This window comes from Enhydra lutris, unplaced genomic scaffold (assembly GCF_002288905.1).
Source record: "Enhydra lutris kenyoni isolate GAN:26980312 unplaced genomic scaffold, ASM228890v2 scaffoldscaffold22, whole genome shotgun sequence".
Taxonomy (NCBI): Eukaryota; Metazoa; Chordata; class Mammalia; order Carnivora; family Mustelidae; genus Enhydra; species Enhydra lutris.
Genome location: NW_019154106.1, coordinates 33,023,426 through 33,167,604, shown reverse-complemented (window position 1 = coordinate 33,167,604; position 144,179 = coordinate 33,023,426). Strand labels below are relative to the sequence as shown.

Genomic DNA, 144,179 nt, shown 5'->3' with positions numbered 1-144,179 from the left:
TTATGCTTATGCCATAAATTATGCTAACATATTTTTTTGAAAATGGAAATAACTTCCACTCAAATTTTCTATAAACCTAAATCTGCTCTAAAAACATAAATTCTATTTTAAAAATGGAAGTATCTTATACATATTGTTCTGCAACTTTTTTCTTAATATATCATATAACTTTATGAGCTTTATACATTTTTAGTTTAACATCAAACTTTCCACACACTCTTAATGAATTGACTCCTTATAATAAATATCAAGTCTTTCAATTTATTTTTGGTGCTCTTTCCAATAATATGGTGGGTCTGAAACTTCAGCAGGGATGACCATCATTTAGATACCTTAGTAAAAATGCATATTTCTTAAACATTGTTAAAATGTCTATGCTGCCTAGAGCAATTTACACATTCAATGAAATCCCTATCAAAATACTATCAACATTTTTCAGAGCTGGAACAAACAATCCTAAAATTTGTGTGGAACCAGAAAAAAAAAGAAAACAAATAGCCAGGGTAATGTTGAAAAAGAACCAAAGCTGGGAGCACCATTATAACTGACTTCAAGTTCTATTACAAAGCTGTGATCATTAAGACAACATGGTACTGGCATAAAAACAGACACATAGATCAGTGCATCAGAATATAGAGCCCAGAAATGGACCCTCAACTCTATAGTCAACTAATCTTCAACAAATCAGGAAAGAATATCCAATGGAAAAAAGACAGTCTCTTCAACAAATGGTGCTGGGAAAATTGGACACCCACATGCAGAAGAATAAGACTGGACCATTCTCTTACACCATACACAAAAATAAACTCAAAATGGATGAAAGACCTAAATATGAGACAGGAATCCATCAAAATCTTAGAGGAGAACACAAGCAGCAACCTTTTCAACCTCAGCCACAGCAACTTCTTGCAAGATACACCTCTAAAGGCAAGGGAAACAAAAGCAAAAATGAACTATTGGGAATTCATCAAGATAAAAAGCTTCTGGATAGCAAGGGAAATAGTCAACAAAACTAAAAGTCCAACCTACAGAAAGGGATAAGATATTTACAAATGACATAACAGACAAAGGGCTGGTATCCAAGACCTATAAAGAACTTATCAAACTCAATACCCAAAAAACAAATAATCCAGTCAAGAAATTGGCAGAAGACATGAATAGACATTTCTGCAAAGAAGACATACAAATGGCCAACAGACTCATGAAAAAATTTGCCACATCACTTGTCATCAGGGAAATACAAGTCAAAACCACAATGAGATACAACCTTACACCACTTAGAATGGCTAAAATTAACAAGACGGAGAACAACAAAAGTTGGCAAGATGTGGATAAAGGGGAACCCTCTTACATTGTTGATGGAATGCAAGCTGGTGCAGCCATCCTGGAAGACAGTATGGAGGTTCCTCAGGAAGTTAAAAATAAAACTACCCTATGACCCAACAATTGATTGTACTGCTGGATATTTACACCAAAGACACAGATGCAATGAAAAGAAGGGGCACCTGCACCCAAAAGTTCATAGCAGCAATGTCCACAATAGCCAAACTGTAGAAGGAGCTGAGATATTCTTCAGCATATGAATTGACAAGGAAGATTCCATATACAATGGAATATCACTCAGCCATCAGAAAGGATGAATACCTACCACTTACATTGACATGGATGGAATTGGAGGGTATTATGCTAAGTGAAATAAGTCAATCAGAGAAAGACAATTATCATATGGTTTCATTCATATGTGAAATAGAAGAAATAGCACAGAGGATCATAGGGGAACAGAGGGAAAACTGAGTGGGAAGAAATCAGAGAGGGAGCCAAACCATGACAGACTCTTGACTCCGGAAAAAAAAACTGAGGGTTGTAGAAAGGGAGGTGGGTGAGGGGATGGGGTAACTGGATGATGGGCATTAAGGAGGGCACATGATGTGATGAGCACTGGGTGTTATATGCAACTAATGAGTCATTGAACAGTACACCAAAAACTAATGATGTACTGAATTTAAATAAAAAAATGTATACTCTTAGGCAAAAAGGCTGGAGATTTTTATTCAAAAAGTCTAGAGTCAAACCCAGAAATTTAGTATTTTTTATAGATAGAACTTCTTCCTCCAGAGGATTTAGATACAAATGATTTTGAGACCATACTTTGCAAAAATGTTTATCCTTCCTCTTTATATCTTGGCAGTATAATCCTCCTCAGTTTGGAAAGAATTAATCTGTTTTGGTGTCCAAACTTCAGAAACTCCAATTAATTGACTAGAGTGAAATAAATCTGTGTATGTGACTTTGAAAAATAAATGCTAGTTGAGGTCTGAATGGACTTGCTTTAATGACATAATAGATTTTACAGTATATGTTGGGGGTACTTCACATATACTGTTTTAGTATATATCTTCACATATACTGTCTCCAACAGTCTAAGGGGTAAGCAGGTCAGAAGTCTATGGCATCTTATGAATGAAATGCTTAAGTCTTAGAGGAGCTTGTGAAGGTTACATGGGTAGTAGTCCATCAACATAGACTGACTTTGAGTTGTGTATCAGCAACCTTCTGTTTAAATGATTTGACTGGCTCAAGTAGCAAGCTCACAAGAAATGATTCAGTGCAGGGCTACCAAGACTCTCCCATTTTGCAGAAGTCATTTTCCACGTGGTGGGAAACCTCTCCATTAGTAGCTCAAACCTTACATTCAGCAGTATTGTGGCTTAGATTAAGCCAAGTTCTTCTACCCAATTTTAATACAAAAGGAATCCCAGAAGATGCCCTGGATTATGATCGGCCCACCATGGATACATACCAACATGCTATGTAGACCTACCACTATAGCCAAGTGTATGGGGAGCTACGACTGGCCAGACCTGGGCCACATGCCTAACCAAGAAGCCCCATTAGAATCACAGGAAGAATAGAAGGAGATGTAGATCCTTTTTTTTTTTTTTAGATTTTTAAATTTAATTTTATTTATTTGACAGAGATGACAAGTAGGCAGAGAAGCAGGCAGAGAGAGAGGAGGAAGCAGGCTCTCTGCTGAGCAGAGAGCCCGATGTGGGGCTAGATCCCAGGACTCTGGGATCATGACCTGAGCCAACGGCAGAGGCTTTAACCTACTGAGCCACCCAGGCGCCCCGGAGATGTAGATCCTTAAAGCAAGGAGCTGGGGGCTGGACACAGTTACTAGAAGAAAGGGAGAGGATACTGACCAGACAAGAACAGCCTACATCTACCACAGGGTTCTGTCCACATAACATTTCCCATTTATAGGAACTATATAACTTTCAAGACACTTTTACACGTATTCTCTTTATGATAAAAATCCACTGGTAGGGGTGTCTTGGTGGCTCATTCAGTTAAACATCTGCCTTCGGCATAGGTCATGATCTTGGGCTTCTGGGATGAAGCCCCATGTCCCACTCCTTGCTCAGCCAGGAGCCTGCTTCTCCCTCACCCTCGGTCACTCCCTCTGCCTCTCCCTCTGCTTGTGCTCTCTCGCTCTTTCTCTCCCTCTTTCTGTCAAATAAATAAACAAAATCTTTAACAAATTCCATTGGTAATTAGCAAAAGCTGTTAGTATCAAAATAAAAATGTCCTTTGGAAAGTTTTTTTAAAAAGATTTTATTTATTCATTTGAAAGAGAGAGTAAGTGAAAGAGAGCACAAACAGGGGGAGGGGAGAGAGGAAGAAGCAGATTCCCAGATGAGCAGGGAGACCAACACAGGGCTCCATCTCAGGATCCCAGGATCATGGCCTGAACTGAAGGCAGACACTTAACCAACTGAACCACCAAGGCACCCTTAGAAAGTTTGTTTTTTAAAGATTCTACAATTGCATATGTTCCATAGTTGAATGAACACAACATGCTAATTTTCTTCTTGGCGATAGACACTGCAGAACAGCATATGGAAGGTTCTAAAAAGTCCTGCAGTAAAGAAACCTGTTTAGCTTATTCACCAAACCATTTTCCAAAGTAATTTTACTATGGATTTTTCCCTTTATATATAACTATCAATTCACTTAGAACTAGAGTTCTCCGAAGCTCACTGAAGGAAATGCTATACCATTCAATTCACCGGCAAATTCTTTTATTAGTCATTAGTAGTACACTTCAGCCAAGTCATATAATTTGTAATAGGTATAGCCTGAAATAATAGTGTTTTACAGCAAAAAAATAAGATTCACAACTAGCTTTACTACATCAGAGCGCTCCAATGTTGTCAAACAGAATTCTTTCTATAAACAACATTTTGTAATACTCCGTTTATCATCATAAAATGAAATTCATAGATGATGTTGCCTACGTCCATATACATTTTTTAAAAGGTCAATGATACCTTAACTGTAATATAATAGAAATAAAGGGAAACCACTTTAGAATAAATTAACATCTATAGCAATATGTAACTATTGAGCTATGACTACACTAGAACATCTACTGAAGAAAATCAGACCCTTGCGCTTATGCATAGAATCTCCAGGAATGTGACAGCTACAAATACAGAATGATAAGGAGGTGTTGTATTGCTAACTCAAACACCCTGGGTGTGTTGCCATCAGTGAAGTGATTTTTTCAAAGTGTCAACTACTCTTGGTAGAGTTCTACACTGGAGAAAGGACAGTCCTCTCTATTTATGTGATAGTTACTTTGCAGGAAAATTCATTCCATACTTTGTGTTTACATGTAAGATTCAGTTCAATTTTAAGCTCCAGTAATCATAAACAGATTGCTTGATTTACCCATATGAAATCCTACTTGGACATTCAAAAGTCATGCAGGACAGGAAAAAATTCTTCATATGCAGGGTAGCCCACATAAAATGCAAGACACTTAGAATCTCTGGTCCCAACCCACTAAAAGCCATCCCCCAGTAATTTGACAACCAAAATACCCCCACAAATTTTTTTTAAAGATTTTTTTATATTTATCTGACAGATCACAAGTACGTAGAGAGGCAGGCAGAGAGAGAGGGGGAAGCAGGCTCCCCGCTGAGCAGAGAGCCTGATGTGGGGCTCGATCCCAGGAACCTGAGATCATGACCCAAGCGGAAGGCAGAGGCTTAACCCTCTGAGTCACCCAGGTGCCCCCCCCCCCCCCCACAAATTTTCAAAATACTCCTCATGATGCAGAACTACCACCAATGAAAACCACTGAGATACAAGTTATCTTTCGGGTAGTAACCAAATTTTGTATTATAATCAAAGTATTCATTTCTCAAAAAGAAAAATGGAAATGGAAAATTCATTGTCCTAACAATGTTTCCAGAAATTTCACAAGAGAAATATACGGGGAGTATTTAAGGCATTATTTTCTCTATTCGGAGAATACATTGATGTATAACCAGATCTAGTGTCCAGTAGAAAATGTTACCTCTCTATTTTTCTTTACAAAATCCTGCTCTTAAAAATGAGAAAGAAACACACAAAGAACAGGGCAAGAATCACTAGTTATTGCAAGATTCCCAACCACCAAGACTGGTGCAAAGTGCATTGCATTTATTATCTCTTTAGAAGAGATAAGGAAGACATAATTTTCCTTTTTGGTGAGGTTATGGAGGCTGCTGGATCTGATATGCCTGACTGATGCCAAACTCTGTACAGTTTTCCTTTGTCTGGAAGCACAGCAGAGACCAGCAATACAACCCCAAGGATATTCCCAAGGTTCAGATGGTAATTCTATCACTGCTATAGGAAATTGAGCAAGTCACTTAGTCTCTTTGTGCCTCAGTTTACTCACCTATAAAATGAGAATGATAGTAGTATCTATTTTCAGAAAATGACTATGAATATTCAGTGGATTAAAATACTAAAAACTGTGCCTGGTATCTAGGAAAGTCACATAATTATTAACTATTACAATAATTCTCATTTCTTTTTCAGATGCCATAGTTAGTTTTACACTTTCTTTCCCTGGGCCAAAGTTTATCGAGGTCTCGTTTCCTCCTTGGTTACAGATAATGCCTGTCACCATACCCATTACACCAGAAAATGCCTGTCACCACACCCCATTACACCAGATAATGCCTGTCACCACACCCCTGAGGCCTTTCTCCACGTCCTTGTGAACACCTGTTGTTTCTTGTATTGTTGATTTTAGCCATTCTGACAGGTGTGAGGTAATATCTCATTGTAGTTCTGATTTACATTTCCCTGATGACTGGTGATGTTGAGCATTTTTCATGTGCATGAGCCAGCACCCTTTTTGAAAAGGAAGGTTTGAAGTGGGATGCAGGGATGGGAGAGACAGAGGCTGCATCAAAACTGTGAAATGCCACAAGTCTTGTGCTAGTGTTTGACATGGACTATCTCATTTAATTCTCTCAATTGTAATTCCATGAAACTGGTACTGTTCTTACCATTTGAGAGATGAGAAAGTAGAGACACAAAGAGGTTAAATAACTCACCCAAGACCACACAACTGAGTTTGTATGTGACAGACAGAAGTAGGACTTGAACATCAGGATGACGTTTGATGTCAAAACAAACTTTTTACACCATTAAGCTATATTTTAGGGTTCTCTGTCCTACTCACAATTTTTAAAGGCAGCTTTCCTCATATCAGAGTTTGACACGTTAGGACCAATGATCCAGCCATTTGTAGAGTTTGCCTGTCAGTCTGTCTGTACTGTACTGCCAGCTTGTCTCACTGGCTGATCACTGTGGTGTGAAGAGTGCTGGGCCGAGAGGGGGCAGCTGCTAACAGGAGAGCCTTCCAGCTCTCCTTCCAGACCCTGCTGCAGGCACCACCCACCTTCCACCCTTTCTCTGAGCAACTGCGTAATGCCTGATGAAATAAAACCTGCCCCAACAGAGTAAACTGTGGGCATCTGCTTCCCTGCCACTTTTAGTCTAATTGCTGTCTAATGAATGTAATAGCTCCCCCACTATCTTTTCAGCAACACAAGCTCCTGAAGCCATTCAGAAAGGGCTCAACACCAATAACACTAGCCCTACTGTCTGAGGGCTGAAATCCAATATCAGCCAGACGGTCCTAGTTTACGACTTGGTTTTCATCTCAACAAGGTCCCCCAGTCTCGAATTTACTACCCAGTTGCTGGACATCTGGAACAGTCTGTGACATCTCCTTAATCTCTCTCCTGCTCCTCACATCCCAGGGCTCCTAAACTCAGGATAGGGTCATATGGCTCCCTTGTAGGCTGAGAGCAGGAGTTGCAAACTCTAGCTGGAACCCAATTTTTTGAGCTGGTACTGATTGACCTTGAGGAGGCAATTGGCTCAAATCATTCCAGGCTTGAGTTTGGAGACCAGATGGAGGGGTTCGGTGAATTAGACCAGCTAACGCAGTTGGCAAATATGGATCCAACACTAGAGCATGTCTGCATGTAGCCCCTTGCCTTTATCCTAAGTCTGGCAAGGAGCCAAGAGACAACCTAGCTCCTAAAAACTAATCTCGGGTCCCTCAATGTTTTGGTTATCTATTACTAGGAAACAAAACAGACCACCCAAAACTTAGAGGATTGAAACAACAGATATTTCGTTATTTCTCACATTTTTGTGGGTCCACTGGACTCAACAAAGCAGTTCATCGGCTGTCTCACCTAGGGTCTCTCATGTGGCTGCAATCACATGAGACTTCAGCTGAGATGAAGTCATCTGGAATATCCAAGATCAAGCCTCTCTCATGTCTGGTGCCTCTGCAGAGAGAGCTGGAAGACTAGGCTCAGCTGGGACGCTGGGGTAGGTAAGATCCATCTCTCTGTATAATCTCAGGGCCTTCTCTTCTACACGGAGTCTTCATAAAGTGTCTTTAACTAAGTAGCTGGACTTACTATGTCATGGCCCAGGGGTTCTGAAAGTAGAAGCTGTCAGTGCTTAAAGCTTAGGCTCAGAACTGGCACCATGCCACTTCTGCTGCATTCACTGGTTAAGGTCATAGGGCCAGCCCACCTTCAGGCAGTATTTTACAAGCGTAAGAATACCGCGTGGTTGACTCAGTGGAAAACGGCTTTGGAGAGTATCTACTACACCATATACAACCACCACTATAAACAAGTACAGAACCATGTAACTTATGTAAGTATACTTTCATCTTTTTATACAGCTGCCATTAGTTTTGTGTTTACCACAGGTTTGCCACAATGCTAAATGGGTTATATCACTGTTTCTTTTAGGCTCACAAAAATTTTAAGTTGGTCATTAGTACCACTATGTTACAAATGAACAATCTAAGACCAGAGAGGTTGAGTAAACTTCTCTAAGTTATCCAGTTAGTAAGTGATAGAGCTAGGGTTAAAACTAAAATCTGTATGCCTGCACAAAAAATCTGTTTGTTTCTCATATACACAGACACAAGTCACAGTGTTGTTCTTTCTTATCGTTCTGGTACAGTAAAAAACCACATTTGGCCAAGCTGAGGCTGTTGGTGTTCTGCCTGAGAGCCCAAGGATGTGGAGGGTGAATGTGGCTACATGCTCAAAAGATTTCGCTATAGGCTTGTCAGGCTTTCCATCCTGGGTTCCTGCCAGCCTACACTTGTGTGCTTTTGATGACCTCAGGTTCTGGGCAGAAGACATTTGTTTCTGATTAGTGTATTCTCGCTGCTGTCCTGAGCCTGTGAATTCAGCTCCCTGGTCAGATCCTGACCACTACTGCCCAGGTTTCCCAGTCTTTGACCGCTCTCATCTTTACCTACATCCTTAATCCCTACTATGGGCCCTTCCAAGGTGTAGGATTTTGCCCAGACCTGAGCTACCTGCCTGCTTTATCTGAGGCAGATGAACATGACCCATGTCCATTTAATCAGGTAGCCCTCTGTTTCTGGTCTACTTGGATCTGTTCTTTCATTCATTTGTTCCTTCCTTCCTTCATTGGGCAGTCAGTAGTTGTTTATTGCGAGGATTTCATGTCTGAGGTCTTATTCCAGTCACTGGAGATGTGATAGAGACCAAACTGACATGTATCCTGCCTTCATGACCTTTCAATTCAAGTCTGGGGGACAATGAATAAATAAACAAAATTATGCTTGCTTATGATAAGTGAAAAAAAAACAAGAAAAGGAAGTGCAAGAAGACAGTTTAGTGTGCATGGGAAGAGGCTGTTGGAAAGGCCTTCTCTGAGGAGGGGATACTGGAGCAGAACCAGGATCCTTCTGGATAAGAAGGAACCAGCCTATGGGAGGCTGAAAAGTGGTCATTTTAGACAGAGGGAACACTAAGTACAAAGGAAAAGAGGTTGACATATTAGGAGCCATGCCAGTGGGGTTGCAGAGGGGTGATGGAGGAGAGAATTAATATACTTTTCTGGTTCCAACATGTTGATCTTCTATCCTAAATTTCATTAGGATGAAAGTTGTCCACAATAGAGAACACTCAGGGACAGCTGAGCTCCTCTAGGCTGGGCTGAAGACTCTTTCTATCTGATTTCACTTTCTGTAGTTCCCACTTAGTTGCTTTTATAAAATTGTTTTGATTTTTCCTATTTATCTGTTTCCTTCATTAAACTGTGAATTATTCCTCCTTTCCCTACAAAATGTTCACTGCAATGTCTGTTCAGTAAATATTTGTTGACAGAAGGAAAAAAGGCATGAAAGAAGGACACACGTTTGGTAATTAACCTGTTCTAATCCTGCCATTTGTCATCTCTGGTTTTATAAATCAAGTTTCATAAAATTAACCATCTCATTTCTGAGTATTCTTACGGTAGTTAGCAAAACTTTCTCAGATTAGCTGGCAGCTTGTTTCTCTACTTTGTTTTTATTTTTCTACTTCTTAGAAAGATGCTGAGATTCTGACATGTGATACAGACTGAGAATAATCATTCATTCTTCCTAAACTCCTGAATTGTGGAGAACTTTTATGCAAATTCCCAGTTCTGTCCATCGCTTCTGGAGCCAGTCTATGGTCTTTTACTCCTTGCTGAACAGTAGTGGATTTCAATCTTTCCCTCTGGGTCTTTCCATCTGTATTGAGACTTCTTTCCCTTCCTAAGAGCAGAAGTTTCATGGAGAGGAGAGAAGGAGAATTTGACTAAGGCCAATTTGATTTTGGCTGACTGGATGAGTGAAGATCTAGTTCAAATCAAAGATCAAAGGGGAGCTTTCTATTCTCTACAAATTTGACAGCATTGCTACTTTTTCATAAAACTATGAAAGTTGGGGCACCTGGGTGGCTCAGTGGGTTAAAGCCTCTGCCTTCAGCTCAGGTCATGATCCCAGGGTCCTAGGATCGAGCCCCGCATCGGACTCTCTGCTCCGTGGGGAGCCTGCATTCTCCTCTCTCTCTCTCTGCCTCTCTGCCTGCTTGTGATCTCTGTCAAATAAATAAAATATTAAAAAAAAAAACTATGAAAGTCAACTCAACAAATACTTATTGAGCATATTTTGTACTGAGTATATAAAGGGAAACATGATAGACATAACCCATACCCAAGTTAGAAAAAAGGTAATAACCACAAAGAATGGAAAAATCCCACAGTCTTATGGAGAGGCATAGGATGAGCACATAGCACTGTGAATCAGTCAGGGTAGGCCAGGTTATGCTGTAGAAAAAAAAAAATCCACACATTTCAATGGCTTAAGACAATAGGGATTTGTTTCTTATTCATAATACAAGTCCAAAGCAGGCTGGTGAGGGATCCAAGCTAATGGAACCACCAGTAATAACAGAGAGAATACAGTTGAGGAGGGGCTTGAACTACCAATGAAATGCTATAGCCCGGAAATGATACATATTACTTCTTATTAGAACACTTTAGCTAAATCCAGTCACAGCTCTACCCAAACAGAATGGGTCCAGGACTTCTCCTTTGTGCACAGGAAATAATGTCTAACCTGAAGGATGAGTAGGAATGAGGTTGAGGAAAACACGAGTTTTCAGGCAGGGTGAAGAACAGGAAGAAAAGCTTGAGGGCAAAGAAGAGAATATTACTTTGGAGGACATAATGGAGAATGAAGGGTGGGGAAGAACAAAAAAGAATCCTTAGTCATCTCTGTAGGATTTAAAATATCGTAGACATCTCTCATATGAAAGAAACAACCTTCAATAAATCAGTTGACCATTCATTCACTCACCCAAATCAGATATGTGCCCTTTCCAATCTTATTTTATCTCAAGGACTTTTAGTTGTTCTTCCAGTATTCTTTCAATGATTTTATCATAGTTACTGTGTGAGCACATGGCTATGAAAATACTCAGCAATTTCTTCAATACTAACTCCATGACTTTATTATAATACTTTACTCAACAAAGAACTTTAGAAAAAAGTTTTAACCTCCATTAATCACAAAGAAATTATCAGAATTCAAGAAAGTAAGAGAGGAAAGTGATCTCTCTGAGTGACCGCCTAAAATATCTGTAAACCAAGCCCTATGCAATTACTTGAATTCATCTTCTAAACAGGGATTTAACTGATCTAAGATTTTCTTGTTATCAGTTTATAGGGCCACCAGGTAACTTCCATAGGCTTGCATCAGAAGAATAAGAAGCTCCAGAAAATAATATTTCACTGATGAATTTCAATGTATTTATTCAGTCTTTCTTTGATCAAATACTTACTAAGAATGTGCTGTATACCAGACTTAAGAACTGAAGATATAGTAGTGAAAAAAGCAAAGTCCCTGCCCTCACAGTGAACTGACAATCTAGTGAGGGAGACAGACGATGAACAGGTAAATATATATTGCATTGGATGGTGGTAATTGCCAGGGATAAAAATAAAGTAGGGTAAGGAACAGAGGGACTCCAAGAATGGTTAGGGAAGGCCTCTAACATAATAGATATTCAGGAAATGAAGAAGGATATCTGAGAAAACAACTAAGAGTAGGCAAAGGAAAAAGCAAGAGCAAAAAGCTTTGGAACAGAATCATCCTTGAAATGTTCACAGAACCACAGTGTGGGTCAATATGGCTAGAGAGGTGTAAGCCATGAGGAAAGAGGTAAGAGATATTTCTAAGAAATGGGAGAGGGAGACAGATAATGTCTCTTCACTGTAAGGATTTTTGCTATAAATCAGAGAGAAGTAGAAAGCTGGTGAAGGATTTTGAGCAAAGAGTGCTATAATGGGATTTAGATTTCAGAAGAATGACTCTCACTGCTATGTTGAGAACAGAATTGGGTGCCTTCAAGGATGAAGATAAAGATCAATGAAACTAAAAGGGAACCTACAGGATGGAAGAAGATATTTGCAAATAACATATGATGAAGGGCTAGTCATCAAAATACATAAAAAAATACAACTCAATACACAAAACCTAAAGAATCCAATTAAAAAATGGGCAGAGGACATGAAGAGACATTTCTTAAAAGGAGACATACAGATGACCAACAGATAAATGAAAAGATGGTCAACATCATTCATCATCAGGAAGATTCAAATAAAAGTACAATGAGATATTACCTCACACCTGTTAGAATGGCAAAATCAATGATACAAGTAACAACGTTGATGGGGAGGATATGGAGAAAATGAAACCCTCTCACACCGTTGGTGGGAATGCAACCTGATGAACCCACTGTGGAAGACAGTATGTAGCTCCCTCAAAAAATTAAAAATAGAACTACCTTATCATCTAGGAATTGTACTACTGGGTATTTACCTCACCCCCAAATTAAAAAAACACAAATTCAAAGGTATGCATGCATCTCTATGTTTATAGCAGCATTATTTATAATAGCTGAATTATGGGAGCAGCCCAAGTGTCCACTGATAGATGAATGGATAAAGAAGAAGTGGTATATATATACAATGGAATATTATTTAGCCATCAAAAAGAATAAAATTGTGCCATTTGCAACAACATGGATAGAACTAGAAAATACAATGCTAAGCAAAATAAGTTCATCAAAGATAAATACCACATGATCTCACTCCTATGTGGAATTTAAGAAAAAAAAAAACAACAACAAAGGAACAAAGGGGGAAAAAAAGAGAGAGGGGCAAACCAAGAATCAGACTCTTAACTATAGAGATGGTTACCAGAAGGGAGGTGTGGGTGGGGGATGAGTGAAATAGGTGATGGGAATTACAGAGTACACTTATCATGATAAAAAAAAAATAAAGTTATTTTACAAAAGAGAATGAAAACAAAGAGATTCCTTGTATCTATTCTAGGTGAGAAATAATTGCAATTGGCCTAGAGTAGTACCAGTGGGTATATGATGAGTGGTTAGATTCTGGTTCTACTCTGAAAGAAAAGCAGAGTCTTTGATATGAGATCAGATATGGTATGTGAGGAAAGAGTAATGTATGATCCCAAGGTTTCCATCCTGAGCAACTGGAAGGATGGAATTGTCATTTACTGGAATGCAAAATGTTAATAACCCAATTTTTGAAAGGTGAAATTTAAAATGTTCATTAGACAATCAAGTCAAAATATTAGGTAGGTAGCTGGATATATGAGTCTAGATGTCTGGGATGTGAGCAGGCTGGAAATGTATATATAGCTAAGGGAAAAGCATTGTGTAACTCATAAGGTGAACTAGTTACACTGTAGATGTTTATACTAGTCTTTACCAGATTAGAGTTTATAAGAAGGAAGCAGAATGTTGTAGTGAAACAAAATTATCCAATAGAGTCAAAAGTAGTTCTTATACTACGATGCTGGGAACACTGAGATATTGATTCCTTGAGGTCAATGAGTGAAGACTGGTGTTTGAATAACTCAAAATTAACCTAAATATATTTTTCTAAATTTGGTCAAGACCACTATAGCTCAAACCATTCCATTTTATTCCATTCCACAATGTGTCGGGCACTATCAGTATCTCTATAAAGATGAAGTTTATGAATTTTTGCTTCAAGAAACTCAGAATTAAGTGGCCATGGATGGTGAAATATCCCACCTAGAGGGCACTTCGTGGTCAGGTTGGTTCTTAAGAAGTTCAAAAGAGACTTCAGACAGGATTTATGGCCACAGATGAGTCCAGCAATAAGAAAAGCTGCAATCCTCCCATTGGATAACTAACATTTGAAATATCGAGCTATAATGACAACATTTTAAAAAGAAAGTGGCATTTTTTCATTCCAGAACTGTCCCCATTGAAGTACAAATTAAATATCCTAATGCATGGGGAATTGATTCTCATTGTTATTTAAAGATACCACCTTCCACCAGTTAGAATGGCAAAAATTAACAAGGCAAGAAACAGCAAATGTTGGAAAGGATGTGCAGAAAGCGGAACTCTCTTACACTATTGGTGGGAATGCAAGTTGGTGCAGCCACTTTGGAAAACAGTGAGGAGATTCCTCAAAAAATTAAAAATAGAGCTACCCTATGACCCAGCAATTGGACTACTGGATATTTAAACCAAAGATACAGATGTAGTGAAAGGAAGGACCGTATGTACCCCAGTGTTCATAGCAGCAATGGCCACAATAGCCAAACTATGGAAAAAGCCAAGACGCCCTTCAACTATGGAAAAAGCCAAGACGCCCTTCAACAGATGAATGGATAAAGAAGATGTGGTCCATATATACAATGGACTGTTACTCAGCCATCAGAAAGGATGAATACCCAACTTTTGCATCAATGTGGATGTGACTGGAAGAGATTATGCTGAGTGAAATAAGTCAAGTGGAGAAAGTCAATTATCATATGGTTTCACTTACTTGTGGAGCATAAGGAATAGCATGGAGGACATTAAGAGAAGGAAAGGAAAAGTGAAGGGAGGGGAATTGGAGGGGGAGACAAACCATGAAAGCCTATAGAATCCGAGAAACAAACTGAAGGTTTTAGAGGGGAGGGGATGGGAGGATGTGTGAGCCTGCTTGTAGTATTAAGGAGGGCATGTATTGCATGGAGCACTGGGTGTTATATGTAAACAAAGAATCTTGGAACACTACATCAAAAACTAATGATGTATTGTATGGTGACTAACATAACACAATAAAAAAATAAATAATAAAATAGCAAGTAAAAAAAATAAAGAGATAAAAAGTAAATTAACACAGAAATACTATTTTACACCCATTAAATGAACATGAAGAAATCATTAGTGATAGCATCTACAGATACTAAAATTGTAGGAAAATCCCAGACTTATGGAAAAGCGATTTGATACTCTCTTTGGTTAAGCACTATGTCATTACATTTTTTGGTACTTTGGATGATCAGTCCCAATTTTTCTCCCCTCTCCTTGGTCCTTCCCTCTAAAAGTGGAGTGCATGCCCCTGATCTTGACGTTAGGGTCAGCCTTGTGAATTGTTTCCACTAATGGGGTATTAGCAAGGATGATAGGAATAGGGGTTTGCAATGAATGTGCTTGTGTAGTTGGGTATGACCTATGATGTTTGTTGTTGTTTTTTTGTTTGTTTAGCTCATGTTACTTTTTATTGATTAAGAGAAAGAGGAGAACAACTGCACTACATACTGGTACATCTGGAAAGCAATTAAAAGAAAGGAATACGGTCATTTAGCTGTTCAAAAATGCCCAAGAACACTTCTCTTTTTGTCTACTGGATCAGCATACTGAGGGGATGTCCACCTGGACAGGGCCACACTTCCAAGGCTTAGGAGCTCTACAAGGGGGAGGGAAGTGGGAGAATGGGGCCAGAGGGGCTTAGCCCATCACAGTTTCTCTATGCATTCTGTCAACTGGGCCTCACCAAAGAGGTCTTGCTCAGCCAGGGACAGTGTATATCTGGAAAGAGCAGAGCGTTTTTCTCATCAGGTGCGGCTAGTCATAGAAGAGACAGCTGTCTAAGTTGGGCTGGAACTTGGTACATCTGGTTTGGCCAATCTCCATGTCTATGAAGTAGTTCATCTCAGTCATTGCCTGCTTACAGGTGTGCACTTCCTGCAGTCTGTGGTATGGGTGAAGTTTAGCGCCTGCTGCATACCCTCCTTGTTGACTTTGGCATTCCATGGGGTGCCCACCATTGGAGACTTGCTCCACCAGTCCTGGGGCTCACAGCCAGGCCCAGGGCCAGGGCAGCCAACGGGAGTAGTGGAGTGTGCTCAGAAGTGGATGAAACTCAGAGCAGAGTGATTTAGTGGCAGTAATCCTGACCTATGATGCTTTTTGCCATCTCAGAAAAACATGCCTAAGTTAACCTACTGTTGTTGGGAGGAGCAGGAGAGATGTGTAGAGTCAGCCAAGTTGAATCCAGCTGGGATGTATCCAGCAGCAGATCCATGAGATTAAACGATCATTGTGTTAAGTCACTGGGTTTTGAAAAGTTTTTACACAGTATGTTTGAAGGGCTAGCCAGCCAGTACACATATCAAGTGTCATTAACAATGTTAATACTCTTTATTCCTCCAAATATACTTTGGGAATTTGTTCAGACAAATTTGCACGTACATCAGTCAGCACAGGCTAGATTATTCTAATATAACACATGAGACTTAACAACAATATATCTCTCACTCACTCAAACCAAATATGGGAAAACGTTAATAACATTTATTCAGTGGCAGATGTTTTGAACCCAAGTAAGATCTACCCATAGCATACAACTAGAGCAGTGGGAGAGAGAGGACAACTACCTAGATAGCCAGATGAGCAGAATAACATTAGCAATCAGAAGACTATCAAATTTCAAATCTTTCTCATCTGGCATAGCAATTCCTCCTCTGTATATTTAACTTTTGGAAATAATTTAACAGAATAATTTTGTTTAACTTTGAATTAACATGCTCTTTCTACTTTCACCTCAGTAGCAGAAGAATTAGAAATAATCTACTTGGGGGTAACTAGCTGGTTCAGTCAGTAGAGCATGTGACTCTTAATCTTGGGGGCATGAGTTTGAGCCCCATATTGGCGGTACAGGTTACATTAAAAAAATTAAAATTTAAAAAAGGAGAGAGAACCTACTTGTCCAACACAGAAGGTTAGGTAAATAAATTAAAATACACATAAGATTATAAAAGATATTTGTAGCATAAGTTTAGGGAGAAAAGAGAAAATTTATAACAGTATGATTTTTAATTATGTAAAATACTCGTGTAGGTCAACAAATTTTAGAAACATGATGTAAGAAAAAACACAGTCTGGGAACTATCAGTGGGTTATTTTTCCTTTAAAGCCCTTTTCACCATATTTTATATTATTATTAAAATAAAAGTAAACGACTCTCATTAAATATTTTTCTAATGTTGCTTATCTGAGAAGCAACTAGCTGGAAAATACATTTGCTATGGAATGCTAGCCCCTAGAGAAATGAGATAATGCCTTTTTAAACATCTTAAGGGTATCAGATGCTAAGGTGTAGTAACTTGCAATCAATACCTGTAATTTGATGAATTGGTAACCAAATCCAACCATCTGAATCCAATCTCTTTTTTTTTTTAATCATTGACTAGACTAAAAACAAATAACGAGGTTTTAAACTATCAATTCAGATGAAACACATAATGTGATCTTCAGTGAACCTTAAAATAGTATCTGCACAAAGGGAAGGTAGTTTGAGGTCCCAGAAAGATGGGTAGTCCAACTGTTGAGGCAGGACACTTCCCTCAGGCTGGAGCTGACAGACACACTGGCATTCTTACATGGTGAACAATGCTCAACTCTCCTCCCCTGGGAGCCATGGCCCCAGAGCCAAGGCCTCAGTCTCTGCCTTCCAGATGGCACATCCACAGGCACATCTCTGATAGGGGTCAGGGCCAAAGTTTTGGAGGCAATTTCAGAAAAACTCAGTATCTCTAGATGTTATCTGGACATAGCTCCTTAAACTTCCAAAAAGAGTATAAAAAATTCAACATACATTTTTGGGAACTGTAAATAAGAAAGTTTCAACTGCCATGGTTCCAAGAGGTCTCTTGACTTCTTAATACTTTTTTTTTTCCAGGTAAATCTTTCATTCATTTACCACAAAGAAATCCATATTGAGGGTCTATTATGAGCTAGAAGCTGGAGATATGGTGGAAACAATAAAGACAAAGGTCCTTGTGAAGCTTATATTCTCCTGGGGAAAATATAGTTTAGCTCTGTTCTCCCTTCAACTCTTGACTAGAAAAAGATTAAGAGGTAAACATCCAAAGTAAAGATTGCTGTTGGCTTTAAAGAATAATGATAAAACAATATATTAACTAATCCAAAGGTATGCCCAGGCTCTAGCACCTAGAAGACCTTTATTGCTTGGTCTCAAATATCTTGAGTATTAGTTAATTAATACCAACCCACTCTGTCCATGTGAGAGACCATTCACATACTAAAGTGGAAGAACTGATCTTGTTTTGACTGAAAGAAGTTTTGGATCTATTTCTTCTTCCTAACATTTGTGCCAAGTGCTGTTACTAGATGCAAGGTGCTTCACCATCTCTTGTTGGTTTTCCTTAATCCCATCAAACCTTTGTAATAATCCCCTTGTTAAACCCTCCTAAATTACTCCATTGAGCTGCCATCTGTTTTGTATTGGATTCTGATTGCTACAGCTTGGGAACTGGAACCTAAGAACGAGGTGGGCAAAGTTTTTCCCTTTAAAACAAAATTAAGTGGCACAGAGCAACCCTAAATGGAGCCCTTCAGATATGTAGTATAGAAAAATCTCCTTAACGCTTCTCTTTTTATCTATCCCTGAAGACAGAATTTATCTCCCAGAATTTCCAAGGATACAAAGTTATTTTATTCATTCAGGGTCTTTCACTTTAGTTTGATATTTCTTCATCTGAAAATTTGGAAAGTTCAAGAAAGCCTGAGACCAGAACAGATGTTAACATTTTAATATCAAACTTCAATATAGTCCCTTTTGGTCTTCCTAATGATGCCTGATTGCTTTAAGGTTCATAGTAAAATAAAATCATTTTGACTTTGTTTAGAGTGTTGGAACATATTGTAGTCACATACTATTACTTCAGAAGAGGCTAACAGAAGGAGAGATACAGACAGAAGTTTGTAAGATGGGATCTATTACCACTGGCCTCCCTGGTCAACCATCTTAATAATAAAAATTAGTCTACTCAGGAAGCTGATTAAAGCCTCCTACATTCTTCTTCATTGACTAGAATAATGATGGTTTTAAAGCAGTCCAGTTGGGAAAAAGAAATATTTCCCCCAGAAATAATATATCAAAAATTTCCATCTTACAGAGGTATAATTCAAAGGCAGCATTAGTCTTTCCAGTCTAGTTTATCCAATCTTCCCTGACTCCACTCCTTTCCAAACCATGGCCCTAGTTCTACAGGTTCCTTAGAGGGTCTCTCTGCCTCTACTACAGCTCCTCTCCCTTCTGTCCTCCATGCTCTAACCAGAAAGTTCATTCTACAAAGTGAGTCTAATCATGTTTTTTCCCTGTGTCAAACCTTTGGATGGCATCCCATGTTCTACAGAATAAAGCAAACTCCTGAGGAATGCAAACTAGTCTTGGCTACCTTTCTGGTTGTCCCTACTCCCTTCAGTTATCCCAGGGTCTATATTTTAGATCCCAACCCTTCTATTTTCTGGAAGTAGCTTGCTCTATCTCTCTTCCAGGGTCTTGCCCTTGCCCGTCCCTCTGCTTAGAATGTTGACTGCCATCACCCCACAGTTAAGCCTCGCCAGTGTCATCACATGCTCAAGAAACTAGGTTAAATGTCACCTCCTGGCTAAAGCTTTCTCTAACTGCCTCCCCACAAGAGTCTCCTACTACGTTTCATTTCCTTCTGAGTTTTTATTTTTTTTAATCTACTAAATCCTTTTTTCTTTTTTCTTTTTTTTTAACTTTGTTCAACATCATGTCCTTTCAGAATAGGGTAAGTTACCAATGACCAATTCTCTTTTATAAAGCTATGCCTTTATCAGTCAGTGAATTCTTTTTTTGTTGTTGTTGTTGATGGATATTTATTGATGACTATATACATTCACAAATCAGAGATTAAATCATTCAAGAATTACTCTCTGACACTTAAAGCAAAAAATATTCCAACTCATGGGTTCCAGTAAATACCTTTACCCTTTAGTTAACTCATTCAGTGAGTAAATTCTAATTATATATTTAGAAAGGAAGTAATGTTTATCAAACACCTACTGATATACTATGTTTATTATTTACATATATAGTGTCATTTAATGCTCATAAAAGCATTATATAGAAAAACACTATTATCCCATTTTGTTGAGAAAACTGAGCTTCAAACAGAAACATTGCTCAAGACAGTATAGCTGGTGGTGGGGAATCCAAAATTTGAACACATGCTTTATCTGACGCAAAATCTGTGCTTTTTTCATTGTATCCCCATTTTTGCATATAAAAAGCTAATTCACAGAATTTTAAGGCTCTCTTTTGTTTGTATAGCATGTTACAGGTTACCAAGTACTTTTATAGCATTATCTGATTTGATCTCCAATAAACTTGTGAGGCAATTAAGGCAGGATGAAGGGCCTCATTATTTTTTTAAGTTTTATACTTTTATTATTATTATTATTTATTTTTTTAGAGAAGGAAAGAGAGAAGGGTGCTAGAGGGGCAGAAGGAGAGGAAGAGAATCTTAAGTGACCTGGGGCTCGATCTCACAACCTTGAGATCATGACCTGAGCCCAAATCAAGAGTTAGAGGTTTAACAAACCAGCCAGGGGCCCCGGAAGGGCCTCACTTTAGGGACTGGAGTGTCAGAGAGGGGAATGATTTACTGAAGGTCATCAAGCAAAGCCTGGAACATTAAGACCATTATTCCTGTCTTCTAAGCTAGGGCCCTTTCTGTATAACAACACTGTCTCCAGCACAGATATTATATTTTCTTACTGGAAGGAATGAAGAGTTGCATCTTCAAAACAGTTTGTCTGTCTACGGAGGCTTCAAGTGAACTTCCCCCACATCTCGCTCTGTTGTCCCAGCTTAGGACCCCAGGACTGCACCTCTGCTCTGGTTGGTAAGCTCAGCTAAGCTCTAAAACTGAGATTCTAAGACGGCAAGCCAGCAGCCAACTTTGACCTCAGGTACAGGATTTCGTTTTGGTTTTTGCCCTACGCTGCATTTTTAAAAATGTAATTAGGTCTTAATTTTTAAAAGTCAGGTGTTTAGCTTCTCTTGAAAAAAAAAAAAAAGAAAGAAGAGCTGATAGTGCTAAGATCACTGAATCTTACAATGGGATGAGATAAATACTCTCAATTTCCTTCTTTTTTATACCTTCGGGCCCATGGGCTCCTGAGTTTCCAGTGCAGGTCTTACCATTCAAGATTCTCAGCTGACCATTTTATAATGCAGAGGGCTTGCAGAAGCACTTGCTACTAATTTGCCTCCTTCTCTAATTTTCTTCTCAAAGTGTAGCTCAAGGCTCTGCCTTCCTGGAATGATTACCTTCTCTTAAGCATTGAAGAACATCCTCTATGAGGACAATCTCTTTGCCTCTATACACAGGAACAAAGACAGTGGGCATCATCTACTCCTGTTAGCATTACTTTTGGAAGCTTTTTTTTTTTTTTAAAGATTTTATTTATTTATTTGTCAGAGAGAGAGGGAGAGAGAGCGAGCACAGGCAGACAGAATGGCAGGCAGAGGCAGAGGGAGAAGCAGGCTCCCTGACGAGCAAGGAGCCCGATGTGGGACTCGATCCCAGGACGCTGGGATCATGACCTGAGCCGAAGGCAGCTGCTTAACCAACTGAGCCACCCAGGCGTCCCACTTTTGGAAGCTTTGTTGCTTGGTGATTACTCTCCCCTAAGTCCTCCAGAGGAAAAGGGCTTTGGTGAGTAAGAAGGACTTCATTGCAGGGGATGAAGAGGAGCTTCTGTCTTCTAGGCTTCTGTTCTTTGTCTCATCCTCTCTAGTTTCTGAATGGCATCAAAGGACCATGACATAAATGACAAAAATATTCCTCATTAATTCCAAACAAAAAAACCTCACTTTCCTCATCTGTAATATGAGGGTGGCAGATCTTGCTCTCCGAAGGCCCTTCCAAATCTAACATTCTCTGATGCTATGAAGCAACCGTCCTCAATATAAATATAACTTTCGGGTTAACAGTATTTTACTTCCCCCATTGTAATAAAAAATTCCCGATTTACAGGCAGAAAAACAGCCTCACGAATTCTCACAGAGTTTCAGCTGCCCTCAAAGTCAGAGTACTTTCTGGGTACATATGAGACCCCATGATTAATAGAAAGAGCCCTAGGCTGATAGCCAGGAAGCCTGGTTGTGCCACTTATCTCCTATATGATCCTAGGCAAGCCACTTTCCTTCTCTGGGGCTTGGTTTCCCCATAGTAAAATGAAAGCAGTGGATTAAATTCGACAGATCTGTGATGGTGGATGGAAGAAATACACATCTGTGAGCTTAAATAGCAGTGGTAATGGAAAAAAAAAATACCGGACAGAAGGTCAGGAGACCCAGGTGCTATTAATAATTCTGCTACTCACTAGGTTTGTGACTTTTGAAAGTCACACATACCCTCTGGGACTTCATCCCAATCAGATTTGTTACTTTGCGCTATTTGTTTGTCTTTGATCTGGCCAGCATCATTCACTTTCATAACCACTTGGACCCTACGGTGATCTGATTTTGTTACTCTACCCTCCACCTGGGAGTTTTGTTTATTTAACTAATATCCATTGAGTATCTCTTGGAGTTCCAGGAGTTTTCCGACAGTTGGTGATAGACATTGAAGTGTGCTGCCCCAGTGAAGAAGACTTTCTGGGTAAGCTTATGGTTTAGTCTGGTACACACAACACCAAGTCTGGCTGCTGGTATAACTGATTTTCTTCAACCTGCATTACCTTCTCCTTGAAAGCTTCATTTTCATCCTTTCCCCCAGTTGCTACCCAGTGCTCACCAGGACCTGTGTGTCCTCTCAATGTGATCCCTGCCTCCACTCACACCAGTCCTCCATCCCCAACCACCTTGCAAGCAGCCAAGTAAAGTAAGCATGTGAGTAAATATTAAAAATAGATGTGCACAGGTGGATAACCCTCCATCCCAAAGCGTGGTGTGAGCAAGGACTTTGGGCTCAAGAGAATGTAGATGCAAATGTTTGTGAAGATACCCACTGGCTGTGGGACTTTGGTCAACTTGCTTAAACTTTTGGAACTTCATCCTCCCCATCCGTAAAATGAGAATAACAATAGCACCTACCCTTCAAGAGTAGTATTAAGGTTCCATAAGATAATACATGCCAATGTTCAGCATAGTGCTTGGCCTGGCAGATGTTAAACACTCAACACAGAGTTGTTACTATGGCCAGTATGAAGTCTAGACAATGTCATTTGTGGGCACTGATACCAGACATGTTCTGGGAAAGGACAGACCCTCTAGTCATCTTCAAACTCATGCTAATTAGCCTATATTAAGAATGGCTTAATATATACATAAAAAGCCTTAGTTCAAAATCACCCTCAATGAGACTGCCCTGGGTGAGGGCATCAGCCCCAAGATTGCAATTTGACCCTTTTGCTTCTGTGTAGGAAGGAAAGCTTTGCCAGTTCCAGAGACAACATAACATCCCCCATACACATGGTTTTGACTTCCAGTCCAGTGCCAAAACTCTGCGAAGTGCTTGTCAGGGACCTTGTTTTGCAGATAATGGGTTTACAAAGAGGCCTGTTCTTCCTTTCTGGCACCATGAAAGGAAAAAAGTCCCTGAATGAGAAGAAGGATCAAGTGGCTAGCTTTGCATGTACAGTGTCTCTTGCCTACAGATTGTGCCACAGTGTTGGAGGCTAGGTTTCATAATTACACAGTGGCCAGCACACAATTACCCACAATTAGCCCAATTATATAAATACACTATGATTATCTGAAATATAATGTGAAATAACACACAAAGAGGACTGGATGGCCCTGAGGTAAACCTGAGGGGAGTGGGGGAGAGGAATGGAAGAGGATAAAGGCAGTTCCCTGGGATCCCAACACCAAGTGCTAGAGGCAAGGCACCAGCTTCCAGCCTTCCCAGCCAGCCTCCCTTCCTCCCTGCTCAGAAACAGGTCCTTTCCACAGCCTCAGTGGGCTGGTCACCCTTCAGGTGACCCCACAATGTTCCCTTTACTGTTTCTGTCTGTTAACACAACAAATTATAAAGGACAGTTGGGTTGGAACCACATCTAAATTTTAGGCCAACACCATAGCCACACTGCTGACATTTAAAGGCAAGCTGTGTGTTCATTTTATATTTCCACATGTTACTGATGGCTTGTCATTCATTCTTAGATGGTCGGGCCAGAGCAATTAAGCAAAGGCTTATACTGGCATAAAAATTGTGCTGACTGACAGAGGGCCTTCTGCAGAACCTCTGGCCTGCTCTAAATACTGGCTGCCAGCTTCCCATTTTGATAAATGGTGTTAATGTCTGAAGGAAAAGAGAGAGCTTCACAAACACTTACAAATAATATTTGAGGTTAATATTCCTGGTTTTGTTTCCTGGACTCTCCTGGACTGGAATTCTCTATCTTCATTCAACAAAGAGTTACTCAATATCAACCCCCCCCCCCACCCCTGCACCGCCAATCTCCAAATTTGATAGAAGTAGAACAAGGAACAAAACAATCATGGTCTTTGCCCACTAGGAGATTATACACTTGAGCTCTAGGGATAAGAGTTATATGTTCTGTTTTCAAATGGATTTGCCCTTACTATGACTGTAGAGGACTGCACTGTTGTTCCCCACTGTTCACTCTTTCCTCTGGTCATGCTGTTTGCCATGTGACTTGGTAGCTTCTTTCTCTAGGAATGGAGTTACTTCCCTTCTTACTTTTGGTGGGGTTGACCAGATGACTTGCCTTGGCTAATGGAATTTATGCCTGAGTAAAAGTGAGCCTGTTGGGAAATTGTCCTCAGGAGACAGCAGTAGTTTCCACTCATCTCTCAGAGACCTTCCAACCTCTGCCTGAGAAGAACATGCGCCATATGCCCTGATGGTCTCAGAAGAATGAGAAACAGATGCAACAGACCAGAACTGAAACCACAGCCAACCAGCACCTCTAGAGCAGTTTTGGGCAGGAACTTCCTGCTAAGTATCCAGCTGGACAAGTGCACCTAACATCAGCAGAACCACACAGCTGATCCTCAGAAGTAGGAGTAAGAAATAAATACTAATGGTTGCATGTCTCTGAGATTTTGCAGTTGTTCTGTTACACAGCATTTTTATGGCAATTAACTGATACAAAGACTCTTTGAAGTTTCTCAAATTGATGTTAGTATAGGATGTGCTTCACCTAAAAAAAAAAATCTGGAAGTATACAAAGCAAACCAGACTGTTTATGGTACTTTTGTTTAGAAAGAGGTTTGGGGAAAGGAGTTCAGGGTATGGGGAAGGGATCACTTGATTTTTATTTATATTCTTTAAATTTCTTTAAGTTCTAGTAACAAGCATTACTATCACTACAATTTCAAAAGAAATGCATTTTTTTTAAAAAAAACGATCATTTAAAAAAATCCAAAAAATGGAAATGAGAAGACAAACATTCATCCAGGTTTTACTGTGTTCCAGGCACTATGTTATCCCTTTATACACACTACCTAGTTTAATTTTAACAACAACCCTTTAAGGTGGGTAATACCATTTATGTCTTAAAGATGAAGGAACTGAGATAGGCAAGTTCTGATAGCTTGCCCAAAGCCAAACAGCTAGTAGACTGGGAAGAGAACATTTGAATTTAAGGCTGCCAAAATCAAAATGTTATTCTCCATATATTGTTGCACACCGGCACAGATGAATAAACACCCATGGCCTCAGTTTCCTCTTCTGCAAGAAAGAGAGGCTTGCACTGCATCATCTGTAATGTTCCTGAGAGTCTAAGATTCCATGAGTGAAAATTCACTTCATGAAATAAAGATTCTTTACTTTCAGAGGACTACAATCACATTTCCTCTAAGTATAGTGCTCCCCTAGCTCACATAAGTGCTTATTATTTCCAGATCATTAACTGTTTGACATAAGAGATTTGGCTGAGAAACCTGAAGCCCAAGTGTGAGGCCTCTGCCAATTGAAGATCAGTCAAATGTGGATAATGGCTTCTGTTACTATAATGCAAGTCTACAGGAAAATATGATTTAATTTATAAAATTTCAATCAAATACAGCTTTTCAGGAATTCATCTGTTGAGTACAACAAGGTACATCTGTGCTCTATTACCAAATAAGTTCCACCTGGCAGGCAGATGATGGTAATGTTTAAAAGGGGGGAGGAAAACAGAAAAAAAAAAAAGGAGTTTTTAGAAAGTATTTCCTCATCACGTTCTATTTTAACTTGTTCTATTCTATCACAACCTCATTTCTAGATAACGCAGAGACATTAAGTTTGGCCAACCAATAGATGATGCACTTTCATTAACAGATAGACTAATCAATTAATGGATTAGTCATGAGAAATTCCTTCAAATGTCATTCCACAGTATGGAAAATTGGGAAGGGGGACATGGAAAAACAAAAAACAAGAGCCCATTCTTTGTCCAACTAGCTTTGCTTATGATGAAACTCATAAAATTGTCATGGAAGCTGTGTAATGTGAACCCCCAGAGCCTTGCTCTAACTTCTGCTAAAATCAAGTGTCCTAAGAATGCCAAAGGAAAACAAGCCCTTAGGCAAACTCACAATCATTCGGGGGCATTAAGAAGATCAAGGCAGGTTATTTGGTGTCTGGGAAAGTTGGATTTGAAGAATGCTTTCCAGGTCAATATGATTTAACACACAAGATTCCTATTATAGTCACTACTCTGCCATAGGCGTCATTTTAACTTTCAGCAGGAGATCTCCTTACCCTCTCCCCATTCCCTGCTCGTTTTTCCTCTTAGTCTCTATGGCTTCACCCGAGACAATGTCATCCATTCTTATTTGGGCCTTTGTACACCAAAATACTTCCAGTCTAAGAAGTTAACTTCAAGAGCCAGACATCTATTTCATTATGAATATCTGTCTAGACATAAAAGGGATCACTCAGCACTGCCTCCCATGGTCCTGTGAGCACCATAACAATAACAGGCCAACACAAGACAGACACATGTACCCCACCCACTCCATCCCCCGGGGTTCTGATTAACCTTAATAGATTCTACCTGCAATAGAAGCAAATGGGGAGTAAGGAGGCTTCTCAGTTGGCAGAACTAATTGTGCTGTATGCAAAGACTGATTTTATTTTCTGAGTTTGTGGTTTTTCCTTCTAAAGCAGAGGTGATATTCTGGTTTTGGGGGAAGTCTAACATGTTCAGCCTTATTAGTCCTTGGGTTCATTATGAAACCTAAAAGATCAAGAGGAAAATGTTGGTTGATGGATTATTTTGCCCATAATGGAAATCTTGTGCATAATTGCTGATCTATAATCAACAGGTGAAGTGTAAAATGCAACTTGCTTAGGAATCATGTTAACTCTTTAATTGCTCTTTTGTCATCCCTTCTGTGAATTCAATTGGTTATATTGAATTGTCTCACATAGTGTTGATAAACTTGTAAGAGGGTCAGCATAGGGGATCAAGTCTTTTGTCTCAAGACAGAAGTTCTCTGGATTGTTATTTGAAATCTCCAGAGCATTTTTTTTTAATGTACACATTCTCTGAAACAGTCTCCTTAGAGTATATTTTTCTCATTTCATCTCTGAGGAGAGCAAGTACTAATATGGGCACTCAAACTAGATTTTGTATGTAATATTAACAAAACAAGACTTAGAAAAAAATATAAAATAACCAAATTAACATTGCCATCCTCAAAGTTATGCCATTAGGAGGCCACATGCTTATTTTATTGAGGCTTCCTTTGCTCCTAACCTTCTTCTGTCTGCTTGGGAAAAAAAAAAAAAAACATTTAGAATCAGTTCCGTCACATGGAAAAATTAAATCTAAATGCCTTAAATTAAATCTAAAAATTAAATCTAAATTTAATTTAAAAAATTAAATCTAAATGCCTCTTTTTTTAACCAAAAAAATGATATTTGTCGGGTTCTGTGATTTATATAAGATTTGGTACCTAAAGATTTTTAATAATTACAAATGTCAAGTCCACCATTGAAGGATTATTTGCAGTTATTAAGGATATTCCAAAGAACGTAACACAGACCTTTAAGGTAATTCCAAAGTTTAACAAGGTGAAATTTTGGGACTACGGTTTTCTATGGGAGTGGCTACTTTAGAGGAAGCCTCTGCTCATTTGCTTACATACATTCAGGTCTCTATGTTGTACAAACTATGGAGGGTTCCATTGTATTCTATGAAAATAGCACCCCCTGGGATTTTGTAATCAAGGACTCTGTTTATCCTACTCTGCTTGGGAAAAAGTAATAATATGACCTGAATTGGTCTCCCAGTCCTCTTGGCATCTACCCTTTATACCATCTTTTTACCAGTCTAAGTCAGAATATCAGACCCTTGAGGGTTTCAATTTTTTTCTCAAGTGCATTTTTGTCCTATGGAATCACTGAGTGAAAGCTCTATTTTATTACTAATTATTCTCTGTCATATGTGAGACTTTCAAAGAATTAGGCACTACCTTCTGGAGGTGTTTGGGTATTATATGTTTTCATGTTTCTCTGTAATTTTTATAGGGCAAAAGTGGCAAGGTTAGAAACATTTTTATCTTAAAGTTAGTGAGATAATCTGATATTAATGTTAATGTTGGTTAATGTTGGTCAAAAGGCTTGGAATTTATGCCTCAGATGTGTTTGAGAACTTTACTGCTGATATAATTTTCCTTTAATCTTTTCATTAACTACAACAACAACAACAAAGCACAGTGAAGAGAGAGATGGACAAAATGAAAGAAGCTCTTAAAAAAAAAATCTAAGAATAGGAATTGGTCATTGGCCCCAATTAACCAGTTAGGTTTATGGGTCACATTAATCAATATTCAGTTTCGTAGCAGATGTGGAGGAAGTGAAAAGTCTGGATTCCAAAAGAGTCCAAGAATACTGAAAAGTATCACATTTCACACACATGGGGAAAATGGAGAGAGAAAAGATTTATGTATATCTGAAAGCAATAAGGATGAAAAAAAAAAACACAACTCAAGTAATCAAAATCACTGTTGAACCAGATTTGAATGCTTTGTAGAGTTTTCTTAATTAAGATTCAACATCAGAAAGCTATGAATAATGAGTATACATCTTAGTTCAACAGTGATCTGGTGTCTCACCTTGCAGAGGAGAAATTTAAAATCATACATGTAAGTATCCACACACAAAGGCAGGCATTTCATCCTTCTCTCTCACCCTCTCAATCTCTCTCTTTCAAAACATTCCAAGTTTAGCTTCTTGTATCTTTTGCAGAAGATCTTCTGTACCTTTTGTTCATTCAACAAACATTTCCTGAACTCTCGTAAGGCCAGCTTTGTCACTCGGTAGAGTAAGAAATACAAAGAGAATTTTGACAGGTGAAGAAAAAAAAAAAACCCAGATGGTGAAAATTACCAAAAATAGGAAGGTTCTTGAAAAAAAAAAATATTGGAGCAAAATTGAATTTGGAGAAGGATAACACTTGCTCCCTTCCTGGCATCCTCTCAACCCAGATGTACTTATTAACTCCTATTCTTTGCTTGCCGTGTGCCAGCCACTCTGGAGAATGTGACAAGAGTAAAACAGCCTTCTATTCTCACCAAACTTGAACTCCTCTTTTCAAGTTTTATGATACCCTTCTTTTCAGGCCCTTCTAAACCTATTCTTTACTTGCGGTCTCCAATTCACACAGCTAGATGCTGGGAGGCATTTCTGCTCATTTCCAACTGGGTTGACTATGTAACACAATTACAGACATCCGACTAATAATCAGAATCAGTGGTTTACCAGTACAGTTATTTTAAGGTCAGCATGTGACTACTGCCGGCAGGTTGGTGAACAGAGGAAAACAGGAAATGAATGAAAATCATTTATTAACATTGAAAATAATTTGAAAGGTGTTGGTCCTGGGGTAAATAGCACTTGGCCGCTGCAAATGAGGGAATGGGAATTTTCCAAGGAAAGGGCTTACCTGAAAGAATTTTCCAAAATTTGGTTTTGGTATTATGGAAAAACACTAATTTCAACACAGTGTTATTGATTACTGGACATACTCTCAAGAAGTACATGCTCACTAAGAACTATACAATGAAAATTCTTCAAAATCACTGCTACTCTCATACCTTGAGTATAACCTTAAAAGAGAAAAAAAGGATAAAAAAAGAAAATGAAATTTTTATTGTGCACTCCTTGTATGCCAGACTTGGTCATAGATGCTTTCATAAACACCATGTTACCTACATTTCACAACAAACCTGTGAGTTAGAATTGCCAGTTTACAAATGGAAAAAATAAAGGCTTGGAAAAAGTCAAATAACTTTTAGGGCAGCTTATAGATAGTGTGTGCCTGAAACCAGGATTCATGTCTTTCTGTCAAACTGCAAGGTCCTGACTCAAAGTACTTTCTCCAATAAGAGGCTATCTATTAGGGAATGGAAGCTTTGGGGAGAAATTCAAGAATTTTTCTCATTGAATAATCATTTAAGAGATGTCAAAGTCTTCAACCACAAGTCTTTTATTATTTGTTTATCTGTTTATTTATTTATTTATTAAAATATGGAACACTGCATGAATTTTCATGTCAGCCTGCACAGGGGTTGTACTAATCTTCTCTGTATCGGTCCAGTTTTAGTATGTGAGCTCCCAATGAACACTAAATAATATTTTAGTTTATTCTGATAAGGTATGTATTAATCATATTTTCCTTGAACTATTTATGTCTAGAGTTTTATTAAAACAGGTCTAAAACAGGTCGTCTTGGTGGCTCAGTGGGTTAAGCCTCTGCCTTTGTCTCAGGTCATGATCTCAGGGTCTTGGGATCTAGTCCCACATCGGGCTCTCTGCTCAGCAGGGAGCCTGCTTGCCCCCTTCTCTCTCTCTGCCTGCCTCTGCCTGCTTGTGATCTCTGTCTGTCAAATAAATAAATAAAATCTTTAAAACAAAATTCTAAAACATTTTGCTTGGATAGGACCTGCTGCCCTGTCCTTCCCTTTATCCTGGGACTCTGCGTTACTTTGGGAATGAGCTGTGACCCAGGAAGTCAGTTGGTAGGGAGAAAGATAGGTCTGAAAGTTGTCACTAGAAGGGATTTTATCATATAGAAATAAGTAAGTGACAACTTGTGAGTAAGTTTGTTCATTGCAGTATGAGTTATAGTGGCAAAATTTAGCAGTACCCAAATGTCCAACACAAGAGTTTAGATAAATAAGAAGCTCCTTTGTACAATGGAAACTTTTTCAGTGTTTAAAAATAGTGGCGTGCTAATGGGTGATAGACACCTGGGAGTTCATTATCCTATCCTGTTTTGTGTGTATTTGAAATTTCCCATAATAAAAGTTTTTTATTTTTATTTTTTTAAAGATTTCTTTATTTATTTGGCAGGGGGGTGCAGAGACAGAGGGAGAGGGACAAGTAGACTCCTTGCTGAGCACAGAGCCTGACACAGGGCTCAATCCCAGGACCCCAAAATCATGACCTGAGCCAGAACCAAGGGTCAGATGCTTCATTGACTGTGCTGCCCAGGAACCCCCCCAAAATATCTTAAAATATTAACCATCTTATAAATAGTAGTGTGATATTTTATGTGAAAAAAACAGATTATTAAATGTAGTAGAAATTTCCATTTCATCTGCATTTTCTTCCCCTTTCAAGTATATGGGAAGATTATACTTTCCTGTCCCCTAGCAGTTGAGTAAAACCATATAACTGGTCAGTAGACGTAGGTAGAAGTGACATGTAACTTTCAAGTGGGAGCAATTAATTGCCAGTATGTGACTCTCCAGCCCTCTTTATTCCCCACCTCTGTAACTTAAGACATTCCAAGTGGTAGAGCTTTTTTCCCTGAATGGGGCCAACATCAAAGAGCTCCCTGACAAAGTAGAGTGGATATGTAGTGTGAGCAAGAAATAAAGCTTTAATGTCTAGAAACCTGGAGGTATTTGCCGTCATAGCATTGTTTAGCGTATCCTGGTTTGTAAACGGTATAATTTAACAAGAATACTCAGCTTGTCCCGCCTTCTCTGTAAAGTCTTTGTGCAAACTGCATTCTCTGGGTAGCTTCTCCACTTAAGTTCACATTAAAAAGTCAGAGCCCATAGGGTTTGGCAGATTATCGAGTCCAGTTATAAATATTGAGGCTCACAGAGGTCAAGTGATTGCCTAGGACACAAAGATTCAGAGCTGGTTCCTAATAATATATATTCATTTTATTGTTTGTTTCTCCCACTAGACTCAGAGCCTCATGAGGACAGGGATTTTTGCCTGCCTGCCCACCCGGGACTAATCCCTGCAACAAAACAGGATGAGTGAGTGAGAATCACAGTGTATATCTATACAATACTGTCACTCATACATACCATCACATTTTGCTCTTATTCCAACTTAGAGAAAGGTAAAACTGTGATTATTTAAAAACCAAGGCCTAGAGGAAGTAAGTGATCTTCTCTAGATCAAAATCACACAGCTGAATCATAACAGCTTAGAATTTTCTGTGGTCTTTTCCTGTGCTAAACATCTTCCATGTTTTATTAGATTTGACTCTCACAACAACCTTGCAAGATCAACTGGATTATGATTCACCTTTTCCAGGTGGGGAAAAAGACAAAGAAAAGTCTATGGAATTTAATGAATTCATTCTGCTAGCATTTGCTGAATACCTGCTAAGGCCAGGCATTGCTGTATGCACTAAGAAAAGAGTACTAGACAGACAAAGTCCCTTCTCACAAAGCTTACGCATCTATGGGGAGGGGAGGATGGGGAGAGAATGTTATCTATCAGAAGCCTCTAATGCTCCTTTATGGCCACTCAGCCAACTTCTCAGCTGAACTGCTCCCTGAGGGTTTCCATCACTTGGCACTGATAGTGTCTCACCTCAAAGGTGCACCTAAACATCTTTGTTTTCTGTTTTTGGCCTAGAAGCATCTCAGATGTGAGCAAGAAATTATCACTCATGGATGCAAACTTTCAACCAACAGTAGATGGGTGCTGCTGGACAAAACTCCCAATTCCCAATGTAGACAGGCAAATAATGAGAATTTTAATGAGCAATTATGTTAAGCACTATCATGAATAAGAAGCAGGGTGAAGGGGTAGAGAAGGATACTGGGACAGGGATGCCAAGGTTCTCTTTGTAGGTGGGATGTCCAAGAAGGACCTCTCTGAGGTGGTGGATGTTGAATGGATGACAAGGAGGCAGTCCTGTAAAGATCTGGGACAGGGGCTGAGGAGGGGTCTTTCAGGCAGGTGGAACAGTAGGTGCAAAGGCCCTAATGAAGAAACAAGACATGAGTGAGAACAGTATGTGAAGAAGTGGAAGATGAAGTCAGAGGCCAGATCAGATTGATTTGGTTTGATTTGTTGACTGGTAAGGAAAATCAGAAATTATTTTCATTGTGATAGACAGCTATATGAGGGTTGCAGGCAGGGGAGTGATAGGACTGAGTGGAGTCTCCCAAATCCAAAGCCCAAGCTCCTAACTTTTGTATCAGGACATGGAGTCAGTTGCCATAGCCAAGACCCAACTTGACAAAAGCAGAAATGTACTTCTGTGTTGTAGAACCATCCAGTGATATAACAGCTCCACGGTGCCGGGACTGCAGAATCCTCGTGATTCTTGCTCCTTCAACAAATATTTATTGAGTGCTTATTATATACCATGGCACAGGAGATAAAGTGGTGAAAAATATGGAGATATATATACAAATTCCTACCCACATCCAGCTTATATTCTTGTGCGGGGGAATAGACAATAGACAAAAATACAAATTGTAAGGTATGTTGGAAAGCGTAAGTGCTAAGAACAAGCGAGCGGGTAATGAGGAGGATGGGGGTGGAGTTGGGTTTGCAATTTTAAATAGAATTTTCAGGGAAACTTAGTTAAGAAGCTAACATTCAAACAACATCGGGTGTGCAAGTTAACCATGTGGCTATCTGAAGGAAGATCATGTCAGGCAGAGGAGCAACCATGCAAAGGCCCCGAGAGAAGAGTGTACCAAGCATACAGGGAACAGCAAGGAGCTGCTAAGCAGCTGGAGCAGAGAACTGGGGGAGGAAGTAGCAGACAAACACAGAGAGATACAAGGCCCAGATCATGGAGTTCCTTATGGGCTCTTGCTAGGACTTTTCATCTCTGACTGGGGTGGGAAGCATAGGGAGGGTTTGGAAGGGGGGGATTAATCTGACTTAGCAGTTTAAAGAATCACTCTTGCTTCTCTGTGGAAACAAACTGATGGTGGGGAAAGAGGGGAGTAGGATAAATGCTGTGAGGTCATAAACAGGTATTGCAATAATCCAGGGAAAGCTAATGATGGCTGGCACGAGTAGAAGTGATGAGAAGTCAGTGAATTCCGGATATATTTGAATGTAGAGCCAATGGGATTTGCTAATGGATTGGATATCTTTCTTTGATAGAATGAGGAATCAAAGATAATTCTAAGATTTCCCTACTGTGGAGTAGGGAGGATTGTGGATGGAGCAGGTGACACCATCAGAATCTAGGCAGTTGCCTTCATCCGTGTGATCAAATGCACATTGCTACTTCACTCCGACTTCACATTTCTACATGTGGAAAGAGAGGAGGAGAGGAGGTGAAGGGCTTTCCTTTCATTTTGAAGAACATATCGGATGTTGCTCATGTCTTCCACTCACTTTCCTTTGGCCCAAATTTTGATACCTGGTTTCAAGGATGACTAAGCAACGTAGTCTTCAGCTGGACAGCTGAGAGCTCAGTTAAAATGTGAATGTTCTATTCAGAAGAGAGAAGGGGAGAATGGAGAGTGGGCAACCATTTGCAGTCTCGGCCCACAACCCCCTTGCCTTCCCAGGAAACATCCAAACACAAGTCTTCTGAATCTTGCTCCAGGGCTCTTTCTTCCCCAAAGACCTTCTTCCAAACAGTTCCTTCTTGTTTAGCAGTGAAGCATTTATTACAAATCCTATCCCACCAATGCTAGGCGGAGTGCTAGCTTAAGTAAGGACATAAGTCATCTCCCCATTCCTTTATCCAACAAACATTATCTGCCCACTTCCAGTGATCAGGACTATGTAATGGGAGCTGTTGGAAAAACAAAAATTAATAAGATATGGTCCATGTCCTCAAAAATAAAGTGACAAAGGAGGGAGGAACAGACATTTACACAATGAATTATAATCAAAGGCAGAATTAGAGCAATAATAAAATGTAAGCAGGGACAGGGGTTGCTGGTGGACTGCTGTTTGAGTGGGCCAGTGAAGGATAAGAAAAACTTTGGTGGACCAGAAAGGCAAGGGCAGGCATTGTAGCCCCAAATACTGATGTGGGTGTGGGAGCAGGGAAATACACAAAGAATTTAAGAAATGATGAGATGTCCAGTGGACTGGAGTATCACCCAGAGTGCACGGAGGGATGTAACATGATATGAGGTTGGAATGGTGGCCTGCCGTTGGAGAGTGACAGCCTGAAATCCCTCATGAAGGTGTTTATATTTCATTCTGCAGGTGTTAGGAGCCATTTAGGGTTTGTGAATTAGGGAGTGACTAGATCTGACTTTGGTTTTAGGGCAATTACTCTAGTGGGGAGGTGGATTGGGTGGGGAGAGAGAGCTTAGAGAAAAATTATCCCCCCTGCCCACCTTTGGGGATGCCTGCCCTTGAGCCTGTCAACTGCTCACTTTTCAAACCAATGGTTTCTCTGCAGAGCTTCTCAGAGTGTTCTGGACATTCTGGAATTTGATGGTCTTCAGTGCTATAGATATGAGCCACCCCACATATTTACTTTGTGCCTAGAGAACCTGGAGTGAGAAAAATTATGTGGAAAAGCAGCCCACATAATACCTGGGGAATTATAGCACTGAAAGATATTTGTCACAGCCCTTGGACAAAGATGTGGCCCTGGGTAGCTTCTCCACTTAAGCTCATGTAAAAAGTCAGAATCCATAGTCTTTGGCAGATCACCTAGTCTGGTAATGAATGACAGGGCCCATGGAGATCTAGTGAGTGCTTATGGAACAAAGATTCCAGGCTTGTTCTCAATATCATGGGCTCCCTCATTCAGTGCTTTAACTTCCAGCAATAACCACAAACAATTGTCCTCACTCTGTAGAGTCATATTTATACTAGTCTGTGCCCAGCATTTGGGCTAGCATGGGCTGAGAAAAAATGGACAAGAGTTGTTTGGAGTAGCTACCTCAAAACTTAAAGCACTTTTTAAGCTGAATAATATTTGATACTCACTAGCACATGTCCAGACAAATTACAGAGTCTTAGCGTCTCATAAAGACTTTAAAGTTCATCTGGTCCAATTACACAATCTTCAGAATTCTAAAACCTGGTTTTGTGAAAGGTACAAGGGCTTAGACCAATTGTTGTCTTGGGTTACGGAATACTAAAAAGGTACTAGTTCTATCATTCATTCGCTCACCGAAGGGAGTGACAAAACTGATTCAAGATGCTTATAGCCCTGTCTTCAAGATGCTTATAGCCCCATACAATGCCTATATAAATCCTTAATTCTTTCCTCTACTGCCCTCAACATCCTTGTATTTGTTAGACCTGCTTGGCAATTTTAACACTTTGTTCTCAGATTTATTCAACAGCCTGAATTTGACTTTAGGGGGAAGTACAAGTCATAGAGAGACACTTCTCTGCTATCTTTCCTCTACCCCAGACTTCACCTCACCTAGTGCCAACATCTGCTGAAGCTTTGCTGTTTGTGTTCACTGGAGAGATTTTCTCCAGCCGGAACTAGTGATCATTGACAGGAATTATGGAGACCCTTGAAGGGGGCTGGAAACAAATTGCCTTGGTGAAAATCATGCCAACCCTTAGCCATAAATTACCCTGATGGTAGCAGCTAAAGAGAACCTGGTTCAAATAAAGTTCCATTTGCCCTGGGTTGGAGTTTCATATCTTCTTGGGGCTCACCCCCTGGAATGAGCCTGTCATCCTTGTCATAAGACTTTACGCTCTTCATGTACTTTTCACTCTTGAAGCACGTAGTGGCAGGAACAATGTGTATGCTCCAAAGATAGAGCCAGTAGTTGTAATCATAGTAATAAGCTTGGGCAAAACTCTTTTCTGTTTACAATGCCCTTTCTCACTTATATTTGTTCTCAGTGTGGAGAGGAGACAGAATGAGGTTGGGAGTGGGATGTAATCAAGGTGTTTCTGTTTCCCTTCTATCATATATTACCAAATTCCAATTCCATAAGTCAAAGTTCTACAGATCATTAGCATTTAATGCACGAAACAGTTGCCAGCAGTGCTAGCCAACCTAGAGAAATACCAGCATTGGGATCTGTCTGCCTAGACCTGTGTTATCCAGTACAGTAGTTATATGTGGTTACTGAGATCTTGAAATGGGCTAGTCTGAATTGAGATGTCCTGGAGGGATAAAATGCACCCCAGATCTGAAGACTTGCTATAAAAAAAGAAAGAATTTTAAAATCTCTTTAATAATTTTTGTATTTATTGCATACCGAAATAATTTAGATATGACTTGAAAAAAATATATTATTATAATTAATTTCACCTGTTTCTTTTTACATTTTAAAATGTGGCTACTAGACTATTTATTTATATATATATATATTTTAAAGATTTTATTTATTTATTTGACAGAGAGAGATCACAAGTAGGCACAGAGGCAGGCAGAGAGAGAGAGAGAGAGGGAAGCTACTAGACTAAAGTTACATGTATGGTTTGCATTATATTTCTACTACTGGACTGTATTGCTCTGAAGGCCCGTCTGCGGATGAGCTGGTTTGAACCTCCTTAACTCCTCTTTAACTGTTAAGAGGACATGCCTCTCCCTAGCATGACAGTGCTGGGAATTACTTTAACAGAATCCAGGAGACAGACTGGAGTTGTCCAGATAAATGCCTTATTGCTTCTTTTCTCCAGTCCTAGTACCAAAGGAAGGAGGCCACTATGAATGTCTCTGCCTTGAGAAAAAAGCCGCAGAAGAGATTTGAGAAACTCCTATGTCTTGAAAGAAAGTAAAAATACAACAGACACACACATGACCATAGGACTGAGACCTGGGCACAGAAGACAGCCAGCTCCTTGGTCACCAGTACATCCAGGAAATGTTTTGTCATCCAACTGACCCACTGAAGAAAACGTGCAACCAGGAAAATCAGGAAAGAGCCATTCTGTCAACAGCTTCATGCTCTGACAATCTTCTCTGGCCAGCTCAGATGAAGCCATTCACAAAGCAGTTACTGGTACTTGATTCTGTTTAACTAAATGGCTCTATGGGTCTTCTTTCATAAACTTGGCTTCCTACATCTATCCTCGCCCCAGATATAGTATCTCTTTTAAAACTTAAGTTAGATCAAGTCATCCCTCTACTCAGAACCTTCCTGTGACTCTTGGTTAGCCTCACGGTAAAAGCCAAAGCACCGACAGTGGCTTGCCAGACCCCACATCACCCCACTAAACTTATATCCTACCCCTTTCCCCCAGCTCACTTAGCTCCTGGCTGTGCCCTGCTCTGGGCTTTCCCTCTGAATGACCAGAGCCTTCCCTTATATTGACGTGGTTGACTACCTCATCATTTTAGGCTTTGCCCAGATTTCACTTTTGTAGCAAGCATTCCCTGACCACTCAGTTAAAAGTGTTATATGCCCTCTTGCATTCCCAATCTCCGATACCCTTCTGTACTTTTTTCAAAGCACTTCCTGTCTTCTAAAACACCATAAAATGTATTCATCTAATTGTTTATGATCTGTCTCTCTCCACTGGACTATAAATTAGTGAAGGTAGAATCTGTGTGTGTGTGTGTGTGTGTGTGTTTTGTTTACTGAGGCATCCCAAGAAGCTAGAACTCAATAGGTAATTTTTAAAAAATAAATAAAGAAGTTGCATAATGTCCATTAACCTTTTTATTCCTGTTGTTACCTTTCCAGGTCAAATTCATATCATCTGGTGCTGAGAGGATCCTAGTAGCATCCCAAGTCATTTCTCTGCCATGCAGGCCTTCCTAGGTTCCTTTTCAGGTCCCATGAGCTTCCTTCCATCCCTTTCTTTTCCAAAGAAGACACACAGATGGCCAACAGACACATGAAAAGATGCTCAACATCACTTATTATCAGGGAAATATAAATCAGAACTATAATGAGATACTAACTCATTCCTGTCAGAATGGCTAAAATTAACAACACAGAAAACAACAGGTGTTGGTGAGGATACAGAGAAAGGGGAACCCTCTTACACTGTTGGTGGGAATGCAAGCTGGTGTAGCCACTCTGGAAAACAGACTGGAGGTTCCTCAAAAAGTTAAAAATAGAGCTATCCTATGACCCAGCAATTGCACTAGTAGGGATTTATCCAGAGGATATGAAAATACTAGTTCAAAGGGATTACATGCCCACTGCTGTTCATAGTGGCATCATCAACAATACCTAAATTAAGGAAAGAACCCAAATATCTACCAACTGATGAATGGATAAAGAAGATGTGGTATATATATATATATATATATATATATATATATATATACACACACACACACACACACACACACACACACACTAGAATATTACTCAGCCATCAAAAGAATGAAATCTTGCCATTGGTAATGATGTGGGTAGAGCTAGAGAGTATTATGTTTGCTAAGTGAAGTCATTCAGAGAAGGCCAAATACCATATGATTTCATTTGTATGTGGAATTTAAGAAACAAAACAAAGGAGCAAATGGGAAAAAAAAAAAAGAAAGAAAGAAGCAGAGAGGCAAACAGAGACTCTTAATGACAGGAACAAACTGATGGTTACCAGAGGGGAGGAGGTGAGGGGGATGGGTTGAATAGGTGGTAGGGACTAAGGAGGACACTTGTTATGATGAGTACTGAGTGATGTATGGAAGTGTGAAATCACTATATTGTGCACATGAAACTAATATTGCACTATATGTTAACTAACTGGAATGAAAATTAAAAATTAAGAAAAAGTCTACTAGATGCCTGCCAATAGCCAAAGTCAGTAAAAGACAAACTCTTGGCAAATGGTGGCAAATGGATAACTTATGGTGGACTCCTCTAGCAGGCCTCTCAGGCATTGCTCTTCTACTATAGAGTATTCAGTTTCGAACCTGTAGGTAATAATCACTGAAATGTTTTTAGTAAGAGAGAGGTATGATAAAGTTAGGTTCCTAACTACTCATTCTTTACCATTCTTCAAGACAATTTTCTCAGAATCAGTTTAGATAGTGATGAAACAAACTAGTGGATTCACATTATCTCCTGCCTTACAGGAATGCCTTCATTGAGAATTTGGTTGTAGACATGAAACCCTTCCTTCCTTCCTTCCTTCCTTCCTTCCTTCCTTCCTTCTCTTTCTTCCTTTGTTTTCCTTCCTTCCTCTTTCTTTCTTTCTTTCGTTCCTTTTTTCATTCTTTCTTTCTTTCTTTCTCTCTCTTTCTCTCTCTTTCTTTCTTTCTTTTAAGAGAAAGAACATGAGCAGGGCAGGGTAGTGGTGGGTCAGGTTGGGGAAGAGAGAGAATCTTAAGTAGGCTCCATGCCCAGAGCAAAGCCTGACTCAGGGCTAAATCTCACAACCCTGATATCATGACCTGAGCCAAAATCATGAGTGGGATGTTTAACCAACTGAGCCACCCAGGTGCCCCATGATACCTTTTCTATAAAGAACCTTATAAGGATCATCTATCTCGACAGCCTCTCTGTATGTTTTAAAGTTGAAACCTTTCTTGTTTGGTCACTAATGAGTTAATAAAAGACCTACATGATTGTTCTACCTTAAAAGTGGTAACAGAGAATTTTTTTTGCTTTTGCAAATGAATGATTTGGTTTTCTTTCATCGAGGAATGACAACAATAAAATCTAATACATAAATATATATAATTATATATTATAAATCTATATCAATTCATATATAACTATTAATTTATATATAATAATTATATATTAAATATAACTATTAAAGAAAAAAATATATTTTCTTTAATAGCCAGAAAATCTTAATTTAGGGTCCTATTATGGTATTTATCTTACTACCTGTATCTTGCAACTTTTGGGGAATGGGGAATTAAGTTCTACCACCTGGAGGGAGGAGTATCAAAGAATTTGTGGACATATGTTCAAACAACACAGTAATTAACAATTATCTTTGGAGGGAGAACTTCTGAGGCTACCAAGCATTATTTTAACTCTAAATCAAGTTCTTCCTCCTCTAGGCAGATTTTCCAAACAACCAGGATTTTTATCTTTGGCATTTCTCACACACAGTGTGTATATCAGCACATATCAATCTTTGTTTACTATGATCTACCTGAAACATGCATTCACTTTTCTGTCATGGTCCAATGGCTATGTAATGCCCAGACTTCTACCTATAATCCTATTGTTTTTCATCCTAATGGTCAAGACACACTGGATCTAGGCATTACTTCTCATTTCACAATCAATCATGTATGCCCTTGTGCATTTGTGTCTCTTAGGTGCATGCATGCGTGCGTGCATGTGTATGTACAGGTGTGTGCATGTGTGTGTGTGTGTGTGTGTGTGTGTGTGTAGAACTCAACTCTTGCATTCTATTTAGATGTTAAAAGTTGTCACGGATGCTGGGGTCAGGAGACTTATGCTTGAATCTCAGGACTGCCAAATATAGCTGAAGATATTGGGTAAGTTATTTTATCTTTCCAAACCTCAGGTTTCTTAGTGATCAGATAGAAATGCTTATACCTAAATATCCAGATTATTGTGATGACTAAATTAATCAATAGAGGCAAAGCCCCAGTAAGTGTATCCAGCACACAGGGGAACATATTAGCAATGGTTTCCACACTATGACCAACCACAGTCATAATCTCAAGCCTTGACTGGTCTATGCTTTCATACATCTTCTGGAGTTATTGGTTTGCACACTGTAGTTTGTGGAATCCTTAGGTCATCTGAAAAAAAAAAACAAAAAACAAAAAACAAAAAACTTATGGATGGACCTCTAGGCCTCTATCTTCATGTCCTTCACAACAGTCTGCTTTGATGTACTTTATACACTAATTTCAGCATAAGATTTTTGTTCAAAAAAAGTGAGTTCTAAAACTTATTAATATTTTTTGAAAACCACACTATAAGTTTCATAGGGGGAGAGGAAATCTATTATACTTTTTTTTTTGGTCATTCCTCAGTGTAGACTATGAGATTATTTATGATGTTCAAAAAATGTCCAAGCAATGATAGAACTAAAATCTCCTTTTGGCTCTATAACTATATAGGTTGACAACTCTAGCTGCTGGACAAAACTCCCAATATAATATAGGGCTGTTGGCACTAATTTAAATATATTATTATTTTGATTTGTGAGTATATTCTAACTGGAAGGATCTGTGCTCCTGAAACCTTTTTGAGGGTTCATAAAAGCTCATAAAAACTCTTATATTCCTCTGCAAGGTTGATTTGGAAGTTATATTTCACACACATATACTCATGCAAGTGCATTGAGACACATCTAAAAGCAAATACCAAATTGCTAATAGTATTTATTTCCAGTGATGAGATTATGCATGTTTCTCATTTTTTTCCTCTTTGCTTTTCTGCACTTTATATATATATATATATATTTTTTTTTTTGAGAGAAAGAGAGAGAGATAGAGAGAGAACAAGCAGTGGGGAGGGGCAGAGGGAGAGGGAGAGAGAGAATCTTAAGCAGTCTACATGCCCAGCATGGAGCCTGACATGGGGCTCCAACTCACAACCCTGAGACCATGACCTGAGCTGAAATCAAGAGTCAGACGGTTAACTTCTGAGCCACTGAGGCATCCCTGCATTTTATAATTTTTCCATAAAATTTGATAAAATAAATTTTACCAAGAAAGTATAGGAGAAAGAGGAGACAGAATTGAAAAGACTGAATATGAAATATATATTCAAATTTCTTTACCTAATAGGTTTTCTCTGCAATCCTCCTTGAAATGTTACCTGAAACTCTGTGTGTCTCTGGTGACAATGCCATTTGTAGCCTCTCTGTATCTCTGGTGGGCAGGCATGGTAAGTCAATGTCCGTAGTATGCCTGAAGAATTACAAAAGTCATCATCCAAAGAGAGTCATATCCTCAGTGAATGACCCCTTGAAAAGGTACAAACCTGAAGCTTGAGGATTTGGGATATTACTTGGACATTGCCACTTTTTTTTTTTTCTTTTAAAGACCAGAGAGTCATAGAACTCTATAGCAGAGATTCAGGAAAGAGAAGATGTATTCCATCCCTGAGACAACTGAAGTTCTGAGAGGGGATGTGATTTGCCCAAGACAACCTATGTCTTCCTATAAGAGCTCATTCTGTACCTTTTCTTGGTTTCGTGCTCCATCATCATGGCTCTGTATAGTCAGTTTTCTCTTTAGTTGGTTTTTAGAAGCTGTACTTTTATTGCATTATCCAGGTAAATAAGACCAAAAGAAAAAATACCTTGGAAACAAAGCTGCATCTCATTTCTCTTACCATGACTACTTTGCTTAATGACCTAAAGGCACCATCACTTTGGTCAGAGTATTGATTTATCAAGGAAGAGGGTGTTATTGAAAAGGAGTGAGTCAGAATGTCCACGCAGAGAAATGTTGCTCTCAACACACTACCAGCAAGATGTTGGGGGCTGAAGGGATGGGAAATGGAGGTGGCACACAGTGAGTTAGGAAAAAATACAACACTTTTCTATGTTTAACACACAGGAAAAAAAAATTACCATCTCCAATCTGCTCAGTTCACCTAGATTGTCAAACAAAGGCTGATGCCAAGGGGTCTCTGACAGACCTTGTCGTTTTGAAACAAATGCCAACCACGTTCTTTACCTGTCCAGCCTGGGCTGCCAGACCTACACTGATTCTGATGAAGTCGAATATCTTGTTTGCTATGCTGCTATACAACAAATTACCACAAACTGGGTGGCTCAAAATAACAGAAAGGTATTCATTCACAGTTTTGGAGGCTAGAAGTCCAAAATCAAGGTGTTGGTGGGGTTGGTTTTTCTGGAGGTACCAAGGGAGAAGCTATGCCATGGCTGTCTTTCCTCGCTTTGGCCATTGTTACCAACCCTTCGTATTTATTGGTGTATAGAAGCATCACTTCAGTTTCTGCCTCTGTCATCATGGTGTTCTATGTCTCTCTGTTGCTTCTCATAAGGACACCTGCCATGTTGCATGAAGGGCCCACTCTACTCCAGTATGATTTCATATTGATGGTTCCATTTTCAATGACCGTATTTCCAAATAAGCTCACATCCTAAAGTGCTGGAGCACAAGACTTCCCCATATCTTCTTGGAGAACACAGTTCAACCCGTAACAGGGTGCTCTGGGCTCAGAACTGAGCAAAAAGCTTTCTTCCTTCACTGAGGAAAGGACAGCATCCAGTTGGAATAATCAAATGTGGCAGCTTTGACACTGATGTGTGAGCCAGTGCTACAGGAGGAATGAGGAGAGGGTAATAAAGGAAACACTAGGGCATTTATGAGAAGGTAAGAATGAATCAATAGTGGTTGAGCTGTGAGTCTGAGGCAAAGCAGATGAGGTGAACAGGGGAGATGCCTCTGGCTCACAGACACTGTAATAAGTCTTGCAAGTCCAAGTAAGCCAATGGAATAGAGGAACTTAAGTCCACAACTGGAAACTTTGAAATGGTTGGGCACAACTTCTTCTCTAGTTGACAACTCTAGCCTATACCTCCCTGTTCACCATTCTATGTCTTTTGAGTATTTTTGCAAATACATATGAAAGCCACCAGGCTACCCTGCCATAATTCATTAGAGTAAGTGTTGCAAATGAAAAAAAAAAAATCTGCAGGGGCTAGAAGATCAAAGAAACGAGTGAGGTGGGATGGGTATAAAATACTGAGAATCCATAGATTTTCAGAGTTTAATTGGTACTGGGCTTCAGAGCTGGGGAGGATTAAGAGAATGTTAGAGATTGTATTGACCAGAGAGGATGTGTCCCATCTGCAGGAGGAGCTGCTTGGCTAGAATTGCCACGTACAATGGTGCAAGAGGGTGCTGGACATGAGGGAGGTGGGTGAAATCCAGCTGCTCTCTTCTTACCAAGCTGTGAGCCCACTGGCCCCTATCTGCCCAGTGTAGCACCTTTTTCTAATTTATGCGAAGGTGCAGTATAGGCAGAGAGCAGCCCTGATTCCAGCTTGTTGCCAGGCTACAAAGTACACTCTGTTTCTAGGTCTTCGGAATTTTTTAAAGAGAAGCTGTAAATCTGCATCTTTATGTATAATCTTCTAATTTTTAAGTGGTGGCTCAAATATTGTAGAACCCTGCATAGACCAGTGAATCCATGTCCGCAGGCTCTGTGGCCCCAGTGTGTGAGCTCCGTCCGGTGTGATTAGGGGAGGTGGCACAGCGCTAGTGTACAAGCTTGCAGGCAGAGGGTCACAGGTGAGGGTACGTATAATCCCTGCCTCCTAGAGGATTTCAGAATTAGTCACATTAGCACAGTGTCTCGGGGGAGAGGTGCCAGGGTTACCCCTGGCAAACCCCTGAAGGCAGCCCCTTTGGAATGTCTTATGAGTACGAATTATTAGTGGATGATTGTGCATTACCATTTGTGTTACCTTAAGGCAAGTCATTTAACTTGTCTGGACATGTGTTTTTGCATCTGAGACAGCCCTCTCAGAGAGTCTTACAATGAGTAAATGAGATAAAGTCTGCGAAGTGCCCGGCACGTGGTTGTCATTCAGTATGATGGCAGCTGCTATTCCTTTTAGGACTTGGTTGTGAGTGCACACTGCTCCCCTCTTCACTAGGAAGGGCTGCCACTGCATCCTTATTCTGGTCACAATCAGATTACTTCTTTGAGAAACAATGTCTAATATCTTACCATAATTGTTACAGCATACAACTGGGGGGATCAGAAACCTTCAGCACCACCTACTACTTAAAACAAAACAACACCACTTACTACTTACAAACGAAACATTCAATCACATGAAGGGAACTTAGAAATGATTTAAGATACTATTTCAATTTCTTCATTGGCCAGATGAGAAAACAGAGGTCCAGAGAGGGGAAGAGAGAGAGAGAGAGAGAGAGATTCATCTATGGCCACACAGTGAAATATTAACACAGCATGAAATGCAGGGTTGTTTGTTTGTTTGTTTTTGTATTTTTGTTTTAACTTTGAGTTTGAAAGAATTTTATGCTTTTAATTGCAACTTTGAACACTGTAGATATTATTTCACACAACACTAAGTAATAAGTGTGTTCTTGACCAATTTTCCAGTCTGAACTAAAATGTCAAAATAAAAATACATTGTCCAAACAACACCCCCTGTTAGTCACCCCATATTTGAAAGGAAAAGATTGTACTAGAAACATCTTGCATTGGGAGGCAATAAAAACTGTATTTAGCTTTTTGAAGTGTAGGTTTGGCTTTGATCTCTTTTGGGGGGAACCTGGGGAGCAATGTGCTTGTACTTTCCTTATAGAGATGTGAGGATTAAATGATCATGTTTGGAACCTTGTTAGCCCTCAATAAATGGTAGCTTTGATTTCCTCCTTTTAATTTCCCAATACTACACCCAATGCCCCATTCCTGGCCAGAAAACACACATGGATTCCACACTTCTCTCCCCTGCACTATGAGCATTTTGGGGCCACACCAGTGTCTTTTGTCATGTATAGATCTGGAAACCACGAACATTCAGCAGAAGTTTATTGAATTTAACTGACTTACTGTGCTGCATTCAATGGTAAGAATTTAGATTGTGCTCAGAGCACAGACTCATTCACACATTTGTTTGTGTTCATATCCCACCACATGCTACAAAGGATTTAAGACTACTTAATTGCTTTAGGTCTGTTGTGGAATACTCGATCATATTTACCTCCACGGCAACTTTTAGATGTCTCTGTTACTGTCTCTGATATTTTGTTTACATGTCAAGCTCCTGAACTATACTGTGAACTTCTAGAATCTAGAAGGCAAGACAATGTCTTAGCGTTCTTCATATCTTTCTAAGTGCCCAGCTTTGTGTCAGGCATATGGCAGGTATTTCATTAAAGATCCTTGAACTAAAGAACCATGTTATGAGAAAGGAGCCTGGAGGAGAGTGATAACTGTTGGAGGCAAGTGTTAGTCTACCTGATAGAAGAGGTTTCAGGAGCAGGCAGAAGGGGAGAGGCCCAGAGCAAAGATAGGGGGATTAATCTTTGATGGGGGAAGGCTAATAATAACTGGGATCTGATTTCTGCCCCCAAATGACCATTGTCACATTCCTTTTAGAGCTGTGCACATAGCCAGGCACTAAGTATTTCCCAGTGATTATTACCAAAGCAAGACCTGGGAAAAAACATTTGTAACAGAAAGAAATATCACAGTGAACTGTTCTCCAAGAGGGCTGGAACCAGTATCTGTGTTTATGTTATAGATTAAACTGAATATGATTTTTTAAAGAGAGAATTACAATTTTCTCACACAATATTAATCTTTACTACATAACATTTTGGGAATGGAACAGGTCCAACAGAGAAGAGAAATGAGTTGCTTAAGGTCCCAAGTCACATAAATGATAACAGTAATAAATATCTTGACACTATTGAGTAGCATTTTAAAAAATATTTCACTTTTTTCTTCATTGAAAGTTTTATTGGGGGTTAACAAAGCATGAGTTGTTACTTCCCTTCCAACATGGATTAGTCATGGATTAAGTCATATGGAGTAGACCAAATTCAACAATACCATTGTTTATGCATTAAGCAGCAGCAATAATGTTGCAGGCACACGGCTAGCCCTGGGGACACAGAGATAAATGAGGCATAAGCCCTATCATCATAGAAATTACATTTTTCTTATCCTAAACCCAACTAATTGGAACTTGTCTGTAGTCCAGTTTAAGGAGAAAGTAGGCAAATAGGAGGATGACATCATCTTTGAAGATTCTGCATTTTTTTTTTTTTTTTTTTTTACAGCAAGTAAAGCATCTCCTGGGGCTAGTCAGCATTAAGCCCAGTCTTCCACACAGCAGCTGACATTTTCCGTTTCTGTGATGGCCTAGCGCTCCCATATAATCTTCTCAAGCTACACTGGTGGGCACATGCTCCCCTCCTCTTGGGGATTTGAAATGTGTGTATAAACAAAAAGCACAATAGAAACACCTGTGGAGTTCCCCTGGGGGTCAGGTGCATGGAATGACTCAGGAGTTATCTCAGCACCCTTGATTCTGTGCATTGGAAAATCTGTTTCTGATTTGGAGCCTGCACAGGAAGTGACTTTTATTGCCAGATGGAAGTTTTATGTTCTTTTTCAACTTCTCTCACAAGTCTCTCTTCCTTCTCTCCATCCTCTCAATTGCCAAGGTTCCTGCAGATGAGAATACTTCCATTAGAGAGATAGAAAGCTGCAGCATGATGCATGGCCAGCATTTTGCAGAGCAGGATGGAATAAAGGAAGGCTTTCCAGGCTGCGCATCAATGGATAAAGCCCTAGAAGTTAAAGATGTACTTTCTATACAAACCTTTGGACAAATGCACAACAAAGCTCAAGACATGGTGGAAAGATTCCAGAAGAAACAGCAGACTTCCTAGTACCAGTGCTGCCTGTGCAGCTGGAGTATGGAATTCCTGAAGGAAACACAGACTTTCCTAGGAAAGGGGTCGATTATCACCAATTCCCTAATAATGAGACAGTGAATTATTTCAATATGAACTATGAGCCCGGTGCCATATTAGTCTACATATTCGATTGGTATTTCCTTTAACCTGATCCAACACAACTCTTTTAGATCACTACTGTTATTATCAGCATAATAATAATAATAATTATTTTTATTATTATCACTATTATGAATAAACAGAGAAAGACTCAGAGAAGTAAAGGAACTGCCGAAGATTTCATGGCCAGAATTCAAACACATGTCTGTCTAACTGACTTTGCTTGTAACCACTATTCTCTACTACTTCTTTGTCAGAGAGGATCAGGAAATTCATAGCACTAATGCTTTATGATCTATTCTGGGTATTTATAGTATACTGTATGTAGTTACAAGTCATACAATATGTTTTTTATTCCACAGAGTGTCTTCAGTCACTTATCAAAGGCCCCTTGTCCTCTCATAAAATGTAAGTGCAAAAAACAATGTCTGTAATACTCCTGGAGATAGAAGACAAACAAAGATTTCAGCAAGTAACTGGAGACTATAAAAACTGGGACATTGTTTATTTGCAAAAGCATCAACTAGAAATGCTAGGACCAAAATATAATCAAAGGTAAGGACCCAAGTTTTGATGTAGCAGCAGTGAAAGGATGGAAAGTATGGGAGAAAGATACTTAAATAAATAGGTTTAACTGGAGTCCCAGAAGAGTAGACAAAGAAAAGACAGAGATGATCAGTTATTGCACTGATGCTGTGTTTCATTTTGCCCCCACATTTTACCTTTTCTGAAATCAGGATGTATCATATAATTGATGGCATCTTACTGTTTTTACTGAAGCTAGGCAGCAGTTATCAATTATCATTGCCTGTGCATATGTATCAAAAGTGCAAACATAAAAACTTTCAGAAAGGGGGTCAGTGGCTTGGTGGAAAGTCCCAGAGACAATATTGGAGCACTCCTTCCACCCACTAGACAACAAATGGTTATGGGGAGGGGATGAAGGAGATTGATCAGGCATGTTTAGTGACATTTTCCAAGGAGAAGTCTTTAGTGGGCTAGTTCTGTATAATTTCAAAGCCAGATTAGGAGCCCACCATTAATGCTTTTAGTTTCTTAATGGAATCTTTGAGGGAAAATTATGCACATGGAGTAGCCCAAAAGTGATTTAGAAGACTCAGATTCCTTATGGGAAAAAGTTTTAGGAATACTTGTGGAGGCTAATTTATTTTGCTTATATATTTCTTATTGGGTATTGCAATGGTTAGTTTTATGTGTCAACTTGGCTGGGCCTTAGTGTCCAAGATACCTGGTCAAACATTATTTTGGATGCTTCTGTGAGGGCGATTTTAGATAAGATTTGGATAAAGGTTACCCTTTGGAGTAACACAGATTGTCCTCCATATTGTAGATGAGCTTCATTCAAAACACTGAAAGTCTGACTAGAACAGACTGAAAAGTCTTACCTCCCCCAAGGAAGAAGGAATTCTCTAGCAGACTGTCGTAGGACTCAAACTATAACTCTTCTCAGAAGTCTCCAGTTTGCTGGCCCCTGCCATTATATTTGAGACTCATAAGCCTCCATAATCACACAACCAATTCCCTAAAATAAATTTGTCTGTCTACACACACACATCCACACTCCCCACCCTACCTCCCCCACCCAAAAACATCTTACTCTTTCTGTTTTTCTGGAGAACCCTGATTAATACAAGGATGAACAATGGAATGTAACACATATCCTTTTGTTTAATAAAAGGAATTTCTACAAATATAAGATAAACAGTTTAAATGACAAAGGTGTATGTCAGAGTTTAATTGGATGTGAGTTTGTTTTTTCTTTTCTTGTTGACATAAATTAATGGTGCAAGTTATGATTGATGGTGTCATGACGATGATGAAATACAGTAGTTAGAAATTTTTCCTTGAAAACTTCCCAGGTAAAATCCACAGGTTCAAGATGTCCAGTGATTTCCAAACAGAGAAAGGAAGAGAAAAGAAAGGGAAGGGATCCACACCCAAATATAGTAAAAGTGTAAAAAGCCAAAGATAAAGAGCAGCATCAGGATCTCCTGAGCTAAAACGGAAACCAGTGGAGTGAGGGCATTAATGCGCTGAAAGAGAACACTACTAGTCTACCCAGAATTCTAGCATTAGTCAAATGCACATCAAGAATAAAGGTGAAAAGGGTGAAGGTGATCCAAAGGTACAAACTTCTAGTTATAAGATAAACAAATTGTGGAGATCTAATGTACAGCATAGTGACTATAGTTAACAATAATGTATTGTGCATTTGAAAGTCGCTAAGGAAGTAAAAAAAAGTTGAAAAAGTCGTAGAAGTTCTCATCACAAGAAAAAAATGTGACTGTGTGGTGATGGATGTCAACTAAACTTATGGCAATCATTTCATAGTATATACATGCATCAAATCATTATGTACATACATATCCTTAAAACTACTACAGTATTGTATGTCAATTATATCTCAAATTTTTAAAAAAGAGCATAGTGGGATAAGACAGCCTTAGATGAATAAAAATTCATAGATTCACAGGGGGTATTGTGTTAAGGGGGGTTTCAGACCAAAGGAAAAGAATCCCTGGTGGGAGCAAGATACAGGAGGAAAGGAAAACAACTAAAACATAAAATGATGGGAATAGATCTAAATAAACATTGTATATTATAATAACAATTTTGTTTGAGAGTTAACATATACAAATTCATATATGAAATGAAAGCATGTAAGTCAGGAGGGGGTAAAAGGAGCAAAAGTGTGTGATGATCTTTGTCTAGTCTGGAAGGAGGTAGATTCCAAGTACCACTAGACTTTGGTAAGTCAGTGATGCGTGTGTCATTTCTAGTGTGGTCACCAATAGGAAAGGAATGTATGCATTCAAAGTAATGAAGAAAATTGTAATAAAAATAACCCAAAGGAAGGAGACCAAGAGGGGAAAGAGAAGCATAGAACGAGCCAGACAAATAGAAAGCAAATATTAGATTGAACCATATGAAATTATTGCTTGGTGGGAAAAAATGGTCAAATATTGGCAATATCAAATCAGTCAAACTATAGTAAGGTAGATTTACACAAATATCTGAGGAATAATAATAAACGTTGGTACAGACTTCATACTAGCAACATGGTTTGAGCCAGTAAAGTAATTTCTTCAGAGTTCTGGGAGGAAAGGATACTGAATATAGAATGATCAGCCAAACTAGTAATCAGTAGAAAGAGCGAAGTTGAGACACTTTTGGACTAATAAAAACTCAGAAAGTTTACTGTCCACACACTGTTTCCTTAAAAAAAAAAAAAAAATTACTCAAGGAGGTACAATAGCAAAATAAAAAAAAAATCCAGCTAAATAAAAATACATGGAATATAATAAATAGTGGTGGCTAGATATGAATCAAGAAGCAAAGGAAGAGGTAGAAAGAAATTAAAAGAAGCTGCTGGGAAGATTCTCTGTCAAAGGGCAAGGTCTTCCTGTAGACTATTGTTTCTCAATGGGGGACTACTTTGCTCCCTGGGAAAATCTGGCAATGTCTGGGAACATTTTTGGCTTCCACAACTGGAGTGGGGATTGCTACTGGCATCTAGTGAGTACAGGCCAGAAACGCTGCTCGCCATCCTGTAATGAACAGGACAAAGAACAATCTGGCTTCAAATGTCAATTGTGCTTCAGATAGAATAGTGTAAACTCTGATATAGAGTATTACATTTCCTTCACCTTAGATCAAGTCATACTATTCAGTTCTCTATAAATGGTATCTACATAACTATAGTAATAATATTGGGAGTCCTTAGTAGGATTATGCAAAAGAACAGAACATATTCTATAACAATTATATAATTTAATATAATAATATATAATAAAACATATAATGAAGAAAAATTAATGGTGGAGGAAGGAAAGATGGAAGGGATGTGCACATTACAAATTGTCTGGCGATCTTGTTAAAATACAGATTTTGATTCAGGAGATCTGGGGTGAGGCTTGAGATTTTGCATTTTTAACAAGATCCCAGGATTTTTTTCTCCGTGAAAATATTTAATATTTTCTTTTTATCTTTTATGTTTTGAGGTTTCACCAGCAAAGACTCTACAAGAAGAACTTATTGATCATTTACCTTATGTTTACTATTATTATTTTGATATAAAAATATTTCCAATCAATAGTCAATGTAATTGATTGACCAGTTGTCATCAAATGTGTACCATTGGAGCCCCTTTTGTCAGACTGAAATTACTGGCAAGCAAGCAATAACAGTTAAACAAGCTTCACTTTAGATTCTTCCTTAAGGTTGTCTCCTTTTCTCTTTCAAAGAGGAGTGAGAGCTTTTGGTTTGCTTTGTATTTTGATTTTATATTTATCTCCCCTGTAGTCTGAATTCCTTGAAGGCCAGAGTTTTATTCATATGTGATGCTGATGTAAGACATTCATTCATGTACTAATTTCATAACAATTAGCGATCGCTTGCGGGGTGCCACATTCTGTTAAGGGCTGGAAACAAAATGGTAAATAAGCCATACAGTCTGGTTCAAGTATTTCTGGGAAAGTTCTTGCTTTCTTGAGAAAAAGAGAGATGCATCTGGGGAAAACCTTGCACTTTCCTTTTCTTCTTGCCTTGAACATAGGTAATGACAAGAAAGACCTAGAGGATTGCGGAGAATATTCCTGAGCATTGCCGAACTGCTGAATAAACATTAGCAAGTAGTTATCTCTAGATTTCTAGTTAGGTGAGAAAGTAAATCCTCACTTCTTAAACTATAATAGTTGGGTATTCTTTTCCTTGCAGCTAAAGACATTTTTGACTGACATAACATATGCAAATAATCAGTAACTGGATGTTTCACAATGGTGTTATCAAGTACTTGTAATAATGGTTAATGATACCACACAACAGATTTTACATTACATATAAGTGGTAAAATGGGAGGAAAGGATATATTTTTATTGCTTCCAGGAACAGAACTAGAACTGATGGACCAAAGTTTCAATGGGCCAAATTGAATGCAACATAAATTAGAACTTTCTAACAAAGTATTCCATTAATGGAGTGTACTATCTTACCAAGAGATTAACTTCCTATTAAATTGTTCAGGAAGAGGCCGAAACACCATAGCCGGGATTCCAGCACTGTATGGAAGCCTAGAGGAGAAAGTCCTCACATTCTTTCTTACTCTAAGGTTGTAATATCAATTTTCAACAATGAGTGTCAAAGTAAACAAAAAGCTTTAAATCAAAAACTTCTTTGAAATTGTGAAATCCCAAATTCAAATAACGAGAGCACTCCAGTTCCTTAATTCTGATTGGGGTTATACCAGGCAGTTAGAGAAAATGGTAGTTTCATCTAATTCCTACTCAAAAAAATAAAACATTTCACTTACATATAAAAATTGTGATTTTATTTTCTTTCCAGGACAATGGAACTATAGTATAAAACCTAGACTTTCAAACAAATTGAAGTGGTAAATTTATACAGGATTAATAAAAGACGTGTATTAGATGTGCAGAATGATTTTTAATTCAGCAAAAGAAAATAATACTTTTAGCTAAAAATACCCTGTAAACAATTACAGTTATAATTCTAGGTGATTATTTAATAATCTTGACATTCTAGAGGAGTCTAATATGTTAAGAAGTAATTTTTAAAAATTTCAACAGAAGTTATTATTAAAAAAATCTCAGTGTTTAGGACTAAAATGAAAGCCTTGCCAAGAATGGCATAGCCACATATCCCTCTGCCCACACAGAGGGGAAAAAATGGCATACACTTCTCAGGTTATATGACTCACTCAATACCTGAGAGATATAGAACATATGACCCAGGCCACTCTGCAGAAGTCAGAACATATTTTAAAAGATAATTGTAAGAAATCATTTTTGTATTGCTGGTTTAAAAAATTGCTGTGCCATTTATACAGCATTGGAATTGCGTTCCTTAAATTAAACAGTCTGCATCCCTCTGGGAAATGCCAAACATGAACCATAATAGAGCCTCCTGTTGGATTTCTTGAGCACAGGAAAACGCAGGATCAGGTACTGTGTTAGGTAGAGGGTGAACAAAAGTGACAGGATTTTGAATCTCATAGAGCTTGGGGTGTCGTTGCCTTGAACATCACATGCCTAAAATGAAACATTGATTTATTCTTTTTAAGTGAAATAATTTCTTTCCTGATTGTCATACTCTAAATAGAAACAGCTCATTCCCAAGAAATGCAGGCTTACTTAGAGATAAGTCAATGGGTTCTGCCCAATGTTGATGGATATATAAACCTATTAGACTATAGCTCTGATTATAGATAAGTGAAATAAACCTAAATGACATTTCTGAACCTTATGTCAGTTAATGTTATAACAGCAAACCCAAGGTTTCAAAGTCTGCCTCATGAATATTTACAATGGATATTTTTCTACCCCGCTTTTTGTTTTCATTTAAGTATAGGTAGTTTCATGTTTGCATCAATGACTTCTTCTAATTTACTTTGACATTTCAAGCAGTTATGAATGCTTCTTAATGTACACCTGTGGATAGGCTAATTGGCCCTTTCACAAATAGACATGTTTGAATACAAAGGGTCCATTTTGCTACATGTGTGCTAATGCTATAACTAACTTCATCAGTATAATGGTCTGAGGAATTGGTTATTCAGGAACATGTTTTCTCCCCTCCCCCAACACCAGCATTTTTCTTTCTAATGACACTTCTAATTGAAAAATAGTCTAAATCCAAGCCACTTGGATTGCTGATTCATGCTAAGTTGTGCAATATTACGTTATGTTCCATCTGGCATTAGATAATACGTTAGGATGTAGAATCTTGAGTCTTTATTTAAATACATGTTTCAGGTAGTTTTCTAGGCATCATGAAACTAACTGTAATTCAGGATTTATTTTGAATTCTATAGATAGCCTTTGTAACGGCCACTATAAAAGGAAAACATTTATAACATTCATTGTACCACATGTGCTTTTCCTATCCAAATGTTAAAAATTATTGGCATTCATTTGAAGAACTTGTTAAGCATCTAAAATTTTGTACCAGCAAGTATCTGGAATATGCCTTGGAGCAACTTCTGTTTACAGACAAAGTCTGTAAGATATCCAAATACCACTGTGATGTGTTTACAGTTTATAAAAGAATTAAATATCAAGTCCTTTTGGGTGCGTATTTCTAAATGAGCATTAAATGAATTGGGGAAAAAAACTAGAAAAATTTCATATCTAGTTCATGCCAAATGACTGATTGCATTCATCTTCTCTTTGCAGCTAACTCTTAGTTGATGAGGGACTCTCTTTAATGGTCATTAAGGTCATTGCTGGGAATTAGTTTACTTTTTGTAAATGAGTTTCACCTGGAAATGTCATTTCTATGCAATCAACTGTATCATCTTGGGCCTATGAGCAATGATGCTGAACTACTGACAGATGGAGAATTTTGAAATGAGTTCCAACTAATTCTGACAGCCATCACTTCCCACCACTCTTAGTTAAAAATTAACTTCCAATAGTGGGAAAGAAAGATGATGAAACCTACTTGATACCTACAAAAGATGTTTAATATCACGAATTGTTATCCATTTTTTCTTTTTTGGAAGGGAGCATGAGTTGATCTAGAGAGTTATGATGACTACCAAATAAAACCAAAAGTTCATCACACAGTACAGCCTCCAAAATTAAACTTAGAGTCACAAGGAAGCAGTCTCCCAGGGAAAATCACTGTTACATGAATCCAAAAGTATTGTGTTGGTGAAAAAGAAGCACTAAAATTCACTTCCAAGGAGTTTATCTAGTTCAATTAGTTCTCAAGGTTTGGCTTTTCAGTCTTCCCATGAAATGGGGAATAGCAGCAATACATTTCTTCCAGAGTCAAGATCATTGGCTGTCTGGGTACCACACAGAGCTAATTAGGCTTGGTCACTGCTTAAAAACAAATAAAAGGTAAGGAAGAGGGAAGCCTCTTTCATTGGAGGCTTTGAAAGCAAGTGCTAAGGTCATGAACTTCTGGCCTTTGGTAGTGAAAGTGCCTAGTTGCTTGAATGATTTATACTCTAGTGGGAGAGCCTTAGGCTAGCTTTATCAAATTAACAACCAAATAGATGACTTTGGCAGAAGCATTAGCTCAGAGTTAATACTAATTTTGGAAAAATCCATGTGAAAGATGGCCAAATACATGGGCTTATGTTACTATAATTATCAATGGATTTTCTACCTTTCCCCATCACACATATCTCTTTTCGATATCTTTTATCTCCTGGTGTTGCTGCTCATGTGTCAGTGATGGCCAGGCAGAGAAAACCAAGTTTTGTTGCTATCAGTTCTTGGCTTTTTTTTTTTTTTAAAGCATATTAGGAAAAGGTGAAAGAATGTTTATGAAGGAACATGGATGGAATTTTATAATAAGTAGATGAAAAACATTAATGCAAAAATTGTACATTTCAGTAATGTAAAAAATGTAAAAAGGGTTGCAACACTGTTCATTACAATGAAGTTGAGTAAATGTGTTTGAACTGAGGAAGGAAAGTTGAAGATAGGTACTCAAAAGATGAAGTCAAGTAGAGTTGAATAATAGAGTTATGGATCAGCTATGTATGGGAATCATTTAATTCAGGAACTCAGAAGACCATGCTCGAAGTTTTATATGTATGTGTATATCCATATTCATATCTATATGTTATAGAAGAGGGAGAGGGTATAGAGTAAACATAGATTAGAATTTAAGTGATCACTATGATATAATAAAAAAGAGATTACAGCTTAATTATGGAAAGCACTTAAGTATGTCAATGTCTTTGAGAAGTTATATAATACATGGAACCATTTTATGTTGGGATGTTTGGGAGAAACTAATCCCTCACATCTCTTCGCTAGGCTCAAAACCAATTAAGAAGTAGACATGAGATCTGGATGGGGGTACAAGAGTATTGAGTATTGTTGAATATACATATTGAGTATACAAGGTATACAGAGTATATTGAGTATAAAGAGTATATATAGAGTATATTGAGCTTTCTATAACTTCCGCAAAGTTTAAATCTTGGAATTCTTAACCAGCTAGTCCCATGAAGAACATAATCTCTGCAAAGCTACTTGAATGAAAAAGAGCAAGAATGGAAATCCTGAGAGGACAGTGAAGCTCCTGGCTTGTGTCCCAACCCTGGCTGTTTATTGCATGTAACAAGAGGCCAGGCTAAAAATGAAGCAGAGTAAAAACATTCTGCACTTTAACCCAACACAGTCGAGCAATGTAGAACAATGGATATTGGGATTTTACTATATTCCAATTAGATAAACGAATTCTCCTTGGAGTGTGGTGGGGGCAGGGAGATCAGAATATGGAATAAGAACTAAGAATATGGAAGAAGAACTTCCCTACTTCCCTGTAGAGAGAGAAAATGTTGCATAAAATCTCTACTTTATGTGCAAATAAATACATAAAGATGGAGAAAATTTTTCTTTCTCTACTCTTCTGTCATTTTTCTGCCTCTATTATTCAAAACTTTTTTAGTTGTGACTGAAAATTAAAAGTGTTTCAACACACAAAAACCTGTATCTGAATTGTTTATAGCAGTTCTATTTTTAACAACCCCAAACTGGAAACAATCAAAATGTTCTTTAAGAAGTGAATAGTTAAACACATTATGGTATATCCACATCATGGGATGTTATTCACCAATAAAAAAGGAATAGACTATTGCTACATACAACTTGGGTCCCTCTCAAGGACAGTAAAACTGAGTGAAAGAAGCCAATCTCAAGAGATGACATACTATTTAATTACATTTACATTATATCCTCAAAATGACAAAATTATAGAGATGGAGAACAGATTAGTGATTGCCAAGGGTAAGGAATGATGGATGGGTTTGACTATAAAGGGGTAACTTAAGTGAGGTCTTGATGATGTCTTTGTTAAAGGAAAATGCACAAGTGATAAACTGGCATAGAACTACTCACACATTTTGTACTAATGTCAATTTCCTGGTTTTGATATTGTACTATAGTTAAGGAAGAACACTTAGAGAAAACTGGGTGAAGAGAATACAGGACCTCTCTGTACCATTTTGCAACTTCATGTGAATCTATATCTAAAAATAAAAGGTAAAAAAAAAATGGATCAAGTGATAAAGGGAATACATCAGTTTATGGAATTGGGTATAGTCCAGAGGGTTCATCTACCTTTAGGTAAACCTGGATTAAGGAGCTCAGGCAATGCCTCTAAGGAGTTTTCTCTCTCTCCTTTTTTCAGTTTTGCTTACCTTTCTGTGCTAACTTCATTATGTAGACAGCTTTCTCCATGAAGCTGGGGAAGATGTCAGAGATCTATGCTTACATGGTCTAATAGTAAACCAGGGAGGAAACAAATTCTTCATTCTTAGGGAAAACTCTAAATTTTGGATCGAATGTCCTCTTGGAACAGATCATTGTTGTCAGGAAGATGGAAAACTGATGGGTTGTGAGGGCCTGAGGGAGAGAGAGAATGTGTGTGTCTGTGTGTGTCTGTGTATGTGTGCCTGCACACATATGCATAGAAACAGCTCCATTAGGACCTTACTGAGGAAGAGTGGTTTCCCTGAGAAAAAATGAGATGGTTTCATCAAACATAGGTTAGGGTGGGCCAGGCAAAATACAGATTTCTGCTATACTACTAAAAGGTTACAAGGACAACTCTGTGGATAGGTATAAATACTTGAAAATCTAACTTGCAAAACATTTGAATATTCATATAGTATAATGAGGAGTGGTTATAGGTTTAAATTTGTGTATTTTTGGGGGAGAGAAATGTAAAGGCTAGAAAGACTGAACAGAATTCAGTAATTAACTAAAGACCTACCAGAAACATGATGTCAAGATGGGCAAAATGAATCTCAACAACATTGCAGTAGAAGTGAAGCTGATAACAAAAAATTAGAAATTTACCATGGTCTCTAAATCATACAGAAAACTAAAATTTTATAGGTAAAATGATGAATAGCTGAAATAGGTTAAATTGAAGTTTTGAGAAAAAAAAAAGAAGCCCTCAAACACTGATTCCAGGATTTAAAAATACCCACTTACGTTCTCAAACCTGGAAAATACCTTTTTTATTGGCAAAACCCCACTGTGATTATCTATTAAGCTCAGTGGTAGCTGGGGACTTTTTTGAGTCGGGGCCATTTTAGGTAGCTACAGAGCACAAGACAGTAAAAGAGTTGTTGGTTGCCAGGGATGTACTTTGAGTGAGGAGATTCTCTTCAAACTGTAGGGCAGAGCTAATTGGGGACTAACAAAATAGTCTGGCTGTCTTGAAATTGAATGGGGAAGTGAAATAAACTGGCAGACTTATTTGGAGAAAGCAAAGGAAGCAGGCAAAGAGGAAAATGTAAGAGCAGTCAAGTGGTGATCTTTCAGACTTAGTTTGAGTAATTTCTTTTTAAAGATTTTATTTATTTGAGAGAGAGAGAGAGAGAAAGAGTGTGCGCATGAGTGGGGGCAGAGAGAGAAGCAGACTCCCCACGAGCAAGGAACCCAACTGGCTCAATCCCAGGACCCCAGGATCATGACTTGAGTCAAAGGCAGATGCTTAACAGACTGAGCCACCTAGGTGCCCCTAAGCAGATTGTTTTATTTGATACGAAAAATTTGGAGGATGTACTTGGAATGAAAGAACATTTTCAAATAGCATTTGAACTAAGTAAGAATTAGGGTGGGAATTAAGAACCTACATTATTAATTATTATTGGGAAGAACAGGAGGGAATAATAAATTAAAAAACCTGGGATTCCGAAATAATCACATAAAAGGAGAATGGGAAAGGGATATGTGCAGGGAGTGGTGATATTAGAAAGGATCCCCAACATTTTGTATTTGAGAATTGGCTTACAGAGGGTAAGAACATTTTGCCTGGATGAGAAATGAAGGGGAGGACATAGTATTTGTGCCCAAAGTCCTGATCATAGAACTGTTTTCCTCTCATGCCACTAATTTTCTTAATTATAACAAAGACATTTTTCACAATCCATCTGTTGGAAAGTATGAGAATAAACTAGTTTTTAAATTATAACTCCTAGCTTATTTTGTCTTCTATCTGCTTCTTCTGTCTTCTATCTCAGAACTAACCTTTTTTGACAGCTCTTAACCTGACGGACTAATCCCTATAGTGACTGTTCAGCAGAACTTGCCATTTGCAAGGCTTGAGTGGTTTGTTAAATGATGTTCACTCTGAGAAGTATGGACTATCTGTCAACTACTGCCTTTTGGGGGAAGTTACAGGAGAGGGAAAACTTAGTACTCTACATAGACAGTTAAAAACCTGTTGTCCTGTGCTGATTCCTGAAACATACATTATATTTGGTCTTAGTGTCCAAGGGGTGTCTTCAGACTTTGAATGTGGAATCTTAACACAAAATGATTCAGGATATTACCAGTGATTTTGTAACATATCTTACCTTAAGTAGTTGCCAAAAACTCAGGAGCAATTTGTGAATATTCAACAACATGCAGTTGATTGAAAAATCAATCCATAAATGCCTTCAGTGATACTAAGACTTTTATTAATACTTTACGAACGATACTTTAAATTTTGTTTTTGATATAAACACTGAGCTGAATCTAATTTACTTAAAATTCTAAATTATAATTCTATAATTATAAAATGCATTGAGTAAATCTTTCCACCCAATCTGTGGTAAAATCAATTTGCTGACCTTCATCCACAAATTAAATTATCTCATCACAGGTGACCATGGGAGTGGAATTTGTTTCCTATAGTAGATGTTTTTTGTAGTTATCCATATGCAGAGTATTAGCCCCACTACAGATGAAGGCAATGTGTTCACTGTCCAGCAACCCTTTTGCACCAACCTTGGTTGAAAATCGGAATTCTGCCACCATCCAGTTGTGAGATTTTTTTTTTTGACAATTTTTTAAAAAAGATTTTGTCTATTTATTTAAAAGCGAGAGGGTGAGAACGAACGAGAGAGCAAGCACAAGCAGGGGGAGCAGCAGGTGGAGAGGCAGACTGCCTGCTGAGCAGGAAGCCTCATACTTGCTCAAATCCAGGACACCGGGATCTTGACTTGAGCCAAAGGCAGACACTTAACTGACTGAGCCACTCAGCCACTTTCTTTTTAAAGTTGACTTTTAAGGGCGCCTGGGTGGCTCAGTGGGTTAAGCCTCTGCCTTCGGCTCAGGTCATGATCTCAGGGTCCTGGGATCGAGTCCTGCATTGGGCTCTCTGCTCGGCGGAGAACCTGCTTCCTCCCCTCTCTCTCTCTCTCTCTGCCTACTTGTGATCTCTCCCTGTGAAATAAATAAATAAAATTAAAAAAAAAATTGACTTTTAAATTTTTTAAAACTATTTATTTGAGAGAGAAAGGAGGGGGTGGGAGAGAGAGAAAGGGAGACAGACACTGAGTGCGGGGGCTAGAGGCAGAGGGAGAAGGAGAGCCTTAAGCAGACGTGGTGCTCAGCGCTGAGTCTGAAGCAGGGCTTGATCTCAGGACCCTGAGATCATGACCTGAGCTGAAACCGAGTCTGACACTTAAACTGACTGCGCCACTCAGGTGCCCTTTTGTTTTTTCTTAAGCAGAAAAATAAATGTATGTCGTTTATAAACCATCATCTGAAATACTTGTGGCTAGGAGTTTGGGAATTCAAGAATTTTTTTTTTTTTTTTTTTTTTTTTTTTTTTTTTTAGAAAGGCAATATAGTACAATATGGTTATATATAACACCCTCAGTGAGCTCTAGGCCAACACACCATAATGCAGTAAAACCTTTCAATGTTCACTCCGAGTGGGATAAATACATACAGTCATTAGTCTCACATTTAGTGGAAGTCAGGCTTTATTGTCCAAAATTATAAAAACAAAAAACTAATTTTCAAAATCTATTAAGTTTTAGAACTGTGTATGGGGGGGTTGTGGATTTGTACCATCTGTTTTAAAAGTTTGTGTAAGGAATCAGTGAAAAATGTGTTTAAAACACTTATCACATGATATGTCCCCCAAAATGTGACTATTATTAAAAGTTATTGATTGAAGGCCCCTTCTCAAAGATGGGATACTTTATAAAGCTTGTGACTAGAAGTCTCTCTCAAGGCATGGTAAAATGTCTGGATTCTACAACTTGTATCACTAATAACACCAAAGCTCTAATTGAGCAGTTATCTTAGATATTTCTAAGTTTTTAATTTTTAAGTTTTTAATTTCTAAGTATTTAAATGTGAAAAAACCCAAAGGATAATTTTAAAACAAAATATATTTCTTATGCACACTAATCCTTTTTCAGATTATTAATCATAAATTCAGTGTTTATATGCATAAGTTCTGCTTTAACTGTCTTGAAAATATGAATTTGCTCCAACACCACTGAGAGATCAGGGGAACAATTGAAGCATAGTGTGAATTTCATGTTTATGTGATATTTCATCCAGATGAAATACTAGGTGAACACAAAAAACTATCCAGCTGAACCATGCTATACAGGAGTACCAAAAAATGCACACACCTCACAAGAACAATGAGGCATGGCCATCCACATCTGGTCTTATAAATACCCATCTAATTTTGCTTAAAAGCTGCAACTTTTCAACACCCACTTTTACAAGCAAACTTAACTTTTTTTTTTCCAAAGTGCCACATTTATTTATGCATATCTTAAACATTTTTTGTGTGAAACTGGGCTACTGTTTATATTATTTTCCAATCTTTCATTGTGTCAATGACAATGCTTTCGAGTATTGTGTCCCCTAACCTTATTTCCCACATAGGCCCTGTGTTTTTATGGCATAGTTCTGCACAGCACAGTGATTTTTAGGAACACATATGCCCTGCTACAGCAGAACTATTGGTCATCATATCTGGTGTGTATTGTACTTACCTTTTGGCAGGTATACAAAATTAATACACTATCCTGGCACATGAGAATAACTTCTCCAACTATTTTTAAAAAGTAGGAAATCATAACATAAACTCCCCTTTTAAAATATTACTTTATAAAACTAAACTCTTTTAATAAGGTCTTAATTTAATAAAAATTAATGAAAAGATTAGTGGAGTTAGCATTGTGCCAAAAGAGATTATTTCAAACTAGTCAATACCTTTTTTTAAGAGTTTAAATCCCTACCATTTAACTCTATTCTTTAATCCTGTTAACTTTATAGCAATTAATAATCAAGAACACTGATTAAAGACATATTATAACTATTACTTTCTTGGACCTGGTGCCCTTTTCTTGGCAGAATATCCCAGGTGAGTCATGTTGTCTGGACCCATTCTCTGGACATGATGATATAAAAATAATACTGAGTACTCCAACCTATTCTCAGAAACGGTGTTCAATGTTAGTGAAAAGACATAGAACATCCTTGGGGTTCCTCTCTGATCAGTGATCTAATTTCCCACATAAAATTTATTAGTTGTCAGTCCTTACTAAAAGCAATCAAATCGTGATAGTAGTACTTAAGAAATTGACACTTAAGGGCACCTGGGTGGCTGAGTTGGATGAGCAACTGCCTTCAGCTCAGCTCATGGTCCTGGAGTCCAGAGATCAAGTCCCACATCAGGATCTCCGCTCAGGAGGGAGTCTGCTTCTCCCTCTGACCTTCCCCCTCTCATGCTCTCTCTCCCTCAAATAAATAAATAAAATCATCAAAAAAAAAAAAAAAAAGAGAAATTCACACTTAAAAATTTTACAAAGGTGCCCATGCTGCTTTCAAATGTGAGTAAAGAGCCAATTGCAAAACAGTATAAATAGTATGATACAATTTTTGTAAAAAAACCCAAGTATACAAATTGCTGTATGAGTAAAATATGTCAGGTGTCAGGACACCTAAATTATCAGCAGTGGTTACGAGTGGAATGATACTGGTGGAGAATAAGGAGGGAGCACTGGTGGAGAATAAGGAGGGAGCACATATTTACTGCTTATAGCTCTTGTCACTTTCTCAAACATTATTTTTTAATAAAAATATAGACTTTTAGTTAAAATCAATCTATGGTGTTAGAATAGTGGTTACCCTTAGAAGGAAGAGGGAGTGGGACACAAGGGATGCTTCTGGGATACAGATAATTTTTCTCTTCCTTGATTGGAGTTCTGGTTACATGGATGTGCTCATTTGGTGAAAATTCACTAGCTATTTATTTATGTTTAGTCTACTTTTTACATGAATAAAGTTCACTTAAAAACTGTTTTTTGGTGACTTACTGAATAGCATTGTTCTAGTTTAAATACATATATTTTATCTTTATTCATATATTCAACAGTTTTATTTCTCCACCTTATTTCTTCCCCTTAGTTTTTCCTTAACATGGATACATTACAAATGCATTATTATTACAGAAGGCAAAATGGCTAGCTTATAAAAATGGCATGTGAGAAAATCACTCACTCATACTCAGCCATAAAAAAGATCTTGCCATCTCAACTCAACGTGGATGGACCTTGAGGGTATTATGGTAAGTGCAGTAAGTCAGACAAAGAAAAGTGAATACCATATGATTTTGTTTGTATGTGGAATCTTAAGAACAAAATAAAGCAGAATCTTAAGAACAAACAAAGCAGAAACAGACCCATAAATACAGAGAACAAACTGGTGGTTGACAGAGGGGAGGAGGGTGGAAGAAGGGGGGAAAAATCACTCACACCTTATGGTATGAGGCAGACCATGAGGTATGGTCACTGAATCTTGTTAGCCGGATTCATCAGTACCTGGTACAAGAATATCTTTTGAAACACATAATTTCCTAAAACAGATGGAAAGGAAAAACAGGTGTTAAACACACAACACAGCTTGTTTCCTAAGATTAAGAGTCATGGTTTTTCTCCCTCTCTGGTTTCCTCTTGTTTCATTTTTGCCTCTCTTCCCCTATGGTCTTCTGCCTTCTTTCTTAAATTCCACAAACTGAGGGTTGCTGGAGGGGAGGGGAGTTGGGGGATGAGGTAACGAGCTGATAGACATTGGGGAGGGTATGTGTTGTTATGATCACTGCGTATTATGTAAGACTGATGAATCGCAGACCTATACCCCTGAAACAAATAATATATTATATATTAATAATTGAATTTATATTTAAAAAATAAAAGAAAAAAAGACAACAGTAAGCTAATGGCTTAATGACAAAGGGACCCCAAGGAAATTGTGTATGGTGGCTCTCCCTATGACAGATTCTGTGCACATTTGTAAACATGGAACTACCAGACTTAGAAGGAAACTCAAAGACCATTACTGCATCTCATAATCTCCCAACCAGATTTTAACTTGAGAGACATGACTAAATTAAAAGGCCTAAAATGTTCCAACTTTTTAGGTTGTTTCAACTGTTTAGGTTGTTAAGTGGTTATTTGCTTAAGTGGAATAGTTCCCAGGCCACATAAAATTCAAAGTACGTTTAATCAAGTATTTATTGCATTCAGAAGAAGAACAAGGTCAAACAAGGCAGGTGAACAATATGATCTCACTGCAGCTCTGTGTACTTCCTATAGGAGAAGGAATGATTAAAACTTTATCAGTAGGAATATATGGATCATTTTCAGACTTGGTTCTAGTGCCATATATCCTGATCTAATCTGAAACACAAATCTATAAAATTCACATTTTATATAAAATAACAGTTGAAAGTATGTAAGGGGTACTAAAAAGACAAAAAAGCAAACACTGTAAAATCTTTATCTTTAATATACTGAGTAGCAAGTAACAATATTAGTATTTTATTCATGAAGACTACTTAAATAATCTTTACAACTTTGTGGGCACATATATGTACATTTGTACATCAAAGTATTTTTGGAAAGTAAAGTCCTATATATATATATGATTAAAATAATGTACGACCAAATATATCCTGGGCCATAATTTTATCACTTCTAAATTCTCTTTGTTTAAGAAGAAAAAACAATAAGGATAATTTAACTCACTATTTTCTAAAATGTCCTAATCAATTTGTAGCGTAGTAAAACTGACGTGCCACCAAGCCTACTTACGGATTATAAAGGGTAACAAATATTTTAGTAACTTTATTAAAACATAACCTTTTCTGCTGAAATTTAATATTTGCTTAGAAGACAAAAGAACGAAACGAAGAATTTTATTTTCTGCTTGCTGAAGGTATTTGGGTAAACTTAGGTTTCAGATGGTCTTCTGTCAAAGGTTTTAAATAAGTTTCTGAAAGGGCACTGGCAACAAATCCTTTTGAAAGGAGATTTGTCGATTCCATTTTCCTTGATTTTGAAGTGACTTATCTTAGACTTCCTTTTGAAATACTTCTTCCAAATTTTCTAACCATGTTTGGCTTTACTTTATGGATGTTTCTTTTATAGTCTAGAAAAGAAATAAAAAGACATATAAATATGGTAAAAGTATTCAAAAAGAATTCTCACTATTCATTCAAGTTATAAAAATTTGTTAAAATTATATCCATAAGAAGAAAAATTTATTCTTGAAATTCATAGTTGTTAACGAACATGATTTAAAATATAACACGAAACAAACATTAATAACATTGGTTTAAAAGTAGAAATTCATTTCTCCATATTCCCTACTGAGTTTTTAGTGTGCACATGTTTACACCCCACCCCCACCCTGGCAGGTATCAAATAACATCACTGAATAAACTATTACATTTAATTTTAGTTCCTTTGAACTAATGAAGACTATTCTACTAGCATTGTTCTCTTTCTTTTTTGCATCATCACTTTTTTCCTCATTTTACAGATTACTTCCCTAAGGCTTCTAAACTTCCATATTTTTCCTATTTTTAGGAGTATAATTTGAATCTAGTACTTCCTTAAGTGCTAATCCTTATTTCTTTCACTTTTCTTATTTCTTTTACTGCCACCTCTCAAATGTCCATTCCTCTGGTTCTTCTTCAGGCTTCACAATGATTGTCTGCTCAATCAAGTGTTGTTAAAACAGGTGCCACTGACTTCTTTATGGCTCAGTCTTGTCTGTTATCCATTTTCTTGTCACATTAGGTTTTAGTTTTAGGGCCACATACTTTCTTGACAGTATTCTTATTTCTCAGTAAATAGCAGTTACCTTCTTTCCCACTGATGTTCCTTTGTTTTTTTATTTGTACACTGTTAGCTGGAGAACTCAGTTGAACATATTCTAAGAAAGACAGTTTCAGTTTTCTCCTACTTTTTCTAGTAATTCCTCTTGCATATATAGGCATTTTCACTTGAATAACCTATTATACATAAACTGTTTCCTTCCCTTAAACTAATACCTCTTTCTAGGTGCTCTATTATCCTCAACAATACATAATCTTTTAAAGTAGCTTTAGCTCTTCTTTGTCCTTTGGCAAGCATTGCAGTTTAGTATCAACTCCTACTTCTTTCTATGTAGAATTATTTTATTCATCTCTCTTTATATATGAGATATTTGATGCACTTTACGCCATTCTTAGAAAATACGCATGTTAGAAAAACCAAATCTCTATTTGAGAAGTATCATAAATTTATTATTTGGTTGTACAATTATGATTTAGTGGAGGATTTTTTTTCAGGAGACCAATGGGGCGGTACATAGCCATACCAACTGCACATACACACTGTTAAAACATTACTAACTTTGGCGTGCTAAACAAAATGATCATAGTAAATTTTATGTTTCAGGACATTTTTATTTGATTTTTAAAATTTGCACAAAAGGCGTTTCCACTGAACTTAAGGATGCCACTGGCTACCACAAGTAGTAAGGATTTATTGACATAGTTCGGCAAAGCTATTGAGAAATTTTATATTACTCTAATGAAAGAGCATTGACAGAAAAAAATAGCAATAGTTTTTTCATGTTATTCTTAGAAACACTCATTAACTCATGAAACCCCTTTAAATTCCAAGTGCTGTAATTACAATTTCCTTTAGGGAAGAAAACAAACTGGGTCTTAATGATCTTGCTATCTGTCACAGAAACTAGCACATACCAGTGCATAGTAAATAAATATTTCTTAAATGAAGTCTTAGGAATTATAGTGTCAGAGAGATGGAGGTCTGGACACCAAAGCCCAGAAACTGGTTTGTGCTATATACCTCTAACTTCACTAAAGATGTGCTTTTGTTACTATAGATTCATGTCACCGCCATTTGCAATTGAGAGGATGTAGTCATCTCCATCAGCATCTTTTTCAACTTGATAATAGGAGTTACAATATGACTCTAACTAGGTACAGGCTGAAGCCTGGCCATAATTGTAAAAATGAGTCAGAGGGCAAATTATTAAAAATAGTAAGAGGAAAATTTCAAGAAGATAAAATTTATCTGTAAAATATAGGTATCATTAACCTATTAAATAATATATGTAGCTAATTATTTCAATTATTAAATTATTTATGAATTCTTCTGCAGTATGAGGCAATATGGACAACAAAAAGGATACAGAATGTAAAGTTACAAGTCTGGCTCCACCATGAACTATCTGTGTGATCTCAGGTATTTTCTATTTTGTGTCTTTTTTTTAAAGATTTTATTTATTTATTTGACACAGAGAGAGAGAGAGAGAGAGAGAGAGAGAGAGAGACAGTGAGATAGGGAACACAAGCAGGGGGAGTGGCAGAGGAGAACCAGGCCTCCCACTCCCAGGGCCCTGGGACCACAACCCGAGCGGAAAGCAGACGTTTAACGACTGAGCCACCCAGGTGCCTATCTATTTTGGGTCTTAACTCTTCTTATCTGTAACATGGATAATCACACTTAACATCTAATAAATGTGATGAAAGGATAAAAGGAGATTCTAATGAAAACACTGTAAGAAAATGTAAAGTAGTATACGTATGTTTGGTAATCATGTTATTAAATATCAAATTAAGAGCTGAGACATACCCATTGTTGGTCTGTTTTCTTGTAAATCCTTTTCATTTGCATTATCTTGTCGAATGCGTTTGGCAAATCCAGAATTTACCTCGCCAGTTAATGAAGTATTTGATGCAGAACTGTAAGGAAAAACTTTTTATTTTAGTAAAGGATTTTTTGTAAGTTCTTTTTTCCCCATTATTTGGTAAGTTTTAATACATATTCTATACGCAATAAAGATTAAAGAGAAAGTGAAATAATAAAATAATAAGTTACAAAATCCCATAAAAATTATTGGAGGTACTAAAATACAGTTTTGGCGCATAGGGAAATTTGTTTTGATTTTAATGATATTTATTCAAATTGGAGATTATGATTGTAGGTATATGTAGCAATTCTGTAACAAAACATTTTCAGGCTGCTCTGCTAGAATATAAGCCAATACTACTATCCAAAGCATAGAGATAAAGAGCATCTTGCAAGAGGTGAAAAACCAAAGCTCATATTATAAATTTGGAGTGAGAATCTTAATCTGGAGAATCTAAACAAGTGAGATTGTTTGGAAACCTTGTTTTCAAATCAAAGCATGGTAATAGGCTTAGAATCTTTCTCTGATTACTACAATTATAGAAAATGAAATGGAAAGAAGGACCTATTTCCATTTGTTTTATCTTAAAAAAATTATATCAATCTCATATACTAAAGGGTCAAATTTCCAACTCAATTCCAGTTGACATATTATTACTAAAGACCTACTACTATGGTCTCATGTTATAGGATATACAAATAAGGTAGGTAGTAATAACCCCTGTTCTGAAAACTTACATAATGAATTTGGTGAGGAGGGGGAAAAATAAGACAAATATACAAAATAATATAATGTAAAGTAAAACACAATGCTAAAGGTTTTCAAACTATAGGTTCCTGATTCTAAAAGTAGAGAAACAAAAAAACCAAAAAAACAACTGAAAGATTTTGTGGATGAGATGCCTTTTATTTGGGCCCTGAAAAATAACAGTCCAATCCTTCTTAACCCAAAGAGGATCAAGTTTTAACAGGTAGGGTTGGGAAGAGTGAGCATCCCCTCTCCATACTGATTCAAATAATCTAATTTTAAGGAGTTTCTGATTAAAAAAGATATCATATACCATTTTACAGGTTGACACTAATTTGATTGTCAGTTGCATTAACACTTGGAGGGTTCCCATTTATGGCAACAATTAGCTCTTATGGTAACCAACCACATGGTAAACTGATGTGGGTGTGTTTGTGGAATACAGAGAAGATGAATTCGTTCTACGGTTGTCCAAAGAGGTTGAAAATGACAATTTAATATGATAGCAAAAAAAAAAAAAAAAATTAGGAATGAGCACAATGAATGCTGGCAAAAATAATTCAATCTATGTACTTCAACTTTTCTAGAGCCTGTAAGAAAAATGATGAGGTATAACAAGCAGTAATTTTACCTACTCTGTTCAAGAATATAAATGATATCTACCTAAAATGGTAACAAAAAAGTACTAGTATTATGAAAGCAAGGAAATTCAGTTGTAGAAAATCTCTATTCTTAAATGGTGCGAAACTAAGTTACAATAATTCTGTTTTGGATACTAAACACCCTTTTTGGATAACATATATACCAGCTAAGGCAAAAATTCTTTTTTGGTCATTTGGTGATTTTTCTTTAAATATACAGATCATTGGGGCGCCTGGGTGGCTCAGTGGGTTAAAGCCTCTGCCTTCGGCTCAGGTCGTGATCCCAGGGTCCTGGGATCAAGCCCCACATCGGGCTCTCTGCTCAGCAGGGAGCCTGCCTCCTCCTCTCTCTCTGCCTGCCTCTGCCTCTCTGCCTACTTGTGATCTGTCGAATAAATAATAAATCTTAAAAAAAAATACAGATCATTGTCATTAGTTACTTTTGATAGGTGTTAGTTTTCCCAACAATATATATTAAAATTATTTTTATTATTTTATGGAATGATTTTTTCACTTTAGTTAGTTCTAGAACATCAGTGTTTACTAATAAATTGTTTTTTACTTGAAAGTTAGGCTTTTGAATAAATCTATCTGAAAGAAACTTCATGTTTCTAGGAATGAAAACAAAGCCTAATAAAATAAATTGTATATTTATATATATGTAAAATACATGCAAACATTTTTTAGGATTTAGATAAGATAATCCACTGGTGAAATGTTTAACACTCATGTTATAAATTTATTTTAGATTTATGTTGGATCATAAAGTAAGACTTAAAATTGGTATGAGTGAAAATTCAAATTATGTTAAAGACTATATTAAGAAGAAATTTAAAGACTTCTCTACTAATGTGCCAAATTATATCTCTCTATTAATGAAAGTTAAGATTTAACCTTTTGTTCCCTTATACAAATAGTATGTTTTTGCTTAATTAACATTTGCATCTCATATTCTTTTAGTTGAGATAATTTCTAGTTGGAACCTTTAAGTGTCTTTCAAAACAAACCAAAAATGTGTGACAAGTCTGAGACCCATTTCTGGGTGCTATGAAAGATTATGAAACAAACAAAAACCAACTAACTAAATACACAAAGCAAACAACCCCCCAAAACTTTGATTAATATAATTTATAAATAAAATTTTACATACAGATATATTATATTTATATATTGGGTAGGCTGATTTAGTTAAAATAGTATGTTACAGTGATATTAAATGAATAAAAATTATTAAAAATTTAATATTCTTAATTTAAGTAGTAACTAAAAAATTGAGTTCTGTGGGTTTTTAGAATACCCAGTGCTTTTGGATTCCAAATTTTTTTTCAGAGAGAAAAACTGATACAAACTAAATAAAATAACGATACACATGGAGACTTCCCTTCTAAAAAAAAAGTATTAGAATACACCCCCCTCCAAATATGTACATAAAGGTGCTAAGTGGAAAATACCAGAGTTTATTACTCTCAAACTCATGTAGGTTTAATTGGGGAAAAGGAAGATTAAAAAAAAAGTAATTATGTACACTTCTAGCATTAATCTCTTTTAACCTTAGTTAATGGCAGGATCTAATTATTGGTACCAGAGGGAATGTAATAGAGCAATTAATAGGGTGTGAGAAATCCTACTTTCTTTATATGTCCTTTAATATTATTTCACAATATTAGTTGCTCATGTGGAAGCTCTTTAATTCATCTAAAACCACTCTGAATATACAGTTTACATACCTAGACATTTCTTGCAAAATCATTTGATTTTTATAATGATTATGTGTACATTTTAAATTGCTATTAGCTATAAGATTTTGCTACATCTTAGTTAACACAACAGAATTGTGAAGAACCAGAAAAGTCTCCAACACTAATTAATGAAAGAATAACACAATCCACACAATGAAAATTAGTGTTAAGATGGTGATGGTTATTTACGGTCACTCATTAAGTGACTGATATCCATACATGAGCCAGACAAATTGCATCATTTAAATTTGTGCCATAGCAAAATACAGAATTTTAAATGTCATGGGATTAGTTAGAGGTATTCTGAAAAAATCAGTCTACTAATTTTAAATCTACATTCCAAGACTCTGCTGTACTTTGGAGGAAAAGACAGATCCTAAATGCACCTGATAATACTCTATGTGGTACAAGTAGACTATTTGCAAATTTGTTTAGACTAGCCCAGATGAGAACAGGTTCATGGTGAAAAATAGGGAATTTATAATAAGAGTTATTCTATCTTAGGATCTGGTACTCTTTTCCCCATAATCACATGTCAAAGAAAAAGAGTTAAAGCAAGTCAGAGCCATTTTACAATGTAACCACTCACTATGTCTTGTCATTGCATTCAGTGTTGTGGCATGCAAAGACTATATAATGGACTTCATATCATATAACTCACTATATTTAAGATTCTTCCTTGTCTTAGATTTTTAGCTGCTTTATTGCCATGTACCTAGGTATATTTCTCTGCTTATTAATGTTGCTTGTAGTTTGCAGAACTTCTCAAATCTGTGATTAGTTACCTTCTGTCATTTTGGAAAATTATTAGCCAGCCTCTCCTCAAACACTGTTTTCCCTCATTCTTTTTCTCATTCTTTCTGGGACTCAAAATATGTACATGCTAGACCTTTCTGGGTCCCATATATCTTTTTTAACTCTTCTCCATATTTTCTGTCTTATCACTCTGTACATTGGTTTAGATATTTTTCTGTCAACCTATCTTCCAGTTCACTAAACTCTCTTCTGCTGTATCTAATCTATTAAATATTTATTTATTCTTAATTTCAGTAGATTCTAATTTTTCAGTTCTAGAATACTCATTTGATTTATTTTAATACAATTCAATTCTTTGGGAAATTGCCACTATTTTGTTGAACTTAATCACAGTTAAATTTTTAAAGTCCCTACTTGATACTTTAACTATCTGAATCACTTATGGATATAGGTTTTTAGTCATTTGGTTCTGTCTACTGAAATACTTGGTAATTTTTGCTTACTTGCTAAACATGTAAAAAGACCCCAAAACTGTAGATGTTCTAGTTGTTATATTTCTCCAGAAGTGATTTAATTTTCTTCTGGCTAGCAGGCAGAACAGAGATAGATCACCTTGATCCAAAAGCGACTGAGTTAATCTGAAGTCTTTTTCAGGCTTTCAAGGACTGGTTTATTTCCGGTTTGCCCTACTACTAGAGCACAGGCCTTCAAGGGACTCAGATAAAATCCTGGGGGTTCAACAGCATCTTTTCTTCTCAATAATTCCTGAACAGTTTTTGTATCCTAGCCCCATGAGAATGTTAAAATTCTGCTTAATATTTTAGCTTCTTTCAGCTTTGTTTCTTGGCCTCTTATACCAGAGTTCAGAATGTGGCAAATATCTTAAGGGCAAAAGCTACAGACAGAATTATTTTGTTTTCCCAACTCAGTGAGACTGCTGATAGCTGCAGGCTTCCATTTTGTGCTTGGGTTCTATACTTGAAGCCATGAGCTGGCAAATATTAAATGGAAAAATGAGGCAAAGAAAGTTTGGCTCTCTACAGCTTGTCTTCCTTTCCTCTGGATCTTAGACCTTCAGGTCCTGGTTGTTTGGTTGGTCTCCAGGGCCTTGAAAGCAGCTGTTGGTTGTATTTATCACGTTTTGTAACTGTTTTTGATAGGTGGTTTGGTCTCATATAAGCTATATTGTCAAAGCCAGAAACATAAGTCTCTTCACTCATTACATTTTAGTCATATGTCAAAATCCATTAAAGTAAAACAATTTTAGAACTGAAGAAATTCATTAATGTACAAAAAGAAAAATACCAAATGAGTAAAAGTTGTCACCAGAAAAAAAATTAAAATTAAATGACATTTTTGGAGGCCAGAAGACTTTTCAATTTATTTTTAATAATCTGAGATAGAGAATACTTTTTGTAACTATCAAGTAAAATACTTGGACTTTATCAAGATCTCCCTTTGATAATATAAATCCAGTGCTGCATTCAGAGCAATTAATTATATGTACATTTAAACATGAATTCACAGTTTCATACAAGAAATAAAAAGGAGCTATAGGAAACAAAGTGTAAAGATGATCTTATGTAAGCACTGTTTATGGTTAATTGTACCTTGTGAACTTTCGTTTCCTTTTGGCAGTAACAGTCATTGCCATGTAGGATGGTACTATGCTTGGTATAGGTAGAGGACGTTTAGTTGAGAATGAAGAGGCAAGCCTGTATATTAGATAATAAAAAATAAAAAGAGTAATTTTGATTTGTATTATGGAGAAAAAGGGGGCATACACTTTTATAATTAGAATACCATTTCATATGAATATATATAAAGAAAAGTATTATTCTCGATCCTCTCTTACTTGCCCTGGGGTTTTCTTTTCTCTTTTTTATATCATAGAAAGAGTTGCTCTCAAAAGAGATTTCTGCATCCCAATAGCATAGAAAGGTCAACGTATCATTCTTTTCATATTTGGAATACCTGTTACTATACAGATGAAGTGTACAGGATATGAAAGGAGAAGTGAGACAAAATGAGAAGGAGGTTTGCTTGGATGACGTGTAGTCAACCATACCTTGGAAATATAAAAATGTGAGATTTCCTTTAGTGAACATATTAATAAACAATAATAAACATAGTAATACTCCGATGATGGCTTATATCATCTAACTTTGGAGTATACAGAACAACTAAGTATATCTTAAGGTTTCTTCTAGCCTACTGAGAGTCAATCAACTAAGATATCAAATTAAAGGCCTTAAAATACTGTGTTAGTGGATTAATATTTATAAAGACAAGATTAAATGAAGGTAAAACACTGACTTTTGTAATGAAGATTGCATACTTAACCCATGAAATAGACCTTAAATATAACTAAAGAAGAAAAAGGAAGCTATGGTTTAAAGGTTATGTAAATAACAAAACAAGAACAAAAACAAATGAATACTTGGCAAATACTCTTGTTTGTACCTTTGTAAAATGTTATCATTTGACAGTGATTCTTGTTCAGGTAATTTACTCTTCAAGCTCCTGGTGTCTTCACATATAGTAAATGTAGAGTCCAAATCTTCTTGTCTATATTCTTTTCTCCTGCTGAGAGGAGTATCTACTTCACATAACATTTTCAGAGAATTATCACTGTTTACACTTGAGCTGATGGTCTGAAAACCTGTAGTATGTGATGATGGTTTTAATAAAGTCACTACAGATGAATTTTGAGATGTTTTTCTATAGTCTTCTGGTGTATACACAATAGGTTGAAGTTCTTTGCTGAGAGAATCATTGAGCTGTAAACTTTCAGACAGTGCAGACTTCTGCGGATGTTTTGCTTTCAGGGGAGAAGGCATGAGCTTTCTTCGGGTTCTTTTTTGTGGAGGAATTTTAAGTAGATTAGATTCACCTGAAGATGTGCCTATTCAATAAAATTAAAAAGAATCTCAATAATGGCACCTAGTTTTCCAATAATCCTATGAGGTAAACAACAATAACAACAACAACAACGACGACAATAAATAATAATAAATAATAAAGTACATTTTCTGTCAACTGATGAAAATTTAAAAGAAAGCTGGAAAGAAAAACAAAAACATAGATTATTGATAATAATTTCAAATAACATTAATGAGCTCATTATAAAGATATTCTAGAACAGAAATAATAAATGGCTAATATCAATACTAATTTGTAGATATAGCAAAATTGAGGTTAGGGTAATCATGAAAACAATTTTCCAACAAATTCTAACAAAATTTATAAGCAATTTCTTCCAAGCTTTTATGTTTTAGATTTCAGATAAGAAAAAAGTATTCAACAACCACAGGAATAGAGATTAGTAACTTATTCTATTAAAAACATCACCAGTTATTTGTTAATTGAGTGGAAGTCTAGTCTAAATTATCAGGAATGACAATGATCAATAAAATTCTAGGTGGATGAAAAAATGAAATTTGTTATGACCTCAGGTACGGTGGTTAATTAAGCATTCTGATTGTTTCCTATGCCATACCCAATTCATAGATTTTTCAGAAATTAGATTAATACCTTAAGATAAATGAACCTAAGTTGAAGAGGTCAGAGTACTCTTGCATGAACCTCATCACTCTGTACAAGTTAAGTCTCCCCAATGTCAAAAGGTCACCAAGTTTAATGAACTTTTCTTAGCCCTATCCTACAACTTCTGAAGCTTTTCAAAATGATTTCCCTACTACCTCTTCAACATGTCACCTCATCTCCCTTCATCTAGTAAATGTATATACTTCCCTAAAGAAATACACTCTTATTTGTAATTATCCTCTTGCCACTACTTTTTCAGTCACGTGGGTCCAAATAACCAATTTTTACCATTTCCTCGCATTTTCCAACTTCCACCAATCCTAGCTTTCCTACACTTAAAATTAAGACATAATTCTGATCATGTCATTCTTCTGATTAAAAACTTCTAGTGACTTTAACATAAACATGATATCCAGAGATCGTCAGTAGGGAAATTCTTATTTCTTGGTCCAAAATTAAGAGACAAATTGTTTTGTTTAAACTTAAGTTTGAATTCCCACAATCTAGACATGCTTAAATATTTACCTCTCAAACATTTTTAAAAAATATATAAAGCAATGATTGATTGCATAGATTAACAATAAACTTCATCAACTCGAGTACGCTCATCTTGTATTTCTTAGTTAACTTTTTATGTTTTGCCTGTTTCATTCATGGTGACTTCAGGTGCCTGACATGAAGTAACTTTGCTTCAAGTGTACTGTCCAGGAAAGAAACTACAATGTATATTTCTGCCTATGTTTTTAAATCATGCAATAGAATTCCCAATTGATGTTAGATTTGCTTTATGATATAATACTAACTTAAATAACATTGAAAGCTGAATAATTGTTATGTATTTCAATAAAGCAATTCAAACTCTCAACCAAGTTAGAAAATACACTTAATAACAATCACCAACAGAACATGCATTATTATTATTATTATGTTAGTTCATGACAGGCTCTACTATGGCTAGGTTGACAATTACCCTCTAGGAAAAACAACTGAAAAACAGGAAGAAAAATATGATCCCTGTTCTATTAAGGAATTTTACTTTTCTGAGAACTAGATAAATGAGATCCAGATCTTAAAATAATTTTCCACTCCCTTTAACATGACATTTGTCAAATTTTCCATTACCAGATATTTTTATACTAATGCTGCAGTGTAAAGACAAGTTACTTTTCTCCACTGTGCTGCTACCACCAATTTGGTGGCTATTAATAGCTGGAAGATTAACTTCTTTTCCCCTGAGAGGCAGCAGGGGTATATAGAAGATAGAAAACTATATCCAGGATAGAGAGCTGAACTAGGAGTCAGGAGACTTGGATTCTATTTCTGGCTTCAGCAACAACTCACTGAGTGACCTTGGACAACTCATTTAAGCAGTGTGAGCATTAATACCCCTCTCCCCCCAAAAGAAGGGGATACCACCTGTACAGGGAATTTTCTAGGATTGGACAATATCTATAAAATACTTAGGGTTCGAAGAAAGGCTCTAGAAATGTAAATATGCTTCAACTGTTAGCATGAATACTTTCATACAGAAAGTTGTAATTTACTTTCCAGTATTCTATCAATACTTAAACCACAGTTATCATTAAAAGGATACATTTCAAACAATGTCTCACTTTCCATTTATCAGTTAGCCAGTTTATCAAGGCTGATGATAAATTGTAATATAAACAAACATATTGTTAAATCACACACACCTAAGTGTTCTTTGAAAATGCAGGCTTCATAACCGTATTTTAAACTTAAAACATAATGGAACATGAAATCTCAAGACATAAGGATTATCCAGAGTCACTATTTTTCTTGTACGTAGTATCTAGAGAGGGATAATTCCTGGAGTGGCATTGGGCAAATTCCCATGATAGTGGGCCACTTTCCCCCTACTGTTTGTAAAAAAAAACAAACATGGAAATGGAGGTCTTCCATAAGACACTGAAGAACTATCCACCTGTTCTCTGGGATAGTATGAATATACATCCAACATCAAATTTTGATATAATTAGACTAACAGTTTATCAGTAAAATCAATAGCAAAGTTAAAATGATGTATCTCTAGCCATAATTCTGCTCTCCAGGAAGGATAAATTTGGTAACTTGAAGGAGAAACATGGAGATGGGGTAGTTAATACAGATTCACACCATTGTTTTCCTGAGCCTGGAAGAAGAGATGCTACAAAAATACAGCATATGCAAAACACAAATCCAGAGGTGAACCATGAGAGACTATGGACTCTGAAAAACAATCTGAGGGTTTTGAAGGGGCGAGGGGTGGGAGGTTGGGGGAACCAGGTGGTGGGTATTGGAGAGGGCACGGATTGCATGGAGCACTGGGTGTGGTGCAAAAACAATGAATACTGTTACGCTGAAAATAAATTAAAAAAATTAAAAAAACCCCCACAAATCCACAGGGTTCTTTTCTTTTTATCCCTTCAACTTTCAGATACATACAATAATAAGGAGGCAGAAAACAGATGGTCAATTCAGGATTACTTAGGTTGACTAGTTGCTCAGAAAGGTTCAGAAGATAACCTGAGCAAAAACAAGATTTAAAGATTTAAATACAAACTCAACAGTCACTCTACTGTAACTACAAAGGGATTATGTCTCCATTTAATCCATGAAAAGTAAAAAAACACCAGAAGCTGATATTTCAGTTTGAATATGATTTCCAGAATATATAAATACAATTATATAATACAATTATATAACAAACAATCATTCTCCTTTAGCTAGTTAGGCAATAAAGTACATTAAGTGGGTATGGCAAACTGGAGTGTTGGGTTAGGGGTACTGTACATTTTAATAGGCTTTCAGGAATATTGAGTATGCTAGCTCTATGTCTATAAAAGAGATCTGCTGTACTTTTCCATTAGAGGATGTACAGTAACTTTCCAGAAGACAAGGCTTGGGGTAGTTGTAGTTTCCCCCGATTCAGCCTGAGAAAATACTATCTAACAAGATTCTATGATTCTTGGGCCTACAGAGTAGAAATGATAAAGAAGGAACCTCAAGGCAGATTATAATTCCTTTAAAAAGTCTTCATAAAATGAGAAAAGGAATCATGTAGTTACAGACTTTCAGAACAAGGGACTCTAAAAGATGATGATAGTCAACAAAATACCTCAGTAATGTGGGTGTCACACAGGAGAGTATAGAAAATTAAAGTGCATTGTTGAAAGGTAGGCTCTTAAAAAGTGGAATAAAACGATTAGTTGCCACTTGGGAGCATAGCAAGTCTTCTCTCCTGGGTCTTTCATCTAAAAAACAGCCCACTACATCATATATTTGAGTATAGATGGTAGTGGGTAGTAATGTATCTTATGGTCTAGAAAAAGCAGTTTTGGGACTTTAACTCTCTAACACATTGTAGGTATACTGCATTTCTACTGACCTGAAATGATTATGATTCATGGCATATATGTGAATATGTTGAAATTCATTTCCAGTTAATAACAATAACCATATTGTCAATACATTTAGAAGAAGTCACTACTAATAATTTCAATCTAGGAACAATGTTTAATTATGAAAGAAAAAAAAAGTTTTCATCAGCTGTGGTACAAGAGAAACAACTAAGAGGATTATATCGGCATAAAAGGAGTCATTGTTCATCCACTCAGTATTAAGCACCTGCCATGTGTTCCAGAACTTTGATAGGTTTTGAGAATCTAGCAGGAAACAAGACATTTAAGAATTTACATTTTGGGGGGAAGAGGCAGAAAAATAAATTATCTTAAGATAATCATGACAAATGAGTTGGAAAAACAATAAAACAAATGGAATAGAGGAGTGATGGGAGATAGGTGGGTATTAATTAGATGGCAGGGGAAGGTGATTCTAAAGGTGAGATGTGTGATCTGAGACTTGAATGGCTGTGGAGGAGTCAGTTCTATGAAGAGCTGGGGAAAGAAGCAGAGGAAATAGCAAGAGCAAAGACCTGACGGCAACAATAAATTTGTTGAACTCAAGGAAAAGAAAAAAGGCTAATGTTATTGAAGTGTAGTGAGTCAGAGAGAGAAGAAAAATAAGAAGAGACTAAAGAGATCAAAAGGGGCCAGCCTGTGTTAGGGTTTATGAACAAGATAAAGATCTGGATATATTCCAAGTGCAAAGGGATATCTGTGGAAGATTATTTTAAACATGGGTTTGATAAGATCTGATTTATGTTTTTAAGAAAGACTGCCTTGCTTATGGTGTGGAGAACAGAATATAAGTGGGTAAGAGAGGAAACAAAGAAATCAGTAACACATTATAGCTATAGCTAAGGCAAAACATAATGAGAACCTAGACTAGACTGGTAATAGTAGTGATTGATGTGGGAAGGCTGTTATAATCAAATAACCAGATTAAAATTACATAAAGTAGATTCAAAACATTTTCAGTGACATACATGGGTGTGATTAGCTGCCCAACAATCAGGACCAAAGATAAGTTCACACAAAGCAGTAGTATTTTGTATAATTTAATCAACAGAAATGGACAACTTTCAGTGAAACCATGAACCATTTTTATATGTGCAATTACAGAAAAGTTCAAAAGGTCCTAAATGTCATTTCCTCAAATTTGACATTCTCTTGTTACTGACATCCCCCTTTCCCCAGCCCACTCATTCCATTTGAGGTCCTGTACTGAGGAGCTCTGACCCAAGTAAATGTAGGTGTCTTGGAATCTCCTTCCTTCCCTGTCTAGTTTGCATGTTCACGGACTTGAGCAGCAGATACTCTCTGGGGTTTGAGGATACAGTTACTTATTCAGAGATGATGGCTGTTATCATCATACTTGGATAGTGGTGAAAAGGGAAGAAAGGGAGAGAGGCTAAGTAGGAAATGGTTCTAGAAAAGGGTGGCAGAAAGGAAATTACTGAAAATGGATTTTGGCTCCTAGGAATTTGTGCGAAGGGAGGGAAAGATTTAAGTTAACAGCATAATACAGAAAGAGCACCCTTGTTTAGGTTAAGCACTCTACTTTCTCTGCAAATTCATCTCTAGACACCCTCAAACCACTGACATGGATTTATCTTCAGTTCTAGGCGTAGATCTACTATGATTTCAGATATAAAGACTGGCTGCTCCACTCTCAATATCTTGTTAGTTGTTGCATTTTCTTCCTTAAAAAGCAGCCACTGTCTTCTAATCCATAATTAGTGAGGCTTCAAAATGCAAAATATGGTCCTGTAATGAGTGCATTTTGATCATATAACACATGATACATATGCTATGAGAACCTTCTCTTTTGGATAGGGGAGGAAGACAGAAAGGAATTGAATACTTGGAAAAATTTCTCACTGGAACAGTTACTTGGTTGGCTTCGCCTTATATATGTCACTTTACTTTAGAAACACCCATAGTATAAGAAGGGCTATGAAGGTTAACTTTGCAAAAGACGAATCATTTTTAACCAAGATAGTAACTTGAGGAGAGACATCTAGCTTCCTTTCCAGATTTCCATTAAAACACCATATACTATAACAAAAATAGGAGGAAACTTTTTCTAATACTGGTAATAAGGGAACAATATCATCTGCACCCCAGGATATTTGGGGACTTTAGGAAAGATACTATGTAGCTAGAATTGGAATAAAGGGAGGCTTGGGGGAAGAATAACATAAAAATATCCCCCCACTTCATTGTTCAGTGCTGTCCCTGGGACTTCAGAAAAAGACACTGGCTAAATGTTACTAGAGCCCCTAAGTAAGGAATAGGGATGAGGGAGTAGGTGCGGTAAAAGGAGAAGGTGAGACAAGGCTACGGGATACAGTAAAATGGTAATATCTGAATACTAGCAGTAGCACTAAGAGGCCCCCAAATCCAGTCCTGGCCCAGCTGTCTCAGTATTGAAAGGAACACTGACCAGAAAGGGCCCAAACCCCTGGGCCTTGCTCCCAGCATTGGTGGCTACACCATATACGGATGAGAATCTCTTAGGCAAAAAGGCGAAGTTTCTAGCTTAGACTACCTACGGCTCTGGTTCCTGTTCTATACTCTTGGGCTGCTGATCCATGAAAAGGAATGCATTTGCCAACACCCCATTTCTGGACCTTAATTTCTACTGATTATCAGTTATATTAAGTACTTATGATAAGTGTAGAGGGAACTTCATTGGATCTGTAAAAGGATAATATAAAACAATGGCATACAGACTTAGGCCTTCTGATAACCCAGATGCATGTTCTTCACCCCTACACAAGACTGAGTCTCTACCATAGGGAGAATTAAATCAATTAGGGTAAGGATAAATAAAACATGTAACATTCACAATTTCATTGTTATTTAAAGTCATAAATCTATGAATTAATACTCATTAAGTAGTATGTAAATTCTACTTACAGCATGGTCCTAATTTTTAAAACAAATAAAAAGTTCACCCAAAACAAATCAAAGCATACACATACAGATTCTGTAAACAAAAAAGGGGGGGAAAGTCACAGAAAACAGAGCAGAAGAAAATATGGCATAATCTATAAAATATTAGCATAGATTATGAATGGAAAAATTCTGAGTGATCTTATTTTCTTCTTTAAGCATTTGACCACTTTTAATAATAAATATATATTGCTTCTTTAAAATTATAAATAACAAAAAATTTTTTTTTTTTAAATGAGCAATGTAAGGAGTGGGACAAAAGTGAATAAAAATCCAGCTCTCTCAAGCCTCAGAAAGTCTCTGGTCTTTGAAGGTATAGGGTGAAGCTAAACCAGAACTGACTGAAAGTCTGCATAAGGAAGTTGCAGCCCCCAAAATCCCTTTACCCCATCACAATCACTTGTACTGATAGGTGACTGTTCCTTTGTTACCCTGTTAGAAGACACAAGTTACTCTCTGGACAAATTGAGACTTATGGCCAACATGCACAGCTAACACTAGTGGTTTTTAATAATTTCTCAATAATGAATGTATAAAATTTTCCTCTTACTTCTTCAATATACTGGTGTTGGGCTTATACATCTCCTAAATGTGAAATCAGAGTTCTTTATAGATAAACTCTAATAATAAAAAGACCTAAGTATTGACATTTTCAGGCTCCCCCAAACTGACTGTTTCTGGATATCACCAAAAATCAAAGCTGAAAGACCTAACTATGTACACAGAATATAACCAGGGTCACCAGATATTTGAGGATATGTCTTTCAACATGATAGAACATAGAACTACATACAGAAAAAAAAAGTGAAAGGAAATAGACATTGTAGAAATAGAAGAGTATATTAGAATAATCATAATTAGTATCTTCAGAAAGATAAAATATTGCATCCATCAAATAGAAACAAAGTGCTATGGAAAGAAACCCTGACTTACTAAAAAGAGCTCTTAGAAATTTAAAATATGAGAGGGAGGAAAAAACTCAAAAGAAAGCTTATATGATAAAGTCGAGGACATCTCCCAGAACAAAAGAGGTAAGTACTAGAAGGCAGATAAAAGAATTAAGGATCAATCCAGGAGATTCAATATCAGATTAGTAAGTGTCCAAAGACAGAACAGAAAGTAGGGAAGAAACGTATATATATGGAGGGATATACATGTGCATAAATTCATATAGGAACATTTCTCAGAGTGAAAAGATAAAGATTTTTCAGGGAGAAAGGCCCAGACTATTTAGTATAATGAGGTTAAAAAAAAAAAAAAAAAGCCAACACCAAAGCACATCATTGTGATATTTCAGAAAACTAAGGATAAAGGGAAAATCCCAAAATCTTCCTGGGAGGGAAAAGTCACACATAAATTATGGAGAATAAAAATGGCACGTCAGTTAACAACAGCACTGGAATCTAGAAACCAATGGAGCAATGTCTTCACAGGTCTCAAAAAATTTATTTCCAACCTAGAATTCTATACCTAATCAAATAACAAGAAAATATATTGCCAAACATGCACTATCTTAAAAAGGTTTGCTTCCTGTGGACCCACTGGAAGAATCTACTGGAGGATGTAGTACTACAAAATAAGAGAGAATCAGAAAGAGGATGAGAATAAAAGCAAATACTACTGGGGTGCCTGGGTGGCTCAGTGGGTTAAGCCTCTGTCTTTGGCTCAGGTTATGATCTCAGGGATCTGGGATCGAGCCCCCACATCCTGCTCTCTGCTCAGCAGGGAGCTTCCCCTTCTCTTTTTGCCTACTTGTGATCTCTCTCTCTGTCAAATAAATAAATAAAATCTTAAAAAAAAAAAAAAAGCAAATACTACATATGGAAACCACAAAGCAATACAAGAAAGAGAATTTAGGGGCGCCTGGGTGGCTCAGTGAGTTAAAGCCTCTGCCTTCAGCTCAGTCATGATCCCAGGGTCCTGGGATTGAGCCCCACATCAGGTTCTCTGCTCAGCAGGGAGCCTGCTTCCATCTCTCTCTCTCTGCTTCTCTGCCTACTTGTGATCTCTGTCAAATAAATAAAATCTTCAAAAAAAAAAAGGGAAAGAATTTACATATTTTATTTTAGCATAACAGTAAACAATATTTTCTTAAAAACACTCTACACATTTACTTTTAAAAAACTGAGATGGGGTAGGGGAGGAAATGTATGTATCATGTGAAGGTATGAAGTCGTTATTGTCCAAAATAAAAAATTTGCAGATGATATCTAAAATTGGAAAAATATAATTTGGAAATTAAAAGAAAAAAACAGAAAACACAGCTAAAAGGGGAGTAAGAGGGGGCGCCTGGGTGGCTCAGCGGGTTAAAGCCTCTGCCTTCGGCTCAGGTCATGATCTCAGGGTCTTGGGATCGAACCCCATGTCGGGCTCTCTGCTCAGCAGGGAGCCTGCTCCCTCCTCTCTCTCTGCCTGCCTCTGCCTACTTGTGATCTGTCTGTCGAATAAATAAATAAAATCTTTAAAAGGGGAGTAAGAATTGGGAATGAACAGCAAAACGGCAAGAATATTTCCATAAATATGTCAGTACCTGTTAGCTTTCTCAACTATGGATGCATATTACTTTTATAAATGTATAAACTGAATTTTAAAAGCAGGTGAAGAGGGGAGAGAAGGAAGAGGGGGAGGCTGATGGACACACATGGACACACATCTACGAGCTTCTAAGGAAAATAAAATAGGCTCTGGGGCTATAAAGGAAAAAGTAGACCAAAACACATATCTTGTTTATTCTGGGAAAGCTCTACTCAAAATCTATGGACTCTGAGTCTACCAAAGTCTAGCCAAAGCAATGAAGCTTTACATTCAAAAGTCTAACTGAAATAATGCAAGCAAATAACATGAACGGAATGGGCAAAGAGAAGAGCGTATGAATGTTCTAGGCCTAGGGAATGTAGAAGAGATCTTTTCTTAGACCACTCCCTATAGGTTTACTCCCTACCTCACACCCCACCTCTTGTTTTCCCTGGCATATAACAAAAAACAAGGGAGAATGATCACCAACTGGTAAAATTTAAAGAGGGTTAATAAAAATGTGAATCAATCATCAGAAAAAAATCATTCAATATAGTGAGTAATGAGTGAAATAGATTTAAAGTCATGAGTTCTAGAACGAAGCAAAATTCCTTTTTTTCAGGGAACAGGTAAACTGCCTGTGAAATCTTAATGGCAACAAATGTAATTTTGATATATCCAAAAGTTTATAAAGAATAATAGCAGAAATAAAAATAATGTTTAGGATAGCAAAATCTCTAAGAAGTAAAAGACAGACTCTGTATAAGGATATGGATTTAACCAATTTGTTTTCAGATATTTTACATGTCCTTAAGATCTCCAGCTTTAGTTACCATAGTTGTGATACCTATCTTTACTTTCACATTTAGATTTCATGATGACAAGATATACTTTAATTTCTTTTTGTTGAGAAATATTCAGATTACTAAACAGAAAGGATGTCACTTTAAGGATCAGCAAATTTTCTAGACTATTTTCTTTTTTTTGATAAAGTTAAATTTATTTATTTTATTTTGATTAAAATATAATTAACATACAGTGATATATTAATACCAGGTGTACAATTCAACAATTCTACATATTTCTCAATGTGTATCAAGACAAGTATATTCTTAATCCTCTTTATCTATTTTACCCTTCTCCAACCCACTTCCCCTCTTTACAAGTACCAATTTTTTCTCTGTACTTCAGACGACATATCAGATATAGGGCTAGTGTCCAAAATCTATAAAAAACTTAGCAAACTCAACACCCAAAGAACAAATAATCCAATCAAGAAATGGGCAGATGACATGAACATAAATTTCTGCAAAGAAGACATCCAGATGGCCAACAGACACATGAAAAAGTGCTCCACATCACTCGGCATCAGGGAAATACAAATCAAAACCACAATGAGATACCACCTCACACCAGTCAGAATGGCTAAAATTAACAAGTCAGGAAATGACAGATGCTGGCGAGGATACGGAGAAAGGGGAACCCTCCTACACTGTTGGTGGGAATGCAAGCTGGTGCAACCACTCTGGAAAACAGCATGGAGGTTCCTCAAAATGTTGAAAATAGAACTACCCTATGACCCAGCAATTGCACTGCTGGGTATTTACCCTAAAGATACAAACGTAGTGATCCGAAGGGGCACGTGCACCCGAATGTTTATAGCAGCAATGCCCACAATAGCCAAACTATAGAAAGAACCTAGATGTCCATCAACAGACGAATGGATAAAGAAGATGTGGTATATATACACAATGGAATACTATGCAGCCATCAAAAGAAATGAAATCTTGCCATTTGCGATGACATGGATGGAACTAGAGGGTATCATGCTTAGTGAAATAAGTCAATCAGAGAAAGACACCTATCATATGATCTCCCTGATATGAGGAAGTGGAGATGCAACATGGGGGGTTAAGGGGGTAGGAGAAGAACAAATGAAACAAGATGGGAGTGGGAGGGAGACAAACCATAAGTGACTCTTAATTTCACAAAACAATCTGAGGGTTGCTGGGGGGAGGGGGGTTGTGAGTGGGGGTGGGGTTATGGACATTGGGGAGGGTATGTACTATGGTGAGTTCTATGAAATGTGTAAACCTGGCGATTCACAGACCTGTACCCCTGGGGATAAAAATATATGTTTATAAAAAATAAAAAAAAAAAACAACTAGACTATTTTCAACTTAACCAGAGTTTATAAAATTCTAAAACACAGTCTGGGAATTACCTGGAGAGGAACTGTTCACTGAAAAATAACTTTGGAATTGGTTTACTTAGAAGGGTCTAATAAAGTTATCCTGATATTCAAGATGATCTTTTTAGGCTCATTAACAGTTCACATAGTTTGAAGGTACCTATTAATGAAGTAATAATATAATGCACCTGATTGCTGTTTTTTTAGAATCACAAAGTTTTCTTAAAAGTAAAATTTAACAAAAATACATATACAACATTAAAGATTTATTGATAAACTTCTAGTTTGGAAAGAGGTGGTGGAGGTTATGTGATTAAATAACATAACTTTTCAAAATAATTATATGCTACAATTCAAAACAGGATTTTAAAAGTAATGAGAGACAGGGCTACTGAAAGATATAGAAGAGCTTCTCTTCTAAAACTTGCAGCAGGTTTTGTTTAATGAGTCCAATCCTAGTTTTTGTAATACTTATCCATTAATAGTTTACGAAACATCTTAAAATATTTATATGATGCTTTAAGGCATCTTATATACAACTGAAAATGTGCATTTCAGGATAAAGTGGTTAGTGTTCTATTCATCTGTTCTTGCATTATGGCTAGAGATTCCCGCTTCAAAAAGTTTGTTTACTGTAAGTCCATAGAGAGACTTAAAAAGGAAGTCAGACAGAAACATTTTGTTAGATTGCCAAGTTTTAGAAGCCTTTCAAAAGACTTTTATGTATTAAAACCACTTTTAAAATGAACTCCAAACGCAAGCACTGAAGTTGTAGATTAGATGGAAAAAAAAAATAAAATTTTCATCTGTGATTTTCCAGATTCTAACATAATATCACCTGGATTACAATTTACATACATTAATATTTGTGTAGTTTGTACAGTATTATACAGAATAAAGTATGCTATTAATATAAGCCATGGCTTAAAAATAAAAATAACAACAGTGAAAATCATTATGAAATTGGAATGATTTGCCTGCCCCGCTAAATTACATATGCTAAGTGGTTAAAAGAAATTATGAATAAATATTTGATCCCTGGTTAAGTGGTTAATGAAGAAGTAAAAAAAATTCAGATGTAAACTAATTAATGTCCCACTTGCTATTTCTCCCCCAAACTTTTGGGATTTTAAGGAATATGATCAACTATGGCAGTGTAATAAAAGCAATACACTGAATATTTTGATTTTGGTAATAATATATATAGGATTAGTCTCATGAAAAAGTATATGCAAAAGACATTAGAGAACTGAATGGCTGTATGTGAAGAGAAACATCTAAAAATGTATTTATTGGCTGTATTGTCCTTTAAGTTATTTAAGTTCACCTGTGAGCACAATCTAGTCTTCTTCATTATTTCTATCTTTCAAATGTTTCATTTCTCCAAGAAGCCTATTCTACAGATTTTGTTGAGGAATCTGAAACATTTCCAGTAGAAAGCAGAAACAGAGTGTTCTCATATCTATCTTTCATAAAGGAGTTTTAAGAAATGTCAGCATACTTTTACTTAAAAATTTTTAAAATAATATTTATGGGGCACCTGGGTGGCTCAGTTTGTTAAGCATCTGACTCTTGATTTCAGCTCAGGTCATGATCTTGGGTTGTGAGATCGATACCCACATTGGGTTCTATGCTCAGAAAGGAGTCTTCTCGGGATTCTCTCTCTCCTGTTGCCTTTCCCCTGTTCGCACTCTCTTTTGCTCTCTAAAACAAATAAAATCTTAAATAGTTTTTTAAAATAATATTTATATTTTATTATAAAAATTTCCTTAAGAAGGTCCTATGATTAAATGTTACATATATTAATACATGCATAGGTATGTTATATATATATATGATATGCCACGTCTTACCTGATCCTGCTAATATGCCAGGTAAATTTAAGATAATGATGTATTATATGTTCTATAATATTACACACTAATAATATTTTAATAATTAGCACATAGTAGTTCTATAATAATATATAATAATAAGCTATAATAATGCATTACATTATAATTACATATTATATAAATACCCTGATACATTAGCAGATCAGGGAAGAAAAAATGAGCTAAATCTTCATCAATCAGAATGAGAAGATGAAAAAAATCTAAACAGATAAATTGATAAAATAACAGTTTAAGCATGCTGTTTAGAAATATTAGGTAAATTGGAGAAGTTTGTTATAAGTCATCTGGCATGAATTTCAGTGAACAATAGAAGAAAAACATATATGCCAATTTTCCTAAAGGTAGTTTCAAGAATGCTGGCATATTTTTTTTTTTTTTTAAGATTTTTAATTTATTTTCAGAGAGTGACAGAGCATGTGTGTACTTGAAGAGGGGGTAGGGACAGAGTGAGCGGGAGAGAGAGATTTTTCAAGCAGACTCCCTGCTGAGTGCAGATCCCGATGGAGGGCTTGATCCTAGGACCCTGGAGATCATAACTTAAGTCAAAGAGCTGGTCACTCAACCGACTGAGCTACCCAAGTACCATGGTACATTTTTACTTTTAAATAAGTCTTTTGATTATTACTATTATTTTTTATCATAAGAAATGTCCTTAAATAAATGAATTATTAGTGTAAACCAAATGCCGATTATAGAGGAAAAGGAATTGAAAACTTACACATTTCCTAGTAGCAAAAAATGAAAGAACCAAGTAAAATAAACCCTTACTTACTTTAACTGTGATATTCCTATGTCACAGAAATCACGTAGTTTTAGCAATCTCTATTGTCTAATTGAATTCCCACTCTAACATGGTGGTCCTTATTCCCAATTGACTACAAAGCACCAGGAAAGTCACAGTTGGGATCATCTCACGAAGAACCAGCACTGAGTATTAGATTATCTTATGTTTATTTAAACTATCTTATTTTATAATTGTTATTCACAGCAAGAAAGTCACATGCTCAAAGTCATAATATCAATCATAATTGTTGTTGACAGAACTGAAGTCTCTTACTGAAGAGACACAAGTCAGGAAAAGAAACCAAGATATACAAAGTAATGAAGAGTTAAAAATATGAAATTTCCTCCACAGATCCAAAAATAAGAATAGAGGAAATACACAATTTCATCACCCCAAACTGAGATTCTATCTTCTGACTGCTACCATCAGAAAAATATTAAGTATGAATGAAATATAGGTATTTTTATAACTTAAAATTGGGTTACATAGAAATTAAAAATCATCAAGAATAAAAGAAAAAGTATTATACATGGCAAAGGGTTTAGAGCTCTTGTATATGTGTCTGTCTGTTAGATATAGGTGTGCATGTGGTTGGTTATCTATCCATCTATCTATCGAGAAAGAATTCTTATAAGTAAGAGAAAAATAAAGCAAAGGAAATGAACAGGTACTTAATTCAGAATGAACTACAATTGGACAAAAGCGCATTAAAAATAAGCATGTTCATTATCCATGTATAGTGGTAGACTATAGCTATTATAGTTCTGGAGACTAACTTAACAGTGCATATCAAACACTTTGAAAAAGTATATATCCTTTGATCCAGCTATTCTACCTTTCAGGGGCTTAGCCTAAGGACATAATTAAGACAAGTTGTGAAATACACACAGAGATATTTAGTGGAGTGTTGTTTATAACAGCAAAAAAATGAAAACAAACTAAATGTTCATTAGTAGGGGATTAGGTAAATATACAATTATTAAAAATGATTTATTTTCATATTTGAGAGGAAAATGTATGTATAAGAAGTGGTTCAGTGAGGAAAAAGCTGGTTATCAATTGTATAATGGATCTCAATTTTTTTTTAAAACAACCTATATGTGCATGCTTCAGAAAAATGTCCAACAACTATTAGAACAAAATATTAATAGAAGTTAATGAAAGACATCTTATTGCCTTTGGCAGGACTTTTTTCAAATTAAAATAAATGAGCATTTAATGTTAAGATAATAAAAAAGCTAAAATATTAGTGAAAGGAGCAATAAAATTGAAAATGAATTACTGAAAACACAGTTTCAGACTGCCTATGGAGTTATAGTTTGTTGGAAAGAGGGAAGGTGAGGTGTGGTAATTACTCTAACAGTCAAATACAAAAATACAGTGGAAATGCAAGGGTATGTGCAGGCCAAGGGGAGAGGACTCAGGAAAAGGAAGGTTCATAAAGAAGGTAGTTTCTGACTTGGACTCTCAGTGAGGATAAGGATTTTAATAGGCTAGGATGTGGGATGGAGCAAGGGAAGCAGCATTCAAGGGTGAGGGAAAAGCTAGGAAAGTGTAGAGGCAAGAAACAGAAACATGTTTAAGAGGATGTTGGGACACCAAGTGCTGCAGAAAAGTGTGTCTGCAGCTTGGCATTGGACTGGGAAAGCCTTTGAAGTCTCCCCTAAGGAAGTGGTCTGCACTTTATTAGGAAGATGATTTTCATATGAAGAGTAGATTGTAGATGGGAGAAACAAGAGAAATTGAAACTGGTTTAGATATTACTATAATTATTCATTTTTTACATCAAAATTTCTCAAAGTGTTTTTAAATAAATTGAATTAAGAAATATCATTCTATTCCCTGTCTTCAGCTGCTTTAAATAAATCTTTAAAACATAACTATGAACTGGCAACTTTCACGCAGTTTCTTATGTACGAGGGGTCTATATTTATTTTTTATTTATAACTTTTTGAAATATTCCACAGATGGTTCCTTTAAATAAAGGGATTAGATAATTTATCACTAATGAGTTAAAAATCCCTCTCTTAAAAAATGGGCAGGCCTTCTGGGGTCATCTTTTGATGTGTCATATCATGTGTCCTGAATGATTTTACCCAGAGGAACTAATTTATCAAAAGCTTAAGACCGCAAACGTTAAAAGATTTACAGAGCTATACGTTAGTGTAAAAAGCAGAATGCAGTATTTAGCAAACATGAGTCACAGGCTGCAAAGCAGGGTTCATGACAGGGAGACATTGATGAATGGGATTAGATCTAATTGAGGCTTGGTACAAAATGATGGCAAGGATTTTTCTTTTGCTAGCACTCACGTTAATATGTATGTGAGGAGGTATTTTGGGAAACTATGCAAAATTAAAATTAGTTGGCAAAGTTCTAAAGTGAGATCAAATATTAATATATGCATTTCAATAAACACTTCTAGGCTACAAATGATTGATACAATTACTGTACTAATCATAAATCTGGATTCCTTTTAACAGCCTTATGACTCATGGAATTCAGTTGCAAATGATACAGGTGAAAGAATTTTAAACTATTTAAAAGATATGTAACTTTAAGGTTCTACTGATTAACCAAATAATAAACATTTTATAATGCATTCATATGACACTACTGTGGTTACTGTAGTATTAATGCTTATTCAGTTAATTTACAGCTATTTACAAATATCACAAAGAGAGACTACATTTTCCCATGTATTAAAAGATTGTCACAGTCCTTTAAATTAATTCAACGCTCTGAGTAATATATCACCCATAACCTTTTGATACTTCTCTCTGTAGGAACAGACATGTAGCAGACACCATGCTTCCACTCAATCTGATTTTCCTAGTATTCATGCTTATTTAAGATGGGGGAAAAACAATGCAAAGGACCTTTTAATTTGTATGAATATTTGCAGTTACCAATGAGTAACTGAACACTGTTTTGTTTACAGGGAGAATAAGGGCCAAAGGAAATGTATTTAGGGCTACAAACATGACAGTAATGATTAAATTTTATTGCCAAATGGGAAACTACATGGAAGATTTAGTTTATAATATTTTTGCTGCTTCATATTTATTATATGAGGAATTCATGTAGACATTCCTGTTTTTTAAATGACATTTCCTTCTACTCAAGTAATTTTAGGCGAAACTTAAATTTACATTGGAACTATATTCAATCATAGTATCTCTACAACATAAAAGACGTTGGTTCTACTAGTATCTTTTCTTTTATTGTACTTTAAGATAAAAACCACTAACATGAGGTGCAAAATTTAAGAAAAGGAAAGGTTAGAGACAGAAATATTACTAAATGTGAGTTTCCAGATGGATAATGAGGAAATCTTGACTTTTCATTTAATGTCAGAAATTTTATCAGTTCCATAAATAAACCTTGCTGCCAGCACCCCCATCCTGCATGGCACTCAGTGAATGCACTTTCTGTTTTCCAGACCTAAAATAGGTACATGTTTTACTCCAAGTAAATAGACATTTAGTTTGGAGGCAAAGATTTCAAGTCAAATAACTATCTATTTCAAAATCAAGCATTGACATGAGTAAAGTATTAAAATGAACAAAATTTAAAAAGTTAGTTTCTGTGGACTCTGAGAAACAAACTGAGGGTTTTGGAGTGGGGAGTGGTAGGGGGGTTGGGTGAGCCTAGTGGTGGGTATTAAGGAGGGCACATACTGCATGGAGCACTGGGTGTGGCGTATAAACAATGAATTTTGAAACACTGAAAAAAAATTAAATTAAATTAAAAAAAAGTTTCTTCTTGAGGAACAAAGCAGGCTTATTAATATAACGAAAGTTAAAATAATCCATATAACAAAAATATAAAATATAAAATCCCTATAGGGATTTAATATATATTTAATATATAGAAATATAAAATTCTTAAAGGGATTTAATAACAAATGTACAAAATATATATAAAGAAAGTTGTAAAACTTTGCTGAGAAACATATAAGAAAATATGAATAGGAGAAACTATTCTAGAGTGAAAAAATTTGATAGTGAAAAAATATGGAGACAAAAGTTATAAATTTTTAAAAAGATTTTATTTCCTTGGAATTGAAAAAGTTGTGCTAACATTCACTTCTTAGTCAGGGATAGCCAAAAACATTTTAAAGACAAAGAATAACATGGGGTGCCTGGCTGATTCAGCTGGTAGAATGTGACTCTTGATCTCAGGGTTGTGAGTTCAAGCCCCATATTGGGCATGGAGTCTACTTTAAACAAAACAAAACAACCCCAAAGAATAATGAAGAGGGACTAGCACTGCTTTCTATCAAAAGAAACTATCAAGTATCAGCTATGAAAATAATAACTACTAGCTCTAGGACAGACAAGCTAAAGAATAGGGTAGAAATCTAATAGAATTATTTGCCTATTTACTGTATTTAAAGCAAAGGTAATTTAAGGGTGGACGGTCAATGTGTTACACAAGAACGTAAGGCTCTTTGAAAAAATTTTGATTCTCGCATGTTTTCTTACATTAAAATAAATTAGGGGAAAATAAAAGTAAAAAAAAATTTAAAAACTTACAGATAAAAAGGGCTTCTGAGGAATTATTCCAAAGGCAGAGAGAAAAAAATAATGAAGTTACTATATGACGTAAAAGTTTAAAAAGTTCAGAATTAAACAGAACATCTCAAAGTTAAGAGTAAATAATAAACTTGAAGAAAGATTTGCAACATGCATCTTAGAGGAAAGAGTTAATATCCCTTGATGATCTCATCCAGTCCTATGGCTTTAAATATCATCTAAATGTTAACAGCTCTCAAATTTATATTTTAGTTTAGACTTTTCTTCTGAACTCCAGATTCTTATATCTAATTGCTTACATGATATCTTCACTTGGATGTATCTTAGACAAATTTAAAATGCCCCAACTGAACTTTTTAGTTTTCTGCCACCTTCACCCTACAAATCTGCTCTACTTGAAGTCTTCCCTATCTCTTTTAAGGTGACTTGCTTCTGTCAGTTGCTAAATTAAAACATCTCAAGATCATCCTTGACTTTTACTTTCCCTCACATCCCAAATCCAATTGGCGATAAAATCCTGCTAGTTCTACCTTTAAGACATATTACAATCTGACTATTTTTCACCAACTCCATTGCTACCAACCTGTTCTGAGCTACCACCATCTTTGACCTGGGTTATTGCATTAGTCTCCCATTTCCACCCTTGCAATACTATAATCTACTCTCAACATGCCAGCCAGAAGGATCTTGAAAACATGATGGAGGTATGTTACTTCTTTCCTCAGATCATGGCATAGCTCCTGATTTGTTCAGAGCTAAAGTCTAAGTCCTTGTAATAACCTACAAGACTTTACTTGATCTGCCTTCCTCCCCTTGATCTTTGTAATCTCATCACTGTCTACTTTCTTTCCCTTCTTTTTGGTACCAATTATATGTCCTTCTAGCCATTCCATGAATATGCTAGCCTGTGTTAGGGATCTGCATTACTTGTTCTACCTGAAAACAAGTCTTCTCCCGTATATCCATGTGGCTAACTTTGTGAACTTCTTCACATTTTATCAGTGAAGCCTACACTGACCATGCTATTTAAAGTAGCAATCTCTTTCCCATCCCATTCTTGACCTCTTCATTTCTTTGCCTACAGCATGTACCACCTTCTAAGATTCTGTTTAATTTACTTATTATATTTATTGTCTTTTTTCCGGCACTAGAATGTGTACTCCAGGAGGGTAAAAAGGTTTGTTTTGTACTTTGATATATCCTTAGCCTCAGGTAAGTATTTGGTACATAGTAGAAATTCAATGAATATTGTTGAATGAATAAATATCCATATCCTAAGCTCTTATAAATATGTGACAAATTTTACAAAACAGGACTACGCCAGAAAAATGTTCAAATGATTGCTAGATAATTCACAGAAAAGAAAATAGATCCTTAACTTGATGAGAAAAATATTCAACTATATTAGTGAACAAAGGAAAAATGTAAAGAAAATAATATTTATGACTGAAATTAGTAGAGCATCAATAACAAACTTGCAAAGACAAAAGAGGGAGAGAGAACCCCAGATTGAAAAAGATTACAGATATATCAACCAGTGACAAGGTATGGGCCTTGTTTGTATGCTGATGGAAGAAGTTAAAAAGAAATCATTTATGAGACAGTGGGGGAAATATAAACACTGATTAAGTAGATATTCATTGACATTAGGTATGAAAAAGACATCCTGGTTTCTTTTAGAGACACTAAAATGTAAATGGAAGAAATATATGCTATCTGAGATTTCCTTCAAAATAATACATTACAGATATAGATAGGGTGCAGAAAAGCAGATCGTGTTCTTAAGACTACCCATGAGATAATTCCTAAAATTAGGTGATGGGTTCATGGAGTTCATTACAGGATTCCTTGTACTTCTGTGTATGTTTGAAAATAATTTTCTAAAATTAAAAAGTGAAGACAGTTTAACATCAAAAGCTGGTAAAATTAAAAGGAGAAAGGAGCTCATTTTCTTATACTGATGATATGAGTTAAAATTGGTATAATCACATGGGGGAGGGAGGTAGAAGTTACTAAGCAATATATATCATAAACTTTAAAAGAATGTGCTTATTGCTTGAGTTAGAAATTTTACTTCTAGGAATTTATCATAGGGGTAACTAGACATGAGCACCAAGATAAAGATGTTATTTATTCATCTGACAGACAGAGATCACAAGTAGGCAGAGAAACAGGCAGAAAGAGAAGGGGAAGCAGGCTCCCCGCTTAGCAGAGAGCCCGATTCGGGGCTCGATCCCAGGACTCTGGGATCATGACCTGAGCTGAAGGCAGAAGCTTTAACCCACTGAGCCACCCAGGCACCCCAGAGCACCAAGATAAATATACATAATTCCTTACTGCAATACTACTTATAATAAAATTTATTAAATATAAATGCCTAACAGAGTCCAGATTAGATTAATTATGGTTAATCTCATCAGACTTTTAAAAGCACAGTGTGCACACATTCTAAATATAAAGATTGCTCAGGGAGCCTGGGTGGCTCAGTGGGTTAAGCTTCTGCCTTCGGCTCATGTCATGATCTCAGTGTCCTGGGATCGAGCCCCATATTGGGTGCTCTGCTCGGCAGGGAGCCTGCTTCCCCCTCTCTCTTTGCCTGCCTCTCTGCCTACTTGTGATTTCTCTCTGTCCAATAAATAAATAAAATCTTAAAAAAAAAAAAAAGATTGCTGCTGATCTTTAAATACTCTTTAAAGGTCCTTATAGCACCAGAAAAACAAACAACAAATGAACAAACAAACAGAAGAACTGAATTCAAAACTGAACTACCACACAGCATTTAGTATTTTTGAAATTTAACCAAAACAAAAAAGAAATTTAACAACAAAACCACTTTTTACTTGTTTATGAGAGTACAGGAAAGAAGTCAGTGACACACATGTAAGCTTATTTGAATGAGACATATTTGATTCATGTTTTGCTTAATAAGTTGAATCTCTTCGATTTTACCTCTTATATTTATTAAGACTACTACAGATAATATAATTTTAGCAATATATGATATCTGCGTATTGCTTTATATCTTTAGAAATACAAACAAATTTCACTATTTGTGCTTTTTTAATGAATTATTTCAGTATTTTAAGACTAAGAAAATAAATATTTATAAGTTGACTCACTTTATAGCCCACGCTCCTTCCCCACTATTCATCTTTGTCTCTCTATTCATAGTGATTACAACATAACATAATTTCTTGGAATAAATAAGACACACCAAATAGTTAATCTATGAAATGTGAACAAAATATTAAACAAAAAAACAAGAACAAAACATAATAAAAACAAAACTCACCTTCTGATACACTTTTAAAAGGAATTATGTATTTATAAAATGTAATATGACTTCAACAGTTTTTCCTTTTAAAAGTGTTATGAAAAGGAATTAGGAGCCAAATAAATGTTTTGCTGTTGACACGTATAGTCTATACAATTACACTGCAAGTGAAATACGAATTTTTAAATAAGTAATAATGACCATCAGGTGGTCAGTATTTCTCGATCTTGGTGTTAAAACCCTATTTCCTCTCCAACATCTTGAATACATTACAAAGAAAAAAATCAAGGCCCAAAAGGTATGAGAGAATCTGAAAATAATCTTAAGTTTTCTTTTCAAAGATCTCAACTAGCTTAGTTCTAATGACAATAATGCTTTATTAAAGAAAAAGAGGATATAAGTATATATCTTCAGCTTCCCAGTTATTTTAACATAAAAATAGAACATAGGAAATTTAATAATAGAGGAGTAGGTAATTCAGACCAATCTCCACTGAAGGCAACAAAAAAGTCCAGGCAAAATATAAAAAATATATGCTTGAAGTCACGGAAGAGCTAATGAAACTGTGAAGAATTATAGGCAAGTATCAAGAGAAAGTTAGGAAGCTCTAGAAGGTAATCTCTTCATTACAGTTATTTTCCCTGTGAAGATTTTTTGCTGATCCTGAAGGGAGTCCGAAAAGCTTAGGAACATTGAGAATCTGGTAGAACTGGGGTGTGAAACAAGAAGTTAGGGCCCACTAAACAAAGTTCTTCATAAACCCTCCTTGCTTTGTGTTAGAAACCTAAACAGCTTACACTCTAGAGGGTAAAACAACATAGGCAGGCCCTAGCAGAAGTTGCAGTGTAGTTTCAAATGATCCCAATCCTTGAAACTGGACTACAGTGATTCTAGATTGTTAATGCCACCAGGAACTGAGAAGAAGCAAATGCAAAAAATCCTCTCTGAAAGAAGACTTTATTATCAGAAGTCTTGAAGTATTTCTATAAATAATTCTGCAAATACATATCTGATGCATAAAAGTTAGTATGCCTTCAAGAAAATGAGCCATGTGAACAAAAACCAGCAGAAAGAGATAAGAGAAACATATGCAGAGTGCTCCAGACCTGGAAATCTCAGACACAGTCTTTAAAATAATTATACCTATTGTGTTCTGTGAGAATTTTTTCCAAGAAATGGAAACCATAAAAAAAGAGAATCAAACAGAAATTCTAGAACTGTAATATAACAAATTAAGAACTTGATGGATTTAAGAAATATTTGACATAGCTGCAAAGAGAAAGTAAACTAAAGAATGTGTGAAAAGAAATTTCCAGAGAGACAAGAAACAAAGAAAAGGAGAGAGTAAAAAAAGTCACGGATAAGACAAGGAGAAAGAACTGTGTAATATAACTAGAGTCCCAGAGGTAGAGGAGAGAACAAAAATAGCAGAAGCAATATTTAAAGATATAGTGGTTAAGAACTTCACAAAACTAATGAAAGATAATCCAGACACAAATTCTGAAAGTTCTATGAACCCAAGTAAGAGAAGTAAAAATAAAATTACATAGGCGCAATATAGCAAAACTACTAAAACTCAAAGACAAAGAGAAAATATTTTAGGAAGTCAGAGGTAAAGTTACACTCAAGGGAGCAATACTTAGAATGACAGCTTACTTCAACTACAATAAGAAAGACACATAAGATAATGAAATTGTATCTTCAGAGTGCTAAAGAAAAGGAAGAATACTAAACTGTAATTCTATACCCAGCAAAAAAGTCTTCAAGAAAGAAAGTAAAATAAATACAGCTTCAGACATATAAAAAGTAAGAATATCCATCATCAGCAAATCTACTGTAAAGGAAATGCAAAAAGATTCTTTAGATGAAAAAAATTATCTTGGATGGAGATGCAGAGATGCTGAAAAAAACGGAGAAGAACAAAAAATATAAATGTGAATATTCACTGTACAGACATCAAAAAACCCCATTTTATGGGTTTAATATATAGAGAAAAATAAAATACATTATAACAGTGGTATGTCAGGGAAAGCGTTAACTCAGGTAAAAAATTTTAAGTTTCCAGCACTGTCTGAGGGTGAAAGTTAACATAGTTACTTTGATAAACTTTGTTAAAGCAAAGGATTTTGATAAAGGACTTTGATAAAGCAAGGATTCAGAATGTTACTCTAAGGGTAACAATTTAAAGAATATAAAAACAGCTAAAGAGCTAAATATAGCCTTCTAAGCTCAGAGGTGAAAAAAATGGAATATCACTCTCTCACTCTAAAACAAAGTTAAAAAGGAAAAGAATATGGAATAAGCAGGACAATTAGAAAGCAAATCATAAGACAGTAGATTCAAAACCAGTATCAATACATTCATCAAGTAGAAAAAGAATACTTTAAATGATAAAGATTGATTAACAGAACAAAAAGCAAAATCCAATTATGTGATGTTTATGAGATGCCTTTGAAATAAATGATTATAGGTTTCAAGTGAAGGAATCAGAAAAAAGATGAACCATGAAAACATGAGCCAAAGAAAAGTGGGATAGCTATATTAACATTAAAGTTAAGGCTAAGAAAAGTGACTGGATTAAGTATATTTTATAAGAAAAGGAAGATGTAAGAATTCTGAAATATATGGATGCAATAATATAATTTCAATGTATGAGAACCAAAAATTGACAGTACTACAAGGAGAAATATCCCCTAAAAGATGTCCACGCCTTAGTCCCTGGAAGCTGTGAATATGTCACATTACATGGCAAAAGGGATTTTGCAGATGTGGCTCAATCTAATCAAATGAACCCTTAAAAGCAGAGACTTTTCTCTAATTTTAGGCAAAAGAAATGAAGCAGAAGGGAGGATGAGAGAGATCCAAAGCATGAGAATGAACTGTCCTGCCTTTGTTGGCTAGAAGATGAAATGATAAAGAGGGCAATGTTCCAGGGAATACTGGAGACCTCTAAAAACTGAGAAGGACCACTGGGCAACAACTAACAAGAAAATGGGGACCTCAGCCCTACAGCTGCGTAGAATTGAATTCTGCTAACAATCAGAATGAGCTCAGAAGCACATTCTTCCTCCAGAACCTCCAGATAAGAGATCCAACTGGCTGACACCTTTATTTGGCCTTGTGAAAGTCTAAGTGGGATAACCATTTGAGCCTGCTGTAATTCTGGCCTACAGAGCTCTGAGATAATAAATCAGTGTTATTTTAAGTTGATATGTTTATGTTAATTTGTTAGCATGGGATAGAAAACTGATACAAAATAGAAAAATCCCATGTAATAGAGGGAATTTTTAATAGGTCTCCTCAGTGTATGATAGAACATGAATTAAAAAAAAAAAGTCTGTAAGAAGAAGATTTAAAGAACACAACCAATTTGGCCTTATATAGAATACTGTAATAAATGACTACAAAATATACATTTTTTTTATAAGCACACCTGAAACATATACACCACCCTACTATGTGCTAGGAATAAAGTGAGTCTACATACTAGGCAATTTCTCTGAATATAATTCAATAAAGCTATAAATAAACAAAAAATAGAATGGAATTTGCCATAGCTTCTTGATATTAAGAATAAAAAAAAAAAACTAAAAAAACCCCTCCAAAGTAACAGTTTTATGAAACAATTCTCATCGGATGCCTACATGACACTTAAAAGTATGATTCTCATTTTAAGTATTTCTCCAAACCTGAATTGAAATGGAAATTTGCTCAATACAAAAGTATAATTTTATATAAAAACTGATTAGAAAAAAAAGAAATGCTCCATGGGTCAAAGAAGAAATTACAACAGAAGTCAGACAATATTTTGAACTAAATAATAATCTAAAATACTATGTATCAAAACTTGTGAAATGAAGCTTAAGCTGTGTTTAGAGGGAAACCTAGGGACATTATTGCATAAATTCGAAAGATCAGGTGAAAGCTAATGAACAAACATCTTTATCAGTTAAATGGACAGAGCAGCATAAACCTATTAAAAGTAGACAGAAAGATAAAATAGAAGTAAAGATAAAAAAGTACAAGGGGCACTTGGGTAGCTCAGTCGGTTAAGCGTCTGACTTTGGTTCAGGTTCCCATCCTGCCATAGAGCCCACCAGCATTGGGCTCTCTGCTCAGCGGGGAGTCTGCTTCTCCCTCTCCCTCTGCTTGTGCTCTCTCTCTCTCACTTGCTCACTCTCTCTCTCTCTCTCAAATAAATAAATAAAAATCTTTAAAAAAAAAAAAAGAGATACAATTAAATAGAAAACAAAATCTACAATGAAACAGAAAACATCCGAAAGGAAAAAGCAACAAAGCAAGTATTTGACAGTTGACAAGGGATCATACTAAAAGAAATTACATCAAATACACAGATCTACAGAGATTTGCCTTATCTTCCTCTTAAAATCTATAGACATATTATTTGTGATAGAAAAAAGCAATAGCTGCTAACATCAGAAACTGAGTAACTGGGGCTCCTGGGTGGCTCAGTCAGTCGTTAAGCCATCTGCCTTTGCCTCAGGTCATAAGGGCCCTGGGATGGAGCCCCGCATTACATCAAGCTCCCTGCTCAGCGGGAAGCCTGCTTCTACTTCCCCTACTCCTCCTGCTTCTTGTGTTCCCTCTCTTGCTGTGTCTCTCTGTCAAATTAAAAAAAAAAAAAAAAGAAAAAGAAAGAAACAGTAATTTTTGGAAGTTGGAAATCACATGGATCAGATGAACAGAAAAGCTAGAAGAGAAAATCAGGACCCCAGCTATGATATATATGAGAAATGCTTTTCTCATATCTGGAAACTCAGAAAAAAGGAATGTGAATAGACTGTGAGGTAATTACCAATGACAATCAGTTTAACTGACCAATAAATTGACTGTGATGTTGTATGGTAAATTAAAGCTCTCTAAACAAAATGGAGACCTCCTACTAACAACATTGGAAACAAAAGTAGAATAAGCCTTTGGAAGATCTAAACATCCAGTTAGACAGAAAAGTTTAGAGGTGAAGGAGTAGAGCAGGAGGCAGTTTTAACCAGAAGGAAAACTCTAAAGCACAGCAAATAAACTCCACCAAGTCAAATAAGTAAAGAGGATGCTTCCGAGAAGATGAAATAATGTCACTAGAAATAGGAGAGCCGCAAAGTTAAAAAGAATATACACTAGTTCAGTGTTGCTGCTATTATTTTCGGTTAAGGTAAAGATGAGAGAGGTATCTCATGCACATTTGGCATAAAGAAAATTTTGGACTTCGACAGATTAATTTTTAAAAATATTTTTGTCCTGTATTCCAACAAATCAGTCTCTAGGAATCTGGTATACATGCACAAATGTGAAAACAAGTGTGCTTTCTGATGCCCTGTTCACCAACGGAACAATGGTTAAATAAAGTATGGTACATCTGCTGTCTGGATTCTCACAAATGTTAAAAAAAATAAGGTAGATTCTTCATGCATATACCCTAACAATAAACTAAATGAACTAATAACAAATAAAAAGTTGTACATCAACATATATAATATGCTAGCTTTCATGTGAAACCCAATAAAAAGCTAGAGTTAGATTATGTAATACAAATATTACACACACACACACACACAGCAAAGTTAACCAAACTGCTAAATTTACTCATTTCTGAGACAGGACACAAGATTGGGTTCTGAGGAAAGTCGAAGAAGCCATTCTACTTCTACATGTAATTCTACATTGTCTGAATTTACTTTAACCAACATCGTATGTTAGTTTTGCAATTAAAATGTCCCATGCACACTTTTATGACAGGAGAGATAACAAGTGATATGGCAACAAAATATAGCTTATTCTACACTCTTAGTTGATTTTAAGAATAGATTATTATTATGTATTATAGAATATAGTATTCTTAATTATAATCTTTAATCCTTAATTGAGGTAAAATTTTAAAGAAGGATGGAGGTAAAATTATTCCATCAAAAATGGGTAAAATAATTTAAAGATTTTATTGCTAGTTATTTAGAACATCAAGTATACTTGCTCTTAAACCTCTGAAAGATAGTGGTTAACAAAATTATTCTAAAACTAGCTTTCCCCTTAGTTCTCACAAAATAGCCAAACCTATTTAAAAAATTCACGGTTCTGTAGATTGATATATAAAGGAGGCTACTCTTTAGAAATAACCTTATAATTTCCTTAATACAAGAAAAGCTGTACTTACAACAAGGAGCAGATTGAACTGGTGGTCCCAGTTGTGAAAAGGTCATAAGAACAGAAATCTCTGGTAGATCATGTTGCTTTATAGTATGTTCTGTAGTTTGGTCAGCCCAAACCACCACTTTTTTCCTCTCTACCAAATGTTCAATTTCTTTGAAGTCAGACTCAAAAGCAGCATTTGAAAGGCCAGCTTCTTTTAATGCACAATATTGTTTTCTTAGGGCTGGAAGTAAAGCATTCAATACTCTATATAAAGAAGGTCACAAGAAAAGAGAGAAAAATATTAAATTTTAAATATAGTATTATAGTTTTACATACCATCCCAAGTATTAGCAGATCATTAGAATGACATCCTGTACATGTTTTCCTTTAGAATGCCTCAACATACTCTCACTACATTAAGAATAGAGTGAAAAAATTCTGGATGGGAATTATAAACATCAGGTCATATTCTTAGCTAGTCTTCACTTGCCTCCATCTGACCTTGGATAATACACAAACTGAGGTTTCTCCTCTATAACTTGGGGTACAACTAGATAGTCACTGCTTATACCAGGAGACTACTGTGAGAACTAATGAGTTAAATACATATAAAAGGTTTTTGCAAAGCATAATGTGATTTATAAAACAAAGATACTACTGTTACTGATACTAAGTACCATGGAATTAAAATGAAAAATGAAAAAATACACTCTTCAATGATGAGATTCATTTCAGGTATGTAACATTTCAAAGGAACCATAGTTAACTTTCCTTGAAGTTAGCTCTTCATGAGTAAAAGCAATGGTTTTCAAAGCCATTCAAAGGAGTTCTAGGAGGAAGAGCTGTGGACAAGGATGGTGGGTAAAGGGAATTGATGGGGCACAGGTTTCCTGGCTCCGATTCAAAATCTTTTCTATTGCTATCAGTCGGAGCAGTATTGAATGTATCTTTTTATGTATTAGACCTCCATGTAAACGTTCACTGAAGAAAAGCTGCAGTTAAACAGTTACAAATTTATACACTCAGTCAATGGTTCTTAAGTTTTATATCAAGGAAGATGTCAAACAACTTGACCTTGAAATGCTTCAGTCCTGGTTGTTTCAGTTGACTCAGAACATCCAGGAGAATAGAATCATTTCAAGTATGGGTAGGGCAGTGGGAAAAGGATAGGCATTAATTTTCTCAAGGAAGGAAGGAAGGAAGAAGCAAGGAAATAATTGCTTTATTACCCCAGAGTCTTAAATATTTAGATAGTAGTACAAATAAATAGTCTGTGACATTTTTCTTTTTGTTGAAGGTAGGGAGTACTCCATTTAAGCCAAGGAGGCAAAAACTATAGGGAAAAGTCATTAAGCATAAAGTCAATTTAAAAAAAAGGTTATTTATTGAGCACCTATATGAATCACGTGCTGTGCAGAGGAGAGAACAAAGAAATTTTAACAAAGAACATTTTTGTCTCTCTAGAAGTCTCGATCTTCCCAAGGCTTACTCTATATTTCTTCATACTTCATAGGTACAAAATGATTATCTCATTGTTTTGATTTGCATTATCTTGATTAGTAATATTGAGTATCTTGTCATATACCTGTTGGCTATCTGTATGTCTTCTTTGGAAAAATGTCTACTTAGATTTTCTGCCCATTTCCAATCAGATTGTTTCCTTTTTTGCTATTGAGTTGTATGTTCTTTATATATTTTGGATATTAACCCCTAATCAGAGATGATTTGCAAATTTTGTATCCTTTGGAAGGTTGCCTTTTTACTTTGTTAATGGTTTCTTTTGCTGTGCAGAAGCTTTTTAGTTTGATGTTAATTTCACTTATGTTTGCTTTTGTTTCTTTTGCTTTTGTAGTAAATCCAAAATATCATCTCCAAGTCTGATGTCAAAGAACTTATTGTCTATGTTTTCTTCTAGGAGTTTTATGATTTCAGGTCTTATGTTCAAGACTTTTATTCATTTTGGGCTAATTTTTAGGTATGGTGCAAGACAGTGGTCCACAGTTTCATTTCTTTGCATGTAGTTGATTTTCCCAACATCATTTATTGAAGAGACTGTCCTTTCCCCATTGTATATTCTTGGTTCCTCTACCATAAATTAATTGACCATATAAGTGTGGGTTTATTTTGAGCTCTCTATTCTGTTCTATTAAGCTATGTGCTTTTTTTTTTTTTTTAAGATTTTATTTATTTATTTGACAGACAGAGATCACAAGTAAGCAGAGAGGCTGCCAGAGAGAGAGGCGGGAAGCAGGCTCCCCGTTTGAGCAGGGAACCTGATGTGGGGCTCGATCCCAGGACGCTGGGACCTGAGCCGAAGGCAGAGGCTTTAACCCACTGAGCCACCCAGGCGCCCCTGCTTTTTGTTTCTTAATAACAGTGCAGTTTCCTTTTGTTTTAAGTTTCTATTTAAATTCTAATTAATCAACATAGAGTGTACTCTGTGCTTGTTTTTAAGCTAATACCATACTGTGTTGATTGCTATAGCTTTGTAATATAGTCAGAAGGAAATAAATCAGACAGGAATTGTGACACCTCCAACTGTGTTCTTCTTTCTTGAGATTGCTTTGGTTATTTGGTGTCTTCTGCAGTGCTATACAGATTTTAGAATTTTTGTTCTATTTCTGTGAAAAATGCCTTTGGAATAATGTTACTCTATTAAATCCACAGATTGCTTTGGACAGTATGGACATTTGAACATTAATTCTTCTAATCCATGAACACAGAATATCTTTTCACTTATTTGTGTCTTCTTCAATTTCTTTCATCAATGTCTTATAGTTTTCAGTGTATTGGTCTTTCATTTCCTTGGTTAAATTTATTCCTAGGTATCTATTATTATTGATGCAACTGTCAATAGAATTGTTTTCTTAATTTTTCTGACAGTTTGTTATTAGTATATAGAAATGCAACAGATTTCTGTATGTTGATTTTGTATCCTGTGACTTTACTTAATTCATTGATCAGTTCTAGTAGTTTTGGTGGTCTTCAGGGTTTTCCATATATATATATACTGTTATGTCATCTGCAAATAATAAGTTCTAGGTCTTTTTTCCAGCTTGCATGCCTTTCCTTTTCCGTTTTTTTTTTTTTTTTTTTCATGTCTAATTGCTTTGGTTAGGACTTTTTTGGTCTTGTTTTTTGGATTTTACATAGAAGTGAAATCCATATTTTGTGTTTTTGATGACACATTTTAGATTTTTTTTTAATCTTGCATATCCATTAATTATTGTAATTAAAGTTAGTTTTTACTACATTTTCTTTTAACTTTCATATTAGCTTTATAAGTAATTCATCTTTTACCTTTACTATATATTAACTTTTACCAGTGTGATTTATACCGTCATGTTTTCTTATTACCTAATAGCACCCTTTCTTTTCAGCTTAAAGAAGTCTCCTAATATTTCTCATAAGGCCAGTTTTATGAGCCCCTTTAGATTTTGCTTGTCTGGAAAATTCTTTATCTCTTCCCCTCAATTCTGAACAAGTGTGCTGGGTAGAGTATTCTTGGTTAGAATTTTTTTTCTTTCAGCACTTTAAAGGTATATTATATCACTTTTTGCCTCTGCTATACAAGATCAGGCTCTGATAGTTCATCACCTTTATTATTTTTTTTCATTTAATTCTTACAAAATCTTTTAAAGAAAGTATTATAACCTATTTTAATACTTAAGAAAACTAAGGTTAAGTGAGGTTGAATAATTTATGCAAGGTCATACTGCTAATATAAAATAGAATTCAAGACCAACTCCAAAACTCATACTCTTTCTACTATGCTATATTATCTCTGTTTATAATGTTTTGGCTCAGCAATTTGCTAAATCAGTAAGTTAGTTAGAATCTTTTTGTCCATTTGAAACTAAAATTTACCTTAAATGTATTAATCTATTTGTCTGATATAGTAATGGGTTTCTTTGATACTTTCACTCTTGCCAGTGGCTTGAGTGTTAGTAAATGAATATTCATATCTGTTCTAGGTAGAGATATAGAAAGCTTAAGATTAGGTTGAGCTTTTAACCACAGAAGAATATCTCCCTAAAGTTTTTCCTTTCCTTTTCCTCTTTTTAAAATAACTATCCTAATGTGACTTCTTTTACATCAGAAGTATAGAAAATTAATTACTAGTTATTTGAGAATACTTGAACTGCAGTAGAATTTTATACTAGCAGAAAACCCTTAGAGAAATATATTTTTCATTTTATAGAGCATGAAAGTGACACCTAAAGAGTTGACTGACATATCCTAGGTTACAAAAATAAAGACTGTTATACTTTTTTTTTTTTTTTTTTACCATTATGTTTCAAAAGATGTTACTACTGAGCTAGTAGAGCATGACAGCTACTATAGCATCACATAAAAATTGGGACAGTTGAAGTTAAAAAATATACACTTTTAGTAACTTCATTTTATTGACAAAAATCATTCTGGAATTATAAATACTTTAAAAACTGCCCACTTAAAAAATTCAGCTGTTATTAATAGTGATTGCTTCTATTAATAAATTTTTAGAGAAAAATGCTTTCAAAACTATAAAACACTAAAAATATTAGTTGGAGGAGAAGAACCACATATTTTGTACTTTCTCAATGTTTTCTAACTCTGTATACTTTCTGACGCTGACAAACACTTAAAAATAATTTATCCTATACCAAATAAAATTTTTCTGGCAGTGGAAAGCAACTTCTATACTTCAGGTTCCTCAGGTCTGTAAGTATTAAAATTTATAGAATAGATAAATCCATGCACTTACGCCTCAGTTTGTCTGTGTTGTTGTTCTTGAAGACAAGCTAGATCCACCATATGTTTAATCTGTGCTTTCAAATCTTTGTTCTGGAGGTGCAAATGGTGACAATGAAGATCTTTGTTGAGCTCCTGGGGAAAACAATGCAAACTATACTTCAGATTCTTTTAAGAATGTTAAAATTTAGTAATTTTCAACAAAAATTATTTTATATTGGTGCTAATAGTTTTAATTTTTTATATACAAAATGATAATATTTAGGAATGATCTGAGAAATAAACATCCTGGTATAAGTGGTCTCTAACTTAAAAGAAAGGTAAGTTTTAAGTTTCTCAGAAATTAATGTCAGGAATTTAGAACAAATTTTATTATGATGATAGTTTCTTGGTCTATCCAACTTCTGGATAATGCTGTGAAAATATGAATATGACCAGTTTTTGCTTAACTGTCATTTCTTCAGGGCTTTTCCTGAGCATTATATTTAAAGATGGATACTCTCCACTTCCAACAGTCTCTGCCACAGTATCGATCAGTAACAATTTCATTTATCTGTTTATAGTTTCTCTGTCTACTTAGAATGTAAGGTTCACAACCACGACAGTAGGTACATCAAACTGTTTCAGTGTTATAGCCCCTGTATTCAGTTTCTGGAGTTGCATGTAATAAAAATTTCTTGCCTTCACCCAGTCTGGTATAAGCTTTATCCTAGAGCAGAAGTATGAAAAGTCTTTTATAGGTTCCCATTTTCCTAAACCACATGTGGTTAGCTGCAAGTGTTCTCTAATCTACTCCCTAAAATTATTTATCTTTCCTTAAACCTACTAAACCTTAAGTAGGAAAATGTCAGCTACGTGGTTATACTAAAGTGTGAAAGGGATAATCCAATAGCATTCTCAGAATCCTTAACTGGGAAAATTTTGGTCAATAGGAGGAAAGGAAATGAAATCTTTTGGACATCTGAAGGACTGTGACAGCAATCTCATAAACAGAAGAGCTATGTCAGGAAGCTTCCTCCCCATGACAAATCCATTTTCACTCTTCAATACTCCTTACCAGTTGACCACTGATTCTCTAAAAGCTTAAAATTGTTTCTTATTCTTTTTTTTTTTTTTTAATACTTTCTATGCCAGTGGTAGGCACTATGGGAAACAATATCATTTGATGTATCTGAGACATAGTAAAGTTGGGGGTTGTTTCTTCATATGATTTATGACTATATTTTCACCCTCTTTAGGGAGTCAGAATGGTATGGTGAGAGCACTGGCCTGAGTCAGGTGGTCTTAGAAATGGTCTCAGCCAGAACACAAATGCTACCTGAAGCTAAAAATATAGTCTTTATGGAGATCAGTTTATTTGACTAAAATTTAAGAGCTTGACTAGATGATCTCTTTAGTTTTTTCCAGTTATAAGATTCAATGATCCTAATGGTCTAAACATATTTGCCAAATATGCCTTCTTTTCTCTTGAAAAAAGAATCTTTCTTTAAATATTTCCCCTGATAATCTTATTATTTTATCTTCTTGAATTACCTGTCTCTTAAAAAGACAAGACTTGATTATATAATTATTTTAGTCAACAATAGGCCTTGGCTTGTGTGTCATCTTTGGAAAGCTAAGTTTACAATTTGCGTCTTGTCTTATCTTGATACACTAATGATAGAATCTGATTGGAAGAACATGGTCTATTCTGAGAACTACAAGTATGTTAGTAATGGCTAAAGTGAAAAATATAATGTGAGGTTATATATAAAATGAGAGGTATTCAGGCCTGGGAAATCATAACAGAGTTTATATCAGGCAGAAAGCACTGAAGATTAATATGATCAGGTTTACTTTCTAGAAGGCTCATTTTCATTATAGTGGAATTTGACTGGAATCCAAAAGACCAAATGTAGCAGTCCAATAATGGTGGGTAGCGTTCTGAATAAAGGTAGTGGCAGTGGGAAACAGAAAGTAGTAAACAGATTTGAGAGCTTAAGTGGTAGATAATGCAGAAAAGGTATAAAAAGAAGAGTACCAATTCGAAAGTCACAGTACTGGGTCTGTGTCCAGAGTTATATGACTGTGGTAAGTTCTTTTGCAAAATAATGTCTGTTTGCTTACATCAGCTGTGAAAATATCCATGGTAAAAAGAATTGAAAGTTAAATTAGGGTTGTAGGAATGGAAGCAGTTTTAATTTTATTGTTTTTCCAAATTATTTGTGATGAAATTCATTAAAAAAATAAGGTCTTTAAAAATAAAGTCTAGGTTCACAGTCAGGTGTGAAAAAGTTTTGCTTAAGGGAGTTACAGAAGACAGATTGCTAGAAAAAATAAATCTGACCATACTGTAAATTTATTGAAATGTAAATTTATTGTAAAAATGTAAATTTATCGAAAAATGTAAATTTATTGAAAATAACCCAAATAATATTAACTTTATAAATGCTACTAAGTAGACAAAGAGGCAAAAACAAATTACCAATTATAATAATAATACTAAAAAGAATACCATAACACTTTTTAAATTGGGAGCTTATGGTAAGTATGGGGAAGCAAAGGCAAAGCAGTAAATTTCTACAGTTTATTTATTTATCTTTTTGCCTCTTTAATGCTAAATAAGTTAAGTACTTCTGTAATTGGGATTTGGTTATAAATTAGAATTTTGATTATACAAATAAATTATAAGTATAATCTAAGTAAAACTAGTGAGAAATAAAAGTTTTTGGCTAACCCTCAATAAATCTCCATAGAAAGACTTATTCCATCTTCATTTATCTTTCGTTTTCTTCTTAGGAAATAGGGTATCTGCTGCTTGTTGCTCACTGCTCCTTTCAATACCGTGACTGTCATCATTGACTGGTCCTGCTAGTCTTCTCCCTCCCTAGTCTGAGTTTTAACGCTAAAAGAATGGCCTTTTGTAGCTATTGCTAGCCAACCAGAGAATTCATTTCCCTAGTCATGATGCACTGGGTAATATTTTTCAGTTACAACAACAAAAAAATTGTTATCTTTGAGTATTAACCATGACAACCTGCATTCATTTGCTACTGAATATATTATACTTTATTTTACCTGTATTGACAATCAGTCTAGTGGTTTTTTAGAAATTTGAAACTTCCATAGGATTAGATACCAATTAGCTAATACATAGTATTGAAATTCAGAAAAGCATCATCCAGGTAAAGACTCAGACACTCCTTTAAAAAAAAAAGTGTAATGAAGTTATTCTTTTAAAAAAAGTAATAGATATTTGGATCAAAATTAGGTACTTTGTAGCAGGTGTCTACTTATTGCTTATGCTATATTCATTTTCCCCTCCCTTCTTATTTAGAAAACTAATTTTGTTCAGAGTGATAATGGTTCCAGCAAAAATATTCACCTTTCTATATTCCCTTATAGCTAGGGACAGCCATGTGACAATTCTAGCCAATAAGATAGGCCTGCTAGGAATTTCCGGAAATGCTTTCACTCTCCCAAGACAGATACACCTTCCCACTTTATTTCTCTCTTCTTCTGGCATAAGTGTGAAGTTGAGACTAAAGATGGAATAATGATATGGCAACTATGAAATGAGAAGTATAATAATGACACTGATGATATTTTGGAGGTACTATATTAGGAATAAACTGCATATTCTCAAGACTTATTGTCAGGGGAACAAAATAAAGCCCTGACTGGTAAAGGCATAAAAAAAATCAGATTTCTGTAACCATGTGGATAAACACAATTCTTATCTGATTCAGCCATTAACCATCATTACCTATTACTACTCTTTATAATATTTTGCCCTTCTAGGTGGAATATCTTCAATTTAGTACTTATATGCACATACACACACACAACTTTCAAATCAGCTTTTGTTAGCTATGATACAAGTAAGGGTGGCCATGTTTAAAACTATTTTTCCACAAAACCTTAAGTATTAAAACAAACTGAAATTACCTAAATGATGAATCCTCAAGTACAGTTTGATTACTTTATTCTAACTTAAGAGCTATCTCATAATAGGTTGTAATTGCTTAAGAATAACTTTACTTAAAAGAACTTTACTCTTCATAAAGTAAAGAAAAGGCAAATTTATTGAAGAATTAGTGAGGTAGAAGGTAGAATCAGTGAAGGGAAATGGTAAAATGAGTCAACTAAATCTCAGAGAGATGGAATAGTAGTTGTCTTATGAGAAATATTTACCCAATGACAAAAACAATGAGTTTAAAGAGCTTAGTTCTTACAAATGAGTCTGAATACATAAACACATCTATACCTTTGGAATATGACCATTTTGACCTAAGAGTTCCATTTCAGTTTTTACACGATGGAGCCAATTAGTATTCTCATCAAATTGCTTTAATTCCTCCTCCATTTTCTTCTCCAGGTAGCAGCGACGCGTTTTCAACATTGCAAGTCTATGATCTCGTTTGCAAGTGGCCTGAAAAATAACGCATTTAATAGTTTAATTTTTATGATATTTGATGTATGTGATATTAGTAAAGTGGTAAATTTTCTCATAAGGGTGCAACTGCAGTCTATTAAATTAGGCTATACTTTTGTACTTAAAGCTATTTCCCCTTTGAAATCTCCACAATACTCCTGCTTGCAGGAAAATAGGAAATTGAGCTGTGAGTCATTTTTATAAAATTACATGTTGAGATTTTATGGCTTTAGGAATTACAACAATTGAAGACTGTAGCTTTTTGTGTGTGCTAAAATACATTCCTTTAAATGCTGCATTTGAAAAGTTCATACAAGTTCTGATATTTCCCATGATTTCTTTACTCAAAATTAAAGCAGATGCACGTCCTGCTCTTTCCCTTCCTCCAACTTGAAAGATGTGAAGAAATAACTGCTCTGATATTGCCTACAATGCTTTAGATAGGCTGGTGCAAGTGTTAGAAAATGGAGCTTATAACAGCTCATAAATATCTGATTTTAACTGATGGTTGGTTCAAGATCCATAATGGGTGTTCTCAATATTTTTGGTATTTTAAGTAGGCACAGATCTGGCCTTTTGGTTTTTTACCCCAAGGGTCTTGCACACTATCATGGGAACGGTGAGCTGAACAGCTTGATCTCTCTGGGCTAATTGTAAATAGATACTGAACTCAAAAATCATAAGATATAATGGCTGGACTTGAAAAAGATCCCCAGATTAGAAAAAAGCACCTGTAACTGGTTTTGGGAGTAGGAACTAACGAAAGAAAAAAGGATCAGGGACTATACTGTACTTGGTCAAAAGCCTTACTTATTCTCTTAAAAGATAAGTTCTTCTTTAATATATTTTAATTTGGGGGAAAATCCAGGCTTTAAAGAAATTTGCTGAAATGTAAAAGAATGTCACTCTTCTCACCACCTCTTTTTGTTTGCTTTGGAAAACATAATTCATTATTTTTCATTAAAGTGTTACTTAAGTTATCATGCAATGAGCTAATAGTTTTAAAATTAATACATAAATACATTTTTAAGTCTCAGTTTGAAAATTTAATATAGGAATATTGGTAGATGGAATTCATAAGAACAAAAGTTCTTTAAGTTCCTAAATAATTTTTTTAAACAGTAATGGGTAATGAGACTTGAAAAATTAAGACCCACTACTATAACAGAAGGTAGGATATGCAGTCTCTTGACTTTCTTCTGCTATTCAGCAGGTGTGAAAATTCAGGCAAGTTAATCTCACTGGATCTTTAGTTACCTCATCTGAAAATGAACATAAGAGTAGTGTACCTGCCTGAAGGAAGACAGTTGTATCAAATTATCTTTACTTTGCTTTAACATTTATAAATGTTCTACAAACTCTTAGAAACCAGGGCAGGAAATGCTCTAAGGCTCTCATGGCAGCTAATATTTAATACCAAAAAGTTTTACACTGAAAATCTCTAAAAGTATGTTTTTGAGTTTTTACTTCTAAACGTCCATCAAGGGGTGCCTGGCTCAGTTGGTTAAGTGTTCAACTCTTGATTTCGGCTTGGGTTGTGATCTCACAGTTTTGCTCAGTGCTCAGTGTGGAGTCTCCTTGAGAGACTCCTTCTCCCCCTGCCCCTCCCCCCTTCGCATGTACACAGTCTCTCTCTCTCTCAAAATAATAAAATCTTTAAAAAAAAAAAGTCCAACAAATGTATCTTTTATGATGGTTCTCTAAGGGGACATTTTCCATATGGGTACTCCTATTGAATAATTGTTCTGAAATAAATAGCAAATAAGTGTCTGGGGATAAATGCTAAAATTTGCATGTTAAACCCTGACATTAAAGCAAATGCTTCCCATTAAGGTTTCAAAAGAGTTTTATATATTTTATTAACAAAATCACCAGAACACCACAAAACTTCTTGAGTGAGAACGCACAAAAAATTCTAAAATTTAGATGTTACTACTGCTTTGTACAAAAGGACCGCTAACATGCTAAACTCATTATTTGGCTAAAAATAATTTGCAGATTACCTTTATATGGCTGTAAAATCACCCAAGAGTTTCACTTTAATTCTAATCTCAGAGTCTATACTCTAGAATCATTTATGCCTGAATCAATGTTATGAGATTCTTTTAGAGCTTCTGATAATAAAGCATTTTGGAGGGGATCCAAGAGAGAGATAAAATTCCTTGCCCTAGCAGACAGTTTAGTAAAACTATAGTTTGATACTTTAGCATGTAAAAAACAAAACGAAAACTGCCACCAACAAAAAACACCTCAATCTCTACAGATGTCTTCCTATTTTTTTTCAGTACTTTAACTACAACCAATACACTTACGAGGTTTTATCTCCATTGTTTACCTAGTCTCATGTGAATAGCTATAAGAATTGGAATATGTAGATTTAACTGATCAAAAGTAAGAAATTCTAAAAGGGAAGTAGACTGAAAACAGGCAGTAAACAGAAGAATACAGATGCAAACAAAAAATTAAAAAAAACCTGGCCAAACTCATCTCCCACTCTGTCTTAATAAGTACTCCTATTTTCGGTATGTCAATCAAATCTTTATAAAGTTGTTTTTAAAAAAGGCATTTTCAGTAAGATAAGGAATAATAAATGCATACTCAATAAATAAGTTACTAATTTTAATAGTATAGTTTAATAGCTACTGATAAACTGGCATCAATGATATATTAATGAATACTTTATGATTAACTTCTTAGCATATCATACTCTGCAATCATAGTCTGAGAAAAAACTGAAATGCTAGTTTTTAAAGCACTATTTAAAATTTGAAGGTTTTCAGGGGCACCTGGGTGGCTTAGTGGGTTAAGCCTCTGCCTTCAGCTCAGGCATGATCTCAGGGTCCTGGGATAGAGCCCCGCATCGGGTTCTCTGCTCAGCAGGGAGCCTGCTTCCCCCCCACCCCGCCGCCTGCCTCTATGCCTACTTGTGATCTCTCTCTCCGTCAAATAAATAAAATCTTAAAAAAAAAAATTTGATGGCTTTCAGACATTGAAAAAATATAAAATTTTTATATGTAATTGTTATTTATGGGAAGGTAGGTAAAGGAGAAACACATTTGGGGTGGTGGTCTAAGAGGACCAGAAAGTTATTTATAAGGGACAGTTTTTTAATAAGTAATATGCAAATGTATCTTATGTATTACCTGTGTAACTAATTTCAAAAAAAATCAATAAAAATAAAATTAAGCTTATCATTAGTGAACACTAAAACTGGGGAGAATTATTATTAAAATGTTTATTTTTCTGCTCTTTGGTGATCTGGAGTTGCATATATCCAGGCATACATTATTTTTGATCCTGCTTAGCTCTCATGCTTCTTGAACTTACATCTTATTTACATTTTGTTAGTCCTAAAAAATTCTAAGCCTGAAACTTTGCATATTATCCTTTTTCCTTTTACACTAATATATCTCCTTCAGAATAACTATAAGAAGAATGCATGACTTTTCAGTTTGTCTTTCATGCAACAACATGTTGTTCACATTTGCTATCTTTTTATCCTGTATTTGATATGATTTCCTCAGGTCTCCCAGTTTCGACTCTCTTTAGCTTATCTAACACAGAGAAAAGGATAGAGGTAATATGCTCTAGAATCAACTTGCTTGAGTTCAAATCATAGGTCTGACACATATGAGCTGTGTGACCCTGTGCAAGATGACTTCTTTGTGCTCTGGTTTCCTCATCTTGATTATAAGGATAATAATATAACATCCCTCATAGGGTTTTATGAGAATTGAGTTAATGCATTTAAAGCACTTTAAAGACTACCTAGCACTGTACCTATAAAATGAACTTTGAAATTTCAGTGAATAAAGCTTTAATTTCTGGAAGTTTCATTTGTTTTCTTTTTATATATGAATGTTCTTTTGATGTTTTATTCCTTTACCATTAATTCCTTTTTTGACATCTTCAGTCTTTTTTAGTTTTATCAGATTGCTCAAGTGTCTGAAATTTTGGGAATTCTGTCATTATTTGCCAAATCTGCTGACTTGGTTATGGTGGACTGTTTTACCATGTGTTTTTAAATTTTGAACAATGGCTTCTCATTAGTAATTTGAGCTGGGGGTCTGTTTCACTAGGCGGATTCTGTATTGCTCTGCCCAGTTCCCCAAAGATTATCATTCCTCTGCTATCATTTCCTATGTTAATTTCTCACTTGAAGGACTTACTAACTAAAACATATGGATTGTAAGAATTCAAACCTCAAATCCTTGGAAATAATATCTATAACGGCAGTTTTTAACATTTTTTTTTCTTTTGAAATTTTTTAAAGTAAGCTCCATGAGCTCCATGAGCTCAATGGGGGTATGAACTCATGACTCTGAGATCAAGACCTGAGCTGAGATCAAGAGTCAGACACTTAACCAAATGAGCCACCCAGGTGCCCTAATAGTCTTTAAGTGAGACTTTTTCTTACCCCAGGCATGGTTCCTTATCTTTCTGTGCTGACTGGATGATGTTTCTTCATGGTGTACTACCAATATGAAAAGTACAGGCCTCTGAGGTTTCCAGCTTTACACAGGGTCTGCCATTTCTAACTCCCTGTCTCCCTTGGGTCCTTTACCAAAAAAGTGGTATACATCAAAGGTAGGATATTGGGAGAGGTCTGTGTGTGTGGAGGGAGGGCAGTGTATTACTGCATGAAATAATAAAAATGAGTAAAAGATGGTCTGCATTTCTAAACACCATGCAATGGAAATTCTAACAATGTCAGTGATAAAATATTCTTTCCTGGAAAAAAATATCTGCGATTGGTCTAAGTTGTAAATTATTGCCTGCATCCAGGGTGTACCACTCCCACTGCCTGACTTTTGGTACCCAACAATGAGTGTGTTAACTTCAAGTTAAGCATTCCATCAACCCTCACAGAAGCAACAGTTGCAACTGAGATTTTGTTTTTTTGTTTTCCTTCTTCTTTCCGACACCTAGGAATTTTAATTTTCTGTCTTGCACACATAACTATGAATTGAAAACAATGTTTGGTACATTTCCTCCAGCATTTCTAGGTATTTGTAGTGAATGGGTAATTAAATCATTACCTATCACATTTATAGAATTAGAAGTCTCCATGTGTTTACATGTCTAAAATTTAATTATAAATAAATACCTTTTCTACTTTGTCTTCAGAACACATCATTTCGATTTGCTTGTGGCACTGTTGTTGATAGAATGATTTAAGTTCATTTTCTTTTAGTAACATTTCCAGCTTCAGATATTCTAGCCTAATTTCTTCTCGATTCTGGAACAAGCAGTTCAGGATTTCTTGAAATCTACCAAATATAAAACACATTATAGAATCTCACTAATTTTGTGAAATAAATTTAAGAAAAAATGAACAAAAGAGTATATATCACTCATAGAATTAGACTCAATGACAAACAGCGAATAGGATAGTGACTATTCCCTATTAAATTACAAAAATGTTTGGAAAAGGGTATTAACTTTATTTTTACTGTACTTATTTTCTCCTCCAGGGAAGACCATACTATTAAGAGATATAGGTATTATAAGGCTTCTCTATGCAAGTCATAATTATATAAATCATATACTCTATTTTGTCTATGTAATCCAGCTACTGATTAGCAGAAATAAAATACTATGTTTGTAGGAAAAGGATGATAATTTGAATCTATCTGCACAATCCCAATTAACAAGGCCCTCAAAGCAACACAGTACTGTGTGTTGTTTTGATGTTGGCTAACTGTGAAGAAACAAGCAGTGGGTGGCATAATCATATGGCGCCTCCATGGCACCCTAGGGAAAGTGAGATAGCCAGTTTTTAGTTTTAGAATTTGTGACAGTGAAAACACACCATACGGTTAGGTACCCCCTACAGCCTGGCTAAGAGTCAGCTGACACTGCCGGGACCCAAAACAACCAAGTTCATAATGTGGTAAACCTAGAAAAAGCCACTCCGCTATCCTTCCTCCAAAGGGAGATGGAGCTTTGGAGAATCAAAGTTGGGGGATTTGACTCCTATCTCCTCCAAATGCATAAAGACCTCAAACTCCAAAAACTCATGCAAGGCCTAAAAGGAAATTGCAATTCTGCATCCTCCAGGGTCAGCAGGACATTGGTCACAGCCATATTCTAATTTTATAAACACGTATTTATGTTTTTAAATCACAGATCATGTCCATCACATACAGGCAAAGCTCTCAAAGAAAAATTAACTGTGAAGCCTTTAAAGTAAAACTGTAACAAAGTATATGTATTTAAAAATAAATGTTCTTCAGCCAGAATTTTAGATATATTTTTAAGGATCTGTGGTAAAAACACTGCCAATTTACGTCAGTAGTTCTTAATGAAACTCTATTGGGAATGACTGTAAACCACAATACATCGACTTTACTGCAGTTTTGTCAAATTGATAAATATTTCATAGGAAGTATGTACAGACATTGCAATTTCATTGTATTATATTACAACACGCTAATGCCAGTAAATGAATTGATAAGTTATCTTTAGGTTATTCTCAAAGACAATTTCTTAGGTTTTTTTTTTTTTAAACATTTTATCCAAGGACAGAGTTAAGTATTTGTCAATTTTGTAATTTTATCGTCCAGACTTGTTTTAGTTTGTGGGGTTTACTGAATAGGATGGAAGAAAAGGAAGTATCAAAGATTTCTAGAGATTGGTCTTAAAAAACAAAACAAAACAAAAAAAACTATCATTTTAAAACAATAAAGAGTCTTAAGGGATTGACTAATAACTATTTTCTAGTCACTTAAAACATTCAACTAACTGGTAATAAAAATCTCTGCCAATAATTTTAGGTGATACATCAAGAATATTAAATTCTACACAATTTCTTGATACAGTCACAAGTTTTATAATTACTTTGTATCAAGAACTGTACTTTCTTTTTATGATTTCTTCTTGAATATTATCTTTCCAAATAGCTTTGATAGACAGGAAATACTGTATATTCTTCCTTTCACCTTATCAAACCACATAAAAATGTTGTTTAAGAAAGACTTTGCAAAAAAAGTTCTATGTAACAGCACGATTTGTTATGATAAAAGATATTTCTTTTATCATAAAGAAATTTCATGTATCTTTATGATACATGATGTCATAATGTCTGATACATGATACATGATAACAATGTATGATATATATCATATATGATGTATATATATTTCACATATATGATATGAAATATATATCATATATATTGTTTTGTTTTTGGCTAACTGTGATAAAAGATAGTTCATGTATTTCTTTCAGGACATAGTTACTTTTGAGGGAAAATGACAAAGGCTATGTGATATATAAGCTGATCATTACAGCTTTTTTTAATATACAAGGAAATTATATTAAATAATACGTTGCACAAATTAAAACTCTCAAGTTTTTACTGTTTTATTTCCTAGCTCAGGCCGACCTCTTGAATCATTTTATCAGAAGGAAAGGTTCAATGACTTGAAGCCATCAACTGCAGAAAAGTTTACTAAGGTTTCAGATGGTAACTAGATCTGGTTAACCAGCGCTGAACAATTCCATGAAAGCAATGTAAGCAAAGAATCCAAGTTGGAGCAGCTGATGACTTTAATTTTCTTTAAATGTGTTTTTAGGGACCCCTGGGTGGCTCAGTTATTAAGTGGCTGCCTTCGGCTCAGGTCATGATCCCAAGGTCCTGGGATCAAGTCACACATTGGCTCCCTGCTCAGCGGGAAGCCTGCTTCATCCTCTCCCTCTCCCTCTCCCCTGGCCTATGTTCCCTTTCTCATTGTCTCTCTATCAAATAAATAAAATCTTTAAAAAATAAATAAAATAAATTTGTTTTTAAACTTATATCAACAAAAGAATATCTGGTTGCATGTGGGCCAATCCCACATTTGACTAACAAAATGAAAACTAATAACAACTAATAATACGCCAGTTCAAAGCTTTCTTTGATAAGGTAAACTGTGTAACAAGGAATGACTTTTACTTCATTTATTTTTTAAAAGTCACCATCAGGAGTGCCTGGGTGGCTCAGTTGGTAAAGCGACTGCCTTCAGCTCAGGTCATGATCTTGGCTGGGGTCCTGGGATCAAGCCCTGCATGGGTTCCCTGCTCCATGGGGAGCCTCCTTCTCCCTCTGCCTGCTGCTTCCCCTGCTTCTGTGCTTGCTCTCGTGCGCGCTCTCGCTGTCTTTCTCTCTCTCTCAAATAAATAAATAAATAAAATCTTTAAGAAAAAATGAAATAAAAGTCACTGTAAGATTGGTGGGATATAACAAAAAGCATCATAAATGCAACAATTTTATTTTGACAAAGGGTTGTCGGAGGGATTAACAGAAAATAACTTAAACATTATAGAAAATCTCCAGCATAAACAGAGCTCTGGTACTATAAAAATATACTTGTAAAATAGCACAGTATGGAAGAAAAAGATTAAGATTTGAAAGAGACGGGGCGCCTGGGTGGCTAAGTGGATTAAAGCCTCTGCCTTAGGCTCAGGTCATGGTCCCAAGGTCCTGGGATCAAGCTCTGCATCGGACTTTCTGCTCAGCAGGGAGCCTGCTTCCTCCTCTCTCTCTCCCTGCCTCTCTGCCTACTTGAGATCTCTGTCTGTCAAATAAATAAATAAAATCTTAAAAAAAAAAAAAAAAGACTTGAAAGAGAGAATTTATAGGCCTTGTCTTATCTTTGAGAAAACAATATCCCACTTCAAATCTCAAAGGATTGTTGGAGTGGTCAGATTAATGTGTGCTGAAAAATCATCAAAAACTATTAAGCCATCTATAAAACTAAAGCATTATTATTAGAAATACTTATTTTTAAGCATTTGGGGTCAACTGAGTCAAAAAACATTTTTTTCAAACCAAGGATATTTTATGTAAACTTCAATATACAATCCAATTTTAAAAAAGTTGTTGAATCTGAAAGTAGGTTGAAAGTCACTATTGATTGGTCTTCTTTATGTATATCAAGATACCGGTAAAATTCTAGAGTTCTAAAACAGTGTGAAAAATCACTGGTTTAAGTTGTTTCTCATACTAGTAATAACAGAACACTGGCTCTGGAGAATGTAAAGTAAGTTCAACTTCACTGAACTTTAATCAAGTTTGGAGATTCCTTTATTATATGACCTCTCAGAGCCTTTAATAAACTGACGTATTTTGGAAATCACCTAGATTCTTTAAATAAATAAGAAGTAATTGCTAAATTTGTTTGATCCAGGAATTTCTTATTGTCTTCTTGGAACTACTCAAGAGTCATAGCTTTTGAATTACTATTTCATTGGGACAGTTTGGAAAATTCTCTTAACTGCTTAAGGGAAAAGTGCTTGTGAATATTGTATGATTAAAAACTTTCTTTTTTTAAAATTTACCTACTAGAAAGTTTAGTGTGAATCTATCAAAATTCTGTATTAATTTAGATCACTGAGAGATTTCCCTTCAAATAATTAACTAAACAAACAAAATACATGATTAGAGCTAGACATAGTTAAGAAAGGGTAGATAAAATTTACATGAACTATATGAATAATGATATTATGCCAGATGAGACTGCCTAAATGTTTGTTACTCAAAATTCCCATGTTGAAACATAACACCCAGGGTGATGTATTAGGAGGTGCGGCCTTTGGGAGGTAATCAGTTCATGAGGGCAGAGACCCCCATCGATGGGATTAGTAACCTGAAAAGGAGGCTTTGGAGAGATCTCTCTCCAGACGCCGTGTGAGGCTTCAAGGATTGAAATCTTCAGCTTGAACGAATGCCTTCACCCAACTATGCCAGCCCCCTGATCTTGGGACTTCCAGCCTCCAGAACTGTGAGAAATAACTTTGTTTGTTTTGTTTATAAGCCACCAGTCTGTGGTATTTTGCTACAGCAGTCTGAATGGAATAAGACACCTGAGAAGAAAAATATGAAAACTGCTAAAACACTAATTTCATAAGTGACATAATTGGCCTTACTTTCTCCATCTTATATCTCAGTCCTGGTACAATCACAATTATGTAATCATAATTAAAATGATCTGCTCTTCAAAGTGTGCAAAATATAAAGGGCAGTCAATGGCTTCTAGAATTCAATTGAGACTATCGCTTCTCGGCCTTTTGGCTAAGATCAAGTGTAGTATCTGTTCTTATCAGTTGAATTCAATTGAGACTATATATATAAAGACATATAACAAATGATGGTAACATAAACTATCTAACTAAATTTTAAAACCCTAAAATCCTCAAAATGAGATCTTAATGGTGAGATCTTAATTTTTACCTTTCAATTTCTTTTTCCTGAGGATTTGAAATCATTAACTTCGCTTTGTTATTTTCATCAGTAAGGGGTTTCTGTTCTTCATAGGCTTTTAGTCTTTCTTTTAACATTAAGATCTATTAGAGAGAAACACTAGTTAAAATACGAAATAAATTATCTGTCTCTATTATACGTCACCACAGAAAAATTTTAGCTGTGAAAACGAACATGCCAGATTTTCAACTGTAATGGGAAAAAAACGTCAAATTTTTGGGCAATTAGGTTTGCAGAGACCCATAAATGAGTAACTAAGGGAGATTAGCATAAAATGTAAAGAGTAGACATACCTCTTCCTTCTGTTCATTACAGATCTTTACATACTGAGTTATATGATTGTTCAAGTTAAGAACATTGCTCTTCAACTGTTAAAAGATAGAAATTATGATTGCATATATAAAGAGATAATAATCACATAACTATATATATACAAGAAAAATGACATATTCTCATTAATTCAGTTCCATGAATTCAGATTTTGTGACAATTACAGTCATGTGACATTCACGATCAATTACACTCATGTTCAAAATCTATGACAAGAGGATATACTGAGCACATTTATAAAATAAATGAAATTATAAAGAAATTGTCTTACTATCTGAGAAAAGGTGTAAGAACTTATGGAGCATTCTTCACATTATAATTAAAGTTGTCCACTTTCTTTTTCCTCTGACTTCTAAGAAATTTAGAGATAATTTTAAGTTTCAACAATTTCTAAGCTCAACTAGTTTTTAATGCGTTCTTATTATATTTTATTCTTTTTATAATTGTATGGGCTCCTTGGCAGCTATGGAATAGTGGAAAGAACATCAAACAGAAGTTCAAATACTTGATTTCGAGGCTCTGTTCACTTCTCACTTAACTGATTTAGAATTTGGTTCTTAAAATTCTGAGCATGGGATTCCTTAACTTTAAAGTAGAGCATTCCGCAATGGGTTGCTGTAAGGATTACATGAAAAACATATGAAAAGCTTTGCATGCCCATAGAGTATATCCCTTTCCAGTTAATTATATAGAGTATATGAACATTTTTCTAAGAAAGACAATAACTCGCTCAGCTTCATACAGTGGGAGTAGCAGAGGGGTAAGCAGCAGAAGTCATTACACCACTTAAACTCTACGTTTTTTCTGTCCCTAGGATCCTGTGATTTTAAAAATATATCACCATTGACTTACATTTTTTTAATCACCCCAAATTACTGGCAAAAATACTGATCCAACCAGTCATTATTACATTGTTAGAGCTATAAAGAGATTTGTTACATCAATATCATGAATTATTTTAAAAGGGCTATTTACTTTACAAACTAAGGCAGATATATCTATTTTACAGATGAAGTGACTGAGGCTTGGAGAGATTACCTAACATGTCCAAAGTTTTCACAAAGAAAGGGTTGGTGCTAAGTTAAAGCAGATAACATCATCCTTGGCTGTAACAAATGTGTTAAAGCCCTGACCAGTTATTCCAGTGTGCCACCAAAATATCATGTGCCACGACGTGAAGAAGGTTAGGAAGAAAGGCACTAAAGCACCCTGGTTCTCAAAAGACTAAATAATAGTATCGATTATATATGTAAGCAAGATGCTTAACGGTTTAATTGTCCAAGTTAATGCTCAATTAACCAAGCTAATAAAGACATTTCTAAACTTGTTCGCTAATTCATTAGTAAAAATAAAACTCTAATTAATATTTTTTTAGAGTTATAAAAATAGTATACATCCAATGCCCTTACAAAAAAGGCAGACTAAACAAACTTACAGAAGATTTAATGTCCTTTGCACGGTTAGCATACTTAAGAGTGTTATATGTGTCATCGTAAAATACAGAGGAAGGACTAACAGCAGCTATCATTATAGTTTGACAGTTTCCTCCAAGAGAATCCTTTAACAAGCGAGTGAGCTTGCTATTTCTGTAAGGAATATGCTGATTCTTTCTCTGAAAGAGCAAAAAAAGATTTCTTATGTCATTTTCCACATTTAAATGCAAACCTGCTATCACTTCACTCTAAGAATTTAAGCACTGCCCAACTCTGCCCACATTTGTGATATAATTGGTGATTGAAATGATGATAATGAATTTTATGGAACCACTGAGTGAAACATAAAACAAATATCCTACTTAAAGATTATATTCCCATCTAAATAAATATAAACTTTAGTTAATAAAAAAAAATCAATATTGGTTCATCAGTTGTGGTAAGTATACCATATAAATGTGAGATGTTAACAAGTGGGAAAACTGAGTGGGGGTATATTTAACAAAATCTTTCCATATTAACTTTCATCAGAAATATAATGTTCATATAAAAAAACTCCACTCATTTTTTAAAAAGAAATCAAAATACAAAAGTAATGTATGCCCTATTCAAATCTACCATAGGAATAATAAGAATTCTGCATGGCAGAGCTGTTTCTCTCATTAAATAATTAGCTAACATGTATATGAAGTAAATTAAAATTATATACAATCTTACAGAGACTTCAACTGAAAGGACAAAACAGTTCTAAGAAAACTTAATATTTCTAGGTTTTCCTTTACTTAAAAGACACAGTTCTGATTTTAAAGTAAAAAACAAATTTTCCAAAAAGCACAACTTCCATAAAAATAGAATATTATAATATTAAGCTAAAAGCAATCTTATGTTATCCAGTGTAAATCTTTCACATTACAGAAGAGAAAAATGGAAGCTAAACAAAAAGTGAAATGACTATTTCAGGTAACATGGCTGATAACTCAGAGCTAGAAATAGGCCCTAGGTATCCTAGCTCCTAGTAGTACTATGCTTTCTATCCTAGCAGTGTTTTCCAGTGTGCAATTAGCACTGCTGGTGTTAACTTGAAATGATTTCACATGTACAAGACATGTATTAAACATGGACTCATAAATGACTCAATAGGAGTTAATTATTAAAAATCGGGGTGCCTGGGTGGCTCAATGGGTTAAAGGCTCTGCCTTCAGCTCAGGTCATGATCCCAGGGTCTTGGGATCGAGCCCCACATCGGGCTCTCTGCTCAGCAGGGAGCCTGCTTCCCTCCTCTCTCTCTCTGCCTGCCTCTCTGTCTACTTGTGATCTCTATCTGTCAAATAAATAAATACAATCTTTAAAAAGAAAAATGATGTTGGTATGGAAAAAAATTCTATAAATGGCTTAAGTTTAGAAAACCAGTCTCTATACCATACCGTCCACTTAGATGTTTGAGATTTTAACCTAGAATATGAAAGACATCTTGCTTTTGTAATCTTTATGTGATTTCAGGAACTTGCCTTGTGCCTCTTTAAAAAGACTTCCCAAATCATTTTAATATACTTTTATTAATTCAAAATACAACATTTTCCTAGCATTCATTGACCTGTATTTTCCTAAATATAGAAATTTCTTAAAGCTTGAACGTGGCTTGAACTTAAATTAATGATCGCATTTTAATTAAAGAAAAAAAAAAGGAAGTCATTTTTACCAATACAGAAGTTGTCAAATATGCTGTGTTCTAGTAAGCACTCTGGCATATAGCAGATATAAAATATTTTTAAATACCCAAAGGCGTCTAATAAACATTACCCTATGGTGATTTAACTATATTTTATGTCTTAAGACCCTCTTCCTAAGAAAAATCAAAACATTATTTAACCCAAATTTATGGTATATAAAATACTAATCAAAAAATTTAGTTTTCTTAAAATATAGTTTTTGTATTCATCCCAATTCAATTATGCTTGTTATGTAGTGATCACTAAATGGCCATTTTAATAATCAGATTTAAAATAAGTTATGAGAAAGTACCATAAAATCTATCAATATGATATTCAATATGTTTCTTTCAACAAATTGTGATTATAAAACTGGAAATTAAAACCAAACCAAACATAGTTTTATTTGATATAATAGGCTTCCTATAGTCTTTGCTTTGGAATACAAATATTACTAATACATTCTTGAAATTTGGTTTATAACAGACCTTTAAAGCAAAATTATTTTAAGTAGTATCTTCCTAGGAATTACACATATTTCAATACTTCAAAATACTTAAAATAAACAAACATATTGTACCTACCTTTGTGTCTGCTAAGGCATTGATAACATTCCCAAGAGCTAAGAGTGATCGATTAATATTTGTGCCTTCTATAAATCGGGTTCCTTTAGCACTGGTAGTACTGGCTCTCTCAGATCCTGCCAGGTCAATGAGCGACATCTTGGCAATTCGTACATTTTGACTGATACTTGCTGTTTTGTCTTGTTGCCGCAAATAAATCTTTTTGAAATTATAGGAGAATAGGAAAAATGAGGATAAGATTTAAGAAAATTAAAAGGGAACATGTACTTTATTTTTAAAAGAATATGATATCAAAACTATTTTCATTTTAAAAACAAACTGAACAAGTTTAATAATCTGACTGCTGATATTCAATACCTGAAATAATTATGGAAGTTGAAAAAAACTTTGAAGATGAAAAGATTTCCTATATGTGTACCAAAGGGCAAATAACTTCTGATCTGATAGAAGCTCAAAACAACTGCCATTTGTGTTCTGGTAACCCCTGAGCCAGATCACAGACTTATTGGAGGTGGTGGTAGGGGCACAGGTAGTCTAGAAATAATGTTCCTAACCAAAAACTAAAGGCAGTGATCAGAAAGCTTTGCATGTCTTCAGGAATTGCTCCTAAAGGAAAGCTGAATTTGAATGTTGACCCAAATTAGTCTCATATAAAAATTAGTAAAATATACTTCTCATTTTTAGCCCATTTGAGTAAAGCATCATTTATTGAATGGTACTTTGTAGTTCAACTTAAATAAATTAAGTGGCAAACTTAAAAGAGATTGGTTAAGATTATTCCATTATAAAGATCTTTGTTAATATTTCTTATAGGGCAGGGTCTAAGGCATTCTGGGGAAATTTCAGTGTCACAGATAAACATTTCTCTTATGACTACTGATAAATGAAGAGTCAGTGGAAAGAACAGAAAGGATTAATAAAATGTTATGGACTGGTGACTTTCTGAATGACTTGACTGCCTCAGATATGAATTCTTTCTACTATATCAATTTCTTACTGTAAGTTGGGTTACACGAGTATAATACAGAATGAAACTATAAAATAATTTGGATTTTAACAGGACTAGAAACTACAGAAAATAATAGCTACTAACATATGCTTTAACACTTTCTGCAATTGTATTTCTAAAAGAAATATAATGTCAATGCAATCAATGTCCTTAAGGAATGCAACTACTTGCAAGGTCCTTATGATGAAATTTTTAAAGAAGTGAATCAGAATCTCTTACTTCTGTAAATCTATACCCAAAAAGAGAAGATTTGTTGTGAATATAACGTCTTTAGGAAAGATTAAATATTTTGACTTCTAAAAACACAAGGGAAAACACCCTTTAATGCTACCACCTTATTATGCTGTATCTTCACACAGTAAAAATTTATACTTCTGATTTATATATCCTCAATTCTGAATATTCTTGATAAAACCTTCTCAAAGCTCCAAAATAAAGGAAATGCTGAGGAAGAAGTCCACAGCTGAAAGGATTTTCTCTGCATATATGAAAATTACCCCATGTGAATTTGCCTTTATTTTAAATTCAATTTTAAGAGCAATAGTTTAATGGTCTGTTACCTGGAAAACAGCATGAGAACGAGAAGATGTGGCATTCATATCAGTGGGATGTTGTGTCCTGTTTTTGTTTCCACTATCCAATAACTGTAAAATCTCCTCTGAGGATTTGGGCTAGAGAAGTTTAAGTGAAAAAAAAAAAAAAACCCACATAAAAATAGCCATCTACCTTTAAAATTTTTAGTAAACTCTCAACAAGAAAAAAGACTTTTAAAGATAAAATTAAAGGTAAAAATGCATTCTACAAATTGCATCCCATTAAATATTTCCTATATAGAACTAAGCAAATGATATATAGTTGACCTTTGAACAATGGTACTGACAGAATGTCAGGGCACTGACAGAACTCTCCCCTTCAGGCAATTAAGAATTCACATGGAACTTTATGACTTCCCAAAGGTTTTGCTAATAACCTACTGTTGACTTCAAGCCTTATTGATTATATGACTAGTTAATTAATACATATTTTGTATATTACACATATTATATACTGTATTCTAACAATAAATGAAGCTAGAGAAAAGGAAATGGTATGAAGAGAATTATAAGAAAGAAAATACATTTACAGTGCTGTACTGTATTTTATTATGTTCAGTTAGCCACTGTATAGTGTACTGTATTTATAAAAATAAATCTGCATATAAGTGGACCTGTTCATCTCAAAGCCATGTTGTTTAAGGATCAATGTTACTTTGTCTGGTGTTATTTGAGAAATAAAATATAGAATCTTATCTTTTGGAGGAGACAAAATATAAATGTATTAAGCAGAATACAGAGTATTAAATTTGCAAGAAGATTTTTAAAAGAAAAGCTCATTTAGAGTGACTGGGTGGCTTAGTCAATTAAGCGTCAGACTCTTGATTTTGGCTCAGGTCATAATCTCAGGGTTGTGAGACTCAGGCCTGCACTAGGCTCCGTGCTGGGTGTGGAGCCTGCTTCAGATTCTCCTTCTCCTTCTGCCTCTCCCCTGGAGCTCTCGCTCTCTCTAAAAAAAGAAAAAAGCCCCCAACCCCCTTACCCAAAAACAACAACAAAAAGAAAATCTCATTCAACTATTTCAAAGGAAAACAAAATAATATTGAAGGTATATTCTGATTCTTTTAACTCTGCACTTTATTATTTTTCTTCTTTCTTAATACAACAGAAAATGAATAAATGGCCAAATAACCACACTTGTTATTACAATAAGGAAAAAAAAACCTTATAAACATACCTGATGTAAAGTCAACCCTTGAACAACTACCCCCTTTTGGGCATCTTCCCGAACAGCAAGAGGCCCTGAATTTACTAAGAGGTCACGAATTTGTTCATTATATACCTTAAGGAAAAACAAAACAAAAAACTGCTTTAGCACCAAGGTTGAAATAATAGTGACAACATCACACGTGTTGCTGATTTAAGGTTGTATTAGAATTACATCTTAAACATAAGCAGCAACTTATTTGCACCATCTCAGCCCTTCTATCTCATGTTGCCATTAATTTCCTCTCATTTGAGAAAACAGAAGAGTTTAATTACCTAAGTTTGCAACTGAAATTTAAAGGTGGAGTCATTACACCCACTCTCCATAATTCCTAACTTGACGATTATGGTGGAATAGAAATAAGACAGCTTGAATTGCCTTCTCCTATTTTCTAGAAATATATTGGGACACACGGTCTTGGGAAATTCCAATAAGTTATATGGAGGTGGCTTGGTTCTCACTGAAGATAGTCTATTATTTCATGATGTTCCAATAGTTGAAACTTTTTAAATTTTAGAACTTAAAGAGTTAAAACCCATACTCAAGGATCGACAGTATTTATTTCATTTATCCTTTAATTACATTAAATCTAACATGCAATTCTTAATAAGTCCTATAACAGGACCCTCCCCCGCCACTTTCTTAGGAACTAAGGCCCTAGGAGGTTAAGTAATTTGTCCATGGTCACAAAAGTAACAGCAGAGTAGGGATGGGAGTCCAGATTTCCTCACTCTATTACATGGCACTAAAAACACATCTGTATTGTAGGTCTTTGGTAATTTTTTTTCCTAGTAATTTCTGTAAGCAATTTCTTTTTTAGTAATTTTTCAGCATTTTTTTTAGTAATTTCTATAAACAATGCATAGAAATAGTACTATTGATCTGATTTGATGATTTTATTAAAGGTACTTAATTTTCTACTTGCCAACAAAATGACAACTGATAAGATTTAAAAAAGCATACAGTTTTAGGCTTTAAGAATTATTTTGTGTAAGTTATTTCCATGTTCTAATAGATAGCCTGTAGTGATACTTCATTGCTGGTAAGATTTTCTACTGAATGATAACCATTTTTAAATGTAAGAAACTCTTAAAAGTAGTAAAATATGAAGATACAATTTTTTGTTATTTTCCTGAAAAGCAGTAGTTACTTTTCAAATACTTCCCCTTACCCCTTTCAATCATACAAAATACAAAATTAGAACAACCATTCTCAAGCCAGTTTACAAATCAGAATGACCTGGGAACTTTTAAAAAACACAGATACATCAGTCACAATCCAGACCTGCTAAATTAAAATGTCCAAGGGTTGAGGCCTCGGCATGTCTATTTTTAAAAAGCTCCATAGCCAACTCTTGTGCACAGACCAAGTGGAAAATGATGAGATTAGACATTGCCTTACCATTAATAAAAGAAGGCAGATTAAAAGAAAGAAAAAACAATTAAAAACATTATAAAAATGACCAAACTTCAAAATTCGCCCAGTTATAAAAGGATATAAGGAGAAAGTAAAGAATAGTGCCATATTCTTTACCCAATTAAGTTCAAAGCAATTTTTTTCAGTACTTAACTATAGAAAATGAGTTTTATTTCTCTTTTATTTCCAAGTTTTGTACACAAGAAAATTTTTAGCAACATACATATCTTAATCAATTTTTGAAATGTGAAGAAGCTTTCTCAGTAGGAACCAAACTATAAAGTTGTTAACAAGAGAGCTGTGACTACCAGAAATTTTTTCTCTGCTACCACAAATAGGCAGTAAAATCATGGATTTGTTTCTTTACTGGTATCTGAAACACTATCTGAATATAAAGTTAGTGTGCCGGGGCGCCTGGGTGGCTCAGTGGGTTAAGCCGCTGCCTTCGGCTCAGGTCATGATCTCAGAGTCCTGGGATCGAGCCCCGCATCGGGCTCTCTGCTCTCTAGGGGAGCCTGCTTCCTCCTCTCTGTCTGCCTGCCTCTCTGCCTGCTTGTGATCTCTCTGTCAAATAAATAAATAAAATCTTAAAAAAAAAAAAATAAAGTTAGTGTGCCTATCTCCTAGTTATGATTTGTCGAATGTCACCTATTACTAAGTGAGCAGAAGTCCTCAAAGAATGAGGACACAAGAGACGGCATGAAGAAGCCTTGGCTGGCCAAATCCAGCAAAATTTGAGCATATAAATAAATACGGAAAAGGATTATAAGCTACTAAATAATGTTAAGAATCTATGAATCCACACTGATATAATAAAGGAAAGGAAAGTTCCTCCATACAGTAGAAAGCCAAGGAATAAATGTAGACGAACTGATGGAATTTAAATATCACTATTATCTACCATCATAATAATAATAGATTTAGGCATGAATCAACAGTGGATGTCAATAGTAATAGATGAAAATTTGAGGAATAAGGGGGTAAAATAGTATCTTTATAGTGCAGAAACTCTGCCAAAACCAACATAATGAAATAGATCAAAGTTAACACAGCCAGTAATCAGACTAACTAACTATACCAGCCTCTTGATATGATACTATAAGAACTCAACATTACTTCCATTGTGTTTCTGCACATGCATAACCTATTGACTAACTATTAGGGTTTTTATGACAGTGACATAAAATACAGAAAAAAATCCAATTGAGACTAAAGAGATATAACAATTGAATGCAATTAATGGACTTAGATTTTCTTTTTCAATAAAGGGTATCATCAGAGTAATTGGCAAAATCTTACTAAGATTTATAGATTAGGTAATGGTGTTCTATCATTGTTAATTTCTTGATTTGGATAACTATTCAGTGGTTATTTAAGAAAATATCCTGTTGTAACTTAAACAGTTCAGAAGAAATACATACACACACATAGAGGGAGAAGCAAAGGTAGTAAGATGTTAACATATGAGTCTGGGTGAAGGGCATCTGTAAGTTCTTTTTGCTAATTTTACTAATCAGAAATTAGGCCAAAACAAAATACTCAACAAAAAAAGAGTAAGATGTGCAACAAACACCTAAGAGCAGGAATTTTAATCATTTTATATATTCATAAGAAAATTCTTAATAACAGAGTAGTTTGAATGGGCCATGGAACTTCTTTTTTTTTTTTTTTTTAAAGATTATTTATTTATTTATTTGACACACACACACAGAGAGATCACAAATAGGCAGAAGTAAGCAGAGAGGCAGGCAGAGAGAGAGGGAGAAGCAGGCTCCCTGCTGAGCAGGAGCCTGATGTGGGGCTTGATCCCAGGACCCTGGGATCATGACCTAAGCTGAAGGCAGAGGCTTAACCCACTTGAGCCAGTTCCAGGTGCCCCGGAACTTCTTAATGATTTCTCAATACTATTGACTAAAGAATGGTTCTGTCAACTTACCTCCAGATAAGAAACTGCAGTACTACATACTTTTTCTTCTTTAATTTCATCCATGGATCTATAAAGGTCTAACATTGTTAGATACATTACTCCAGGTTCAGCAGCTGATCCTAGCATCGTGTGGGTCTTTCCAGCTCCAGTAGCACCATATGCAAGCACTGAGTTTTTATGAAAAGGGATCAAAGTTCTTTATTATGATATCAACATTACTATATCCACTGTCTAGTGGATAGTTCCATCTGGATATTCTGAACATAACTTTAAACTCAAGAGGTCCAAAATTAACGTAGAGTCTTATCCTTAAAACCTGGGAATTTTAGCACAAATCCACTCTTCTCCTATATTCTGTATTCTGGTTAACGGTACTATCCTCCCGTCTGCTCCCTTTCTTCCACAGTAATTGTTCAAATTTTGATTAATCAGTTACCAGTTTCCTTATCTCGTCTCAATTTTCTTTAATCCATCTATCAGAATTTTGTAGTTTTTTTTTTTATGAAAACAAAATCTGAATATGTTAAATCTTAAGTGTTCAACAGTCCTACATGAGAAAGTTCATATTCCTTGCCTTGGAATATTATTAGGCACTCCCTCCAGCCTATTTGTTCCTTGCTGTCGTCTAGGTATGCTAGATTGTGTGAAGTTCTCTGCATGTGCTGTTTCTTTCTTATGCCACTGCCTTTCCACTGAAGAGTTCCTCTACTTGATCCAGCTGGAATACTTAAACCTGCTCTAAATATTCAGCATAAATGTCACTTTTCCATGTCTTCTCTGTCACAGGCAGAAACATCTACTCCCTCATTTGAGCCCTCAGTATATGCTATATATCCTTCTAACATGTATCACACTATATTTCCAACTATGAGCTCCACTAATGTTGAGGCTGTGTATCCTTCATAACTAGCAAATCACCTGGCACAAAGCAGATATTCACTACAAATTTGCTGAATAATGAATTCCAATAGAAGTCATCTATAAAATTCCCTTATGAAATTTGTGTTTTAGGCAAATTAGTTTGTTTCCCTGATTCTCTCCAGTATAACATAAAAGTGATATGTTCTTCAAACACAAAATGAAACAAAAAGCTACTCTGAATTACTTATGGCAAATACCTGACATAATATAAAACCATTAAGTCCTCATATTATTACAGGTAAAAATATTTTTATAAGTTAAATCTCTCTGTTAAAGCAAATATTAACTACTAAAATATTTTTCAGCAGAATCAATTAAACTGACATATTTCATTCTTTTTCATTTTATATAAGCCAGTAGTACAATAAGAAGTCTTAAGACAGCTAGATAGTAATACAAAATAAAGCCAAGAAGGAAACAAAGATTCAGTATTAGTGTGGTGGAGATTTTTTCATTTGGAGTCAAGAAAAATTTAAATCTCTGTAAATAGTATGGAGTTTCATGAATGAGGAAAAGAATACAAACTTAAAAATGAGAATCATAGCAGTTCTAATCAATAAACCACATTCTATTCTTTTTGACCAAGAGGGTAAGTCTTCTGTAATAAAACTGAATGAGTCAGTGGAAGACAGTGAAACATGTTACAGTTTTAGGGTTATCTTAAAGAAAATGTTGTAAATGGTGGTAATTACAAAAATAAGATATAAATAATGGTTTTAAGTACCTTTTAAGTATTGAATTAACTGGCCTTTGGTTCTTCTTCTAGGAAATCAACATGGCCATTTTGAAAGGCAAATTACTATAGATCTATCCAGAGCACTAGAGATGCTTTCTGGGCTGAAGATATACTAAAATAACATATGATACTCAATTAACATGGGCTTTTAGCTTTTTTTCAAGGTACTATAAAGAAAAACCATTCTGTAAAGAAACTTGCAGTGTTCAGAAATGTCCAACTTTTCCCCAGGGATAGATAGCTGTATAGGTAAGTGAGGGAATATTAGTGAATACAAATTGTGAGAAATCTGGTATCCATTGAAAGATCCATGTGGTTTAATAACATAGGAAAATTGAAAAGATGACTGTCTATAGGGATCACAACAAGACTTTGGAAGAGAATGTTTCACAAATTATATGTTATATATGAGGCCTAATTTTCAAAGAAAGTCTCTATTTACAGTGAAATTCTATTTAACGTTATAATTTTTAGCAAATAAGCACCTTAAAATTGATTATGTTTAGAATGGGCAAAGTAGATGTCCATTCTAATATAAAACTGAAATCAGATGGAAAAATTAAACTCTGACTGAAACAATTACCTGTGCAATTATATCCATTCAAAAAACTACGAAGAATTGGCTTAGTAGTATGTTCAAAAACTTCCAATTGAGTTGAAGTTTCATCAAAAACTGCATCAAATACAAACTTGAGATCCTTATTTTGTCTTTTTGTAATATCTCGATTTGCAGTTTTCTTTCCATGGAAAAAACTAATTTCTTCTTGTTTGGGGTCAAAAACTAGGATATGCTTATCTACAACATGGACCACTTTATGGAATCCAGCTGCCTTTTCTTTTGTGTTTTCTGGACGCACACGAACAACTACTTTCATATGGTGACACAGGTCTTCCTCAGTGACAGACATTGCTGATTATCTTGCTTCCCCTGTTTGTATGAATGCCTGAATATTTCTCTGCAATTAAAAAGGAAAGTAAAGTATTAATATAAGTTCTATTGTATATAATATGACTGGCATATAGTGTTCATTAAAAAAAAAAAAGGTATTAATTCTATTCCACTCCTATTAATTCTATTCCACTTACCTGGAAATAAATAAATAAATAAATAGATACATTTATATATTTCAAAGATTTTTATTTATTTATTTGACAGAGAGAGAGAGAGACAGAGACAGAACACAAACAGGGGGAGTGGGAGAAGGAGAAGCAGGTTTCTTGCCAAGCAGGGAGCCCGACACAGGACTCGATCCTAGGACCCTGGGATCGTGACCTGAGCGAAAGGCAGATGCTTAATGACTGAGCCACACAGGTGCCCTGGAAATATATTTAAATGTATACACATAGACACACATAATTCACTCTTTGGTTCAAAACCTTCCAATGGTTATTTTATTCGGAGAACAAGCTGAAGTTTTCTAAACGGTCTCCATTTTCACCTCATGGTTTATGATGCCTTGCTCTCTCCATTCCAACTAACCCACCAAGCACTCTAATGGGATCTTTCTACCAACCACTCTCTCCATTGCAACATGCTTCCTTCAATACCTGAATGACTCTTACTTCTTTCAAGTCCTTGCTCAAATGTTGCCCTCCCGACTACTCTTATTAAAACTGCCAATCTAATTCCTAATTATCCTTATACTGCTCAATTGTTTATCAAAGCACCATCTTCAAATAATATATACTTCTTACTTATTTATTGTGTTCTCTATTCCAGTTAAACTATATACTCTTTAAGGACATGAATATTTTTTAAAATCTGTTTTGCTTATTGATGTTTTCCCAGAGCCTAAAACAGTGCCCGGCACAAGGTAGACTGTATAAATATTTGATGAACAAATAAATTAGAAAATCTAAAAGGTTTTAAATTTTTTTTCTTAGTTAAAACTTTCAGATTCTCAATTAATTTCTGGATAGTTGAGGTTTCCAAACTATTGATCTTTGTTTATCTTTACTTTCTATTTTTAAGTGAGGAAACCTGAGAGTCAGATCATAATTTTTATTTTTATTTTTTTTAAAAGATTTTTATTTATTTATTTGACAGACAGAGATCACAAGTAGGCAGAGAGGCAGGCAGAGAGAGAGAGAGAGAGGAGGAAGCAGGCTCCCTGCTTGAGCAGAGAGCCTGATTCCGGGCTCGATCCCAGGACCCTGAGATCATGACCTGAGCCGAAGACAGAGGCTTTAACGCACTGAGCCACCCAGGAACCCCAGATTATAATTTTTAAACCTAGTATCATTGATGTACCCTGGACTTACATCATTATAGAGCAGATTAGGATCTCTGAATACACCATGGTGTATATGCCATCTTCATCAACTTCATACCTGGGCTAACTAACTGATGCATCCTTGGAACTATTTTTAACCCTATGGGTTTGTGAGATACATGTAGAGATGAGCCTAGATGTATCAATTTCCACTGCCAAGAGACTTGCAGCCAAGATCACTTTTACTGAAAACAGTTCATGAGCCAAGTTTCTCTCTTTATTACCTTGATGATTCTGAGAAACCTTTTGCTGTCCATTACCATAAGCCAAACTAATATAATGCTGAAGCTCTCACAAAAATGAAAGCTAGGTTTTTGGGTAGCCTTGCTGTGACTATATATATAGTTTACCTAGGGTGTTTGAATCAAAGTAGAAGCCTAGGGTCTGACTTCTGACTTACACTTTAGGTGAAGAGATCTACCAGGGTCTTGTGTTTGTGTGTGATTTTTTTTGTTTTGTTTTGTTTTGTGATATAATCTGATCATTCTCATTTCTGTGTAGATAACATACTGTAAGGAATGGAGACTAATTAGAACACTGAAGTAGTACAGATAAGAGATAATATTTTCAACTCAGACCACGGTGGTAGTCAGATTCTGGAAATATTCTGAAGGTAAAGATAATAGATTCTCCTGATAGATATGGACTATGAGAGAAAGACAGGATTCAAGAACAACTCCAAAGTTCTTGGTCTGAGTGTTGGAAATCTAGACTTCTTAAATTTGAGAATTTTAATAGACATCCAGGTGGAAATGTCAAGGCAGTTGAAACCCAAGTTAAAAAAGTAAAGTCAGTTCTCAGAGTCTTAATGCTTCAAATGGCATTAAGATTTTGGGGAATCTTTAAATCAAGGAGAATAAGTTGATCAATTATGTTAAATACTGCTAACAGGTAAAGTACAGACTGAGAAGTAACCATGGGATTTAGTAACAAGGAAGTCAATGAGAAGAACAGTTTTGGGGAAATGGTAGGACCAAAAACCTGAATGAGAGAAGACTCAGTGAATACAGGAACTACTACTGCAAAAGTAAGCAAAGGAATGGTATGGTGGAGGCGGAAGAAAGGTTAAAAAAAGACATTTTGTTTTTTATTTGTTTTTTATTTTTTTTAAAGATTTTATTTATTTGATATAGAATGAGAGATCACAAGTAGATAGAGAGGCAGGTAGAGAGAGGGGGGAATCAGGCTCCCTGCTGAGCAGAGAGCCTGATGCGGGGCTCGATCCCAGGACCCTGAGATCACTGAGCCACCCACACACCCCCATTTTGTTTTTTTAAATGGAATAAATAACAATAATGAAGCTAAAATATGTCATAAAACCATACACTTTTGGAAAGAATTCAAATAAAGCCAAAGTAATCTAAAAGCAGGAGACACTGGACATGACACTCCCTTTTTAAACTCTGTCCTCCAAAAATAGAACACTGAAGAAGGAAGGATGGTTAGTTACTTGGACTCTAACAGTCAAGTCCCAGATGAATTACTACTCTGCTCTTCTTCATTCTTGAGCTTCTATGTTCCACAAAGCATCTATACCTCACTTCTATGACCTTGGACGACTTCCTTAACCTCACTGAATCCCAGTTTCTTATTTGTATAAAACAAACTTCGAAGCACTGTGAAGGCTGAAAGCAATAACAAGTATTAAGTGTATCAAGGCATTCAATGAATGTTAGTTCTCTTCCCTATCTACCTCCATTCCTGTTTCTTCTTGCCAAAGACGCTGATTCATCTTTCCAGTGTTTCCCAATGGGCTCATGATGGCACTTTAGGTAGGATAATTCTTCCTTGTTTGGAACTGTTACATGTATTAGGAGATGTTTAGCATTTATGACCTCTATTATAGGTTGGTAGCATCCCATATTCCTTGTTATACCAAAAACTGATCTCCATACACACATCTAAAACCTCTTAGGAATATTGAGCAATGCTTTAACCTTAAATGATACACTTTTCACCCCCCCAATGCTAGATAAAATACACACAAATGAAATAGATAAACAAGTATAAGAGGACTTCAGGTGATTATTTTGAAATAGACCTTAGAATCTAAAGATTGGATGGGATCTCTTGTTAATTAAGTAATCATTCAATATGTGAACTATTAGATATATATAGAACTATATATATCTATATATACTACATATATCTATACAGAACTATTCAATATAGAACTATTAGATGTTGGAGCCAGCTACCTTAGGTTAAAATCCCAGTTCTACTACTTACTGGCTGTGTTAGCAAGTTACTTAACCTCCTTTTGGCTCAATTTCGTCATCTGTAAAGTGGGACTAATAATAATACCTACCTCACAGAGCTGTGGTGGGAACTTAGAATGATGCCTGGCACACAATATGCACTTAGTGTCTGCCATGATGATGATGATGATGATTATTATATACAGTGCAGTGAGGCAAAGAGGTATTAATAAAATAATGACACAATTATGTAAAGGTGTAACTGTGACAGGAGCTAGTAAGGTAAAGTCTAATAGCCCTACATAAGACTATCATGGTGGGGAACTTAGAGGAAGTGACAGGAGTTGAGAGCTGAAGGATGGTTAATTATTAACTATGATAAAAAAGCATTTCAGGGTGGGAAATTAGTAAATTAGTTATATATCTAATAAATATTTATTGAGTGCCTTCTATGAGGTAAGAATTTTTCTGGATCCCAGAATAGAGGGCAAGAGTATACATGGGGGTTTCTATTTTAGATGGGGAGTTGAGAAAAGCTTGTCTAGTTGAGTGACTTTCTACAGAAACTGAAAAAGTCTCTGCAACAAGAGTATTTTAGGCAGCAGGTCCAAAGGCCTGTGGTAAGAAACAGCTTGTGCAGAGGACATAACAGGCTACATGGTCAATTTGGTCAATTTGCTTAAACCTCATTTCTTTTAGCTGTTTAGTTTTAGCTAATTGCAATTTTATCTACAGCATCTAAAGAGATGCTCAATTTAGCTCAGTCTTCTTGAAAACATTTTTCTTTTTAAAGTAATCTCTACACTCAATTTAGGGCTTGAACTCACGACCCTGAGATCAAGAATTACAACCTCCGCTCACAGAGTCATCCAGGTGTCCCAAGCTTTGCTGCATCCTAATGCAGCTGGACAGAATAAAAGGGAAGGGAGAGGTTGCATTAAGAAGATACAATTAGATAAGAGTGGGGCCAGATTTGGAAGATCATGAATACAAGGCCATCAAGTTTAGGTTTTATTTTGAAGTTTATTGGGAATTGCTGAAGGTATTTTAGAAGGCAATAGGTCTCACTCAAGGAATACTTCAAGGAGAAATACTGACAATGATCTAAAAGAATTTAAGAAGTATAATCTCAAATACAACTTTTTCTTACAACTTGTTACAAATTTTAAGAAAGACATCCATCTTAATTTTTAAAGTACCACACATATCTGGACTTTTTCAAAACAAATGACTGAAAATAATTTTCTTAATAAAAATACCTAAGGTCAACAGGATCACCAAATTGTGAAAAAATTAGTCTATCTTCAAATATACTAATGTCTTCAGGGATTAATGAAGTTTTCCCTATATCAATACATAATGCCAGTTTTCTTTCCTAACATGGCCAAGTGAAAGAGTGGACATCTAGCTGATGCTGAATAAGGCACATAGGAGGTAAATTCTTTTTTTTTTTTTTAATTTTATTTATTTATTTGACAGAGACACAGCAAGAGAGGAAACACAAGCAGGAGTTGGGGTGTGGGGGTGCAGCTAGAGGGAGAAGCATGCTCCCCATCTGAGCAGGGAATCTGACGGGGGCTCAATCCCAGTATGCTGAGATCATGACCTGAGCTGAAGACAGACGCCAAATGACTGAGCCACCCAGGCGCCCCAGAAAATAAATTCTTTTTTAAATTTTTAAAATTTTTTAAAAGATTTTATTTATTTATTTGACACAGACAGAGATCACAAGTAGGCAGAGAGGCAGGCAGAGAGAGGAGGTGAAGCAGGCTCCCTGCTGAGCAGAGAGCCTGATGCGGGGCTCGATCCCAGGACCTGGAGATCATGACCTGAGCCGAAGGCAGAGGTTTAACCCACTGAGCCACCCAGGCCCCCGAAAATAATTTCTTTGACCCTGTTTACTAAGAAGGAACAAAAGAAAAGCCTAAATATTGTTACTTGTGTAATAATGTGTTGATTCAAAAATTCCTTTCAGGAGCACCTGGTTGGCTTGGTGGGTAGAGCATATGACTTTTGATCTTAGGGTTGTAACTTTGAGCACCACAATGGGTGTAGAGATTAGTTAAAAATAAAATTAAAAAAAAAAATCTGGGGGTGCCTGGGTAGCTCAGTCATTTGGCATCTGTCTTCAGCTCAGGTCATGATCCCAGGGTTCTGGGATCAAGCCCCACATCTCGCTCCCTGATTACTGGGAAGTCTGCTTCATCCTTTCCCACTCCCCCCGCTTGTGTTTTCTCTTTTTGCTGTGTCTCTTTCTCTGTCAAATAAATTACTAAAATCTTTAAAAAAAATTCTGTTCAGATGACTGTTCAGAAGACAGTATCACAGCCTCTGACCAATTTTGTCATATCTATTCCTAATTGTATTTCTTTAATAGTAAGCTGGTAGGATTTCGTTGGTGGGACTAAAACATTAAAGATGGAACACTTCCTACACCATTGTTCATTATAATAGAAAGGTATTTGTCTAGTCTATAGAGAAAGTAAAACATAAAAGAGAATAATGAAGGAGCTACTGTAGGGGCTTGAGTTGCTAATCTACAAAGTGATAGGATTGGACTCTGTTATTTAAGGTCTGTTTCTAGCTCTAATATTTTATGATTATTACATGTGATTGGAAAAGGGTATAAGAAAGTGACAAGAAATAACAGCTAATGGAGCTATATGTTTTTACTGTTACATCCTTAATCTCTCATAGTGAGTCTGGTAAATAGAAAATTATCAAATACTTGATTAATGGATAAATTAATAAATTATAAAAAGCAGACACAGAATCCAAGAAAGCAATTCACCCATTTAGAGTAGAGGCAAACATACAATATACCTCTCTGAAAGAATCAACATATCTTAGTAGAGTATAATGACTGGCAATAATTGGCAGTCACAATGAGGATACTGAGGCATCAAAAAAATGTTAAATAATGTGCCTGGTTTCTGGTTTACAAAATTAGGAAAATGGAAGATCTTGTTTTATAATAATCACTGAGGGTGGTTAAAAAACCTTGTCACTTAGTAAGGGTAATATTTAATTTTCTGGGATACTCACTTACACAGAAAAACTCATTCCTCTTCTATATTTAATGAAGAAGTGTTAAAACCTAATTCTCTTAATAATGGAAAGATAGTATAAACTAGGTTGAAGAGACAAATTCTAAACTTATAAGCAGCTACTGTTCACCCAAGATAAAATATAAATCAATTAAGTTAAAGCTTCACTCCCAATTATAAGCAAGTACAATAATAAATTTTATTTAATTCATTGATTACATGTACTGATGCCTTCTTCTAGAGCAATCAGATCATGTTACGTATCTAATGTCATTCCCCAGCTCCAAACTCTTCAATGAGTTCCCAGCATAAGAATAAAATGCAAACTCCGTAGGATGTCCAATAGGTTCTAAAACTGGCCCCATCAACCTCTCCAATATCTCCTTCAAATGGTATCCTCCCTGATTACTCTGCTTCAGTCACACTGTCCTTCTTAGTGTTCCGCAAACATTCCGTCTCGTTCTAACCTCATGGCCTTGCACTTTCTCTTCTTTGAAGAGACTACCTTGAAGACACTACCTTCAGATATTTGCAAATCTTAATCTCAGTTCATTATTCATGTCCTTGTTCAAATATCACTTCACACAGGATTTCCCCAAAGATTCCATTCAAAATAGTGTCACCCTGCTCTTTCCTTTTCCATCCTTTACCAGCTTTATTTTTCTTCTTAGCATCTAAACTAACTGGAAAATATGTATCACTTAGTTATATATTTATTGTTTGTTTCCCCTCCAGAATATAAACACTATGAGAATATGGACTACATCTGTACCCCAGAACCCTGAACAGGGCTTGTTCAATATTTAGGACTCAGTACATAATTGTTCAATAACTGAATGAATGAACTAATGCAGATTTTCAAGATAAATGTGCAAAATAAGTGCCAAATAGAAGACTTGGCATACAATCCTCTGAATTTTTAAAAGACATACATATTTGTATATGTACGGGCTCTTTTAGGAAAAGAACACAGGAAACTGATAGAATCAGTTGTTCCACGGTGGGGGAAAAATGGAAGTATGGGTGACAGGCAGGCTTATTTTATACTGTATATCTTTTTGTATCATTT

The 144,179-nt window shown here is 35.8% G+C and overlaps 1 protein-coding gene across 1 annotated transcript; it reads right to left on the bottom strand.

Moving 5' to 3' along the window:
- Positions 1 to 65,940: 65,940 nt before the first annotated feature.
- On the bottom strand, positions 65,941 to 136,544 carry LOC111149702 (kinesin family member 18A). The gene is made up of 16 exons (XM_022506923.1): positions 136,176 to 136,544; positions 133,945 to 134,102; positions 130,563 to 130,667; positions 129,353 to 129,463; positions 127,784 to 127,981; positions 125,493 to 125,669; positions 124,021 to 124,095; positions 123,698 to 123,810; positions 118,592 to 118,754; positions 113,317 to 113,481; positions 109,084 to 109,205; positions 104,359 to 104,600; positions 75,555 to 75,996; positions 74,702 to 74,806; positions 69,151 to 69,260; positions 65,941 to 66,649 (listed from the first exon to the last, which is right to left on the bottom strand). The coding sequence occupies exons 1-16, from the start codon at positions 136,498 to 136,500 to the stop codon at positions 66,567 to 66,569; spliced, it is 2,694 nt and encodes an 897-aa protein (XP_022362631.1). The 5' UTR covers positions 136,501 to 136,544; the 3' UTR covers positions 65,941 to 66,566.
- Between the last annotated feature and the right edge of the window lie 7,635 nt (positions 136,545 to 144,179).

Excerpts from the sequence above, each read along its gene's own strand:
- LOC111149702 (XM_022506923.1), bottom strand. The coding sequence starts at position 136,500 with ATGTCTGTCACTGAGGAAGACCTGTGTCACCATATGAAAGTAGTTGTT. Across the intron at positions 130,668-133,944 it reads CTGCAGTTTCTTATCTGGAG|GTATATAATGAACAAATTCG; the intron begins GTAAGTTGACAG and ends TTTTTCCTTAAG. Across the intron at positions 125,670-127,783 it reads ATGCCTTAGCAGACACAAAG|AGAAAGAATCAGCATATTCC; the intron begins GTAGGTACAATA and ends TTGCTCTTTCAG.